General features: G+C 35.6%; 4 protein-coding genes and 1 long non-coding RNA gene across 6 annotated transcripts; 3 read left to right on the plus strand and 2 right to left on the minus strand.

Moving 5' to 3' along the window:
* Positions 1-1,262: 1,262 nt before the first annotated feature.
* On the minus strand, positions 1,263-14,095 carry LOC102808529 (sodium/calcium exchanger 3-like). Its single transcript, XM_078010457.2, has 8 exons — positions 13,429-14,095; positions 6,032-6,261; positions 4,913-5,064; positions 3,721-3,956; positions 3,236-3,574; positions 2,934-3,112; positions 1,921-2,268; positions 1,263-1,719 (listed from the first exon to the last, which is right to left on the minus strand). Exons 1-8 carry the CDS (start codon positions 14,093-14,095, stop codon positions 1,474-1,476), a joined length of 2,397 nt encoding a protein of 798 aa, XP_077866583.1. The 3' UTR covers positions 1,263-1,473.
* LOC146742212 (uncharacterized) lies at positions 9,677-11,087 on the minus strand. Its single transcript, XR_014929832.1, has 2 exons — positions 10,880-11,087; positions 9,677-9,850 (listed from the first exon to the last, which is right to left on the minus strand). It is a non-coding gene; the product is annotated as an uncharacterized LOC146742212 (long non-coding RNA).
* A 4,168-nt stretch (positions 14,096-18,263) lies between the features above and the next one.
* Positions 18,264-25,646, plus strand: LOC100372170 (ras-related protein Rab-22A-like). The gene is made up of 6 exons (XM_006818203.3): positions 18,264-18,421; positions 19,021-19,100; positions 19,781-19,862; positions 20,414-20,485; positions 22,021-22,237; positions 24,136-25,646. Exons 1-6 carry the CDS (start codon positions 18,386-18,388, stop codon positions 24,234-24,236), a joined length of 588 nt encoding a protein of 195 aa, XP_006818266.1. The 5' UTR covers positions 18,264-18,385; the 3' UTR covers positions 24,237-25,646.
* A 12,752-nt stretch (positions 25,647-38,398) lies between these two features.
* On the plus strand, positions 38,399-42,146 carry LOC102808756 (uncharacterized). The gene is made up of 6 exons (XM_078010458.2): positions 38,399-38,493; positions 38,756-38,918; positions 39,208-39,272; positions 39,857-40,491; positions 40,682-41,044; positions 41,620-42,146. Exons 1-6 carry the CDS (start codon positions 38,399-38,401, stop codon positions 42,102-42,104), a joined length of 1,806 nt encoding a protein of 601 aa, XP_077866584.2. The 3' UTR covers positions 42,105-42,146.
* A 2,887-nt stretch (positions 42,147-45,033) lies between these two features.
* Positions 45,034-116,126, plus strand: LOC100372325 (protein virilizer homolog). Of its 2 annotated transcripts, none has more exons than XM_085500316.1 (35): positions 45,034-45,202; positions 51,290-51,402; positions 52,244-52,379; positions 58,773-58,929; positions 59,061-59,510; positions 61,898-61,974; positions 62,194-62,271; positions 62,597-62,724; positions 63,216-63,438; positions 70,110-70,191; positions 70,560-70,764; positions 70,912-71,218; positions 71,840-71,940; positions 72,041-72,153; positions 72,520-72,852; positions 75,629-75,778; positions 78,286-78,480; positions 78,897-78,982; positions 79,316-79,462; positions 80,356-80,518; positions 86,626-86,762; positions 89,523-89,631; positions 89,730-89,820; positions 90,041-90,208; positions 92,059-92,164; positions 92,415-92,653; positions 93,270-93,549; positions 94,243-94,500; positions 94,673-94,788; positions 96,665-96,747; positions 97,039-97,220; positions 105,439-105,571; positions 113,798-113,924; positions 114,282-114,515; positions 114,653-116,126. In XM_085500316.1, the coding sequence occupies exons 1-35, from the start codon at positions 45,125-45,127 to the stop codon at positions 114,741-114,743; spliced, it is 5,676 nt and encodes a 1,891-aa protein (XP_085356442.1). In that variant the 5' UTR covers positions 45,034-45,124; the 3' UTR covers positions 114,744-116,126. The 2 variants fall into 2 exon arrangements, with proteins under 2 accessions (XP_085356442.1, XP_085356443.1); XM_085500317.1 differs by having other exon boundaries at positions 96,668-96,747.
* The last annotated feature ends 17,548 nt before the right edge of the window (positions 116,127-133,674 follow it).

Below are 133,674 nucleotides of genomic sequence, written 5' to 3' on the forward strand. Positions count from 1 at the left end.
ATTTGTTGTTTATGCAATCTGTATTTTTGGGTCATGGGCATTGAACTGCAATAAAGATCATTATCATATAAAGCATTGAATAATGATCCCATGAAAGTTCATATTGTTAGATTTGGTTCTCGGTCGATTATTTTGCGTGACGCCGGGGGTGTTACAGTATGCAGGTTTCACCAACGAAAAAGAACATGTAACTAGACCTGTATTATACAGAAATTTCCCACCTACAGGTACTTGTTTGAAAACACATTTAGCTTAAATAAGGGCTGATAAGAGAGGGCCAGCTTCGTCGTATTTAGGCTGCTGCCGCTGCTGCTGATGATGATGGTGGTGATGGTGATGATTATGATGATGATCAGCATCTCTTGCGTCTATTGACGCCATCAAAGCACGTCGTCACCATGCAGATGGCGTGAATTGTAAGAACAGCGTACTGTTAGGGAATACCAAACAACAAATCATCAGAGCTTGGGTTTGAAGGTTACAATTTGACAAAGTATGTAGCCACTTTCTGTCCGAATAGGAGAAAACGCTTTGAACCAGTACATATATGAAGCAAAGATTGTCTGACAAACATGAATGCATAATCGGATATTTTTGATATCTTAAGGCTGGCCGTCTCGTTTCGCTGTTCTGATGTCACGTGACTAGTTCACACCATTATGTGGCAATGGTGGTTTTCACAGTGTTTGCTTTTTTGTTCTCTGCACACATTTTGCTGGTAAGGTGCTATAAACACCAAGCTTCCAGTTAGCTACGTTGGGTGGCCTGAGTACGCTCCGCCACGTCGTGTCACGGGTGACTGTCAAATCTCAAATAAAACATTGTTTTTTCACACACTGAACCCGCCTACTGTCATTCCACTTGTCATCACGAATAAATCAACTGATAGTATTATCACGTAGTTTTTAAACTTTGTTGTGTGTTTTATTTCTGTTTTGGGGCTGGTAGGGGGGATCGTAACCCATTGTGGTGAGAACCAGTGAGACTGGCCTACTTGCAGGGTCCCAAAGCTTAACGTTGTACGTTTTATTGCTTTCATTTACGTTACTTGTCCTTGTCGAACTGCTTATTAAAAATCACTACATTTGTACGTAATAGCAGACACGAAAGCACAACAAACGACCACTACGACCGACTACTGAATATAGAGTATAATATAATTTATTTATATCAATCCACCACTGAGAACGTGGGTACGTTCATGTGGCATCCTGAAAATGTAATGTGTAACACCGTGTACCAATAGACAAATGCGAGCACAGTCATGTTTCTACTCAACAACGGTTATGTTTAATTTATTATTATATCAATAAATTACAAAACAACACTGAAACATCTCTTCGCTGCCACAGTAAATGTTGACCAATTCTGTTTGAGATGTTGGTGAATTCGACGACAATACAAAACCTAATTCACTATATTTAACATTGCACACATCTCCCGTTATAAATAATATTGGGAGCTTTGGAATATCTAAGTGGAAATAAAAGAAAATACCCCATCGGCATAAAGTGCAGTAAATATGACAAACATCAACCACAGTATTATGAGTATGAGGCCAGATATCAGTTTAGGCACAGCGGGTCCACCGAGCTCAGCATTGCCGCATGCAGGTAGTAGCCTTCTTAGTACAAGTATACCAATGCATATGATAGCGAACATACAATAGACTGGGATGCTCACTATTAATGTATCGATGGGAATCTCAAAATATCGGCCCTGTAAAGAAAATGGATATAATTGTTCGTTATGAGTTCTACGTTACTCGTACATTACGTAATTTTCGATATAAAGTAAGGTCGACATTCGTACCGATAGTGGCGCTCTATAACCATTCGACAATAATCAGGCGTGGGCGTCAAGCATTTATTATAGCAATTACGAAAAAGGTCACGACTGGATTACGTTGATTAGTCTAACCTTAGATGTCCAGTAGATTGATGACAACAGCCACGGCAGACCAAGACCGAGATACACCATAACTGCACTGTTGCCCATGGTAACGCCAATAGAAGAATCCGCATATTTATCACTTTTCGCTGCTAGTCTATTGGCCATTAAGTCAGGTACACTTGTACCCAACGATATGAAGACTGATGTGAATGTGACTGCAGTGACTGAATCATTGAGCCCAACCATACATCCAAATGTCTTCGTCATGTCGACCAGCGTTGCCATGACGATACCAACTAAGACCAAGCCTGTTATAAGTGAGATAATGCCATTTGTGTTGAGAAAAGATGGAGGTGGAACACACGCTCCTAGCACCTATGAAAAAGAACACGAAAGGCCTGAACTTGTAGTATGCTAGTATATGAGATTGGATTCGTGCGTTCGGTTTGTTTCGTTTAATCACGTGTAACGTGTTTTGCTCAGAGCAAACACGCCATAATCATGATCGTACAAATCGAGTGACCCCCAGTTTTATGATTTTTTGCCGTTTTAGAAAAAATAGACCATTTTTGGTGTAAAACACCAACTTTGGAGACAAAAAGCTCCTCCAATGTCGATCTTATTGTGTCTAGCTTTCATCTAGCGACGGAGCACTTCTGTTGATTACGATAATTCAATAAATTCCTGATAGTGTATCATTAACCGCGGGTCTCAAAACGGGCCAAATTTAATCCATTATTGGCGTTATAATATCGGTTGCTTTTTTTATTACATTATTGGTAGCGAATTGTTACATGGCCGGTTTTTGTTACAATATCGGTTAAATCCTGTCAAATTATCGGTAATTATTACATTATCGGGTCCAACAACTCCCACCAAAAATCCAAGTGAGTACCCACATCGATAACATCTCGATTTGATCCGACAGGTTTCTGAATAACGAATTCGCGACCACTCCGCCATTTCATTTTTTTTTTTTTTTTTTTTGTAATTTGTTGATTTGGTGAAAATATGTACTATATAATAATTTGGTAGTTTACCTTCCAGAAAAATGAAACAAAATGCATTATGTAATCGAGTGGAGTCGCATTCTCTGTATTCCCACCATTGACATGCATGGCACGTCTGAATTGCTCTCCCCATGTTGAGGTTCCCAGCTTCAGGCGGTCTAAATTTAGATTTGTCAGATCCACCACTTTGTCCACTAAATCCCTGTATTCTGAAGACGGTTAGAACAAAAAAAACATAAATGAGATTGAATATGTGAAAATATCAACGCCAACTGTAAACTACAAATAGTGGCATTGTAGGAATATCAATATTGTGTTCTAGTCTGGCTCACCGTCATCGTTAAGTATTGTTACGGTTGTACGGAAAACCTTTCCAAGTCCAGCGCCCCCACGAGGCGCACTTAGCTCCACTTCGAACTTTTCGTCTTTCTCGTACTGTTGATCATCAATGATACGAATGTGAAGCATCTTCTTTGTTTCGCCGTGTTCAAATACCACCTCCCCTTCTCCGCCTTCGTAATCTTTACGATGAATTGCTGTTTTGTCTGTCGTCCTCCACTTTACACTTACTCTACCTTTAGCGCCACTTTTTCTCATGATAGGTAATTGAGCAATTCCAATGTTTTCTTTGAATAAATATGTAGGCTTGTCAAACTCTAGAAGTCCGTAACCTGAACATGGCATATTGGTATAAAGAAATGGAATATTACAATATTATATGCTTAAACAATACTAGCTTTACAGCTCTTTGGTTCTTTTTTTTGTAAAGTATATGGGTAGTACGTTCCCGACACTAGAGGGCGTGAATTCAACTTACCATCGTTGTCCATTATTTTAATTTCGGTGATATTTTGTTTGCCTAGCTTAACATCACTGTTACTATCGTCGTTGTGACACAGTTTGACATAAAAAGATTCATTCGGTTCACAAGTATTGTCATCAATTATCTCGATATCCAGGTTTAATGAACGCTGCCCTGCTTCCATAATAAGTACCCCTCGACGAGCAACAAAATCTACACCGGCTTCCGCCGTGCCACTGATCGTTTCGAACCTAAAAGTAATGGCAACATATTACATGTATTCTTAATAGTCACATGCAGAACGATCATACATTCGAAAAGTAGACATGAAATAGATTTCATTTTTTCTCACTATTCAGGTATCATTGTTGTTTCCTTAGAAGGTGACAGTCGTTGGGCCACGCATGCGTGAGATATATGGGTCTCATTGAACTTGCTTGCAGAATTTGTCATCGAAATCTCAACAGACAAGCAAGCAAGCAAGTCCAGGGTCTCATATAAACACAGATGGCGACTTTGACTGTTGCGCAGATCAACGAGTACAAACTGAGACGTTACCAAGCTTTGATTAGGTTTTTTTTTTGGAAGGTATCGAACGGAGTCATCGGCGGTAATTAGCGCAAGTCGCACCCAGGTCAAACCTCATATTATGATTTCCATTAGAAGAGCGCATTGGAGAGTTGGAAAATCAATGTCTTGAACACAAATGTCACACATGCGCAGCGCGACGACCACCGCCCTTTAAACTGTAGAATATATTTTAGATATATCTTGTGTTGAATACTGTAAAAGCTAATACATTTAAAAGCTAAATGTACGAAGTAACATAACCTTAGTTTTTTTTTAACAGAATACAACAATCTCACTGTGAGAAACTAGCTACATAAGATTAGCTAAATTAGCTGAAATAACACGATAATCATTAGCTAAAGGACGCAATAATGCGCAATGGTGATCAGCAGGAAATATAATTTCTATTGATAAAATCAGATTTGAAGAAGAGCGCATCCACTTTGAATCGATACTTCATATTGATTAGTTCCAGATGGTTTTAAAATAAATATTCACAATTATAACGTGATATTGTATTTTCAATCTAAATCCCGACGAGGATAACGAGACATCATGATGTGATGTAATGTAATGTTAGTCATTGAGTGACATAGTGTACTTATGGCTAAATTGTCATGTCTATACACAGGCTTACCTAAATAAAATCACTTTATCATTGTTTCCTTTCCTTAAGATCTTAAGAGAGACCCGTTTTTCGTGTTCATGGATGGCATACACAGGAGACGAGAATTCGACGACAGATCCGTCAAACGGACCTTCTCCGAGTCCTTCCCCTGTTATATTGGTCTGCAAAATGCACAAGCCATAGTTATATTGACGTTATAGTGTTTAATTTAATAAAACATGTTTCCTTGTGTTTCGTTGAGATTGTGTACAGTCATAAAAGGGCGGTAGTCGTCGAGCCGCGCATGGGCGACATTAGTGTTGATAAACATTGATTTTCTAATAATGCAATGCGCTTATCTAATGAAATCACGAATACAAGTTGTGCCCTGGGCACCACTTGCACTAATTACCGCCGGCAACTTCTTCGATACCTTCCAAACATCAAAAAAAATACCTAATTAAAACTTGGTAACTTCTCAGTTTATGTGCGCAACAGTCAAAATCACTATTTTTGTTTATACGAGACCCATATCTCGCGCATGCGCGGCGCGACGACTACCGCCCTATAATAATAATAATAATGTTTATTCAACCTTTGTATCGGCAGCATGAAAACAGTAATACATATATTTAAATTACATTCATCATTTCTTTTCTATATTGCCATAAATCAGTTACATATTTCCTAATTAAAGCTGATGAGGTATTTCCCACATTTTCATTTATGTTCCATAGTGTATTACCAAAAAGGAAATTGAACCTATAATTCAACCCCCCTGAAAGAAAACTATTCATTAGTGATGAAGATTCAACATTGTTTCTTAGTGAGGTTTCTAATGCTAAGTAAAATTCCTTTCTAATATGATTAGATGACGTACAAAGATAAAGAAAGTGGTAAATGTCTTCTTTGCCCTGATTGCAGACTCCACAAATTCCATTACCCCTGTAATTTTCCCATCCCATTTTGTTACCTTCAAGATCTAAAGAGTTTGACCTAGTGATTAAGTGATTAAGTTCGTGTGATCAACATATAAATCATGCGCCCGCGCCTACTGGGGTGAGGGTTGAGGTATTAATCGCACATACCCAAATTAAAGGAGTCTATGCGAAAGGGTACTATCGGTCTTGTATAAATCATTTGACTTACATTGCTTTTAGGCTTGACTTGTGGTATCAACCTTTCACTTCCGGTGACGTTTCGTGTCGCCCCAACGTAATACCATGCAGCTGACCTCCTTATATGTGCATTTGCTTTTACCGTTGCTATGGCAGCAGCCTCTTCTACAGTCCGCCGGGAACCACCTGCATCTTTAATAACACTGGCAATACTGCGTGCATTGACGCTGCTAGTAGTGAGGGGATCACCATTTTTGTCAACTGAAAAGAAACACATAGATACGTTAATTTTATTTTAATCAAACCGTATCGATTTTTTTTAGCTGATAACCATACATGTTTCAGCCTAAATTGAACACCATTACCAGCACAATAGTGATAGTCGAGATACCCATCAACGACGCCATTATTTAAAAAATAGTGCATGATTGGCTACTAAGCCCTAATACATAATAGTCAGACCAATCAGAGAGTAGCTTGTTTTTACGACGTATAGAATTCTACGTTGTATATATGCCTTAATTCAGTGTGGGCAGAATTGACTTTAATGTACATTGTCTAGTAAGCAATTGGCTACAGGAAACGAATTCACAAGCCACCTTGATGCGACTAGAACACGCTAACCGCAAAACCACGTCACATGGCATGCATATAGTTAGGGTGATTGATGAAGAATATTCTGTTTACTACTAAATGATTTAGAGGACTCTGTGGATACATTATATGCACGGCTGTTGTAATAAATTACACAGGTTTCGTTGTCGCTGGGAGTTATATTAGTGTTTGAAAGTGGTTTCCTAAAGTGCGTGTGTGTGTTTAAATCGATATTTATTGGATTAATCAAACAACGTTATTATAGCTACGTTATTTTAAATAACAGAATCTGCAAATTATTCATGATAATGACACATAATATACACCACGGTTACTTTTTTAGTAACCGTGTATACACGTATATCATCGAATTACAGCCGGCAATGAAGCCCTACGAGAACTGAAACTGAAGTCCCACTTGCGTGGTCACCGTTTTGAGACTGGTGATGACGTCATCCAGGCTGTTGGGGCCTATCTAAAGGATAAAGATGAAACCTTCTTCCAGCATGGAATAGGAAAACGGGAACATCGATGGACAAAGTGCATTGAACTTAGAGGGGACAAATAGTGTAAGAAAAATCTTCCTTCTGTAACGTTTTATGAGGAAGCCTGAGTACTTATCGATCACCCCTCGTAGATATTTAATGATATTATGTCTCCACGTGACCTCGAGGCATACACACCCAAACACAAAGTTGTCGCCATGGTGGCGGGTTTCTATTACACGTTCTACATTGCTTTAGGGAATGGTTATTACCAAACGCTTCAGCGTGGTATTAAGAGTTTGTTTTCAGGGGTGGGTGATACCAAGGTGGGAAATGGATGCACATATGGGGTTAATTCCTTGAATTTCAGGCTGAAATACAATATATAGTGTTTTCATGTTTCGTCTGATATTTCTGTGGTATTCTGCTGCTGTAAGTAATGCACGATTTGTTCCGAAATTCAGTATATTGTGTGTATTCCAGGGTTATTCTTTTTTTGCATAAAACACCCCTATTTTTTAGTGGCAGAGTCGAATAGTCTCACTCCCACTGGGAAATCTGCATTGTTGCTTGAATGTGAGCTAATTAAACACATTTTCCAGACCGGCGAAAGAGTATGCAACAGCCAATTTTAACAGCCTGTCACATGATTTTACTCTGAATGTCAACATGAAAAGAGGCTAGTCCATTTTACGCAGGAGTAATTGGGAGTAGAATATGTGAGGGATAGTATCAACAGAGATGTGTATAGTGAAAAGTAATATCTATCCTTCTTTTGCATCTCTGAGCATTTCTGTTTTAGTATATTGGTTTGAAAATGTTGAACTTGCATGATTTGCAATGTGTTTTTTTTTTACTGGGACTCCCCTATTGATCGAATCCCGGGTTTGAACGAGAACGGCACACCACGTGATTCGCTTGAATACAATGCTGATGCCAAACATGCCGTGTTACTGTGGTACTCCACTGACGGGATGACTTACTAGTACTGCATGCTACAACTTCGCTTGTGATGTTGCTTGTTAGCCATGGATTAAATGAATCTTGATTACCAGTCAAATGTTGCTCATTTGACGTTGGTAATCTTTATATGGAACTGGGTAACGTCGCAACGTCGCTAGCAGAAACCTCCTGGTACTTCGTACTATGATAAAACTCAGTCAACATACATCAAGTTCTCTCAATCGTAGTATTCCATGTGATGTACACCTAATATGCCAAAAATGTTGCTGAACGATTTGAACTGAATAAAAATAGCAGACGAAAATTTGTTTACAAAATAAAAATACTTCGGTTGCCAATGAAAACCGGCAAAAAACAAGCAATATGTTTTCGGCTGTTATCATGGTAGGACATGAACGTGAAGCTAACGTCTGTTTATAACTAAAACCGGGCACCTTATACGAGGTTCGCAAAATAACATGGCAGTCATTAGAAGTCACTTTATTTTGTTGTTAGAACGTATTCAGCCGTTAAATGTATTATTTCCAACCGTTTTGCGATAGTATTTTCTAGATTGGAGGCAGCATTTACATTTTATTCAAAGTTCAAAGTTGTGTTGGGATTACGTTGACAGTGGTAACAATGTCGGCGCTGGTGATCTCTTACCAGTGCGCAACGTAGCCAGAATAAAAGGCATGATCATTTGGGCACTGCTATTACAAGACTGGTAGGAGGCAATAAATTTGGCGAAAGTATTCAAAAAACAGATTTTGGCTGTTGCCATGGTAGCGATGGGTCAGGATTGTTTTTCCAATTAGTGATGGTACGACCTGCCTGTCAAGTATGAACAAAATCAGCCAAGCCAAAAAAAATCACAGAAGAGTTAAAAAGCCATTCCTATTGAACAGTTACTCGGGGTCAACTTTCTCATTAATGAAAAAAGATATCAAAAATTCAAATAGTAACTTTTTGCCCACACTCAAGCCGAGTACAATGAGCTATGTCTGAGGTGTTGTATCACAGGGAGTTGGACAAACTTATGTATTTTAATAAACTATTGAATAATAAAATGTTATATAACTTTTCTTTTACCCCCCTCCCCTTCCTGGTATCTATTTCAAGTATTTTTGTCAGGTTCAAATCGTTCACCAGCATTTTTGGCATGTTAGATGCACATCACATAGAATACTAGGATTGGGAGAACTTACTGTTTGTTGACCACCTGGAAACTGAGTTTTATAAATCTTGAAGGACTCTCGGAAGATCCACCCGCTGCCTGGACCCGCAGTAAAATCTCCGATTAATATGGAGCCGCAACCATCAACATCGATATACCCAATCTGATTAAAATCTGATGTAGTGTACGGGCTTTAATTATTTTGGCTATGAACTTATTTTAATTTTATTTTTTATTACTTTTGTTATTAATGCCCTTTTATTTTATTATTTTACTTTGATTTTTTTTTAATTCTGCCCTACCTACATCTGATCCGACGCCAATATAAGTCCCGTTCAAATCTCGCGTAAGTAACAGCCAATCACAGCCCCCCTTTTATACAGGCTGTCGGTTGCTTACTTTTCAGTGTAGCGATACTCTACGGGCAATCTTTCTGTACATTATATTTTGCCCACTTGAATAAACCATTAATAGAAAATTGCTAGTATATTTTTATTTGCAAAAGAAATTCCTCAGCATTTTACAATTTTTGTCATTACATTGAATATTTTTTTCACTTCCAACAAATGTGTACACTTCCAGATACATCTTCGCCAGCCAAGGTTTGTTCATTCAGTCATCGCTTCAATTTTACATCACTGAGCATAATTAACTAGAATGGAAGCAAAAAAATAAGTAAATCGTAATGATTAGAACACTGTAAACAGCTATAGTAAACAATGCAAACTGATTTTAAATTGTATAATGGTCACCGGCCCACGGCATCGACGCAGAAAATTGGAGCAAACAAATATTTCCTGATCAATTGCGATGTGTTCCAAATAAAAAATATTTTATTCCAGTCCAAATCAGCTCAATTACTTTAATAAAGAGTTATTGCATAATGTACAAAATGATGATACAATTTGATGAATATTTACAGCTACGGCTTCAATACCGTAGACGATGTTGGCCCGATCTTCAACAAAACATCACCCGTCTCCAGGGCAGGTAGCCCTGCGTACAGTGCTGTGTGTACGGGACGCGTTCGGTTGATAGATGTCCCCACCACAGCCCTGCGTACCTCCATAGACAAAGTCCGGGAGGGAGCGCACCGTAATTGGTGCGCAAGTTAAAAATAAGTAGTTTCCCAGCCGAAATCGGTTGAAATGACGAGAGTTATCCGTAACAACCATTACAAAGTTATCTGAAACTGAAATGTCTTTAAAATGCGACTAGTAAAAACGGACAAAATGTAAACGCGTAGGTACATTTTTAATTTCATTCACGCAAGAGAATGTGTTTGTTTTTAGGTCAAAGTAGCCGATTTCATCCACAATTGGACTCCGAACTGGGAGTTCTGGATATATCTGGTGATCGATCACCATTTTTGGTACCTGGGCATGCTATTTCATTAAAAAAATTATATTTTTCAAAGTCCCGTACTTTGTCTATGGAGGTACGCAGGGCTGTGGTGGGGACATCTATCAACTGAACGCGTCCCGTACACACAGCACTGTACGCAGGGCTACAGGGCAGGCGACTGGAAAAAGACACTGGTCACGGTGTTCGGTCGAAACGGTGGAAACAAAATCGTCACTCCCAGAATAACTATGCAAAATAACGATCTAAAGTCGAACCATTCGAGCCACAATATTAACATAAAAATGACTTTCGTTGCATTTGACAATGATAAACTTACCGTAAAGCCGTGTTATTCTCGGTCGCTAACGTCGGTATAATCCGCCATTTTATTTGAGTGTTTGCCACCCGACTCCGCCCGGTGACGTCATCATGTGCGCTATAGAAGGAGGTCTATGATTCGTTGACTAAAATCGTCGATAGTGGGTCTCGTTGAAATCTCGTTACATAGGCATCGGCTCAGATGTAGGTAGGGCGGAATTAAAAAAATCACAAAATCAAAATCAAAGTAAAATAATAAAATAAAATAAAATAAAATAAAATAAAAGGGCATTAATAACAAAAGTAATAAAAAATAAAATTAAAATAAGTTTATAGCCAAAATAATTAAAGCCCGTACACTACATCAGATGTTAATCAGATTGCGATATACCATGAGGTTTCTGCTGGCGACGTTGCGGCGTTACTCAGTTCCAAATAAAGATTACCAACGCCAAATTAGCAACATTTAACCGGTAACCAAGACTCAGTCTATCCACGACCAGCAAGCAACATCACAAACGAAGTTGTAGTGTGCAGCTCACGAGTTAGCCCTGCGTACAGTGCTGTGTGTACGAAGACGCGTTCAGTTGATAGATGTGGGGACATCTACCAACCGAACGCGTCCCCGTACACACAGCACTGTACGCAGGGCTACTCACGAGTCAGCGACGACCGATGTCAACGAAAGTCATTCCGTCAGTGGAGCATGGAGTATCGCAGTTGCACGGCATGTTTGCCAATGCACAGATCTGTGGAGGAACTTTTAACTTCAACATAAACCGTGTATCGTAGTCGCCCAGTTTAAGTTCTGGTTCTGTCGTGGACCCAAAGGGCGACAGTCGTCGTGTCGCGTCCTGTTCGATACGGGACTCATAGCGACGTATATAACGCGTGTAAAATACATTGTTTATTTACATGAAATTCGAACACGCGCTGCGCTACGACCACCTCGCTTAAACATCCACGAGTTTAATATTTATTCGGACAATGACTCAAATTAGACGTCTGATTATTTTATTTTCACACGTACAGCGACACGCGTTCTACACTGACAAGCGTTGCTAGGTCGCAGCACTGTCTTGGAGCATATTAATGGGCAATTGGGTTCCCCGACCTAAATTTCTATCCCGGTTTGTTGCACGTTCTTTTTTTAATATGAAATAATCAAATATGGGACATATGTATAATAACAGAACCCCACACCCTCCCCGTGGCTTCGCTCGTGAAAGTATGGCAGCAGGATACACCGCATCACTCGTGAAAATAACTTCCATACGCAATGAAAGCCACGGGGAGGGTATCTGTCATAATACTTCATTATCACTGAAAACATTTTTTAAATAAACTACTAGTACCTCGTCTTTATGTCAACTTGCAGTTATTCGTTGCCTACATCAGTGACTTCAAAATATATGTTTCAATCTTAGGAATTTCACTCGCTGTTAATTACATGGGAGTGCCAGTCTTTAATGAATTCCTATTGTCATGTCAATTTCTTGCGATTACTCGGAACATTAAGCTGTAACCACATACCGCCTAGGTGCTGTAATTAAATCCTGGTGTAAGCACCATATGAACTATGAACAATGCATGTGAAGCCAGCTGTGGGGTATATTCAATCCTATAGATTTCTCATTGTTTGGTAACTATTTGCTGCAAATGCAACAAAAATCAATACAAAAATATTACCCACACAGTATTCTACAGGTTACTTGTTGTATTAGTATTTCTTGAAATGGACAACGAAACCTATAATACGTGAAAAATTACTGAAAGTTTGAGGTATTTCATGTGACCTATGTTCGTCTCAGCCACAACTCACAGACCCCTGCCATTAAATCCTCGGTCTAAATTCACATACGGTACAAGGTTCAAGTGTTCGTACTGACAAATTAAATGCTGTGGAATACTTTATTTTCGCTTGGAATTAATTTCCCTATTTTCGCTGAAGGGATGATTCACTGAAAATTTAATCCAGCGAATATATATTTTTTCTATGTTTTACATTCAGCTTTTCAAAAATCAGTGAAAAATAAATTCCATACAAAACGCTTAAAAAAGTGTTTTCAGCGAAAATTAATTCCAGATAAATAAAAGTATTCTATAGTAACATGTGTTACTGTTAAGGCACTACTACGCTAATATCGAGATGTTCATCTGTGTATCTTAACATTACTGTTATGTTATGTGGCAATGTGGTGAAGTTTCGTATTAGACTATATCACGGAGCTACCTTCTTTTTTATCGCCATTAGTATATTTAGTTTCAACAAAACTTATTTCAAATTTGACGTGTATTAGTTTGGTGCAATCATTGCAAATACACATATACAATTATTATGTGGTTATCTGTATTAGTCGGTCATCACCTGGCGAATGCGCATGCGAGAAAATCATAGACCCTGAAAAAATCTATGGTGAAAAATAATTAATTTTGTTGTTGTATTAAGTAGGGACTTACGAACAGACTTCCCAACTAGCACCCCTAGTAAAATAACAACAGCAGCAGTAATATATTTAAAAATAGAGCATAATCTTGCTTTACAATACAACAAATGGCTTATCTCACCTGTAGGCTGTATTAACCAATGCTGCGTTTTGGATACCTTCTTGCGTCTGTATTTGTTGTCAATAATATAGACCAATAAAACGAGAACGGGGTACAGAGTCAAAGTTAGAAACGCCTCCCAGAGTTCAATGACCTGGGGTGAGATTACTGTTAAACTAATAAAAACCCACAAATATGCAAATAGTGAGAAAACCAATACTAATATGAAATAGGGTTTAGCTTTCTTAATGTATCGTGTCTTTGGTGACGGTATGACCATGATACAAACACCTGTTATGAAGAGAAGACTAAACGCGGACGATCCCACGATGGTCGCTGTTCCGAGTTCTCCTGAGTAGAATTCACTAGCTATTATCTCAATCGTGGCTAGCATTATTTTGGGTATTGCGGTTCCAAAGGCGATTAACGTCATATTGGCGACAGCGCCGTTCCAGTATGGTATTTGGACTTTCTTAAACTTGCCGGGGTTATCCGGGTCTGCTTTTAGTTCAGTTTTTGATATGCTTGTTATCACCTCTATCGCGGCGAGGGGGACTTCCACGATGATGGCGATGCCGACCAGACACCACAGTAATCCGACGAAATATAAAATGAGTCGCAAAGGTATTGACAATCCTGATTCGTCAATCAGTGGAAGAATCCAGCCGTCTTCCAGGCAGTTTGGCATGGTGAATGTTTACTATTGAGTTACGACCAGGCTCGGTTTTACACCTTATTAAATTACCCACGCAACGGAAATGTCTTGGAGCTTGAGGTACAGAAGTAAGCATAGGTCTTCATTCCATTTTGTTAATGGAAACGTCAGTAAGGCCCGGGAATGTGTAGTTCACCAATGATTTCCGCTCAATTCAGTAAATATTTGTAGTGTGGACTAGCGCGGACGAGACTCGCGTTACAACAGTGCAATGTCTTCAACCTGTTGGATTTCGCAATAAAACATATCCCTTTAACACGAGGGTCGTTACCATGGGGAAAGTTGTAAATCCTTTTACTCAACAAAACATTTGCATATCTCCAACAATGACGTCGTTAAAGAAGAATAGATATAAATAACTATGAACAACAACGAAATTACGTAACGATTGTTGATACCATTATAAGCCGCAATTGCGGGAAATCAAATCGATCTGTTCCGCAATACAATGCAACTAAACATATCTGCTGTGCAATACATAATTACACTCAGTAGTTAGTCGGCAGACATTCTATAAAACGCTTAAATATTTATTTAATGTTACAGATTCACAATATTTGTGTGTGTCCTTTGGGTCGAGTGTAATAAGACTTACATGCGAACTCATAACTAGGGGTTCCGGGGCATGCTCCCCCTTAACAAATTTGAAATCTAGACCCTCTGAAACGCTATGTCCTGCATTTTGTGGGGCAAATTTTGCTGACACAAATTGTTTCAGCTTGATTGTTTTCCTCTACCCCCCCCCCCCGTGCCGCAGCCACTGACCCATAAGTCGATGCGTTTTAGTGTGGTTGTTATTGTCGCTTGCGACTCAGTTCCCGCGTTCCAGTGTGACCCCTTCGCTTTAAATATATATTAAAGCGAATAACTTCCCATTTTCAATTGAATCCTCGCGAACTAATACATAATCACAGACACTATAGACAATGTAGAATAAATATACTGACAAATGACATATAACAAGTTTTTTCTCTTGACAGACACATGAGACACTTACCATACAGACTCGGTACGTATAAGCACTGGTACTTGGTATAAGTTTCCAGCAGAAATGTGTATTCTCTAAACACCCTCCACCACTTGCAGCGATTTTTAGAGTTTTTTTAATGTTTATGTAACAGTTTTATGCTTAACCAAACAAACGGATATGAATTGTCTCTCTTCGCTCTGACCATTCATCACAATTAATTAACATTAATTTTTTTCAATGATTGGTGTGCACTTGCCTTGTTAAAAGACCATCTATGATAGAGGGGTTGTGCCCCGTTATATGATAATTTAACTTATCCACTGCACTGCACTGTACATGAAGCGACGAACCGATAATTTTAGCCCGAGGTGGCCAACGAGGTTTTTTACGATTTAAATAAATTTTATCATTTTATTTGTATTTTCTTTTTCCATTCTTGGAAACTATGGGCCTATCTAGGTCGACGGTGGGTATGGGAGAAAGTTAGTCTAATAGGTAAACCATTTGGGGCAAATTAGGGTCTCCATTTCAACTAATTGTCCGAGAAATGTGTCATCTCTTGGTATATTCTTTTTAAAACGATGTGTCATAGTCAGAAGTATATTGGAACAAGTAATTCTAACGCTTCTTCCAGTAAAAAAAAAAATCGGCAGAAACGTGTGTTCAGTGTTAAACATACTCCATCCCTTTCAGCAATCCAGCAAAGAGGATTTGTAAGAAAATCACCCATTTGACTACCTACCTCGAAAACCCAGATATGGTCATCAAACTACTCACAAAACACAGGTAGAACCTCCATGGAATTAGTTCTCACCATATCCAGTGGCGGATCTGGGAGGGAGAAACCGGGACCCCCCCCCCAGTTGAAAAATGCATTCAATTTGTTTATGCATAATATAAAAAAATCATTAAGCTAGTCTGGCGATTTTAAAGTTTGCCCCCCCCCCCCATACACAAAATCCTGTATCCGCCCCTGATATCTTAAGATTTCGTTTAGTTACGTATGGTAAATCATAAATAATTACAAGATAATCATGGTTATCACAATTTATTAGGACTTCGTGATGATTACTTTAACTTCACACAAATATTTCATACTCGGATAAAAACCCGAAAAGTTAATTACATTATTAAGTTGAATAGCTGACAAATACTATATTACAAAAAAAAAATAACTTTCGTCAAAAACGTACCCAATGAAATTTTCTGAATCTTATAAGATTTCTTATTGTCAGAATGGTCGTGATTTGTTCGATGGAATCAAGTTGAACGTGGTAGTATGACGCCCACCCCACCCGACAGTGATTGTTACGTGGTTTCCTAGACTAGTGGTTTCCATGTAAGATATCATATGTTCTAAGTCATTCTGTTTCAGTCTTGCATGTGTGCACATGGCTGACATCAGGGACATGGAACATACGCGTAGTTCACTGACCTTCTGGTATTTGAATAATTTATTCATTATATACTACTTTGTGGTTCATTTCGTTTTTGTGGTATTAGTTCAATAAACATTAAACTTCAATTCGTCTGTGTTGTTCTCGGTGCCAGTACATTTGCATAAAAAATCCCAAGTAGTCTACGCAGCCCCAGACTATACAGGTATTAATGAAACCATGACCAGTTGTATGACTCTTGAGCTATATCTATACAATGGAATGAATTTAACGTCATCCGTGTCTTGAGGAGAGCTTCTCATTTAGTGCATTCTGACGCGGAGATCTACGCATTCAGTTGGTTAGTGTGCAATTTTTGGATATTTCCATAAAACATAAACTGGAAAAATAGATTCCGAGGGCGAGTGAGGTGTAAAGTTATATTTCGTCTATGAATAAGAAAGAATGTGACATTCATGGTATATGAGATCATACATGTAACAGTTGCAGTGTTATTATATTTCTCACAAACTCGCCTGCTGGAACAAGAACTAGAAATTGTTGTTCACTGAAGTAGACATGGATTAGTTAATACCTGTTTATTGTTTTTAAAGGGGCACCTTCGCAGTTAAGCCTAATCTCACAACAAATTTACTTTCTGGATTAAAATAACAATGGATAACAAAAGATAGATTAACATTGTAAACAACATAAACAATAGTGTCCCATGATTCTTTGGTGCAATCCTTGGGATTGGGCGGTTCCCCTTTAAGGTAGCGAGAAGGTTTTGTGACGTTTTTGTAAAAGCGGAAGGTTGGGCGAAATGAGTACTGTATCATCATGTTTCTCCGACGAAGTCTCGACTGACAATAATGCTGACAATGGACGTTAGATAAACAGGCATTGTTTGCAACTGGAAGCTTATCACCCGTTATATCAGAATCGTCAACAACAGAGTATACAGATAAGATGTTATCATTTAATTCCTTCCAAAGATAAACACTATGCAAATATCCACGAAACGGCAGTTGTAGTCTTTTCTGCTAGTGTTTTAAAACACAAATTTGAGCAACGTTATTTCGCAATTTCGATCTTTTGTAAACCTGGGGTGATGTATCAAGGTCTAAAGTAACCGTTTTATCAATTTTTGAAAAATCAAGAAAAAAGTGAAAATTTCCCTTCTCGCTACCTTAAGGGAAGGAAGGATTGTACTTTGGTGTTGAGGAAGGAGACATTGTTTGTAAAGGGAGTTATGAAAGAATGGGTGATGATGCCATACTTTGGTAATGACAGGTAGTGTGTTTTGTCAATTTAAATAACACTGGGAAAGTGTCCCACAATTTACAACGGGTGTGTGGCATTACCCTTCCCAGATTGACAAACACTTCGTACTTGTTCCAGTATATTGCCTCTGCGCTACTGTCAGTGTACTGTGCTTGTACATGCAATACCTTCTTCAGAACTTTCGTCCGCAGTCGGTCGGTATTATCGTGGAGCTCCATGGTGGCGACAGTGTGCTGGCGTGCATACAGTACATAAATCATATACACGTCGACGTTATTATGCTACCAGCTGACTGTGTCCTAATCGGGACGATACCAGTGCTGGTTTATTTTTGCAGCAACTTGAAATCACATCAAAATACAAGTTAAAATATTACATGCATATTACTAGTATGGAATCTCCAAGAAGGATACATAGACACAGAGGTGACATTGACTACGAGTATTCTGAGGTCATTCCAGCCTTTGACCCGGAAGTATCACTCCTCAGTTGCAATACTTTTAGATCCAAACATGGCGTCCGCAAAGTAGGAAACGTGAAACGTCCGGCTTTTATTCTCTTGTTAATGACGGGAGGACCATGATATTGCCACACTAGACACAACAAGACAGAAACAACAACACAACACAAAAGATGTCTATGAGAGAAATTAAACTCTGTCTTCTTGGGGTAATGTATACATTTTAATTTTAGACGCGATAAGTGAGTTAATTGATATGTTATTTGAATAAACGATTAACGTAACACTTTAGGAAGTAATAATATTTCTCAGGTGAAAATACGCTAACGTGAGAAGGAGTGAATGTTGCTGTCCTACGGAGCATCTATTGCCCGTATATCATGATGTACAGTTCCAATTTACATTGCTATGTAAAAAGTAATGTTGTGTGGGTAACCTTGAGTTGAAATCGACTGACGTTTGTAGTATTATTGACCTAAAAGGTTTCTGTTTGTCTTCCATTTTATAGCACTGGGAAGACAGGTGAGACTGACACAGTGAAGGGTTGCCATTTGTGAATGGTCGCGCGTTGTGTTAAATTATCAATGTTAGTTTTAAAACTTGTACGAGTTAAACATGAACAATGTGCACTGTTGTTCGTCGCCAGTAACAGTACATTCTTGTGGTGTGACATCATGTTCTCCGAGGTGTCAGCAAAGAGCATAATTTTTTTCCGAATGCCTGCAAATCGAAATGAAAATATTCATGGATTATCATTTCATAGTTATCTATTTCAATTACTAATTTGAAGTCTATTTCAATCTTTCAGGATTCAGGGGTTGGCAAATCAAGTCTTGTTCAACGATTTGTTTCAGATACTTTTAACACTCATTCACAGCCCACAATAGGGTGAGTATTTCAAGTGTACTGCTAACATTTGCAAACCATTTTACTGCCAGATATTTTCGTGACATAATTATGAGTGCATTCAGGAAATCTGTATTCAAATTCACAATTAGTCACATTCTCCACATTATATTCTTTAATGCAACGATGAGATATTCTTTATTACAACCTTAAATAAACAGTACATTTCTAGTTTGGTGTACCAGTATATAATAATGTAATAAAATTATTAATATTAATCCAACATACTGTTGTTGATAGCGCATATGCAGATAAAAAAAAAAACAGGGCTGCTGCCTGCTGAAGTAAAAAAATGCGTAAAAGGGGTTTTATTTAGTTATTTGACGTGTATACTCATATATAGTGTGAAAAAAAGAATCTCATGTATTCATGTTACCTCTGAAATACTGAAAGTTAAAAAACGTCTTTTCAATACCCGGAATAATAAGAAAAGCAAAATAGTGAAATTGTGTCAGATAATGCATTAGACATTGTTACTGCTTATGCACTACTGTGTTCAACTATATCTAAGCTTTCAGATGATATATAGGTTGTTAAAGGAGCATGCTTAGTATATTTTTAGAGAATGTTGAAATACAAAATTTTAACTTGTTTTCCCCAGTTGCTACATTAATCATTATCATTCTGTAAAAATGGCTTTGTGATGGTATGTTCTATTTCAGAGCTTCTTTTATGTCTAAAACATTGGTTGTTGATGACCAGTCTTATAAATTTCAAATATGGGACACAGCAGGGCAAGAAAAAGTAAGTAGATGTAAAATATATTACACTATTAGAATTGATACATTCGTCAAAATATGTACAGACCTATTTGAATGTGTTATGATTACCTTCCTTATTTGGAAAATCTATGTAACATGTACTGGTACTTCACATGAAATTCACATTTGAACACTTTGTTTTGTATAAACATTAAATGTATTAACAATGTAACATATGACTGAAATGAAATCTTGTCTCTGAACTCTGATCTAACAGAAATGAATATCATGAAATGTTTTTTTTTGCTGCCATTTCTTTCTGTTGTATGACTCAGTTATGACTACAATGTGTTATGTGGTATTGAGATTATCAACTGACAAAATTGTTGTATAACTTTGCTGTATCCTCGTAATAAATAGATTTATTTGATTTTTTTAACTGAGAAAATAGAAACTAATATACTGCTAGTTGTTTTATGCTTATAAGATAATCTGATGTAAATTGTTCAACACCGCGGTACCATTTCAAAACCATGACTTAGAACAAAAAAACCAGGGTGACTTTTTATCAGTTTGTTTGTGTTTGATTTTCAGTATCGCGGTTTAGCTCCTATGTATTACAGGGGTGCTGCAGCAGCAATCATCGTCTATGACATCACAAGAGAGGTTAGTCCTTACCATCTGTACCCAGTGTAATAATCATCATTCTTTGATTTTGAGAATTGTTTCACTTGTATTCAGAGAATTACTGTGTTACTAAATGACTGAAATCAGTGCTTATTAGTGAAAATCTATTGTTTTCAGATTCCATATTTTATTTTTTTCCATTTTTTGCACGTATAATTAAATATGAAAGGCAAAGGTATATTAAGGGGAAAATGTCTGACGTCGTTGTTGTCGTTAATAATTGTTAATGCGTGCACAATAACTTTACTAATTCTATTCCAAATGTTATCAAAATTGGTCACCTAATTCATCTGTATAAAATCATCCCTTAGTTTGAATGACAGATGTCCTGTATGAAAATAGTATGCAAAAATTGAGAAAGTAGTCGTCAAAATCTGATAAAAACTGTTGACTGTTTCTACTTGACTGATTACTGGTGATACACATCTTATCTTGGTAATGTATCTCCCAAATCCCATGGGAATACTACACAGGGTTCCAATCAACTCATGGAGAGGATTGTCGCACAGTCTAATACACATTTGCAAACATACAAAATAAAATGAATGATCTATTTCAATCAGAAAACAGATAATCGATATAACCACTCCATTGAGTAATCCTTTGCTGCAAAAATGTTGATCAGGATCTAAAGCTAATAGAAGATTATGTCTGTTTAGTCCAAAGTTACCAAAACAAAAATAATGCCCTCTCTATCTGTTCAAATTTACATTCTATACTTGATGTGCTGCACCCCAGTTGAATGCAGCTTGACATATATTTGTGCTTCAAGACTGAATTAATGAAAACCAAATCCTTTGCAAATTTTGTAGCTATACCTGAAATTTTTTCTTCAAAAAGTATATCAAAATATCATTCACCTTGTAGTTCAGAGAGAAACATAAAAATATAGTCTGCTCTCAATTTTTGTCGTGAAGCCTTCAATATGAGCCATGAATTATACCATCTTGCATGCAGATACACTGCCTTCAATATGTGCTTGAATTATATCCCTCACACAGAGATATGTTAATTTTATGTCCCCAACATGTGTAATTATTCTGCTCCCAATATGAATTATTATATACCCCCTTTCCAAACAGATTTTTTGCTCCCAATGTGTGATGTGAATTATACTTCCTCACAGACTATGAATAATAATTCCCTTGTAAAGAGATATTTTGGCTACAACATATGCCATGGATCATACCCCCTCACATGTATTCTGTTCCCAATATGTGCTATGAATGAATACAACAATGCATACAACTACAATATTTTGTCCTGTTCAGCCAACTAGAAATTATGTCCTTATTAAAAATAATTAAACAAATTGGTCACCAATGTTTTTGTAAGATATTCACATCAGTCAAGAACTTTTGGTAGACTGTTTTACCACTACTAAATCTTGTTTATATTCAAAATTAATTATGACAATGCATATTCATATTTCAACAAATTATGATAAAGAAATAATATTATATTATTAACAAAGGGCAAGGTCACCAGAGTTAAACTTTGTTTTATTTCTACAGTCTTCCTTCTCTGCTGTTAAGATGTGGGTCAGAGAACTAGAACAGTATGGTCCTGGAGATGTAGTGCTGGCCATAGCCGGCAACAAAGCAGATCTGGTTGACCAAAGAGAGGTTACTTATGATGAAGCCCATAAATATGCAGACCAGATTAATGCCACGTTTGTGGAAACCAGTGCAAAAACTGCAGTCAACGTTACTCAGTTATTTACAGCCATTAGTAAGTTGTTTTGTGATGTAAATTTGTGATTTTCATTTTTTTTTTATATTTGAAGAGACACTGTGAATTTGCACCACATCGAATGTTTACAGTAAGCAAGTAAATTGTAAAAAAGTATGTGCTCGGTCATAGTAAAGGATTTTTTGACGATGAGAAATGTTTGTGTAGTGCACACATGATATAGGAAAAGAGCAACCTGAGAACAGAAGGAGAATATTTGAACTGTAAAATGTAGATGTTTGCAGTAGTAATGACAATACCACTTTAAAGGTCAAACCAACGTCCATATATATATACATATATTCTGGCAATTGGAACTATGAAATCAGGTCTTGTGCATCCCTTCAACATGATATCCTCCATACAGCTGATACAAAAAACAAGATATGATTGTTTACATTTAACAACATAATAATGGAATCAATAAACCTAGGTTTGGATATTGATATTTGAATGTGTTGCTGATACTTTACTGGTTCTTGTTTGTCTGAACCTTAAATGTGCCTGATATGCTTATACGTGTACCATCACACTATTCAAGATGGCCGACTGGCGACCATTTTACTAGCAAGAATGACCAAAATCATTCACTTGTAGGTTTCCTGAACTGCTTCTCATTGTATGTCAATGTCTAAATCAAAAAATTTAATTAATCTTTTATTCAAAAAATAATTACTATTAATAACTACTTGTAGTCTAAAAACAGAAAAACAAACACAGTAATAGTCTATTATAAAATTGATCTAAATTTGATTAATAGTTTGTAGACTTTATGGTTTATTTCGCTGTTATTTTGGTGGTCATAAACACACCCAAACTATGCCATGTCACCATTATTTTAGTATTACAGAAATGAGAACCCTATAAATAGTAAGGTCACCAGGAAGTACAAAGTCCTTTAAGGAAGTAATTGATTTAAATATGATAACAGTTGAATGTACTAAGACAAATGGGGAACATGAAACTGTACGTTGCTGAGCTATAATGTCATCATAATTTTGTGACAATGGTTGTTTTAGAGATTTGTACAAGTTGTTCAAGTCAAATTAAAGTTCTGTACTACTGAGCATGTTACTGCACATATTCAATGCATATTGGGAAAGAACTTCTCATTGTATATAATGGAAAACTATTATCACCCTGGAAACTCACTAAATTATATGTCAATTTTTAAAATGTTTTCACAATATTAGGATTCATTTCAATAATAATAATATACGCTTTTTTTACCTTTGTCACCAAGGCAAATTATGAGATGTGAAAAAATCATCGCATCGTAAAACTATTGTAAAAATGCCAATTTTGCTCATTTTTTATTCTATTGTGTCTCTAAAAATCCACAAGTGATCAGATCACCTCCACCCACCCCCAATTCTTAGCTTCTCTGTCGACTTCGTCAAGCGGAGCTTATCATATGAGTAATTGTTCATCGCCATCCATCATCCGTCGTCAATGTTTTACTTTTTCGACTTCTTATTGAAAACTACAAGCCTGAATGCTTTGATACTTGGTGTATATGTACCTTGGGTAGGCCTTTCTTAGATTTGCAATTCTTCTAATTTTGATGAATATTTTTGTAATTTTTGGTGAAAAGTGATATTTTTGAATTCTTGTTGAAAACAGCAGGTCTGATAGCTTTGATACTATACATACCGGGTATTGTTCATTTTCTAATGATATCTTCAGTTCTTTAATTGAGCTATCTCAGCCGACAGGCTGCTTGTTTTGTATTGTGATATGAACCCATAGTAACCAAAGTATTATGAAAATAACGTATAATCTTCGATTCAGCTTGAACCTTCTTACTTAATGTTTAAATATGCTTGTAATTTAATTTTAAAGTTTGTAGTCAAATAAATAAATAAATCAAAACTTTTCTTTCTTTTTTTTTCATACAGCAAGGAAACTTCCAGCTGAAATTATAGTTTCAACCCATAATACAGTAAGGCCGACCCGAGCACCGCAGAAATCAGAAAAAAGCAAATGTTGTCGAAGTTAGAATACAGTCTCTTATGATAAGTAATATATTCAAAAATGCATGTTTTAATAGTGAATTAGGCATGTAAGTTGTATTTTGTTTTTAACATATATGAATATATAGCAGGGTAGATGTCAAGCGCTTTTAGTGTGCACCTTGATAATCTTTTACTCAATTTGTTGCAGTCCAAGTGTAAGTCTTTTTTGTTTATGGTGATTAGAACATTCACGTTACACTTATGTCTATATTGTATATTTTTTGATATAAGGATAAACATTTATTAAAATGTTTGAGTGTTTATAGAACTCATATGCAAACAGTATCTATACACCTGTTTGATTTGACATATCACCATTGCATCCAGTCATTTGGCACTATACAAAGGTATTATTGACTCAGTAGTTTGGTATTTGTATTATTAAAAGCACGTCTGCATTAGATGTGTACATAAACCAAAAATAGAGTTCTTGATACAATACAATTGACTTTTTTTCAGTTGCATTTAATGAGGTTTTTCATAGAATGCATCTTTCTTCACTGTCTTGTTCATATCTTATATCACTAAAATGGTCCCCCTAATATCTATCATTATTTGACATTTGAGTGTTTGATTTAAAACGACAACTGAAAGTTGTTGCAGTCCATTCGTATGCACCTAAAAAGCCAAATTGCTGACACACATCGTAAACCCACAGTATATTACTTGTCTACATTCAGGTAAAAAATAATTTTTTGTATGGCAATCTCAAGTGGGCCATTGTTTTTCAAAACGTTTTTTTGCATTCACTGTGAGATCTCCCATATTGCGTGAAAGACGTGGACAGAACATCTTCTGCTAAATGTCAAAATGCTAATTTTTTAGAGGTGAATATAACATTGAAATATCATTACTTCATCAAAATTGACCATCAAATATGTATAGCACATTATTAATCATAAAATACTCCAAAAATACTTTCACGTTTGTTGAATCTCATGCGATGTTTTGACCTTTGTTTATCCTGTTTTTACATTTGAATTTCTCGCATAATACGGAATCTCACCTTGACCGGAAAATAGTGTATTAATGATATGTATTGCTGTATATGATTTGTAACATTTGGTAAGTTGTAAAAATAATATAATCAATTTAATGGATAATATTTTTCAAGTAATAGAACATTTTCTTCTTTGTGGTACAGTATTGTTATGTATCTGTATTTATTTTGCATGATGTTTCATTTACACTCGCTTCCATGCCTTTCTCATACTGCACAGAGTTGGCCATAGCTTCAGTGTGTGTGTGTTGAAACATTTTCAGACATTTAGCCAGCAATGTGGTAACTATCAGTTATTTATCTTTCTGCCACACTGTATTTTTACAAAAGAATAGAAGAGTTTATACATACAAATATATATATTTGTTGCTTAATACATTTCAACTATATTTTCTCTTTTCTGTAATTCTTTGTATTATAATAGCAATACAATTAATTGAAATTATGAGAGTACCTTTATAAGAGATACATACCACAGTCCAGTCTACTGTGGCTAATCATAACCTGAAATGAAAGGTTTTAATTTTAATAAACCTTCTGTATTTGAACGAGAAGTAAAAGTGGATATTTCATACCTGTGTATAACATACATGGTACTCTAGTATTTACGTACGTATCTACAGCATATGCTGTACTTTGACTGTTGTTTGAACACAATTCAACAGCAAGTGGTCAAAAATTTCTATAATACCAAGTATTTTAAGTTATCATTCAGAGATCTAAAATGCTCTTTATCTTTCCCAAATTGCTACTATCTACAGGAGTATATTCCTAGGTGTTTGACTATTAAGGTTCAAATTTCTCATTGTCAGAAATCTTCTGTAAAGTGAGTGTTCCTTACAAATCGTGGCCACAATCAAATATTATTATACATATTACATCTATAGTCTAAAATTGTAGGAATTTATCAAAGTTTTGTGAATGTAATGGTGTAACATTAAGTATGTTGCAGAATTCACTCACATTCCAACATGTATTTAAATAGATTAAACCACTTAAAACTAGTGAGTCACCCTGGGTTCTAGAGACTTGTATACTGTGGTGAATACACCCTGGGTTCTAGAGACTTGTATACTGTGGTGAATACACCCTGGGTTCTAGAGATATGTATACTGTGGTGAATACACCCTGGGTTCTAGAGATATGTATACTGTGGTGAATACACTCTGGGTTCTAGAGACTTGTATACTGTGGTGAATACACTCTGGGTTCTAGAGACTTGTATACTGTGGTGAATACACTCTGGGTTCTAGAGACTTGTATATTGTGCTGAATACACTCTGGGTTCTAGAGACTTGTATACTGTGGTGAATACACCCTGGGTTCTAGAGATATGTATACTGTGGTGAATACACTCTGGGTTCTAGAGACTTGTATACTGTGGTGAATACACTCTGGGTTCTAGAGACTTGTATATTGTGGTGAATACACTCTGGGTTCTAGAGACTTGTATATTGTGGTGAATACACTCTGGGTTCTAGAGACTTGTATACTGTGGTGAATACACTCTGGGTTCTAGAGACTTGTGTACTGTGGTGAATACACTCTGGGTTCTAGAGACTTGTATACTGTGGTGAATACACCCTGGGTTCTAGAGACTTGTATACTGTGGTGAATACACTCTGGGTTCTAGAGACTTGTATACTGTGGTGAATACACCCTGGGTTCTAGAGACTTGTATACTGTGGTGAATACACTCTTGGTTCTAGAGACTTGTATACTGTGGTGAATACACCCTGGGTTCTAGAGACTTGTATACTGTGGTGAATACACCCTGGGTTCTAGAGACTTGTATACTGTGGTGAATACACTCTGGGTTCTAGAGACTTGTATATTGTGCTGAATACACTCTGGGTTCTAGAGACTTGTATACTGTGGTGAATACACCCTGGGTTCTAGATATATGTATACTGTGGTGAATACACTCTGGGTTCTAGAGACTTGTATACTGTGGTGAATACATTCTGGGTTCTAGAGACTTGTATACTGTGGTGAATACACTCTGGGTTCTAGAGACTTGTATACTGTGGTGAATACACTCTGGGTTCTAGAGACTTGTATACTGTGCTGAATAAACTTTGGGTTCTAGAGACTTGTATACTGTGGTGAAGAAACCCTGGGTTCTAGAGACTTGTATACTGTGGTGAATACACCCTGGGTTCTAGAGACTTGTATACTGTGGTGAATACACTCTGGGGTCTAGAGACTTGTATACTGTGGTGAATACACCCTGGGGTCTAGAGACTTGTATACTGTGGTGAATACATTCTGGGTTCTAGAGACTTGTATACTGTGGTGAATACACTCTGGGTTCTAGAGACTTGTATACTGTGGTGAATACATTCTGGGTTCTAGAGACTTGTATACTGTGGTGAATACACTCTGGGTTCTAGAGACTTGTATACTGTGCTGAATACACTCTGGGTTCTAGAGACTTGTATACTGTGGTGAATACACTCTGGGTTCTAGAGACTTGTATACTGTGGTGAATACACCCTGGGTTCTAGAGACTTGTATACCATGGTGAATACACCCTGGGTTCTAGAGACTTGTATACTATGGTGAATACACTCTGGGTTCTAGAGACTTGTATACTGTGCTGAATAAACTTTGGGTTCTAGAGACTTGTATACTGTGGTGAATACACTTTGGGTTCTAGAGACTTGTATACCATGGTGAATACACCCTGGGTTCTAGAGACTTGTATACTATGGTGAATACACTCTGGGTTCTAGAGACTTGTATACTGTGCTGAATAAACTTTGGGTTCTAGAGACTTGTATACTGTGGTGAATACACTTTGGGTTCTAGAGACTTGTATACTGTGGTGAATACACTCTTGGTTCTAGAGACTTGTATACTGTGGTGAATACACTCTGGGTTCTAGAGACTTGTATACTGTGGTGAATACATTCTGGGTTCTAGAGACTTGTATACTGTGGTGAATACACTCTGGGTTCTAGAGACTTGTATACTGTGGTGAATACACTTTGGGTTCTAGAGACTTGTATACTGTGGTGAATACACTCTGGGTTCTAGAGACTTGTATACTGTGCTGAATAAACTTTGGGTTCTAGAGACTTGTATACTGTGGTGAATACACTCTGGGTTCTAGAGACTTGTATACTGTGGTGAATACACTCTGGGTTCTAGAGACTTGTATACTGTGGTGAATACACCCTGGGTTCTAGAGACTTGTATACTGTGGTGAATACACCCTGGGTTCTAGAGACTTGTTTACTGTGGTGAATACACTCTGGGTTCTAGAGACTTGTATACTGTGGTGAATACACTCTGGGTTCTAGAGACTTGTATACTGTGGTGAATACACTTTGGGTTCTAGAGACTTGTATACTGTGGTGAATACACTCTGGGTTCTAGAGACTTGTATACTGTGCTGAATAAACTTTGGGTTCTAGAGACTTGTATACTGTGGTGAATACACTCTGGGTTCTAGAGACTTGTATACTGTGGTGAATACACTCTGGGTTCTAGAGACTTGTATACTGTGGTGAATACACCCTGGGTTCTAGAGACTTGTTTACTGTGGTGAATACACTCTGGGTTCTAGAGACTTGTTTACTGTGGTGAATACACTCTGGGTTCTAGAGACTTGTATACTGTGGTGAATACACCCTGGGTTCTAGAGACTTGTATACTGTGGTGAATACACCCTGGGTTCTAGAGACTTGTATACTGTGGTGAATACACTCTGGGTTCTAGAGACTTGTATATTGTGCTGAATACACTCTGGGTTCTAGAGACTTGTATACTGTGGTGAATACACCCTGGGTTCTAGATATATGTATACTGTGGTGAATACACTCTGGGTTCTAGAGACTTGTATACTGTGCTGAATAAACTTTGGGTTCTAGAGACTTGTATACTGTGGTGAAGAAACCCTGGGTTCTAGAGACTTGTATACTGTGGTGAATACACCCTGGGTTCTAGAGACTTGTATACTGTGGTGAATACACTCTGGGGTCTAGAGACTTGTATACTGTGGTGAATACACCCTGGGGTCTAGAGACTTGTATACTGTGGTGAATACATTCTGGGTTCTAGAGACTTGTATACTGTGGTGAATACACTCTGGGTTCTAGAGACTTGTATACTGTGGTGAATACATTCTGGGTTCTAGAGACTTGTATACTGTGGTGAATACACTCTGGGTTCTAGAGACTTGTATACTGTGGTGAATACACTCTGGGTTCTAGAGACTTGTATACTGTGGTGAATACACTCTGGGTTCTAGAGACTTGTATACTGTGGTGAATACACCCTGGGTTCTAGAGACTTGTATACCATGGTGAATACACCCTGGGTTCTAGAGACTTGTATACTATGGTGAATACACTCTGGGTTCTAGAGACTTGTATACTGTGCTGAATAAACTTTGGGTTCTAGAGACTTGTATACTGTGGTGAATACACTTTGGGTTCTAGAGACTTGTATACCATGGTGAATACACCCTGGGTTCTAGAGACTTGTATACTATGGTGAATACACCCTGGGTTCTAGAGACTTGTTTACTGTGGTGAATACACTCTGGGTTCTAGAGACTTGTTTACTGTGGTGAATACACTCTGGGTTCTAGAGACTTGTATACTGTGGTGAATACACCCTGGGTTCTAGAGACTTGTATACTGTGGTGAATACATTCTGGGTTCTAGAGACTTGTATACTGTGGTGAATACACTCTGGGTTCTAGAGACTTGTATACTGTGGTGAATACACTCTGGGTTCTAGAGACTTGTATACTGTGCTGAATAAACTTTGGGTTCTAGAGACTTGTATACTGTGGTGAATACACTTTGGGTTCTAGAGACTTGTATACTGTGGTGAATACACTCTTGGTTCTAGAGACTTGTATACTGTGGTGAATACACTCTGGGTTCTAGAGACTTGTATACTGTGCTGAATACACTCTGGGTTCTAGAGACTTGTATACTGTGGTGAATACACTCTGGGTTCTAGAGACTTGTATACTGTGGTGAATACACCCTGGGTTCTAGAGACTTGTATACCATGGTGAATACACCCTGGGTTCTAGAGACTTGTATACTATGGTGAATACACTCTGGGTTCTAGAGACTTGTATACTGTGCTGAATAAACTTTGGGTTCTAGAGACTTGTATACTGTGGTGAATACACTTTGGGTTCTAGAGACTTGTATACCATGGTGAATACACCCTGGGTTCTAGAGACTTGTATACTATGGTGAATACACTCTGGGTTCTAGAGACTTGTATACTGTGCTGAATAAACTTTGGGTTCTAGAGACTTGTATACTGTGGTGAATACACTTTGGGTTCTAGAGACTTGTATACTGTGGTGAATACACTCTTGGTTCTAGAGACTTGTATACTGTGGTGAATACACTCTGGGTTCTAGAGACTTGTATACTGTGGTGAATACATTCTGGGTTCTAGAGACTTGTATACTGTGGTGAATACACTCTGGGTTCTAGAGACTTGTATACTGTGGTGAATACACTTTGGGTTCTAGAGACTTGTATACTGTGGTGAATACACTCTGGGTTCTAGAGACTTGTATACTGTGCTGAATAAACTTTGGGTTCTAGAGACTTGTATACTGTGGTGAATACACTCTGGGTTCTAGAGACTTGTATACTGTGGTGAATACACTCTGGGTTCTAGAGACTTGTATACTGTGGTGAATACACCCTGGGTTCTAGAGACTTGTATACTGTGGTGAATACACCCTGGGTTCTAGAGACTTGTTTACTGTGGTGAATACACTCTGGGTTCTAGAGACTTGTATACTGTGGTGAATACACCCTGGGTTCTAGAGACTTGTATACTGTGGTGAATACACTCTGGGTTCTAGAGACTTGTATACTGTGGTGAATACACTTTGGGTTCTAGAGACTTGTATACTGTGGTGAATACACTCTGGGTTCTAGAGACTTGTATACTGTGCTGAATAAACTTTGGGTTCTAGAGACTTGTATACTGTGGTGAATACACTCTGGGTTCTAGAGACTTGTATACTGTGGTGAATACACTCTGGGTTCTAGAGACTTGTATACTGTGGTGAATACACCCTGGGTTCTAGAGACTTGTTTACTGTGGTGAATACACTCTGGGTTCTAGAGACTTGTTTACTGTGGTGAATACACTCTGGGTTCTAGAGACTTGTATACTGTGGTGAATACACCCTGGGTTCTAGAGACTTGTATACTGTGGTGAATACACCCTGGGTTCTAGAGACTTGTATACTGTGGTGAATACACTCTGGGTTCTAGAGACTTGTATATTGTGCTGAATACACTCTGGGTTCTAGAGACTTGTATACTGTGGTGAATACACCCTGGGTTCTAGATATATGTATACTGTGGTGAATACACTCTGGGTTCTAGAGACTTGTATACTGTGCTGAATAAACTTTGGGTTCTAGAGACTTGTATACTGTGGTGAAGAAACCCTGGGTTCTAGAGACTTGTATACTGTGGTGAATACACCCTGGGTTCTAGAGACTTGTATACTGTGGTGAATACACTCTGGGGTCTAGAGACTTGTATACTGTGGTGAATACACCCTGGGGTCTAGAGACTTGTATACTGTGGTGAATACATTCTGGGTTCTAGAGACTTGTATACTGTGGTGAATACACTCTGGGTTCTAGAGACTTGTATACTGTGGTGAATACATTCTGGGTTCTAGAGACTTGTATACTGTGGTGAATACACTCTGGGTTCTAGAGACTTGTATACTGTGGTGAATACACTCTGGGTTCTAGAGACTTGTATACTGTGGTGAATACACTCTGGGTTCTAGAGACTTGTATACTGTGGTGAATACACCCTGGGTTCTAGAGACTTGTATACCATGGTGAATACACCCTGGGTTCTAGAGACTTGTATACTATGGTGAATACACTCTGGGTTCTAGAGACTTGTATACTGTGCTGAATAAACTTTGGGTTCTAGAGACTTGTATACTGTGGTGAATACACTTTGGGTTCTAGAGACTTGTATACCATGGTGAATACACCCTGGGTTCTAGAGACTTGTATACTATGGTGAATACACCCTGGGTTCTAGAGACTTGTTTACTGTGGTGAATACACTCTGGGTTCTAGAGACTTGTTTACTGTGGTGAATACACTCTGGGTTCTAGAGACTTGTATACTGTGGTGAATACACCCTGGGTTCTAGAGACTTGTATACTGTGGTGAATACATTCTGGGTTCTAGAGACTTGTATACTGTGGTGAATACACTCTGGGTTCTAGAGACTTGTATACTGTGGTGAATACACTCTGGGTTCTAGAGACTTTTATACTGTGGTGAATACACTCTGGGTTCTAGAGACTTGTATACTGTGGTGAATACACCGTGGGTTCTAGAGACTTGTATACTGTGGTGAATACACTCTGGGTTCTAGAGACTTGTATACTGTGGTGAATACACCGTGGGTTCTAGAGACTTGTATACTGTGGTGAATACACTCTGGGTTCTAGAGACTTGTATACTGTGGTGAATACACCGTGGGTTCTAGAGACTCATTTACTCATCAAAAGGATTACCATAAAATAAACCTTTCATAAATCATGATTTGGTTTTTATTAACATTTTTGTAAAATTTCTAAGATGAAAGATGAAAATAATATATCTACCATATTTGCTCTGTTAGAAGCATATAAAGACCACAAAATATAAGCTTGAAATATTTGTTTTGTAACCAATTTTTCTAGAGTAAGTTTGTTGTGTTGTGATAAAGAAATGGTTGGGTTGGTGTGTAATCTACCCAGTAAAAAGGTTGGAGTGGTGGTGGTGGTTTGAAAACTATCGAGTAAATGGGTTGGTTGTGTGCTTGCTGGTGTAATCTACCTGGTAGATGGGTTGGGTGAGTAATAGGGTGTAATCTACCTGGTAGATGGGTTGGGTGGGTGGTAGGGTGTAATCTACCTGGTAGATGGGTTGGGTGGGTGGTAGGGTGTAATTTACCTGGTAGATGGGTTGGGTGAGTAATAGGGTGTAATCTACCTGGTAGATGGGTTGGGTGGGTGGTAGGGTGTAATCTACCTGGTAGATGGGTTGGGTGGGTGGTGGAGTGCAATCTACCTGGTAGATGGGTTGAGTGGGTGATTGGGTGTAATCTACGTAGTAGATGGGTTGGGTGGGTGGTGGTGTGTAATCTACCTGGTAGATGGGTTGGGTGGGTGGTGAAGTGTAATCTACATAGTAGATGGGTTCACCGTTGGGTGGGTGGTGTGTTTGTAATCTACCTGGTCGTTGGGTTGGGTGGGGTGGGGTGGGGCAGCTTGTAATCTATTCGGTTGTATGATTATTCTCTTCCCCTCTGTAGATTTACTCTGTGCCACTATACAATCTCACTGTGTATATAGGTGAATAACCTTATTTGTGATCATCAATTTTTTTCAGCATTTTTTGTAGCATTTATTTGTTGGTTGATTTATCTAGATTTATTTGATCATTATGGATATTTAATTTAATTTATCTTTTATATAGTAGCATTGTTTTATGTATATATGAGAATTCAAACAGGCAACAGGAAAACATTGATATTTCATTGTAGTAGTAGTAGTATTTTAAATTCTCCATGTCATGAATCTTTTCGAGAGATTTTCAATTCCTGGCGTTGTACTATGTATGTATCTAATCTTATAGATAATTGTAATTCACTATAAAACTGAATCTGAAGAATGTCTTGCCTTTCATACAAGCTGTGATGTTCCAATAGATACTTTCTGATTACCAAACAGCATGTGCTGCTAAGTGGACTGGGATTTGTCCATGTAGTTTGTAATTAAGACATTCACTATATATACTGTATATAGTAAATATACAGTGAATGCTATTAGTAACTAAACATGTAACTATAACAACATCTTAATATATATATTTTCAGGAAGCTGGGATGTAGGAGACTATGACTCCATACTTATGCATGTTTTATAAAGGGCTGAGTTATGGAAGTGCTCTCACAAAAATGCTTTTGCCAGTCATACTCATTACATTACTATAAATGCCACGTTTGTTTTTGTGTGGTGTGCAAAACTTTATATGTTCCTGGGAATGCATAAAGTATTCACTGGTTTTTAATTTCTTTATTTTTCTTAAGTGAAATTTATTAATAAACATGTTGCGCAAGTAAGTGTATTAGAGCTTGCAAAAGGATTTTAGAGTAAATGAACAACTTGGGGTAAACATTGACTTGAAATTCTCTGTCGTAGATGTCAGAAAATATACATTGCAATAATTGTTAAAATGTTGTTATATTTAAAAATCCAATAAATGGGTTGAAAGGTAATGGTTGCTATACTGCGTCAGTTTTAATTAGGGTAAACAATGCATATAAAATACATTGTTTAGTGAAGATTTCAACAAAGGTTGTGTGATGGCCACTGCCATTTAAAACACAACAATTGAATTTTGGATGATATTTTCAACAAAATACTAAACTGTGTGTACTTTACTGCTACTTATGTAGTTTTCTAATATAATAAAATTGGATTGTCTGTGATGACTTGCATATTGTTATTATTTGTAGAACTTGTGTGTAGGTGTGTTGTTAACATCTATTTTGCTGGTTGCTGGCAAGACTGACGTTTAGCTATATTAATGAAAACACCGTGAGTTGCCAACATTGATCAGCAAGCACTTTAATCAAAACTTACTGGCATATTCGTCTATACATTTATGTGTGTTTTTTAGAAACAGCAGATTGTAATACACTGTAATTGACTCTCCATCAAAGTCACAAAAATCTTGAATTTTCAACAAAATGTAGAATGTACCAAGTATCACCCTCTAAAAGCCAACTAAACAGATCATTGTATAACAATTTAAATGAAAATAATGGTAATACGAATAATAAACTTTAAAGCGCGATGGTCGTCGCGCAGCGCCTGTTCGAATTTCATGTGTATACGTCGCTATGAGTCCCATATCGAACAGGATGCGGCACGACGACTGCCGCCCTTTAAAACATATATTGGATTACATTGTTTGTGTTGACACTTATTTGATTAAGAATGTTACAGCAGTATTAGTACTACCTTCACCCCAGTGAACATTGTTCTTCGAGTTAGGGAGGCATCTAGGTTTGCAAGTAAAGAGTAAATGTTCTGGTGAAGAGGGAGCCATCTTCGCATCCGACTGTTAGTAGAATCGGATCCCACAACACTTTTTTTATAATGATTCGCGACTTAATAATGATCAAGAAGGAGACACAACACTCTAATATGTGAGATTGACTGATGTTTAAAGTTTATCCTTTATGGTGGCTGTACATAAACTCATGAATATTAATTATAAACGTTTTTACAACCTTCAAGTTCAACACAACTGAACAACACTGAATAAACTCAATCCATGCAGTTTGATAGAATCCAGGTTCAAAGCAGGTGCATTTGGTTTTGCCGTCGTTCATCCTCTAGAATATAGTAAATCTTTAAAATATATAAATATAATATTTTTTTGATGACCTATGACTAATGAACTAAACAATATCGACATCATTTATGGTCTTCCTGTCGCAGAAACACTTGGTCGCTAGATGGCGCCCCTCTAGGAAAGTTATACATATCAGGATGGGCACAGGGACCGATACCCTCACCATACTAAAAGGGCTATCCTCAGAAGTGTGCACAACATTATCAAACAAATACAGAAATGAATATGATATCCAATATCAGTCATCCCAATAGACCATTTTCCGTACACTGCGAGAATCACGCGTTATGCGTGAAATCGAACGTAAAAACAGGACAAACAAAGGTCATAGCGTCGTAGTTGCGTCAAACATCGCGTGGGATTCGACAAACGCGAAAGTATTTCGGGGACATTTCCATGCTTAATAATGTGCTATCCACATTTGATGATAGGCAATTTCGATTAAGTAAGGGTATTCGGAAGCAATATTTCTCTGTCGAAGATCGGCCGGTCAATGTAAGCTGCGAAATAAAGAAATTCTAGTTCAAAATCAAATCGTTCGATTTTTGCGGCAGACGTTCGACGCGCGTCTTTCATGCATCTCGCGAGATCTCGCAATTGTTCGGAAAATCACCTATTATAAATCAGTTCGGAGTTTCTCTCAGTGTAATTCATGAAAAATAAATTTATCAATATAAAAATACTATGGATGAAAGGAATGTACAGAATTCATGAATCAGATCACAGTCCCTCTATCACTGTGATCAGGTGCATCAATATACTATGTTCGTAGGTTACTGTAATTACGGCCAACTGTAAGACACGGTATTCACCTTCAACACCGTTCAGATTGCATAACATACATTTTCTATTTGGTCTGAAAACTTTGTTCCAATGACCGATGAATGTGCCGAGATTTTAAAATTGTGTGAGAGTATGTCTAAACAACCATTTTAAACCATAGCGTATATGAATTTGTTAACGAAACATGTGTTTCAAGTTATTTTTCGAACTGGATATTTCCCTCGTCGACCAGGCTTGAATATCATCAACGTCAATACAACGTGTCATATGGAAAGGACAGTCGTGTTATTGTCAACACCTTGTGGTAGTGTATCTTTCGTACACTTATCTCTCAAAAAACGGCATTGTGTCCAGATTGGTGTGAGGGATCTTCTCTAGTACCGGTATGTCTAGTGTTTTTGGCGACAAGACGGTGGGGTTACTGTAGTATATGAGGGTGTGGCTATTTTAGTATTTGCAGCAAGCAGGCTGAAGACAATAAATATACAAACCGGATAATATTTACATAGCACAGGAATGTTATTAAAAATGATATTTTCTGCATTGTGGGGATGTAGCATTTCGCTTGGTGACCGGCTTGGTGATTATGCGAGAGGTGAACTACCGGGGTGAACTCGTACCTATACATACACTTTTACGTAACTTCGCCCAGAATATAGAAGGGCAAGGATTATTTTCGTTCAACGTAATTGCAATATTGTTTTGTTAGTACAACGTAAATAGAAAAAATAAATTCCGTAATTCTGTAATCACAGGCTAGATGTACAACGTAATCAATCAAATATTTTTTTCGTACACTGTAAAAATGTGTCATTTTTCTCGGTACGTACAAGAATTTACATCCAAATAAAAAAATCGTAAAAAATAATCCAGGGAATTTACATTTTAGAAATTGTAAAACGACTAGATGACACAATTCACTACAAAATTGAATGTCAAGACGTAAAAGGCCTTCTAACCAAACGAAGAGCATTACGAGGGTAATATGCGCATGCGTCTCTACACACGGCGCAGTAATGGCGGAGAATTTTGAGTCGGAAAGCTCTTCGGACCATTCAATATTCCATTTTTAACACTGTAAACTGTAAAAACGTCTTTTTTTCCTTGTAAATTGTAAAAAAAAAACTTTTTATTTCCCGTAAAACCGTACCAGCTACACGGCGCAGTAATGGCGGAGAATTTGAGTCGGAAAGCTCTTCGGAACATTCAATGTTCCATTTTTTAACACTGTAAACTGTAAAAACGTCTTTTTTTCCTTGTAAATTGTAAAAAAAAATGTTATTTCCCGTAAAACCGTACCAGCTACCCCCTTGCCCCCCCTCAATATACAATTGCGGTATAAGTTTACTAAACGCTTACGCGGACAGCTTGTTATGACGTCAAGTCGTTGGTTTCCGATTCTCCAGTAAGTGACAACACCCAAACACTTCACACTTATGATTAATAAAATAAGCACGGTGACGTCATGTCATGGTTTAACTGATCAGCAGAATCTAAATAAGCATAAGTCTAAACACTACGTCGATCGTTATAATTAATTTAATTAATTAATTAATAATATTTATATTAATGTTATTAATTACTGTAGAATGCAAAATAAACAAGTCATTGGAAGTATGGTGTTGCGATCATGCTGATCCCGAGCGAAAGAAAAGTATATGCAAATAACGAAGCGTGTGAAGCAATGAAGGGCGCCACCACGTGCCGATATCGTAATTCACATAGTGACGTCACAATAGTTCCACGTTTTGTCCGCGCTGTCAGCCACGCAGAGTATTTCCGAACATTGTTGACAAAAAATGTCACATACGTTGCCCATTACGTTACTTCCAGTTAGAACAACAAATAACTTGTAAAACCGGCGCAACTTTCCAGTTCGAATTATCTGTTGTTTTCGGCTGGAAAGGCATCGCGACAGGATGGACTATCCGTCACCACCTTTTGGGCTTCGTACTGCCCAGGCCGTCAGCGTCAACAACAAAAAAGAAAGATTGCATCTCAAAGACATGGAAAGGTAAGAAATGTTTTGCAATAGCAGACAAAGAAGAAACCTTTTTTCAGTTTCTCAAGTACTATTATTAATGCCATTTAACACACTTTCTGTCTGTTTCGTTTCATTTTACGTACGTCACAATGCCGTCACAGTTCTGTGAAAACGAAGTCGTGTGGTTTCATTAGTATTTTATTATTCATTGGGCCGTTGTATTTTATAATTCCAGGGTATTGTTAATTGAAAACGAATAATTTAACAACATATATTAATTTTAATTTGTAAGGTCATTAGCTAATGCTAGGGATGTACAGAAACATGTACTGAAGCAGGAAGAGCGGGAAGTATTGCGCCAATTACATAAGTTACAGCGTGATAAAGAAAGGCGACATTCATATTTTTCTTTAGAAACCCAAAACCCAAAGGTAAATTCTGGAGAATCTTCGAAGGTAGGTTTTATTTTGTAAAATCGTGTTTTTGAACAAAAATGGTTTCGCATACGCACGGGTCGTTATGTGACGGGTCTTTCGTATTTGAACGGCACCAAATCGCCTGGATGTAGTATAAACATCTTCTATGCGATTTTGACCAATTTGTCAATATAAAAACAACTGTTTTATTTTACCGTATAACATGCGGAATCATTCGTGTTCATTTCGTAACTATAGTATGTATTTATCTGTTTTCCGACAAGATTCAAATTACGCAGTCATAACAATTATTAAGTTTTCTTTCTAGAACGCGAATTCAAGCCACCACCATTTACTTGGGTCCAGCACTCATGCAGCCAGTTCCACTAATTGGTAAGCATATATTAATACTGAGTGTTACTGTAGCAGTTGTATATTCGCCGCTACACTGGGTGTTACAGTGACAATTGTATATTTGCCGCTACACTGGGTGTTACTGTAACAATTGTATATTCGCCGCTAAACTGGGTGTTACTGTAACAATTGTATATTCGCCGCTAAACTGGGTGTTACTGTAACAATTGCATATTCGCCGCTACACTGAGTGTTACTGTAACAATTGTATATTCGCCGCTACACTGGGTGTTACTTTAACAACTGTATATTTGCAGCCACGCTGGCGTTACTTCAATGAAGTTACTTTAAAAATATTTACCAATTTGAAACTTTGGGAAACAAACTTTATTAAACTCTATCTTTGGCAGCAATTTCACTTCTATGTTTTGTTCTCGACATTGTACATTCATCTGTTATATATCGCTAGGGGATATTACACTTCGCATGTGTGATGGAACAAGTCGCATCCTTACGTAGTAATATATATCATATGCACTGTAGTAGTAATATATCCTGCAAAGAATTCATGATGATAATCACTGACCGACAACATTTTTTTTTCTCACTCTCCCTTATTGTAGCTCCCACGACTGTGCAACATCCTCATGTCGCTACGGTACATCATGTCAAGCGTGTGGCATACATAGTATGGCACTAGGATCTGATAGATACAACGGTACATTTCACGGCAAAGGCAACCATGGCAAACACCATCACAAAGTAGCAGCGAAGCATAGTACACACCTTAACCACATGTCACACCATAACGTAACAGAGGAACGTCACCACAATTATAAATCTGATAACGCTGGCCTCCATGGCAGGGGACATATCAACAACAACATGACATCAGAATATGGGCAACGCCGTCACTCGGTTGACTATGGTTCACTACCACATTCCAAGCATGATTTTCACTCGTCGGCATGGCAACACGAAGCCCGGGCTGATTCGTTTCATGGCATTGCACACAAACCACAGCCTCCATCTGTTCCCAAAACTGTTGACAGTTCAAACAGTCTTCGGAAAGAGAAACTAACCCGAGGTCACGTCAAGCATGATAATCACGATGATACTGATGGTGGTTCAAGCCATGCCATAACGCACACTAACATCGACCGTCATAAACCACATCATGACAAACATATGAGCACTGTTAAGAAAACGACGTGTCCCAGCAGCCACCTGATGACATCATCAAAAGGTCAGCATAAAGGTTAGATAAATCGTCACAGTGTTTATTGGATCATAACAAATATAAGACTCTGGGAATATAGGTCGTATGGTGATGCTTCTCGAATCGAGCCTTATTTGAATGATAATTGTGCATGAGGCGTGAATACAAAATGACATTAGAGATGAATTCATACAGTCATACAATACTATATTTATCATTTCACTTTCAGGGGAAAATGTGTATACGTTAAACGAGTCTCGCAATGGCAAGAGCCATACAATGAGAGAGAGTGGCACCACCAAACACCCGATAAGTCCGCTCATCCACTGTTCATCTGATCGGAAAAAAACACACCCACCAAACTGTCACCATCCCAAGACTACCGATGGGAGCTCTCATCACGTTTTGTGTAGCAACGACACGGAATCAAATGGTTCTCTTCACTCTATTACTAAACAATCAAACAACGAAACCGGCACGCGAGGTGGGTCTGGCTTGTTTAAACGGACGGTGAAACGAATAATGGCTGACCGTATGATGAGTTCGTCATCTTTGCGTCATCAAGCAAGTCACGACAATGTCCGTCGTGTCGGTAAGCTCAACTCTTTTAGTCACTAGGTGTGTGTGCGTGCGTGTTTGTTGTACGTCTAAGACTGTTGTTGTTGTTGTTGTTGTTAACTGACAACATCAGCAATAGCGACACTCTTCATACAAACGTGCTTACTATGACAAGTAGACAAGTCAAACATTTTTTGGAGAATTATTATCTGGTGTATTTTTGAGCCAGTTATTTGCGATATCAGTATTCACTCAATGATAAATGAAATTCTGGTGTGGGTTCATTCTCTTCGAATGACGTACGAAATGACATTAGTTGCTAATTTCGAGGCGTTTGCGTACTGACTTTGTTATTTCGTCAAACTAGATGGCAATGGTGGCGCAAACGCCCAAGACTCCCGAGACACGATCGTGTTTGTGTGTTTTGTTTTTCGCGAATGTGTGTTTATTAATAAGTTTATTGGCATCCGCTGGCGGGTGCAATATCGAAGTATCGAATAATATATGGTAATACCACCGCATGGTTCACATGATTTGAAATTCCGAACATACAATCATCTCTGTATAATATTGTGTTCTTATACTATGCATAATTGTTCCTTTTTGCAGATAATCCAACAATGGCATCTTTTCAGGCCATCAACCCCTCATTCTGTCGTTATTTAGCAGAGAAACATCATATAAGTCTGACCCCTGAACTACTAGCCCAGCTTCACAGTATTATGAAATCTAGCCCTGAAGTCTTACATGGAAGTCACCCTGAACGGATACTACCACAAGTATTTGGACCAGTCTGCATAACTGGTCGTGATCACCGAAAAAAAATGCTTGCACTGGAATTTCTGTCTAAGATGTTACCACAGATTTTAAAAGACGCGGGAAATACTGAAGTTAGCGCCCAAGACATGCTAAACTGTCGATATTTGCGACTGACAGACTCCAACATAGAAACACTGGAACATATGTGCCTTGATGCAGGTGCTCCGATGGGCATTCACCATCATAGTAAAGTGGACGATGTTGCTGCAATCGTGTTTGGCAAATCTAGTGACAACGATATAGTATCAAATAATGTCAGTGTACATAAACTATAATTCTAGTTCGAATTATATTTAAAATAAAGGCCATTCTTTCAATTCGTATTTGTATTTGTATTTTTATTATAAAAGAAATATATGTTATGTGTCATATTTGCATGAAAGCTTTTTAATATATATATATATATATATATAGCTACAAGGAATTATAAGATTAGAGTATACAAAGTTCTGATATGTTATGAAAGTCACATGGGAATTTTAGAAATATACTATAATGCAAATTTAGTCAGTCTGCGAAAAAACTAGACGCACGGAGCAAGGGACAGCCACGGGTGGCGGTGCATAAAATCGAAACCTATTTAGGCTTGCCAACGCTCACGGCAGAAGTGTAAAAACAGAACACTTGTTAAATTTGGTGATCAGTTCAGTGTGATCAAAAATAGTGTATAGTCTTCAAATAACCACAATAGACAGATTTGGGGGTCAAGACCGAATATACGTGATTCCGGCGTTTCACAATATATGCTTGCACTTTATAGGGCGGTGGTCGTCGCCGGAGGGGGGGTGCAGTTGATACACAGCTGGGTAGGTGCCCCTGAATGCTCAAAGGTGTGACCGTTTTTATACCTGGATCACTATTCAGGTAAAACTACCCATATTTATACCATAGTATCATTTCTGTCATCACTGTTTATTCCAAATAAAACAGTTACCGTATGTGCTCTATTAGAAGAGCATATCCAATAGAAGCACATGTAAGCCAAGAGTTGCATTGTATATTGATTTATTACATAAGAGCATATTACTAACACAATGTTCAGGTTATTTTTAAATGAGAAACAACAGTACCAAATCGGAAAATATATATTTATACCGATATTTATACCTATTTTGACCAGAAATAAGACAGATACTTATACTTAAATCCAAAAAACGAGACCCATTTCAGGGCACGTCCCCATTAGGCAAGTTCTATGTATTGCCCCCCTCCTCCGGCGTCGTCGCACAAAGCATGTTCGAATTTCATGTAAACAGACAATGTAAATAATAACTTTACTGTCAACCTATCTCCATTGAGATCTGGACTAACATACAATAAAGATTAAATGGTACAGAAAAAATATATATAAAATACAAAAAAAGTATAACAGAAAAAGAAAAAGAAAAAATAACAGTATTAGTAAAAGAAGTCTTTTATAAAGTAGTAAATAAATAGTTTACATATAAATGTAAGAATGTATTATATTTTCAGGACAGCTGGCAATCTCTGTATATTTTCTTTTCTCACACGGAAGCATTTGTGAATATATTTTGATATTTTGAGAATCAGTTTTTCATCTTTGTTATTTAGAAGAGTTTCTAGTTTTTCTCTATTGGTATTTTTTTAGGCTGTATTTTTAATACTTTGAATATATCGTTTCTTTCATTTATGTATAATTTACAGTTTAGAAGAAAGTGTATTTCATCCTCTACTTCATTAGTTTTACAAATGGGACATTTTCTGTTGGATATATCTATGTTGCTGTGTGAAGCTCTATGTGATGGGTTTTTAACAACTTCTAAATATTTTTTAAAAATATTATCAGTTTTTACTAGCCTGTATGTACGGAGTTTGTTGTTATGATTCAATGTATTTAAACGCGTTGTGTACGTTGCTATTAGACCCATATCGAACAGGACGCGGCGTGTTGTTTGCAGTGTCCTTGATTATTCGCAAAGCATGTATATCATTTCTGTTAATACGCGCTCGGACATTATACGAAATGATTCCAGAGGGCGTCCTACCCAATTGTGTCAGTATTGTATCCAAACCAAGCCCACAGTCCCGGTGTCGAGGGACTGTGTCTAGCTGTGGGTCCATGCTTAGTGGTCTGAGGTCCATGATAGCTCTTCGTCATTTGTGGCCCCTTTCCTGCGAAATTTTTGGTCTCCCAATCTTCTTCTCCCAATTGGTCTCCCAATGCTCCGTATATCATGCATGGCATTCAAACAGTGGTTCCAATTTTTTGAAAAGACATCTGAAAATCCGAAAAATATCCAGTTTCATGTAATCTATATCAAGCGATAACTCACCAAGACTGTCCCAAACGACCTGATGTTTATGGAGTTGGTACACATTATGCCGAGACAATATGTTGACAAAGTTTCTGACTCATTAATGATGATTTATATCAAATGGTCACAGCGACACTATTGTTCTTTTAAAACAAATTTCCAGTATTATCATATCTTTTGTCTAACATTGTTTCTAGATTCGTGAAAACGTTATCCATTTTTTTATAATACTAATTGTGTGCAATATTTGACAGAAAATAAAATAAGGGTAACATCATGATTGTTGCCAAACTACATTCAGTCAAAAAAATACAATATCAATTCTAAACATGAATAACGAACTATAATTTTTGTTTCAAACTTCAAACAAGTAATGAACATAATCCAGCCAATTTAACAATAATACTGTCTTCGCTGTTACTTGATAGGTACTTGAACATCTGGAAACCCAGTCAGAAAATTAGGGCAATGTGAACATTCTTTGCATATTCTATTTCTAAAGAGTTTTGGGATCAATACATGCGATCTTCTCAATTGCTAGATTGTATCATTACCTCTTCTGAAATGGAACATAGATAATCCTTGTTTCAGATTTAAAACAGATGAAGAACAATTGTTTATGTTTTTTACCCTAATTTATCGTTAGAAGATGACATCTACAATACATATGTTTTGTAAGGTTGTCATTCCTGAGTCGTCTGATTCGAAACCAATAACATAGTAGTAGTATGTCAGCTGAGTATGTCCACTACCCATTTGTGAAACATTCGCATTAACTGTGTTGAGCCGTCTTTCTGCGGTCTGATTTATTCACTCTTTGTTATATTGTAAAGAAAGTTTCATATTTCTTTATTTTGATTTTTTTTAAATATATTTCACCCACTTGCTTGAATTTTGTAATGGTCTTAACCGCCCTCAGCGTTGAAATTGGGGCAGGAGACCGGACTGGGCCTCCAAATGCAAATCTGCAGTAAGTTAAAGGTACTTATGTTGCATTGTGGTTAAAAAAAAAGAACAAGATGGCGGAACCCGGGGATGAAGACGTGACTGAAATTCATTTATTGTTTTGCGAGACGTTTGATCACGAGAAGGGCGAGGTAAGTGAATGCATTTTAGATGTGGAATATTGGTAAGAAGATGCAGTTAAACTACAGTATATGCATACAATTTTAGCCGCAAGATCGATACAAGACGAGGAAAGAATGACACACTGTCCCTGATCGTCAATGTTTGGGAAATAGAATTCACTGTTATTACTGCATACACCCAGAGGGCAGATGTTTGCTCATTTCCTCCTAATTCCTCCATTTCCTCCTAATTATATCTTCAGTGGTACACAGCATGATTCACACGATTTGTTAGTTTCTGAATGCAAACAATGACAAGTAACTTTATGTTTTAGAATCTGTGACCAAGTTGTAGTGACCACTTGCTGCCTGTATCATCGTTGTGAAATAATGTGACAAATCAGTAGCATCATTTTACTTTCCTGAGTGTTCTCAAGTCTGTGATTGACCAAAAGTCACAGTAACCAGATGGTTATACTGGTAGTATTTATCTACTAATTAATTTAAAAATTGGTAAAGTGTTTGTGTATTCATATAAACAAATATTCACACCTTCTTCAGTGTAATATACCGTAAATATGTATAGGTTTTATTATCATACGTCTTGTGCTACAACATGTATGTATGGGGGTCTAAAAACTAACTTTGCGACGCGATTGTGCGACTCGCCGAATGTCGATTATTGCACTCTGCGACAGGATCGCAGTGCCACTCTGCGAAGAGCATGATTCCTATTGGTTGGTGGGTCGAACAGCCCGAATCCCAATGGTCGATGTTCACCGCATGCCTTATAAAAAATTAAGTTTTAAATGGTAAAAATGGTACGGTAAAAAAAAAGTGTGTAAATTCTATGTACCGGCGACATGCCGCACTGTTGGGTAATCGGCAAGCACATGGAAGACAACTTGTGGGACCAAACAAATGACACATGGTTTACGGTGATTACACACATCACACCGCTAGCTAGAAAACTTAAATAGTGTAACGTGCACGTTGGTTTTGACTGCCTATTTACGGTGTAACTTTATCGTCATCTTGGAGTTGTAAGGCTTCGTCCCGACAGGGAGCTGTATCTCATTACAGCTCCCTGGTCCCGACGACTATGCTCATTAGCATAGGCGGCAGCTTCAAAGCGAGTGGAACGCGAAGTACTTTTCACGCGTTCTGCAACGAATGTTGTACGTCTGCTTTGACTTTGTTGAGTGCATCAAGGAAAATAATTTGCAAGCAATGAAAAAAAATCATTCACGATGTGCAACGTTTTGCCATGACAGCAGTTGTTTGCAATCGTCTGCCTTCGTTTAGATCATAAACGGACTCCAAACTTGTGGTCTACGATCGAGTAGCTGGTATTTTAACCAGAAATGAAATACTTTGTAACAGTTGTGAAAAGTAAACAAAAACGGCGTTGGTTTGTGGTATGAATTGAATTATTTTTGTATCATAATTTTTGAAGTCAGTATTACTGAAAATTATGGTTTATTTTTTTAAATGAACGCCAAATTTCGGTGGTCCATATTGATCTTAATGTAGTGGGAATGGAAATTTTCTTTTTTTTTTCTTCTTGATTTTTCAATAATTAATAAAACGGTTACTTTGTACATGTACCTTGATTCATCATCCCAGCTTTTCCAAATTTCGGATAGACCAGTGCTCAAACGCTAACACTACTACCGTTTCGTTAATATTTGCATAATGTTTATAACATGTATATGTATACTACCGGTAATACTCTGTTGTTGACGATTCTGATAGAACGGGTGACAAATTTCCTGTCGCAAACAATGCATATTTATCTAACGTCCATTGTCAGCATTATTATCAGTCAAGACTTCGTTTTATTTTTTATATTTTATTTTAATAATACCATTCTACTAACGCAATGACGATGAAAAAAAGAAAGCAAAGACGCCAATGACAGACGAGGCAAAAAAAAATCTGCAACTCAGGGTCATATTTACTAATTTAGACTTGCCTGCAGCCTAACCTTCCTGCAGCCTTTACGTTTACGCAATTTATATTTATTTTTCAAGAGTTTTTCATCGGAATCGCAACAGATTGCAAACACGTCTAGGTCATATAATGACCAACTTCGAGAGTTGTTCGAAGGGGACGACTAGGCTGAAATATTCGCATCAACGCGAAAGAGTTTCAACAACTTAACCGATGACGACACCTATACGTGAGACCGTTGAGGGCCGCTGATCAGACGAGGAAGTGAGTACAGAAAATCTGTTGCTCGTCGACATCGGCCAAATCACAGTCCCTCTATAAACAAAGCCATGTTTCCGTTTATGCAGTAGCGTGCACCCATCTAATTTTCCGTTGACACTGCCGTTTTAGTTTTCTATCTTCAGCAGTAGTTTCAATCCATTCACACAGCTTTACGTTTTTTCTCTTAATATTCCTAATAAAACTATATTGATTGCCTAAAAACTGTTTGACCCGCTACACGCTTTATTTGGGAATTCAAAGTGATGAATATAGTCATAACAAATTATACTTGCTAATGACAAAAAAGAACGTAACATCGCGTGAAACTTACTTCGCGCTCTACTCGCTTTAAAGCTGCCGCCTATGCTAATGAGCATAGTTGCGGACGAAGCCGTACAACTTCAAGATGGCCCTAATACTACCAGCTCCCTGATGTTACACCGTAATAAGGCAGCCAACACCAACGTGCATGTGTTTTATAACCCCTTTCATCCCATCCGGGGGATGTTTTATATGTTAATAAATCAATGTTAAATACTTGCTGATTACTGAACCGTGCGGCATGTCGTCGGTAAATACTTGTTTGCCGTAGTTCGCGAGCAGTCGGCAAAATAACCATTTAAAACTGAACATTTCTATAAGGCATGCTGTGTACTCTTACATCGATCGACCATTGAGATTCACGCTTTTCGACCAACCAACCAATGGGAATCGTGCTCTTCGCAGAATGACACTGCGATCCTGTCGCAGAGTGCAATAATCGACATTCGGCGAGTCGCACAATCGCGTCGCAGAGTTAGTTTTTAGACCCCCATACATACCTCGCTACAATAATTGTTATTATTGTACTCAGGTTATCATACTCTAGTTTTTGTTTTCTGTTTGACTGACCCCTGACCCCTCCACCTGATCAATGAAAACACAAAGCAAATTGTGGAACATATATGCTGAAGTGTGCTATGTACAAAAACCTAAATTCCAATATTTTGTTAATAAACTTATTATTGTGCATTTTTTTTTTTTTTGTTAAAAACACTGAAAAAAAAAAAGGTAAGGTAAAGTATCACTTCCAGAAATAGTTTGCTACCAGACACTCTCAGTAACGTACTCAAAATTTGCATAATCAAACACATCACACACGGACACTACACAGACGCAAATTCTGAGTGCTCGTTTACTGCTATACGATTAGACTGCTGGCATAATGGTTTTTCTCAACTAAAATGATTTAATGTCGCAAATGTCGCAATGCTTTTGCGAAATACCAAAGGCGTCTGACAGACTGTTGTAGGCCACCATGCCATAAGTTGCCTGTAATGATTTGAGGCTATGACGTTTAGTTTAGTTACCGTACTTCCCCGAGCATAAGCCCCTCCCCGAGTATAAGCCCACCCCTCTGTTTTTAGACATTTAACAAGTTGAGGGCATCCCTGAGTATAAGCCCATGGTGTTTCTACCGGGCATCGACGACATTTATTAAAATATGCATGTAAAAAGTGTATTTCATTGCATAATAATCGTGAGTGGTACGGTAGTTTGGTTCCTGCTTTTACGAGAAAACTCGCATTAATTTCAGGCCGGCGAACGTATGGAACATCGTTCGCACATTTTCTATTCTGTTATTTACTCAGAATGAACCCCGATGTTGCAATACTGAAGTAATCCATATTTATTTTGAGTAGTAGTTTTAGAAACGCCAAAAATGTGATCGTCAAGTCGTGAAACCTATTCATTGAACATCGTTTTACTTTTCCGAATAATCGTGTCCATTGAGACTTTCTTGAATGGGATGTGATCGAGCAAACTATTCTTTGACATGAATGGTGACGTTGAAGGGTTTAAATACTTCCTCCACCCTCACTGTACCTTTCGAAAATTGCGAATCAACAGCTTTAGGGAAAAATTGGTTACAATTTAAACCCCCCCCCCCCCATTTTTAAAAATCTTTTCTGAGGTGGTCCTCGAGTATAAGCCCACCCCCTAATTTTCCCGATCTACATGTTCAGGCCCCTGGACTTATACTCAGGGAAGTATGGTATTTGCATAATGATATTGATACATTGTATGGAACATCTCGTGAGTATTTGGACTCAGTTCCAGGCCTAGCAGTTGAGCAATAAACACCTTGGCTACAAGTGCTCCTCCCCAGTGCGTTATTCTCCTTCGGATTTGGCGACCAATACTCACTTGGTTCACTCTACCTTGAGAAGTCTGTTTTCAGTTTACATCGCCACTGTAGAGAAATTCTCCTGTAGCATATCTGTAGTGTGACAAGTTGATTGACAGGTAGAATGATGTCATGGAATTACTTTCCAATCACTAGTCACAAGGGGAAATGCAATATTATATTTACTCACCACTTCATGCAAATTTCATCTTTCTATGCAGATGAGCTCCACCTATTTGCAAATTATACATCATCATGTTGCTTGCATAATTAACAGCAAGGCTTTGTCTTCAACCTATAACAGTCCCTTGGGTCTACTTTTGCTTAATGATGCACTCGTACATAAATTCTGGTAATCTGTGAATAACCTCATAATGTTCAGAATGATTTGTTATGTGCTGGCCACTCTCAGCACTGCTTGTCTTTAGAAAGTGTTACACAAGTTATTGCAGTGAGATTTCCTATAAATTATTAAAGAGAATGCACCCTGTTTTGTGTATGTAAACTGGCTTATTTTTCAAGTTGTCAAGAAGAACTGTAAAGTACAATAACAAAAATTTGACCACATTTAAATAATTAGACTTGTAGAATAAAGAATTATGTTGTAATTTTAAAAATCAGTGATTGCAAAAACATTAGATGACACATGAACATCATTTTTGTTGAAATACAATCACTTGAGATGATTCATGGCAAAAACATTAGATGACACACATGAACATCATTTTTGTTGGAACACAATCACTTGAGATGATTCATGGCAAAAACATTAGATGACACACATGAACATCATTTTTGTTGAAACACAATCACTTGAGATGATTCATGGCAAAAACATTAGATGACACATGAACATCATTTTTGTTGAAACACAATCACTTGAGATGATTCATGGCAAAAACATTAGATGACACATGAACATCATTTTTGTTGAAACACAATCACTTGAGATGATTCATTGTAAAAACATTAGATGACACATGAACATCATTTTTGTTGAAACACAATCACTTGAGATGATTCATGGCAAAAAAATTAGATTAAGGACTTGCAGATTTATTTCACAAATGTGCAAAACATTTTATCTGTTATCATCACAACAGCTGTGAAACTCTTTTAATATTAGTTTTACCTTCTAAAAAGTTCTAATCGCCTCTTAAAAAACACCATGCAGCAAAATCATTGCTAATAAATCGTACCGTAACTTTAAGAATAACAAAATTTATTGCTGCAATGCATTCTTAGCGATTCTGAATAAAAAAACGGTAAACTGTATTCAAGGAATAGTGTCTCGGTATGCAAATAAGAAAGGATGCATATTATAGCATCAGATGCATGAACACAAAGTACAATTCAGAAATTAGAAACGAATACATCTGGTAATTATAATTCTTATCACTCAATAAATATCGTTTTAAAATCTTTTTGTTGAGAGTGAATTATGACCCATACTCCTCTCGGCTCCAGGTGTATAAAAAGAAAGATGGCTACCAGATTTCAATATGCAAATGATACTCAAATGGAATCACTCTTTTTGACATTCAGAGTACAGTTAAGGATGAGATTTCAATGTAATTTCCACCTAAAAACGAAAATATGTTTCAAACAGTCATTATGCTCTTTAAAGTACTACATGTAAAACCTCAATATTTGAAATAGTAAAACGTGCATCATATCATAGACCTTAAATCTATGATCATATCTCATTCTTCACTCATTTTTGCATTTTACTGCAGGAATTAAATTTAGATCTTGTGCAGTTTCCACGGCCAGTGTGTATAAGTGAAATCAGGATTATTCCTTCTGGTACAAGAGCACACACTGAATTCTATGAAGAAAATAAACTTGGGTAAGAATTTATATGACTGCTATTAATATATAATTATTATACTAGGGACACTTTGAAAATGACATGCATCATTGTTTGCACTTATAAACTGATTTGGTTTCCTGTTTATCCCATGTCATGATGGTACAGTCACTGTCTATTCATACCTGGCTGATAATTATTTGCACAGGGGCGCTCTGAATAAAAATAGGAATGCACATAAAAAATGGTTTACTCGTACTCATTTTTTTGTTATATTGCCTCCAATTAGATCTATGCATTTTACTGAGGTAAAATACGCGACTTCTCAGTAAAATTCTGAAAGGGTTCATGGGGTATTATGTTTACATCCAGCTTGCAAAACTGTGCAATCGGAATGATGGTAACATTGTTGTGTAATGAAGTTATTATTCCTTCAATTTGTGTGCATTATATTTTTTTCCTGGGTGTTTGAACTTTGTTTGACAGATACGTATAAAAATCATCATTACACATAGTAACTCATTTACATAACAATGTAATCTAATAATGAGTAGATTAGACTGAAACAATATTCTGCAAAAAAATTAACTTTGAAAGAGTTCTCAAGGATTTTGCACACTGAATAATGACCAGTGGCTTTAGCCTCCCATATCAGTCTGTGGCACATCTGCCCTGGATACCGGTCAATTTCTTTTTGGAACTTGGACCTATTGACCAGTGATCAAAATTTATATTGCCCATGGATTTTGTAATTTGTTCAATAACTTTCATGGAGCATAAGGCTATATGTATACGAGTCGCTGTTATTTTAGATTTAAGTGATATCATTGCCCACTGTGCAGTCTTTTGTTTTAACAGAATGTAATTCTTTTTATTGTAGGAGAACATCACCAGCTAACTTCAAGTTGGAATTATTCATCAATAACTTGAGTAAACCAGGTTCATCTATATTTGAAAGACTGGGTATTCTTGAGTATGAAGAATCTAATCACATACAATTGGTGACCAAGTCTGAGGTATGGTGTTTTCCATGATAGGCTAGATTATATATGTGCCAAATAAAAATATTTATAGTCGTGTCTCTAATAATCTGGCTATTGTGTCTAGAAATTATATTTTGGCTATTGTTTAAATATGAACTGTTCTCTCAAACTAAGAGTTTGTGCAAGATTCAGGTTATACTCATGTGGAAATTACCTAAAAGTGACCATATTTTCACTTCACTTTTTACTCAAGATGGTAATCTGGTAGCCATTTTGTTTTTGAAAAATTTTATTCTAGATGTATATTAATGTTCTCACCAGGATAAAAACAGTATGGCGGCGCCGCCACACCTGAGAGACCACCACACCTGTCAGACTCCGCCACGCTCAAAATCATTACCGCCATGCTTGATTTTCGCACTTTCACCTTTGTCTATGATTTCCATAGCTATTGTTCTATGAGATGCCTCCTTGTTGTTCATAAACAGCCTTAAGGATGCTGTACACGTTTTTTTGCTTTGAAACCCCAAATTCTACTTTTTTGTATTTTTCAATGCTGGACCACAGGGAGCAAACACTCAGTAGAAAAAAAAAGGAATTGGATGTTTTTATAGGGTGTAAAAATCAATTTTTGTTAATAATTAAAAACAAAAGCACATGTCATTGTTTTGAAAGCTATGTTTTAATTAATCAGCTAAAGTCACTACCATAGCAAATATAAACAGTCTCTTGCATTCAGAACAAGTTCAGACTAGTAATACAAGTATTAGTAGTCCGAGGTACAAGTTACATGCATTCCATCTACAAATCTATCGTCCACAAATTTAATTTCATTGAATTTCTCGCTCTTCAAGCAGTCGACTATGAAACCGTCTTGGGTCGACTATGACAGTGACGAAAGAAAACGAATCCAAGGAAATTTGGAGAAGGACGTCGACAATATGTAAAGCGATTACGAGTATTATGAAAATTTAAATTTTGTCACAACAGTTTTGGGAACTAAAAAAACAGAAAACACGATTTATGGCGAACAGATTATTTTACAAATGTACAAATTAATAACGGAGCAAACAAACTTAAAATTCACCGCCCGATTGACAGACAACTTTAAACCCAAGCGATCGCATTTCCCGATTCAGTTCAGCACTCACTGTGACTTCTTTCCCCCTCATTGCCATTCAAATCAGATAATACAGATCTTCGTCGAGACATCTCGCGTGGTAAAACAAAAATCTTGGAAAGAAAACTGCATGTAGTTGACTTTGGTGGTGCGTTCAGCCACGGTTATCGGTTCTGCAGCGAAGCAAGTGAATGACCTTCCATGGAGGGCAATGTATGGTAATGAGTCTTCCAGAAAAGGAGTGTCACCTCCCACAACTTAATAATGAATATGTAAATCATGACGTCATTTTGGCGCGGCTTTGTCACGCCGTGAAACAGTGTTTTCTATTGGATTCGGGAGCATAATTTCGTGCTTTATAACCAATTGCGTCCACACATATTCACACATCTGCGTGATTATGACAAGCAGATACCATGACTAGTCGTTATGAGTTTGTTTTGATCCATGGGACAAACGGATTTTGAGTTAGCCAACGATACGTTGCTGCTAAGTTGTTTTTGCCGTTTTCTCGGTTAAACAAAACAGCGATTCGCAGGCCTTTGATCTCGAGTTCTAGTGGACGCATTATACTAATTTTTCGCACAGAAACTCTTCGAGATGTTCCCTCTCAAGCCGCGCTGGGATTTTTCTATTTTCCTATTTGTTTCGAAATTATGTTCTAATTTCTGAATACCGGAAAGAACCAGACCGCATTGTTTTTTTCAAGATAACTAAATTATTATTTCTTCTCCAACTATCATGTAGATTTATATCTTAATCAATGCGGAATGGAGCTGAGCGTCGTCCGAAAAACTGTTTTGTTGCCAATGTTCCACCAAATTCGTTTATTCATTGGTTCAATTATTTTTTTACCGAAAATGGCTTTCTGTGTTTACACACATTTTTAGCTCCGCTGTCGACTTTGTCGAGCGGAGCTTATCATATGAGTGATTGTCCGTCGTCGTCGTCCGTGTCAATGTTTTACTTTTTCGACTTCTTCTTGAAAACTACAAGCCTGAATGCTTTGATACTTGGTGTATATGTACCTTGGGTAGACCTCTCTCAGATTTGTTCATTTCATGATGATATCTTCAATTCTCTAATTTTGGTGAATATTTTTGTCATTTTTAGTAAAAAGTGATATTTTCGACTTCTTGTTGAAAACCGCAAGTGCAATTGCTTTGATATTACATATATAGGTACTACATGTGGACCTCTCTCAGATTTGTTCATTTTGTAATGATATCTTTAATTCTCTAATTTTGGTGAATATTTTTGTCATTTTTGGTAAAAAGTGATATTTTCGACTTCTTGTTGAAAACCGCAAGTCCAATTGCTTTGATATTACATATATAAGTACTACATGTGGACCTCTCTCAGATTTGTTCATTTTGTAATGATATCTTCAATTCTCTAATTTTGGTGAATATTTTTGTAATTTTTGGTAAAGTGATATTTTCGACTTCTTGTTGAAAACCGCAAGTCCAATTGCTTTGATATTACATATATAGGTACTACATTTGGACCTCTCTCAGATTTGTTCATTTTGTAATGATATCTTTAATTCTCTAATTTTGGTGAATATTTTTGTAATTTTTGGTAAAAAGTGATATTTTCGACTTCTTGTTGAAAACCGCAAGTCCAATTGCTTTGATATTACATATATAGGTACTACATGTGGACCTCTCTCAGATTTGTTCATTTCATAATGATATCTTTAATTCTCTAATTTTGATGAATATTTTTGTAATTTTTGGTAAAAAGTGATATTTTCGACTTCTTGTTGAAAACCGCAAGTCCAATTGCTTTGATATATTATACATATAGGTACTACATGTGGACCTCTCTCAGATTTGTTCATTTTCTAATGTTATCTTCTGTTCTTTAATTCCCATGTGCATTGCTAACAGCGGAGCTATCTCAGCCGACAGGCTGCTTGTTTTTTTTTTTGCAGAGACTATTTTTTTTTTTTATACAATAGAACTAAAAGTACAACACAATCACAAATACAACAAATTATCAGAGTAAGGTAAAGAACATAAAATTTGACTTATTCGATTGGAAAATCACTCCATTTATTAACATGATGCTCCATAATATTTTTACGAGTTGCAATATATTTTTCAATTTTATAAATATTCAACACTAAATGTTTTAATACTATGAAACTGGGTAAGGTATCTTGACACCTAGCAGTGTATATAGCCCGTTTAGCAAGTAATATAACAGTGTAGGAAATTCCTGCCCGTCCGCACGCCCGAGACGGGTAACTTTCGTATCGGACTGGTTGAATTTCAAACTTCCCTGTCCGGTGGTCGGGTAACATGTTACCACATTCTTCCGCCCAAATTAAAATAAAAACAAGCTACCATTCTTTATATGTGCTCTAAACATTTTAAACAGAAACGTGATCAGCCAAAACTATGAAAATATTGCATTGCCGTCGCACATCGCGAATTGCCGACACTCATTCTCAACCCACAACACAGAATCCATTGACTTATTAACATAATAATAGGTACGTGACCTCGGGTCAGGTCCTATCTCCCATGGTGCTGTGACACTTCCGGTGACCCCTGACCAGTTCTATCGTTGCGTAGTTTGTTTACAAAGTTTTCATTTTGCGTACAACATGTATTGTTTTTTGGGGATAGACCCTCCAACAAAGAAACAGAAGTCGAGCATCGATAGAATTGCGGCAAATAAGGAGTATGACCAGTCAAAACGTACTCGCAAAATAGTTCCAAGCTGGAAGACGGAGTTCAAAGAATGGCTGGTCACCGATGACACCCGTGTATTGCCGTATCTGCTGGGCTATTTACGAGCCGTTATCAAACCGCAAAATACCAGACAAACTCCCTAAGTACGAAAAGAGATCAATGGAATCGGCATCACCACCGAAAACCAAGTTTTATGGAAGGACAGAGGAGAAAGAAGTTGAGTGCTATACAGGCAGTAGATGAAGCAGTAGAGCAGCTGAGAGCTGCTGATACACTTGATGAGGAGGAAGTTGCAGAAGCTGAAACAGATGGTGATGCTCATTTGGTAGCTGGATTAGATTCTGACTATGGTTCAGATTTTTCTGATCTAGCTGAGAGCAACAGTGACACAGACGTCTGATATATCATGTTCTGAATATGCATGTTCTCTACAGCTACTTTGTTGTTAAAATAAACCGTGCATAGTATATTGTATACAACTTGTGTTTATTTGTGTGTGTGTGTGCGAAAATAATTGAAAAAATGTGCGGGACTGGTAACATTTTAGCAGGGCTTGTAACTTCTGAAAGTTACCAGCCCTGATGTCTGGTATGTAATCTGGACAAATTTCCTACACTGAATATAACCTGATTTGTAATAGTACTAAAATTTCCATCCCCAAGTAGTAATTGATGTTTATCTGGAAGACTGTTTAGATTTAAAAATTTGCCCCAGTTATGAAATACTTTACCCCAAAGCTCCTTTGAATATTGGCAGTCTACAAATAAATGTAGTAAAGTTTCATCTGTTTTTTTTACAAAAAGTACACAGGGGAGATGATGCATAAGCTGGGGTCATTTTAAATAAAATAAAATTAATATATAGAATATTTCTCAAAATTTTACAATAAAATGCACACATATCACGTGACTATACACGTCCATACACACACTATCTTGTCGATTTCACATCCAATGTGAAATAGGCTTTCCATCAATATATAGCTTTGTGTGGTTCAGTAAATATTTTATATGAAAATATCAGTTTAGAAAATCAATACCAAAAACGTGTACAGCATCCTTAAACAAAAACCAACGTAACAGAAGTCAAAAGGCAGCTAAATTTATTTGGATCGTCGTTTACTTATTAAAAGTTTTGGTTTATTTACGTGATTCACTGATCATGCAATAGCTGATGTCAAAATAAAATGTTCAAAGAAAAAATTATTGTAATGTTGAAAATAAATCGTAAATGAAATCAAAACTCTATGTCGAGACTACTGAAATACTGCATTCTGGGTAGAACCGTATTAATTGAGGAGGTGACACACAAGCTGTCATGATCATTTACGATCGACGCAACTATCAGTTTCCACTATGCCAAGAGATATTTTATTATGTAAATCATATGCTAATTATTATGCAAATTAACCACCATCTTTAACCAAAGTCCTTGGGAGAACACTGCATATCTTGTACATGCTTTGAGCAAATAACGTCAGTATTTTTATATAGACAGTTCATCAAGTCAAACATATGCACATACTGCTGACAATTTTAGTTGTTAAAAAAACACTAAAATCAGGTACATACTGTAGAATACTTTATTTTCGCTTGGAATTTATTTTCGCTATTTTCGCTGAAGAGATGAATCCGTGAAAATAAAATCCAGCGAATATACTTTTTTTCCTATATTTCACATTAAACTCATTAAAATCAGTGAAAATAACTTCCAAGCAAAAGGCCCAAAAAGCCTTTTCAGCGAAAATTAATTCCAGCGAAAATAAACTATTTCACAGTACACTATTTTTGTTATATAATCAAAAATAATGCTAAAATCAGGTTTTTTGACAGAACCTTGGGCATATGTTATCCAATTCCTAAAACTTGGTGAAAGGAGTAACCATTCCTGGAAGTTGTGATGTATGTCACTTTTGATTTGTAAAGTCTACTCAAGATGATTGACTCAATCCGTCAACCACGTCACTCAAGTACTGCATCATCATATCATCATTCTTGAAGCTATAAAATAGCAATGTAAAAAATGTTTACTATGCACAGGACAAGGAGCTAAATTAACCTTAAATGTGCATAGTTTTGAAATTGAACACAAATAAAGTATGTGAATTGGTCATTTTATGAATCAACATGATTATGAATAGGAATTTATATTAATCATGTGTGCTTTGCTGTTGCTTTTTTCTTGCTATAAATGTAATATCATTCATCGTCACATGCATTACGTGTGTATCTCAATATTGAAAAAAATACTTTTGAGATACAGGTTTTTATCCTGCTGTTATATTCTATATTGCACACCAAAATTACTTTTATTATTCACTTTTATATCAAATGTCTTTACAATTAATTACACATCGGGGACTGCTTTTCAGAATGCTTATTAACCTATCTATGCTGCCAGAGGTTGAGGCTTAAATGATTGTGTTGGTAGTGTCTGTAAAACATTGAAGAATATTGAATTCAGTTCACTGGGGAGTGCTTTCTGGCATCTTTAATTTTAATTATACAATTAATGAGTGCCATCTAAATATTATTTTATTATTAGTTATACAGTACACTGTACTTGTTGTAAACTATTGACAACTAAGTATACATTTGATTTCAGATTCCCACCGATGGTGTCATACTGAGAGGTCTCTATTCTTCTATAACTGTTGCTATTTATGGTGTCTTGACAACTGTAGCCAAGTCAGCAGATGACATACCACCCTCTCCACCACCACCCCCTCCACCACCACAGACTGTTGGTAAAAGAAAGATAGGTATGGATGTTTTCTACATATTTGTTGGTGAACAATTATGTACAATACTTGTGTTAATAATAAAATCCTGGTCCTGTAATGCATTTCAATATCATATATTTATTTTTATTTACCTACTCGTTTTGTTTTAGCTGTTGTGGAAGCAAAAGCATTTGACATGTCAGAAAGAGAAAATATCTATCAGGAAAGGAGGGAGTTTGAAAGTGAACGGGCTAAAAGACCAAAATATGAAGACCGAGTTAATGTTGAACAAAAAATAGAGGAACTAGATAGACCTAGAGACCCAAAGAGACTAATAAGACCCCCATCACCACCTCGACCTCCACCAAATGAATCCCATGGACCTAAATCACCACCAATACCTCCTCTAAGGGAAAGGAGAGGTCCTAGGACTCCCCCAGGGGATCCCAAAACAGACAGTTCACCGGAATCAATACATTTGCCTTCTGATGATGATGTTCATGAACCTGGAGAAATTCCTGATGAGGAGGAGATCATTGAAAGATCAGATTTGTTCGAACCTCTCACACCGGAACATTCCCCAGAACCTAGTAATGCATCAGATGGTGAAATAAATGAAGGTGGGTAAAATTATCTATGCACTGTAAAACCACTAAAATTGAAGTTTTGTTGGAGCATATGAGAGGTACATGTACGGTACATGTTAAGCACCCCATCATCTAACACTGGTGTTTATGCAAGTGTTGATGTACACCATCATCTAACACAGGTGTTTATGCAAGTGTTGGTGTACACCATAATCTAACGCAGGTGTTTCTGTAAGTGTTGAAGTACACCATAATCTAACACAGGTGTTTCTGTAAGTGTTGAAGTACACCATAATCTAACACTGGTGTTTATGCAAGTGTTGAAGTACACCATAATCTAACACTGGTGTTTATGCAAGTGTTGAAGTACACCATAATCTAACACTGGTGTTTATGCAAGTGTTGAAGTACACCATCATCTAACACTGGTGTTTATGCAAGTGTTGAAGTACACCATAATCTAACACTGGTGTTTATGCAAGTGTTGAAGTACACCATAATCTAACACTGGTGTTTATGCAAGTGTTGAAGTACACCATAATCTAACACAGGTGTTTATGCAAGTGTTGAAGTACACCATCATCTAACACTGGTGTTTATGCAAGTGTTGAAGTACACCATAATCTAACACTGGTGTTTATGCAAGTGTTGAAGTACACCATAATCTAACACTGATGTTTATGCAAGTGTTGAAGTACACCATAATCTAACACTGGTGTTTATGCAAGTGTTGAAGTACACCATCATCTAACACTGGTGTTTATGCAAGTGTTGAAGTACACCATCATCTAACACTGGTGTTTATGCAAGTGTTGAAGTACACCATCATCTAACACTGGTGTTTATGCAAGTGTTGAAGTACACCATCATCTAACACTGGTGTTTATGCAAGTGTTGAAGTACACCATCATCTAACACTGGTGTTTATGCAAGTGTTGAAGTACACCATAATCTAACACTGGTGTTTATGCAAGTGTTGAAGTACACCATAATCTAACACTGGTGTTTATGCAAGTGTTGAAGTACACCATAATCTAACACTGGTGTTTATGCAAGTGTTGAAGTACACCATAATCTAACACTGGTGTTTATGCAAGTGTTGAAGCACACCATCATCTAACACTGGTGTTTATGCAAGTGTTGAAGCACACCATCATCTAACACTGGTGTTTCTGCAAGTGTTGAAGTACACCATAATCTAACACTGGTGTTTATGCAAGTGTTGAAGTACACCATAATCTAACACTGGTGTTTATGCAAGTGTTGAAGTACACCATAATCTAACACTGGTGTTTATGCAAGTGTTGAAGTACACCATAATCTAACACAGGTGTTTATGCAAGTGTTGAAGTACACCATAATCTAACACTGGTGTTTATGCAAGTGTTGAAGTACACCATAATCTAACACTGGTGTTTATGCAAGTGTTGAAGTACACCATAATCTAACACTGGTGTTTATGCAAGTGTTGAAGTACACCATAATCTAACACTGGTGTTTATGCAAGTGTTGAAGTACACCATAATTTAACACTGGTGTTTATGCAAGTGTTGAAGTACACCATAATTTAACACTGGTGTTTATGCAAGTGTTGAAGTACACCATAATCTAACACTGGTGTTTATGCAAGTGTTGAAGTACACCATAATCTAACACTGGTGTTTATGCAAGTGTTGAAGTACACCATCATCTAACACTGGTGTTTATGCAAGTGTTGAAGTACACCATCATCTAACACTGGTGTTTATGCAAGTGTTGAAGTACACCATCATCTAACACTGGTGTTTATGCAAGTGTTGAAGTACACCATAATCTAACACTGGTGTTTATGCAAGTGTTGAAGTACACCATCATCTAACACTGGTGTTTATGCAAGTGTTGAAGTACACCATCATCTAACACTGGTGTTTATGCAAGTGTTGAAGTACACCATAATCTAACACTGGTGTTTATGCAAGTGTTGAAGTACACCATAATCTAACACTGGTGTTTATGCAAGTGTTGAAGTACACCATAATCTAACACTGGTGTTTATGCAAGTGTTGAAGTACACCATAATCTAACACTGGTGTTTATGCAAGTGTTGAAGTACACCATAATCTAACACTGGTGTTTATGCAAGTGTTGAAGTACACCATCATCTAACACTGGTGTTTATGCAAGTGTTGAAGTACACCATAATCTAACACTGGTGTTTATGCAAGTGTTGAAGTACACCATAATCTAACACAGGTGTTTCTGTAAGTGTTGAAGTACACATCAGCTTACACACTAGTGTTTATGTTAGTGTACACTATGGAGAGCTAGAAAGAGGAATGTGTTTTAATTTCTCAAATAGTGATGTGAAAGCTGATCAGACAAACTTTGTTATATAACCATTGTACAATGTCACTGGTATGTGTGTTTTTTTTTATCCAAAGGAGTACGGTCATTGCTAGGGGAAGATGAAGCTGAATGTTATGAACAAATTAGTGATGATGAAGAAGATGCTATCAATGTAAGTTATATCTCAGTGTTATATCTTTTCATATACAATATGTACAGTTACTCAAATGATTTTCACTGTGTTCAATACTTCTTTTTTTTTTGTATCATAAAAACATGAATAAATACAATCATAAAGACACAAACTTAACAAAACTTGGTATTTCTGTGTTATTTCTCCATGCTGAGGAAAGCAGATTGTTTCCATTGATAACTGTTTTATTGACTACAGATAATAGAAGAGTATGATACATGGATTTATGATGTACCAAGTTTTAATCCATTCCAGTGTGAATTCCTAGCTCCAGTGGTAAGTGTAATCACAATCTTAAGACATTATTAAATGGTACTAATATTATTTATTCTCGAAATGCAGGAATTTATTGTTTGACGTAATGACGATGGTATTTGGTGATTTACATATTTATGAAAACAATTCATAGTTTTAGAAACAAATGATTGATATGTTGTTAGATGCAGTTCTGCTACATTTATGCATTTTGAGAATTTTGTAAATTCTTGTTTTGTGTTTTTTGGCGAATACAACTTCTAGGCAATTATATTGTCATGGGTGTTGTCATAGCATTAAAAGCTTATATGTTTTAATATAAGTATTTTTATTTCATTATTTGTAGACTTTCTCAACTCCTGAATTGACTCAGTATGACATAGAGAAACTGAAAACAACCGATTCAATGCCCCCAGAGTCAAACAAAATTATTGAAATAATTAACACTTTTCAATCTGAGGAGCATAGTTCAAAGTAAGTATTTTTGATTACATAGTTACTGGGTATATACTAGTAGGCACCATTATTTTATGGTTATGTTTGAACTACTTTTGAATCAATTAAGATCAGATATTTGGATTGTTCCTATCGGTGATAAACTTCTCTCAAACCACTGGACTGTTTACTGGTTTTATTTCAGTGATAAATTTCTCCCAAACCACTAGACTGTTTACAGGGTTTATATCAGTGATAAACTTCTCCCAAACCACTAGACTGTTTACTGGGTTTATATCAGTGATAAATTTCTCCCAAACCACTAGACTGTTTACAGGGTTTATATCAGTGATAAATTTCTCCCAAACCACTGGACTGTTTACTTGGCTTATTTCAGTGATAAACTTCTCACAAACCACTGGACTGTTATTAGTGACTAAAACATTGTGTTGATTACATGTATTTCCAAATTTATACATGTGTTCATTTTGATCAGTCAATATAGTTTTGTACATTGACTTGTATTCTAGATGGGTGAGTGCATTGGAGGAACTACCAGGTCTTGTCAATCCTTGTTTAGCCTATGTAAACAGTGATAGTATCAAAGTACTGGCTGAATGGACACTTGAAGCATTGGATTTAGACAATGCCATTGCACAGTCAATAGCTGTCAATGTGAAACAATTAAAAGCTGGTATGAATCTCACTACAGCCTTATGTAATTGTGGGCCAACTGTGGCAGAAGTACTCGTTGTAAGTAAATACTACTTGTGTTCTTTCCAGCCTGATTTACTTCAACTTACTGTTCTTCACTTTGATTGAATTTGTAATAGCTGTCACTTTTATTGGTCACTAGTTAGCTCATTTCTTTTTTTAATACCATATTTAACATTTTTAGTTTTTAGGGTATTAATTTGGGTCGTGTCTGTGCAAATGTGTGTGCACATTTTCATGTTACCAGCTTTTTCTCACACATGTGTGATCCAATTCAGTTCAGAGTTGGTACAGAGACAGAAATTGATGGTGCTATTATGCACATCAAGTTATTTTTTCGATTCTTCAAAGTTTAACTGTGTTTTTCCTTGATTTTTAACATTTTTCCTTCAAAACTGATGGAAAATCCGACTTTTCCCGAAATTACCCGAGTTTAATCTGAGTTTTGATGACGCTTACGCAGTTCTCGTCTCTGTGGAAAATCACAGTCATTTTTGTGAGGATATTGTATCCCGGAATTGTATCTTTATTTGCACAACGCTTATGTGGACAAAATTGTGTCTCATCAATTTCAAAGGTAAGAAACTGTGCTTGTTATGGTATTTATACACTTTGTATTATCGTTTGTGTTTCAGGTTTGGTAATCTTGAGAAACTATTGCTAACCTGGCGAGTGTTTCGCCAGAAAAACTGCCTTTTTATTATTGTAGGAACTTTTTATGTATTGTGTAAATTAAAAGTTTACCTCGTGATTTAAGAGGTTTGCAGTGCTCTCACCGGGATTCAAACGTCGTGGTGGTGTCGGCGCAATGCTGCTCTGAGACGCTTGCCAGACTCTGCCTCGCTCAAAATCATTATCGCCATGCTTGATTTCCGCAACATTTACATTTGTTTATGATTTCCACAGCTATTCGCTGTTCATAAACAGCCATAAACAAGTTTAGTTGGGTCAGCATGTACTCATTGAAAGTGTTGGTTTATTTACGTAATCCACTGATCACGCAATAGGCGAAGTTAAAAATATGTCGCTACTCAGGAGAGCTTGCCCACAACGCTAAATGTCCCAATATAAACGTACCGTTACGTTTATTTTTTCCACAGAAAAATTCCACCCGGTACATTTTTATTTGAGACTGTACGTTTATTTATTTTTCTAAATCCGGCCGATTAAAAAAAAAATCATGCCTTTTTCCCCATGAGAAACGAAACCAAAAGATCGCACTCAAACATCGGTAAATCTGGTCTTCCGTGTTGTTTTCACCATGAGGTCGCTGAACTGTCATATTTAAATGCTTTATGGTAATTTGAGCACATGGGCACCATCCAGCATTTTGATTGGTTGATTAGCAACTTGACCTATCTGGTCAATAAACACGCGTCGTGGGCATGGATAACATGGCGGATATCGTCTCATCGAGCGTTAACATGTAACCGAAAACATTTGCTTTCGATAAAACTAAGTTGAATTTTACTTGCATTTCATAACAATTCAACGAATTTATTTTTTGTACGTTAATATAATCACTACTGAGTACTAATCAACAATTACAACACTTCGAAAACAAGTAAGCTACCGTATCGTGATGATTTGCTACCAACAAAAAAATAATGCATAATAAATATAGTGACTATTTTTTGTTGTCATGTGAACAGTTTTTTTGATTGAATGTAATTTTCCAACATTTCATGACGTCTATTGTAGAACCAAATTATGGCCTTTCACTCCTCCTTGACGCCTATTTAAACGATTATATGGCATCTTGTCGCCAGCCACGAATGTCACACTAGACGAACTTGATCGATACTGTTGACCATTCCGTGCATTTTTTATCGACGCACGACTGCACGCAAATCGAGAAAAGTATTGTCCTTGCAACAATTTCGCGCAATACGTCACCACTATACAGTGACTGGTTTTAATTTGTATTCAACATTAAAACAAACTACAGTGAGTTGTTCTATGGTCGTATAAGAACAAAATAAACTACATTAAGATACAGTAAAGTTAACCAACTAAACAGAATGCTACATAAAGCTAAATAATATTACAAACACATACAGAATCACAATAAACTTGTACGATACAGTACAATACAATACTCTAACTACTATTGCTAAGGAGTGGAAAATCACATTCACATTAGAGTCATAACTATGGAAAGAATATTTTTATATTTGGTGGAGCTGCTCATATATCATTTGCATACATTTTTGTATGTATTGTGCAGTTTCCCAGCCAGTCCGACTCGAGTAGTGATTGGTTTGCTATTTCATTACATCTTGCAGCCTTTCAAACAGTATATTGCTAGACATGCATCAATTGTTGTCCATGTATATTCCTAATTGCTCAGTGTAAACTGCAATTTCTTTCTGGCTGGTATAAATATATTAAGTAATATGTTTTCGTACTGAAAAGACGGTACACAAATATCTTTTTTAATTAAATTTAACAGCTAATGGGAGCACATATGCTACAACCTCTGCTTACTTTTGACTAAAGGTTTTTTTGTTTTTTTTCAGGTGCAGAGCCAGAATTTTTTTCTCAGAAAGCAAAACCACTGAAACTGCATATATTACAAAAGCATACTATTCGCTGCATGTCTGACAATTGTATAAAGTTTTGCAGGTGGTCTTTTTTCTTTTCTTTGAGAAGTGCTGTCAACCAAAGCATAAATATGTGTTTCTCTGTACATAAAAGTTCAATTTCACACGATTTGTTAATATTAATGCATGATAATAAAAACTTGATAATAATTTTCTGGATTCTCGCACATTTTATTTGTATCATTGTCATATCAGAAGTACTCTTGTCCTTATTTAGAGATATTGAAACTAATTCAGGGTCATAAACTACATGTAGATCTGTACATGAAGTACATGGGAAGTAAAGTTGTTGACACAGGTAATGTACACCAAGGATCATTGCAGTTTCTCAGTTCCTCATTTGGTGCTAGTACTTGTATGACAAATGGTATCTTTGCCCTGTTACTGTCTAAAATATCAGAAGTTTTTCGCTGGAACAGTTCTGTGATTGACAGTGTTCTTGTATTAGGTATACAGTTGTACAAGGAAGTTTATCCAAACAGACACAACACTGACTCTTCAACATATTTGCAGATCTGATTTGCATACTTGCATGTCATTTTACCTGTTGTACTTGTTTGTTTCTCTCTGGTGTTCTTGCTGAGACCAGGATGGAGAGTGCTATAAACTTGAAAATGCCATAGAAATCATGTTTGCCAATTTATGTCCATGCCAAAAACTGGACAAATTATATGTTGCAACTTTCAAATGACAACAAGTGAAGGCAGTGTCATTCATGACCTGTTTGATTGGATAAATTTTTACGACTTGGAGGCCATTTTTCCCCTCAAAAATCTAAAAAAAACAAACTTTTTCTAGCTGTTACCAGCTTTTTCTCAGATATGTGCCATCCAGTTTTGTTCAAAGTTGGTACAGGGACAGGTAATAATTGTTTACAAGTGCACATCGCATTATATGTTTAACAAGTTATAAATTGTCTCAGAAAAGCCAAATGAATAAATTTTTACCCCACCCCCCTAAAATTGTAACACATCAATTCTGAACAATTAATAACAGAATTTTAATACAGCTCATAATGAATTAATTCACTCTGACACAAACCCAGTTCATTATAAGTTTTTAAATTTTTTTCTGAGCAGGAGCTATGACATGACATATCATGCCTTGTTATTAAAGTGCCTGTGAAATGGCTGCTATTTTCACGCCTAAAATTATCCATTGATACATAAATATTATTAATTTATATGTTTCTAAGCATGAAATATTTTTTTAGCTCCGCATCATATGAGTGATTGTCCGTCGTCGTCGTCCATCGTCGTCGTCCGTCCGTCGTCGTCCGTGTCAATGTTTTACTTTTTCGACTTCTTCTTGAAAACTACAAGCCTGAATGCTTTGATACTTGGTGTATATGTACCTTGGGTAGACCTCTCTTAGGTTTGTTCATTTCATGTTGATATCTTCAATTCTCTAATTTTGGTGAATATTTTTGTAATTTTTGGTAAAAAGTGATATTTTCGACTTCTTGTTAAAAACCGCAAGTGCAAATGCTTTGATAATACATATATAGGTACTACATGTGGACCTCTCTCAGATTTGTTCATTTTGTAATGATATCTTTAATTCTCTAATTTTGGTGAATATTTTTGTCATTTTTGGTAAAAAGTGATATTTTCGACTTCTTGTTAAAAACCGCAAGTCCAATTGCTTTGATATTACCTATATATGTACTACATGTGAACCTCTCTCAGATTTGTTCATTTTGTGATGATATCTTCAATTCTCTAATTTTGGTGAATATTTTTGTAATTTTTGGTAAAAAGTGATATTTTCGACTTCTTGTTAAAAACCAATAGTTCAATTGCTTTGATATTACATATATAGATACTACATGTAGACCTTTCTCAGATTTGTTCATTTTGTGATGATATCTTCAATTCTCTAATTTTGGTGAATATTTTTGTAATTTTTGGTAAAAAGTGATATTTTCGACTTCTTGTTGAAAACTGTAAGTCCGATTGCTTTGATATTACATATATAGGTACTACATGTGGACCTCTCTCAGATTTGTTCGTTTTGTGATGATATCTTCAATTCTCTAATTAATTTATTTTGGTGAATATTTTTGTAATTTTTTGGTAAAAAGTGATATTTTCGACTTCTTGTTAAAAACTGTAAGTCTGATTGCTTTGATACTATTCATATTGTTCATTTTCTAATCATGTCTTCAGTTCTTTAATTGAAATGTGCATTGCTAACAGCGGAGCTATCTCAGCCGATAGGCTGCTTGTTAAGTGAAAAAATGTGTTTTAAACTCAATCTACGGCAACTTTATTTTTGTGTATTTTAAAACGAGGCTCCACAGAAATTCCCCTTGTGACGTCAGAAGGGGAAGTCGCATGGCAGCTTGCATTGCCGATACGTGTAAATAAGGCAAATTTCTTGTGCAGTTTTCTCGTCTTTGACTAAATTTTCACTTATGTACTTGTTCGTCGAGGAGGAATGAACCATAATGAACACATAGTATCAATTTTTGTTGCATGGGGTTGAGTTAGATGCAAAATATGTCCGTTCTGGTGTAGCTGGTCACTGTGATTGTCACCGATACCGGCGCACGTTTGTACACTGTCGCTGGACAAAATAGGTTACTAGGCACGTCACTACACTGTTTTATTTCATCGATCGTCTGAGTAAAACTTTCAAAATTAAAATAAAAGAGAACATATTTTGGCATTCTAAACATTAGACTATAGTGATCACTATAAAATAATTTAAAAAATGACAAATCACAGTTACTAAATAAATGACAGCCGCGTGGAAATAAATTGAAATTTTGTTGAAATAGGTGAACGCGTCGGGTCACGGTGAGGGCAAGTGCGTTAAAAGCGGTGTTTAATTGGATAACAAAAATAATCGAGATCGACACACATACAGATAAATTCAGAGTGGATTCGAGTTAGCGTGATCCATGGCGTGATTGTCATAATTATAACATCATATTAAAACTTTATTTAGTGGAAACACATTGACCAAGCCCGGATTCTTATTTCATAAATTATTATGCAGATCAAGCTGCAAGCATGGAGGTAAAAAAAGAACAGAGGTGTGAATTCGACATTCAACACCAATCACCAAACAATTCAGAAACTTTTAGCCTTCGAAAATGAAAACAATTAGCAGTGTGTAAGGGCTGTGTAATTTCCTGTTCGTCCGACGCTTCGTTTTCATGTCACTGTCAAAATTATTGCTACTCTTTACTTAACAGGGACTAAAATGGTCTCTATAAAACGATAATCAGAATCGCAAAAAAAGTCAACTCATTTGAAACACTTGCCGTCTCTCTCTCTCTTCTGAAATCTGCCTCGGTGATCATGGTCCGGATTCTATTTCTTTCAAAAGTGTTGCGCCAGGTTTATGTTGTCGGCGTTTCTCTTTAAACCTAGTTGTTTTTTCATGGACGAGGACAGTTTTTCCAAAAAAAGAAGCTGAGGTTAAGTGGCTTTCGTCCACTGATGTCGCACTTTCGGATCGATTAGAAACGTGTGAATACTTACACTATGACTATACGTTTCACTGCAACTGCCCATAACACATCTAAAAACTCTCTCTCGAAAAAAAAAAGAAAAAAAAACGCCGATCGAAAAATGTATATCGTTTAAAAGTATACTGAATGACCAGTGTTATTACGGCTCAGGGGTATGACTTTTTGGCATTTGGTGGCGCACTTTCGGCGAGAGTCGGAAATCCGGAAACAGTCGACCGTTTCAGGATAGGTGGGCGTGGCTAAAACAGGAGAAATATCCCAAATTAACTTGGATACGAGTAATCATTTTCAGCAAAAAAATCAATAACTGCCCATTTCAGTGGGACACAGATCTAAAATGGGAAACGTGAGGGTGGGCATTGCACAGGCACTTTAAGAAATAAATTATTCTTCATACTGTTAAATATGAAACAAACTATATTGTCATGTGTTAGATAATGTTGATGGATAGTTGAGTAACAAATGCCGGTACAATGTACATTAAAGATGATATTAACAAGAAAATGTCATTTTTTTTAAAAAAATGAGCGTATTAGTATGTTTCATGATTTGACTGTAAACTATAAATACACTTTTATACAGTTGAATTTCTTTCAATAAATTTCACTGTATTTTGTTTAACTCAGGAAAAGAACGTGCAGGGAATCTTGTTTGATTTGCTATTTGCTGATCATATGTCCTCTTCATTGAAGTTGACTGCTTTACAAGGTAATACCAAATATTATATAGCAGAATTTATGAAAGAATTGTATTTTATGCTTAAAACATGAAAATTTCTTTCAACAGTGAGAAGTGTCTATGCCAGACACCAGTGGGTGAGATACTAGTCATGTAGTGAATGGTTTTAGCGTGTGTTTTTTACATCCACTGTTGAAATGGTTGTCAGAACAAAGCTATTTATATATTATCTATAAAGGTAGTGCATTTGAACGGATTCAAATAGGTGTTTGGGATAGATAGGACAGTTTACACGTGGTTTGATTTGAACAGGTATTACTGTGTTACTAGTATGTAATTTGAAGCTTATGAAAATGCATTCCACTCTAGTCTGTAACTAATGTACAATTTTCTTGTAGCATTGGACAGTGCAACAAATTGTGAAATGGGATTGGTAAAATTTGTGAGTAGCCATCAATCCAAAGTTGAGCTGACATGTTATCAAAGAGCTTTAAAGTTAATGTTATCCAATCAGACAGTCCGTGTAGTGACAGCACTGACAGCATTACTTAGAAAAGTACACATCTTTGAAGTACTTGGAGTTTTATACATGACTGTTGACAGGCAAGTAACACATTCTCTAGTTTCACATAATGATTGCTCATTCAATGCTGCTAATTTAATTCAGTATAAAGGCGTATTCATGTATGTATGATTTAATTCAGTATAAAGGCATACCGGTAACAGTTTTTTTTTTTTCCAACTGATCAGAATTATGGAAAGCACTCCACTTCCACCAGAGAGTACAAAAGAAACACAATCAAAGGACACAGAATCAATTGAACACATTCCCCAAACACATGATGAAAGTCCTCAAAAAATGACATTTATGGACACATTGGACAAATCATCACCTAACACTCAACAGAGGAGTGATAATCAAAGTATTAGCATGGAAACAGATACTTCAATCATCTCATCAGGAACAATTTATATTGCAAGTTCTAATGATATAGAGACTATAATGGAATGTATTGAGGAAATCACTTATAGTATGGAGAATGCACCTCATACAATAGTAAGTTAAGGATACATGTGTACTGTGATTTCAGGCATTATGTTTGAAACACATTTTTATGATGCAAAGCTGAGTAACCTTGAATCCAGCCATTGATTCTGAGTATATTATCTATGCGAATCTGTATGCGACTATATGGTCAGCACAGAATTCTGTGTCATCAGTGATTGGCTGTCTCCATGACTTCAATCTGTTACCATGGGAATGCACAAGCGCAGAAAGACCTGTATTTAAGGTCTGCCCACAACACTTAAGACAGATACGGTAGTTTATTATCATAGATTTTCAAAAGTCTCAAAATTAGGATTGAATGGTGATAAGATGCATCAGCCATAGCTTATATCCAATGTTATGAACAATTTCTGTTTTTTTATTGTATTGGTCATGTTATGTATCCTGTCATCATTTCAATACCCCAATGTCTGATGCTTGTACTCAGGTAGAGTGGTTTTTATACAAGTATATTGATATACAGTAGCCATAATTGTTATTCATGCATATGGAAGTACTTGTTTTTTTGTTTGACATGACTTTTCAGCAGCACCAAGTTGGTAACCGATGCACACTATTTATAATGGTGTGCTTTTCATTTTATATATCTTTTTTGGTACTTCTTTACAGGTACAGCCACCCATCAAGGCATTTCCTACCTCAGCCAAGATAACAGGTCCACCATGTACAGCAGACCCATATCCAGTGTTATTCCATATGTTCAATACAAGGTAAGTGTAACACTCTTCTCATTATCAGTATCCATTTGTACTGTAAAACTCATGCACCAGGACCTTTCTTCATAATCTATAATCATTTTGTTTCTTGCAGGAAGTTATTAGAGAGTTTACTATTGTTAGTATCTTGTCCTGCCACAGCTGGTAACTTGGATATTATGGATGCTGTTCGTACACTACTTTTAGTGTGTTTAAAAACAAAGAAAGGTAATCCAGATACTTAGTCTAGGCTTTATTCATGATCTAAGTATTTGAAAATTATACATTTTTTTGGGATGGTTGACAATTGAAAACAATTGTTTACTCATATATCATGATTTAAATTTCACTGGGGGTATAATTGCATGTCATATGAGGTCATTATTGCATATTATGGGGGGTATTATTACACGTCAATTACATTATATCGTTAAGACAGTTTACAACTTCTTTGATGTGATCTTTATCGACCTGTAAAAAAATAATGTAACAATACAGCAAAGAGGTTTCATGCATAACTACCATAAAAAAACTATATAAATCAGTAAATGGTTGATTCATTTTACTTTTTCCACATCTTTTTTTACTTTTTAGGTTTGTTATTTCTTGCGCACAATATTGACATTTGCAAGGTTCTTGTACAGATACTAACAAACAATGATGATGATGAATCTCTGGAAGACAATGAAACCCAGCAGTTGGGTCTTACTATGATTTACCAGTTACAGACTTTGCAGAACATTGATCAAATCAGAGATTTTTTAAGAAAAGGCTCATTACAAACTGAAAGAGATAATGTGGATATCATAAGCATTTTACATACAATGTACTCTATGACTTTTACGCCTATTGGTAAAACTAATGTGGCACATGTCTTGAATCTGGATGATCATCTGGAAAGTATCCTGTCTTTTTTGGAACTCACAGGTAAGTGTGTACTTTTAGACATGCCTTAGGCCAAAAACAAACAAACTAATATTACCCTCAAGTCAAAAAAATAAAAAAATTAGGTTGGTTGGTCGGATTTTTTTTTTCTTTTTTTAGCTCCGCTGTCGACTTTGTCGAGCGGAGCTTATCATATGAGTGATTGTCCGTCGTCGTCGTCCGTCGTCCGTGTCAATGTTTTACTTTTTCGACTTCTTCTTGAAAACTACAAGCCTGAATGCTTTGATACTTGGTGTATATGTACCTTGGGTAGACCTCTCTCAGATTTGTTCATTTCATGATGATATCTTCAATTCTCTAATTTTGGTGAATATTTTTGTCATTTTTAGTAAAAAGTGATATTTTCGACTTCTTGTTGAAAACCGCAAGTGCAATTGCTTTGATATTACATATATAGGTACTACATGTGGACCTCTCTCAGATTTGTTCATTTTGTAATGTTATCTTTAATTCTCTAATTTTGGTGAATATTTTTGTCATTTTTGGTAAAAAGTGATATTTTCGACTTCTTGTTGAAAACCGCAAGTCCAATTGCTTTGATATTACATATATAAGTACTACATGTCGACCTCTCTCAGATTTGTTCATTTTGTAATGATATCTTTAGTTCTCTAATTTTAATGAATATTTTTGTCATTTTTGGTAAAAAGTGATATTTTCAACTTCTTGTTAAAAACCGCAAGTCCAATTGCTTTGATATTACATATATAGGTACTACATGTGGACCTCTCTCAGATTTGTTCATTTTGTAATGATATCTTTAATTCTCTGATTTTGGTTAATATTTTTGTCATTTTTGGTAAAAAGTGATATTTTCGACTTCTTGTTAAAAACCGCAAGTCCAATTGCTTTGATATTACATATATAGCTACTACATGTGGATCTCTCTCAGATTTGTTCATTTTGTAATGATATCTTTAGTTCTCTAATTTTAATGAATATTTTTGTCATTTTTGGTAAAAAGTGATATTTTCGATTTCTTGTTAAAAACCGCAAGTCCAATTGCTTTGATATTACATATATAGGTACTACATGTGGATCTCCCTCAGATTTGTTCATTTTGTAATGATATCTTTAGTTCTCTAATTTTAATGAATATTTTTGTCATTTTTGGTAAAAAGTGATATTTTCAACTTCTTGTTAAAAACCGCAAGTCCAATTGCTTTGATATTACATATAGGTACTACATGTGGACCTCTCTCAGATTTGTTCATTTTGTAATGATATATTTAATTCTCTAATTTTGGTGAATATTTTTGTCATTTTTGGTAAAAAGTGATATTTTCGACTTCTTGTTAAAAACCACATGTCCAATTGCTTTGATATTACATATATAGGTACTACATGTGGACCACTGTCAAATTTGTTCATTTTGTAATGATATCTTTAGTTCTCTAATTTTGGTGAATATTTTTGTAATTTTTGGTAAAAAGTGATATTTTCGACTTCTTGTTAAAAACCGCAAGTCCAATTGCTTTGATATTACATATATAGTACCACATGTGGACCTCTCTCAGATTTGTTCATTTTGTAATGATATCTTTAATTCTCTAATTTTGGTGAATATTTTTGTAATTTTTGGTAAAAAGTGATATTTTTGACTTCTTGTTAAAAACCATAAGTCCAATTGCTTTGATATTATTACATATACATGTAGGTACTACATGTGGACCTCTCTCAGATTTGTTCATTTTGTAATGATATCTTTAATTATCTAATTTTGGTGAATATTTTTGTCATTTTTGGTAAAAAGTGATATTCTTGTTAAAAACCACAATCATTTATGGTGAAAAATGATATTTTTGAATTCTTGTTGAAAACAGCAAGTCCCATTGCATTGATACTATGCATATTGTTCATTTTCTAATGATGTCTTCTGTTCTTTAATTGAAATGTGCATTGATAACAGCGGAGCTATCTCAGCCGAGAGGCTGCTTGTTTAAATTCGTGAAAACTAAGAATATCGTAAATAGCCAAGGTATATGGAGTTCATAGTATTCAAAACATGTCAGAGAAATACCGATCAACCCGAGGTTCAAAGTCGTCACTTACGGGGACTCTGGGGATCAAACAGCGATCCAGGATCACTAATTTTTAGAGGAAACACTTTTTTACTGCTTAAAATAGTTAGTTTTTAATATTTGGGCCTATTAAAAAAAAAAAAAAAAAAAAGGCGACCTGATATTTCATATTTTTTGGTTGGCCGCTGAGGGCAACAAAACAATTTTTGTTTTGGCCTAATATTGAAGGTGTGGTTGGTTCCTGGAATCAACTCTGAATACACTGCTGTTATGATGTCATCAAGTTCATGTGTAAGTTGACCATTAAAAACTTAGTGCGGAGTGATGGCAGAATTTGAAACAAATTATTTACACTGGAACTAAAATCTGAAAAAAAATCCTGCAGGGATCAATAGCAGAAAATGTATTTGACATAGTGTAAAACAAATTAAATTTGAACTAAAGTAAGTAAAGAAAAAACATTTTTCACAGTTTGTTAATGTCAATGACCGCTGCAGCGACAGTGAAAGTAATTTTCATAAAATATGAATGTCATCAAAACTTGTTGTGGACGAGTGAGCTCAGCTATTATGAAGTGACTGGTAACAAGAGTTTGTTTCAGCCTTCCCTGCATTGCTGAAATTTATCATATTTGCTGTCACATGACAAATGCACATAAGTGTTGAATGAAAAATAAGATATTTATTATCTGTAATATTCAATTTATAAAAAATTCATGATTTTTTTTTCCTTTTTAGGTGATGAAGAGACTGATTATAAGATAAAGAAACCTGCATCTTATGGATATGCATTGGGATTATTATTGTTAGCCATGCAGTACTGTGATAATACCAATACAATAATCAACTATGCAACTAAGCTGTCATCTATATGTCCTGAAAATACAGGTGAAGTTCATTAATAATCAATCTACATATTACAAACATGGCTGACTTGAGTTATTTTTGACTCCCGTGTGCAAAGCACAAAAAGGGAGTCTTTGCAGTTAGTGTGTCTGTATGTATGTGTGTGGGGGTGTGTATGTGTGTATGTGTGTGTTCGTGTGTATGTGTGTATGTGTGTGTGGAGGTGTGTGTGTAAGCCTGTTCCACTGATATCTCAAGAACCATACACCAGTTTTTGATGAAACTTGGTGCATAGATGCTCTGGGCCAATGCGCAGGTTTGATTAGGTTTTGGTAAAAATCCATGCATATTAATTACCTAATTTGCATTATAATTAGCTGATTTTTAGCTGTTCCATGACTGTTCCACTGATATCTTAAGAACCACTCATTGGATTTTGATGAAACGTAGCACACATATGCTCCAAACTAATGCGCAGATTTGATTAGTTTTGGGTAAAATCTGTCCAATATTAATTACCTAATTTGCATAATGATTAATCAATTTTCGGCTTTTCCACTGATATCTCAAGTACTAATTATCACATTTCAATAAACCTTGGTACATAGATGTCACAGGACACTGCACAAACCTCATAGTTTTTAGGGTAATATCAGTAGATATTAATTACCTAATTAGCATAATTAATTAATTTTCAGCGTTTGATATTTCAAGTAGTAATTGTCACATTTCAATGGAACTTGGTACATAGATGTCATAGGACACTGCACAGACCTGATAGTTTTTAGGGTAAAATGAGTACATATTAATTACCTAATTTGCATAATTAATTAATTTTCAGCTTTTGATATTTCAAGTAGTAATCATCACATTTCAATGACACTTGGTACATAGATGTCATAGGACACTGCACATACCTGATAGTTTTTAAGGTAATATGAGTACATATTAATTACCTAATTTGCATAATTAATTAATTTTCAGCTTTTGATATTTGAAGTAGTAATCATCACATTTCAATGAAATTTGGTACATAGATGTCATGGGACACTGCACAGACCTGATAGTTTTTAGGGTAATATCAATATATATTAATTAGCTAATTTGCATAATTAATTAATTTTCAGCTTTTGATATTTCAAGTAGTAATCATCACATTTCAATGACACTTGGTACATAGGTGTCATAGGACACTGCACAGGCCATGATAGTTTTTAGGGTAATATGAGTACCTATTAATTACCTAATTTGCATAATTAATACATTTTCAGCTTTTGATATTTCAAGTAGTAATCATCATATTTCAATGAGACTTGCTACATAGATCTTCTAGGATTATGCAGAGACCTGATTAGTTTTAATTGGATATTAATTACCTAATTTGCATAATGTTCCACTGATATATAAAGAACCACGAATTGGATTTTAATGAAACTTTTAAAGAGAACTATGCAGAAACCCAATTAGTTTTTGGTAAATATTTATGCTTATTAATCACCTAATTAATATAATTAATTAACACTGATATCTCAATTACTGATCATCACATTTGAATAAAATTTGGTACATAAATGCTCTAGGACAATAGACAGGCCTGATTAATTTTGGGTTAAAATTTGTTCATATTAATTCTCTAATTAGCATAATAATTCATAATTTTTTTGTTCTGTTCTGTTCATATTAGTTACCTGATTTACATAATTAGTTTTCAGCTTTTCCATCAATATCTCATGTACAAGTAATTTTGAATTAATTTTTAATGTGTTTCAATACTCCCAGCACACGGGAGTTCTTTCTAAGCTTTCTTTGATTTAGTTTTAGCATATTCAGGCTTAGTGAGTAAAACAGCAGTGAATGAGAGAATCTTGGTGATCCAAAAGCGACAGTTAGAATTCTGTGACTTGTGTGTATAATGCCCTGTTCGCAGGCATTATGTAGATAATGCCCAGCACTAGGACAATTTTCTTTAATTTAGCAAGATAGTTTATTGGCAAGAGAGATGCAGTGTAGTAAGACATGGAATGGGTGTCTTACTAAGCTGTGTACAGACAATGTTGTAGTGAAGAAAGTTTTGTTCACTCGTACATTTATTATTATGGGCTCATGCCATCAGGATTCTGAAAATGGGGAAAGAATTGAGGTCACCAGTAGGCAATGGTTAAAACTTTTACACATGTTTGCTATAATATTATTTCTTCATATCTCAAAATTTTTGTTTGTGACATGGGATAAATTAGTCATATACTATGTAATAATATTGATACAAATGCTAATGTTAGACCTTCAAAAAATCTACATATAATTTAGTTATTTTCCAGTACAATAGTAGCATTCCATTCAATACAAAAGGAATGTATCTCCCATGATGCATTGTATACATGTGCAAAAAAGATTAGTAGTGTAAAATTTTGATTCAGCTACTGCAACATATTGCTGACCAATGCTCCAAAAAGTTCCAACACATGTATGTATGTTTGTGTTTAGCGGCTTGTAATTAATTTGAGTCATCATGTCATAATGTATAAAACTGTTCTTTCTCTTGGTTTCAGAATTATCTAAATGGATTTCTCCCATTCAGGGGCTGAAATTTGATATAACTAGTATTGAACCTCTCGTAGAATATTTAAAAAATCATACAAGTGAAATTTCTAGTAATTTAGCAAATGAAGGTACAGCAATGGTCACAGCATTAAGAATATTGAAACACATATCCTGTCCAAATCACCAATCAGAGGATTCTGAAGGTAAGGTGTGATGATGGCTATTGTTTCATATCAGATAATCTTCTATTATTATATTAAACCGAAAGGGTCGTCAGCTGCACACGTGCGGGAATTGAGTCCCAAATGATGATAACAACACGTGCTAAAAATGCAAAGGCTCGCTTGTTTGTAAACGCAGATGACGACTCTCTCGCTTTAAAACTCAGTCACCAGAAACATTCTCTATTTTCATAATTTGAGGCTTGTGTGGCCAAATTTTCCTCACTACTAATGATCTGATGTAAATAAATTAAAATACAAACTGTGCTTCAAATCAGGCCTCTGAATCAGAATAATTATAATTTGAATTAAACAAATCAGAATGAATCAGAATAATTCAAATCAGGCCCCTGAATCAGAATAATAACAATTTAAACGTATTTTTTTTTTATCAATAGTACATCAAAAAGATCTTCAGTATAATCTTGCCACTATTCAGCTGTTTTCAGCAAATGCTATGGAAGTATTCATCTTAGTACTTAAGGTAAGCTGGATGTCATAATAACATACAGAATTTGTCTCAATTTCTTTGCTACATGGCTTTGAATCCTCTATTTTCAAGAATACTTTGCATACATCCGGAGCATAGAACAACTATTATAAGATTGCTTATGATATATATACATTTGAAAATACATTTAACAATTGACAATGGTGAAAATGTTTGCCAATTGATGGTTTGATCAAATAAGAACAATCTGAACAATAGGCAAGAATAATTCAAGATTTTCTAGGAAACACCATTTCGAATTGATTACAAATATGTTTAGTTTACCACAATCAAACAGTTAAATTTTCATTCATTTCTTAATTACAGAAACTTGGAGATTTTACACTGCGGCCATGGCAACAAGGTTTTCCGCTTCCAAGTAGTGTTAATCATATAATAGAATGTATGATCACACCGTTGTTGATATTGATCAAAAGAATGTTATCTGAACTTCTGAACACAGGATTAACCCAAGTAAGTTCACAATTCTGACTCATTCATTCATATTCTAACTATTAAAGAGTGTGTGCTTTCTTCTTTCAATAACTTATTCTTGACAACTTTGATGTACACACAAACTACTACTAACTTTATTTGACTTGACTGTACTTACTTAAGATGACTTGTCTATTGCATATTGAGTCACTCAAATTCTTTACTGATTTACTAATTGAACACTCATTTTGTCTTGCTCAATAACTCATTTAATGGCATTCTCACTTACTATATAAACTCATTAACCATACTTCGACATGCTCACTGTCTCAATCATTCACTGAATCACTCATTTTCTCAATCATTCACTGAATCACTGTCTCAATCATTCACTGAATCACTCACTGTCTCGATCATTCACTGAATCACTCACTGTCTCAATCATTCACTGAATCACTCACTGTCTCAATCATTCACTGAATCACTCATTTTCTCAATCATTCACTGAATCACTCACTGTCTCAATCATTCACTGAATCACTCACTGTCTCAATCATTCACTGAATCACTCAGTCTCAATCATTCACTGAATCACTCACTGTCTCAATCATTCACTTAATCACTCACTGTCTCAATCATTCACTGAATCACTCACTGTCTCAATCATTCACTTAATCACTCACTGTCTCAATCATTCACTGAATCACTCACTGTCTCAATCATTCACTGAATCACTCACTGTCTCAATCATTCACTGAATCACTCACTGTCTCAATCATTCACTGAATCGCTCACTGTCTCAATCATTCACTGAATCGCTCACTGTCTCAATCATTCACATAATCACTCACTTGTATATTTATATTCCCATTTTATGTTGTAAAATATATTACAATTACAGCTTGACTGTTGATTCTTATCATTTTTTTCAGTTCAAGGATATGCGACTTATATGTGCTTTGCTGACTGTGCATACTGTGGTGTGCTCACCTACTAGTAATATTTTGAGTACTGACCATTCTACTATACAACTACTCATTGTGGATATATTATTAACATTTACTAAACCTGTTTTACAGTCAGATACAGAAAATGGTAAGTGTTTGAAATTTGTCAAAATGGTTTACCAAACAACAGGGCAGGTAACTTTAAAAAATTGTCCCCCCCCCCAAATGTTGAAAATTTATTTTAAGTTTATGTTTTCAATATTTTATTTATTTTCAATCGTTTCTCTATATATCGATCTGCTTGTTGACAGTCTCATTGGTATTCATCCACTTGAATTAAGTTTTCCACCACAATTTTCCATATTCTTTTGGTTTTATCATACATCCTATTTGCCTTTTTGAAGTCATATTTTTAGCCTTCGCAGACGAAGTCTGCTGAAGGCTTATAGATTGGGTTCTGTCCGTCCGTCTTTTACCTCTTGTAACTTTGATATGCTCTGTTCAATTTTTTTCAAAGTTGGTGCAAATGTAATTCTCAATGCCATACATATGCACGCCAAGTATTTTTTTGATTCGCCAAAGTTTCATTGTGTTTTTCTGTGATTTTCAACATTTTATTAGTACAAGTGCCGAAATTTGCTGGAAAAATCCGAGTTTTAACGACATCTCGCAAGAGAACTGGCATACCGTATTGCGCATGCGCCAGTCTAACCGCTAAGGAAATCGCCGTCGATTTTGTCTGAGGATATTGTATTCCGGGACTGTATCTTTCTTTGCACAAGGCTTACATAGATTAAATTCTATCTCAAAGGTAAGAAACTGTGCTTATGGTATTTATTATGAACTTTGATTTATCCTTTTGTGTCCTGACTTTAGTGAGAAACTAGCGATCGCACAGTGTCACACTTTGCCAGAAAAACAGTCCTGCTATTAGTTCAAGAACTGGTTATGAAACGTGTAAATCGAAAGTTTATGTCGTCATTTAGGAGGCTTGGGAATAACGTTTGGCATATAAAATACTGGAATAATAAAAACGTAAAAGTTTAGAACACGCTGATCGTGATTCTGTTATGTACGATTGCTGTTGCCGGTGTTCATTGGCAACTGCTAGCAAATTGAAACTTGGTTTTGTGATGACATATTAGACTAGAATTATCGAGAAAACACAAGTCAAGTTCAGCCAACCGAAAGCAATGATGAAATTGAAAAGTACTGTAATTAAATATCAATGAATCTATCATCGCTTTTAAATTACAATTGAAGTAAATATGATAACCGAGTGCGTTACTGCACTCGTGACCGGGACCTCTATGCTCCATGCGGTGTTGAAGTTTATCGGTAAATCGAACCTCTGTCAACAAATTTTCCCAATCAGCTATTTATTTCGGTACTGAAGTCAAGGTGGCAATTTCAATGTTTAGCTACCATAATTTATCCCCATTATGAGCAGGAAAATAAGTTACGGACCTCGATTGAGATGGATTTAACGGCCGCCATGTTTTTAAGGGATATGTGAAACAATATTAGGGAGGGGGTCAAATTCACATAATCCTCAATTTTAATGATGTTGACTTAATAGTCATAATTTTTTTTTTTCAAAACTTTGGATATTATTTTATATATTTTAATACAACTACAATATGTTAATTAGTATGCAAATTGATATGCAAATTAGCAGCCAATCTGAGACAATGCAATCCAGTTCAAAGGAAATTTGATTACATGATCACTACCTCTGCTGATTAGTTATTTATGCACTTCTATCTGCTTTTATATTAAATGTATTTTTTTGTATTTTTCTCAATAGTTCTTTTTTATTTCTTTTGATAGCTTGGCATCCATTTGGTTCAGCTCAAGTGGCTTTTTGCACATTCTTAATCCCGTAAATAAGTGGAAACAGACTGTTGAATTAGTTCATCCTAGACTTCGGTAGAACATGTTTAAAATAGTACAGTGTGAACTGCAGTTTCTTTCTGGCTGGTATAAATTTATTAAGTAAGATTTGTTCGTACTAAAAAGACTCAAATATCTTTTTTAATTAAATCTAACAGCCAATGGGAGCACATTTGCTACAACCTCTGCTTACTTTGGGCTAAATGTTTTTTGTTTTTTTTCAGGTGCATAGCCAGATTTTTTTTTCTCAGAAAGCAAAGCCACTGGAACTGCATGTATTACAAAAACATACCGGTACTATTTATTGCGTGTCCGACAATTGTATAAAGTTTTGCAGGTCCTCTGTTTTTTACTTTGAGAAGTTCTGTCAACCAAAGCATAAAATATGTGTTTCTCTGTACATAAAATTTCACATGATTTGTTAGCCCCCGCCGGATCTGCGATCCGGGCGGGGGGTATTAATTTGGGTCGTGTCTGTGCAATGTGTGTGCACATTTTCATGTTACCAGCTTTTTCTCACACATGTGTGATCCAATTCAGTTCAGAGTTGGTACAGAGACAGAAATTGATGGTGCTATGGTGCACATCAAGTTATTTTTTCGATTCTTCAAAGTTTAACTGTGTTTTTCCTTGATTTTTAACATTTTTCCTTCAAAACTGATGGAAAATCCGACTTTTCCCGAAATTACCCGAGTTTTGATGACGCTTACGCAGTTCTCATCTCGGTGGAAATCAGTCAATTTTGTGAGGATATTGTATCCCGGAATTGTATCTTTATTTGCGCAACGCTTCTATGGACAAAATTGTGTCTCGTCAATTTCAAAGGTAAGAAACTGTGCTTGTTATGGTATTTATACACTTTGTATTATCGTTTGTGTCTCGGGTTTGGTGATCGTGAGAAACTATTGCTAACCTGTCGAGAGTTTTATTATGGTTGTAGGAACTGATTATGTATTGTGTAAATTGAAAATTTACCTCGTGACTTAAGAGGTTTGCAGTGCTCTCACCGGGATTCAAACGTCGTGGTGGTGTCGGCGCAATGCTGCTCTGAGATGCTTGCTAGACTCTGCCTCTCTCAAAATCATTATCACTTGATTTCCGCAACATTTACATTTGTTTATGATTTCCACAGCTATTGTTCTATGAGATGCGTCCTCGCTGTTCATAAACAGCCATAAACAAGTTTAGTTGGGTCGGCATGTACTCATTGAAAGTGTTGGTTTATTTACGTAATCCACTGATCACGCAATAGGCGAAGTTAAAAATATGTCGCTACTCAGGAGAGCTTGCCCACAACGCTAAATGTCCCAATATAAACGTACCGGTACATTTATTTTTTCCACAGAAAAATTCCACCCGGCACATTTTTATTTGGGACGGTACGTTTATTTATTTTTCTAAATCCGATTAAAAAAATCATGCCTTTTTCCCCATGAGAAACGAAGCCAAAAGATCGCACTAAAACATCGGTAAATCTGGTCTTTCGTGTTGCTTTCACCATGAGGTCGCTGAACTGTCATATTTAAATGCTTTATGGTAATTTGAGCACATGGACACCATCCAGCATTTTGATTGGTTGATTAGCGACTTGACCTATCTGGTCAATAAACACGCGTTGTGGGCATGGATAACATGGCGGATATTGTCTCATCGAGCGTTAACATGTAACCGAAAACATTTGCTTACGATAAAACTAAGTTGAATTTTACTTGCATTTCATAACAATTCAACGAATTTATTTTTTGTACGTTAATATAATCACTACTGAGTACTAATCAACAATTACAACACTTCGAAAACAAGTAAGCTACCGTACCATGATCATTTGCTACCAACAAAAAAATAATGCATAATAAATATAGTGAATATTTTTTGTTGTCATGTGAACAGTTTTTTTGATTGACTGTAATTTTCCAACATTTCATGACGTCTATTGTAGCACCGAATTATGGCCTTTCACTCCTTGACGTCTATTTAAACGATTATACGGCATCTTGTCGCCAGCCACGAATGTCACACTAGACGAACTTGATCGATACTGCCGACCATTCCATGCATTTTTTATCGACGCACGACGAAACGCAAATCGAGAAAAGTATTGTCCTTGCAACAATTTCGCGCAATATGTCACCACTATGATTTAATTTTTATTCAACATTAAAACAAACTACAGTGAGTTGTTCTATGGTCGTATAAAAATAAAATAAACTACATTAAGATACAGTAAAGTTAACCAACTAAACAGAATGCTAAATAAAGCTAAATAATATTACAAACACATAGAATCACAATAAACTTGTACGATCACATTAGAGTCATAACTATGAAAAGAATATTTTTATATTTGGTGGAGCTGCTCATATATCATCTGCATACATTTTTGTATGTATTGTGCAGTTTCCCAGCCAGTCAGACTCGAGTAGTGATTGGTTTGCTACTTCATTACATCTTGCAGCCTTTCAAACAGTATATTGCTACACATGCATCAATTGTTGTCCATGTATATTCCTAATTGCTCAGTGTAAACTGCAATTTCTTTCTGGCTGGTATAAATATATTAAGTAATATGTTTTCGTACTGAAAAGACAGTACACAAATATCTTTTTTAATTAAATTTAACAGCTAATGGGAGCATATATACTACAACCTCTGCTTACTTTTGACTAAATGTTTTTTTGTTTTTTTCAGGTGCAGAGCCAGAATTATTTTCTCGGAAAACAAAGCCACTGAAACTGCATATATTACAAAAGCATACTATTCGCTGCATGTCTGACAATTGTATAAAGTTTTGCAGGTCGTCTTTTTTTTTTTTGAGAAGTGCTGTCAACCAAAGCATAAATATGTGTTTCTCTGTACATAAAAGTTCAATTTCACACGATTTATTAATATTAATGTATGATAATAAAAACTTGATAATATTTTTCTGGATTCTTGCACTTTATTTGTATCATTGTCATATGAGAAGTACTCTTGTCCTTATTTAGGGTCACAAACTACATGTAGATCTGTACATGAAGTACATGGGAAGTAAAGTTGTTGACACAGGTAATGTACACCAAGGATTGTCATTCATGACCTGTTTGATTGGATAAAGTTTTACGACTTGGAGGCCATTTTTTCCCTCAAAAATCTAAAAAAAAACAAGCTTTTTCTAGCTGTTACCAGCTTTTTCTCAGATGTGTGTCATCCAGTTTTGTTCAAAGTTGGTACAGGGACAGGTAATAATTGTTTACAAGTGCACATCGCATTATATGTTTAACAAGTTATAAATTGTCTCAGAAAAGCCAAATGAATATATTTTTACCCCACCCCCTAAAATTGTAACACATCAATTCTGAACATTTAATAACAGAATTTTAATACAGCTCATAATGAATTAATTCACTCTGACACAAACTAAGTTCAATATAAGTTTTTAAATTTTTTTCTGAGCGGGGGCTATGACATGACATGTCATGTCTTGTTAATATTAATGAATGATAATAAAAACTTGATAATATTTTTCAAGATTTTTGCACTTTATTTGTATCATTGTCGTATGAGAAGTAATCTTGTCCTTTTTAGAGATATTGAAACTAATCCAGGGCCACAAACTAGTTTATCCAAACAGACACAACACTGACATATTTGCAGATCTGATTTGTATACTTCCTTGTCATTTTACCTGTTGTACTGGTTTGGTGCTATCTGGTTTCCTTGCTGAGAATAATGCTGACCTGGATGGAGAGTGCTATAAACTTGAAAATGCCATAGAAATCACGTTTGCCAATTTATGTCCATGCAACTTTAGAATGACAACTAGCGAAGGCAGTGTCATTCATGACTTGTACTTTTTGCGTTTTTGCTGTAGGCTTGATTCCTAACAACTGACTAAACATTTTCAAAATATAGTGTAAAAACATCAAGTGATATGTCAACTCCAGCTCTGAACTGGAACTCTTGCATATTTCAAGTGTTCAAATCATGCAGTGTGTGACAGTTCACTGAAGTCATGCATGGTGTGAGTGTTCGCTAAATCATGCATCGTTGGATTGTTGCTGTTTATACCTCTTTTAAATGTTGCATGTGTCAAATTAGTCGCATCATTATAGGTACATAATTTTGACAACAATCATACATCTACCTGCCCACAGGGCTAGTAACTTGAGGTTTTTTTGGGCCTAGTTTAAAAAAATGCTACGTGATAAGAAGATGTCCATCTCTCCAACACTATATGATAAATTGATACGATAATCCTGCAACACATCCAATAACCGTACCACAGACATATTGACTGTACCTTATTAGGTGCATAGAAAGACTTACTTAATTTTTTGACAACTGAATTCCTGTATTAATAATCATATTATGTTGACATTTTAGCTGTAACTAACAGTTCATGGACAATGATGGCTAAAGAGGTGTTACAATACATTCCATCTTCCCCATATACATACATGAGTGGATTGTTATTACTATTAGAGCTGCTACCACTACCATTACCTATGCAGGTTCAAGAGGTATGTTTTTTGTTTTGTTTTTCTATCTTTTGTCACTAATACTTTAATATGTTTAAATCACTGCAGTAATTTTGACATGCAAATATTGCATGTATTCCATACCAAACACTGCACAGTGTGACAACTGTGTTCTTTTATTCTTCTTCATTAAGCACTTCTAATACTTTCAGTTCATTTTAGAATACTCATTAGTCCCCGTTCGGACGCAGTCCGAAAACGGGGACTTATGTTTTGCCCTGTGTGCGTCCGTCCGTGCGTCCGTGATCACCTGTATCTCGAACATGCATGGACCGATTAAGTTCAAACTTCACTCATACATCACACATTATATGGGACATATGCACATGCATTTTTTTCATGATCCGATTAACGATAGCCGAATAGCGGCCATTTTAAGGCCGAAAATGCATCAAAATCGCACATTTTCACCATTCCGGACCCGGATCTCAGTTATGCATGGACGGATTTTGTTCAAATTTGGTACATACATTAAACATAATAGGACCTTGATGCACGACATTTTTTTGTGTGGATCGGGTTCGAATTGGCCGACTGGCGGCCATTTTGTTTTAAAGAATTCAGTTCTGGATCCGTATCTGAGACATGCTTGGATTGATCGAGTTCAAACTTCACACACACAAGGTACATCATGTCACAAATATGTATGTGCATTTGTTTCATGATCTCATTAACGATAGCCAAATGGCGGCCGCTTTAAGGCCGAAAATGCATTGAAATCGCACATTTTCACCATTCTGGACCCGGATCTCAGTTATGCATGGATGGATTTTGTTCAAATTTGGTACATACATTAAACATAATAGGACCTTGATGCACGTCATTTTTTTTTTCGGATCAAGTTCGAAATAGCCGACTGGCGGCCATTTTGTTTTAAAGAATTCAGTTCTGGATCCGTATCCGAGACATGTCTGGATTGATCAAGTTCAAACTTCACACACACAAGGTACATCATGTCACAAATATGTATGTGCATTTGTTTCATGATCTCATTAACGATAGCCAAATGGGGGCCGCTTTAAGGCCGAAAATGCATTGAAATCGCACATTTTCACCATTCTGGACCCGGATCTCAGTTATGCATGGATGGATTTTGTTCAAATTTGGTACATACATTAAACATAATAGGACCTTGATGCACGTCATTTTTTTTTTCGGATCAAGTTCGAAATAGCCGACTGGCGGCCATTTTGTTTTATAGAATTCAGTTCTGGATCCGTATCCGAGACATGTCTGGATTGATCAAGTTCAAACTTCACACACACAAGGTACATCATGTCACAAATATGTATGTGCATTTGTTTCATGATCTCATTAACGATAGCCAAATGGCGGCCGCTTTAAGGCCGAAAATGCATTAAAATCGCACATTTTCACCATTCTGGACCCGGATCTCAGTTATGCATGGATGGATTTTGTTCAAATTTGGTACATACATTAAACATAATAGGACCTTGATGCACGTCATTTTTTTTTTCGGATCAAGTTCGAAATAGCCGACTGGCGGCCATTTTGTTTTAAAGAATTCAGTTCTGGATCCGTATCCGAGACATGTCTGGATTGATCAAGTTCAAACTTCACACACACAAGGTACATCATGTCACAAATATGTATGTGCATTTGTTTCATGATCTCATTAACGATAGCCAAATGGGGGCCGCTTTAAGGCCGAAAATGCATTGAAATCGCACATTTTCACCATTCCGGACCCGTATCTCAGTTATGCATGGATGGATTTTGTTCAAATTTGGTACATACATTAAACATAATAGGACCTTGATGCACGTCATTTTTTTTTCCGGATCAAGTTCGAAATAGCCGACTGGCGGCCATTTTGTTTTAAAGAATTCAGTTCTGGATCCGTATCCGAGACATGTCTGGATTGATCAAGTTCAAACTTCACACACACAAGGTACATCATGTCACAAATATGTATGTGCATTTGTTTCATGATCTCATTAACGATAGCCAAATGGGGGCTGCTTTAAGGCCGAAAATGCATTGAAATCGCACATTTTCACCATTCCGGACCCGTATCTCAGTTATGGATGGATTTTGTTCAAATTTGGTACATACATTAAACATAATAGGACCTTGATGCACGTCTTTTTTTTTTCGGATCAAGTTCGAAATGGCCGACTGGCGGCCATTTTGTTAAAGAATTCAGTTCTGGATCCGTATCCAAGACATGTCTGGATTGATCAAGTTCAAACTTCACACACACATGGTACATCATGTCACAAAATGCATCAAAATCACGTATTTTCACAATTCCAGAACCGGATCTCAGTCATGCATGGATGGATTTTGTTCAGATTTAGCACAATGTGTTGTACATATGCAGGTGCATTTCGGTCATGATCTGCTTTGAATGTATATGTCACTCAAATATGAACGGAACGGGGACGTGTCATTGACAATGACTTGTTGATTAATGATTTTGACAATGAGTCTTCACACCGTATATTAGATCATCTAATAACTATTATTACTTTTACGATTGGCTTTCTTGAAATGATCAGTGAGCATGGCATGGTATATGTGGTACAGACTTACTCAGAATAAGCTCAAATTGAGAATTCTGATCTACTCCTCATCAACAGCCAAATACTCTTGAATTCTCGACTGTGGTACAAATTTGTTAAATCATAGTCATTTGATGGCTATTGTACATAATCCGCCTGTGCTCTGTAACTATTGCATGACCATGATTTACTTAATACCTAACCTTTTACTTGATAGCCTTTGACAGATGAAGAAATCCAACAAGCTTTGGTTACACGAAAGTTATGGAGTTTACATTTACATAGTCTTGCACCTCAAATATATGCAATCATCAAAGATATATCAGGTAGGAATTCATTATGAAATATCGATATGTACAGGAGTGAATTAATTCCTCCATTAATTGCAAAGTATTTCATTATAACTTTTCTTGGTCCCTCCTAGGTACTGGCTATCATCCCTTGCAACATATCTTAAGAAGAGTATGTTGGCAGCTTGCTGACCTGGCAGCCCCAACAGCTTTGCTAGTCGTCAGGTTAGATACTTTAATATGTATTTCAATGTCACTCATACCTGGTCACATCAACTTACTATAACTGAACATATGAAATTAAGAGCATGGGGTTCACATTGCAGCCCCCCTCCCTTTCCAATGCAGATTTTTTGTTGCTGTTCTGTCAGTGTCAACTCTTGTAGTTTTAACAACAAATAGTGATAAGCCTTTATCATTGGAAAATACTCTTGTCACTTTTCAGGTATACATTTGAAATTCTTGAAGAAGAACTGAACAAATCAAGTAGTAAAGAAGATGACAAAGTGGTTGATGTGTTCAGCCCACATTCTAATAAACTATTGATGTTGATTATGTATATGGTTTCCCAGGCATCTGTCAAAGCTCCTCTTTTACACTACCTTAGATCTACGTGAGTCAGTTTTATGTGTATTATCAAATTCATTTTTAATGTTTTTTTACTAATTACAATTTTTTTGTAAAAAAAACATGCCATTTTTCTCCAAAATCAATGCCATAACATCTTACTGCAACATTGAAAAATCACTTTTATGTTGTGTTTGCCATTGACGATATTCTGAAGTTTCTCGATATGCTAGGCTGGCACTACAGAGCATTTTTGCAACCAAAACATTCACTTTCAATGAAAGTTAAATTTTATTTCCATTTAATATCAAACCATTAAATTGATTTTTTGTCTGTTATTATAATCACGACTGAGTACTGTAATAATCAATGCTTGTAACATGTCAGAAAGTTATTCACATGTAAAACAGTTTTATTGCGGATTGCATTACTGTGACCATTCACTACTAAACAATGCATTCGTGTTTGTTTTTAGTTGAAACTTGTTCTATATTTTTCATTACCAACAAAGTTAAAACCAATGCATATTTTATGTAATCAGATAGAAATACTGAAAACAAATTTTGTGTTTGATTACATAAACTTTTTGACTCCCGTGTGCGAAGCACAAAAGGGAGTCTTTGCAGTTACCCTGTCTGTATGTCTGTATGTATGTCACTTTTTTTGTTCCACCGTTATCTCAAGAACCACTAATCAAATTTTGGGGAAACTTGGTACATAGATGCTCTGGGATAATGCGCAGAGTTGATTAGGTTTTGGTAAAAATATATGAATATTAATTACCTAATTTGCATGATAATTAGCTGATTTTTAGCTGTTCCAAGACTTTTCCACTGATATCTGAAGAACCACTCATTGGATTTTGATGAAATTTGGCACATGGGTGCTTTGAACTAGTGCACAGATTTGATTAGTTTTGGGTAAAAATCTATGAATATTAATTATCTAATTTACATGATAATTAACTGATTTTAAGCTGTTCTATGACTGTTCCACTGATTTTTGAAGAACCACTCATTGGATTTCAATGAAACTTGGCACATGGATGCTCTGAACTAATGCGCAGATTTGATTAGTTTTGGGTAAAAATCTGTTAATATTATTAATTACCTAATTTACATAATGATTAATCAATTTTCGGCTTTTCCACTGATATCTCAAGTACTAATCATAACATTTCAATAAAACTTGGTACATAGGTGTCATATAACACTGCACATACATGATAGTTTTTAGGGTAATATCAGTACATATTAATTACCTAATTTGCATAATTAATTTTCAGCTTTTGATATTTCGAGTAGTAATGATCACGTTTCAAAGAAACTTAGTACATAGTTACTAATCTGTTCATATTAATTCTCTAATTAGCATAATAATTAATATTTTTTTGGGTTCTAATCACATTTCAATGAAACTTGGTACATTGTGCAGACCTTATTAGTTTTACACTTAAATCTGTTCATATTAGTTACCTTATTTGCATAATTAGTTTTCAGCTATTCCATCAATATCTGAAGTATAAGTAATTTTGAATTATTTTTTAATGTGTCTCCAAAACTCTCAGCACACGGGAGTTCTTTCTAATCTTTCTTTGATTAGCTGTTTGTGATGCCTATTTAGAAACAAAATTAAGGCCTTTCACTTTTGCCGAATGTCTATTAAAATAAGAGTAATGCTTAAATTAGAATACTAACAATAGTAAGATGTAATAGAATATTTACCTCTACTCGAGGCACAACTCAATAGAAGCACATCATTAGCACTGTTTAGATATTCTGCTCTAAGTTTTCTATTTGGGTGCGTGATAGGTACAATTGTAGTTCATTATATGAAGTTCCAAGTTTACAAGTGTGTGTGTTTTTTTAATCACACCTTATAAATGTTGTTTTGTAGAGTCAAAGCAGATGAGAAATTTTCTGAAGTTTTGGTGCGACTTCTGAACTTGCTGAATGTGACATCAGAGTCCTCCACTCATTTACATGGGCAAGAATATATAGTGGTAAGATTCATTGCTTGATTGATTTATACAATTTACAGTGTACAACTTGTACAACAAGTTCACTTCTTCATACTAGTGATAATTCTTGTACTATTTCAGGGGGCTGTCCTGATCTCTGATTTGCTGCAAGTCTGTTTTGCCTTATCTATCATGTAGAGTAAAATTCAATATTCTTGGTGTGTTTAATGATGATGTCTGAAATCACAAACCTGCCATCTGATTTTGCAGGAATAATTGTTGTTTATTTTAGGGAATAGTGCAGTCTATTTGTGATCCTGAAATTACAATGATGATGGCTACAGAGAGTACATTACCAACAGTAGAACAACTAGCTAATGGTCTACCTAGTAAAGACCATTTAGAGCTCATTCTTACTGCATTATTGGAGCATATATCCGATGGTAATCAGTCATATGCAACTATTTTGCTGTGTTTACGTACGTTTGTCATGTTGACGGAACATGATTACGGATTCTATCATCTGAAATGGTAAGTTTGCCATGTTTTATAATGTACTTTCTCCCAGTCTTTTTTTATTTTTGCATTTACCTGAGCAATGGTTCAGACTACAAGTAGAGCTTGTACAGTTAAATGGAGTCAGGAATATGTTTCACTGTCAGACATATGTCCAACACTAGTATTGCAAATGTTCTTTTGAAAATATGCAAGCACACAAACCTTTCTGTGTATGGTAAGAAAGTTACTGTGAGAAGATTTACTCTATTCTGACTACATATAAATATAAAAACAAAAGATTAACTCTTATATAGCCACTACAGAGGACACTACTCAAACTTCTTTTTTTAATGAATGTCCTGTTTTACTAGAAATCCATTTCACAGGCGCAGTATATTGCTGTATTTTTCATCAGTGCATTTTAATATCAGATCCTAATTTTTACTAAGATTTTAGAAACAAATAGAAGATGATTCTTCTTGTGTAGCGTTATTTCTTTATCTGATTTCAACTTATAAATGAATGTGTTTTCTAGTCCTCTATAAACTTGCTTCTATTAACAAATCCTCTATAAACTGAAAACTACAGAACGCCCACATATCCTTTGACAGCAGTTATCTTTAAACTTATATATTTCATTTACACTCAGTGCTTTTGAGAAGAACAGTAATGCCTTCTACAGTTTATTCAAGAAACTATCCACATCATTTAATAAGGACAGTGCAGATTGTTTATCAACATTATCAACATTCTTGGACTTACTACAACTTTTAATAAGTGCTGATAGTCTGGAAGATGATCAGACTACTCCAGAACCCTCAGCCAATCTCAGGACTTATACTGTTAATGTTGTTAAACTTAGTGAACTTTTAAAATGGAATACTGAATCCAGAGATCATCCAATCAAAGTCATTGAAAAATTACTTGTGGTGAGTGAAGTGGCTTTGTAAATTTTTGTATTTTTTTTTCTGCTACAACTTGTGTTATAGTGTCACTGCAGACAACTATGGCACCTAAATTTAATCCAGTAATCATATGATTCAATCAACTCAATGCATTTGTTCTGTTTTGTATTCAACAGTTGACAAGCTCGATTAGGCACAAATAATATAGTTGTGTCTCATAAATTGAGACCTGGTTTCAAAATGTCAACAAATTGAAGTTGGAATTGAACAAAGAAATTTATCAAGGGTTTTGTGTACAGTTTCTGAAATTGCATTGTGTACATGTATCTAAGGAGGCCTGGCTGGAAAATGTGCAGTGAAGCATGGAATACTGTGCTCCTGTACATCCATCTGTGGCAACCAATTTGTGATTTCTTGTCTTTATTTTGAATGTGTGAGAAATTAGTTTCACAAGATGAGATTGTTAGAGATTTGTGCAACCTCATCATTATACACATCTTCCAGTAGCACCCAATCTTTCTATGGGCCTCAGTATAAAAATATGAAATAATTTAACTGAAACACTTAAACATCATATGTATTAATCTGTGCCACTGATAGTGTGTGATTATTATTTTTCAAGCCAATACTTGTGTGTTCAGTTCTATTGGTACCTGGAAAGATGCTCTTAAATTACCAAAGAATGAATTTCAGTCAGATTTTACATATATCATTTAGGAATGCTGTAAAGATGATGAAGCAATGGACAGTTTACTGGACGGAGTGACTACCTTAGCACAGACATTAAACTCTGTAACTGATGATACAGTTGTTAAACCTGATGAACTAACAGAACCAGTATTGCCGGCACCAGATACTTTATCTGTCCAGTTTAACACCAGAGCTTTTTATATCCTTGGAGATATGGAGGATGAAAGAATTAATTTTTGGTTGACAGTTCCGCCTCTTGATGATCCTGACATGGAGATTGATATGGTATGTTTTTGTATTGACACTATTAAAATCAGTTGTATCCTCAAAATAAGAAGAATTTCCCTCTACAACTCCTGTTTATAATACATGCAATGGCTCCAACATTTATAGTTGAAAGCACATGTACACATTTGAGTACATTGCTAAATATTGTCTATTACATGTATATTTGAAGGTGAAAGCTGATCTTTTGGAGTTGAGTGAAAAGTGTTGTCCTGATTTTGACTTAAAAGATGAAATTGCAAAGGGATTGGCAGGAGAAGATGGAACAACACCAAGAAAAAAAATAAGGTTAGTCACTTGTGAATGTGTTTAGGGACATGTGTTGACAAGATATGTAGGGACATGTGTTGACAAGATATGTAGGGACATGTGTTGACAAGATATGTAGGGACATGTGTTGACAAGATATGTAGGGACATGTGTTGACAAGATATGTAGGGACATGTGTTGACAAGATATGTAGGGACATGTGTTGACAAGATGTGTAGGGACATGTGTTGACAAGATGTGTAGGGACATGTGTTGACAAGATATGTAGGGACGTGTGTTGACAAGACATGTAGGGACGTGTGTTGACAAGATATGTAGGGACATGTGTTGACAAGACATGTAGGGACATGTGTTGACAAGATATGTAGGGACGTGTGTTGACAAGATATGTAGGGACATGGGTTGACAAGATGTGTAGGAACATGTGTTGACAAGATATGTAGGGACATGTGTTGACAAGATATGTAGGGACGTGTGTTGACAAGATATGTAGGGACATGGGTTGACAAGATATGTAGGGACGTGTGTTGACAAGATATGTAGGGACATGGGTTGACAAGATATATAGGGACGTGTGTTGACAAGATATGTAGGGACATGTGTTGACAAGATATGTAGGGACATGTGTTGACAAGATATGTAGGGACATGTGTTGACAAGATATGTAGGGACGTGTGTTGACAAGATATGTAGGGACGTGTGTTGACAAGATATGTAGGGACATGTGTTGACAAGATATGTAGGGACATGTGTTGACAAGATATGTAGGGACACGTGTTGACAAGACATGTAGGGATACGTGTTGACAAGACATGTAGGGATACGTGTTGACAAGACATGTAGGGACATGTGTTGACAAGATATGTAAGGACATGTGTTGACAAGATATGTAGGGACATGTGTTGACAAGATATGTAGGGACATGTGTTGACAAGACATGTAGGGACACGTGTTGACAAGACATGTAGGGACACGTGTTGACAAGACATGTGATGTTGTTACATAATTCTAGCTTTGCAAGCACACAACCTCACCCAAGAATGCAAAATAATATTATGATCTAATTAAACAAAAAGCCAAGGTCTTTTAGATTGAGATTTATTAACAGTCAGATCACTCAAATAACTGAATCAATCCTATCCTAAAAAAAAGAATCGTTAAGAATTGTGAATGGGAAGCTTTGATTGGATCAATATAACTTACCAGTTTAATTTGTCTATCCACTAAACACATGTGCTAGTAAGTTATAGGCAGTGATAAATAATAAGTAATTGAACGTTCAGACAATTATTATCAATGTAAGTATTTGTATCACATCAAACTGATATGACGTCATACAGTCTCATTTACTAGTAATCTAGGAGGTCTCAACTCATCCTGAGTAAATAACAGAATAGAAAGGATGCAAACCATATTGTGTACGTTTGCTATGCCCTATGAAATTAATGTGAGTTTTCTCATGAAAGCACGAACCAAACTACTCTACCAATTACGGTTATTTTGCAATGAAACACAATTTTTACACTCATAGTTTAATGAGTGTCGTCCACGCCCTGAGAAAACACTCTGGGCTTATAATCGGGGATGCCCTTAACTCTAAAAATAGAGGGGTGGGCTTATACTTGGGAAGGGGTTTATCATCAGGGAAGTGTGGTATGTTATTTTATTTATATGTAGTATTAATTCAGAAGAGCATTGGCGAGTAAATTTTGCTTACATATGTTGCTGTACTATTATTTTTTAGGAACTTTTATGCAATTTGAGTTATGTTTGGACTTTTATACTTGCCTTTGCCATGCAAAGAAAAGATACTGCATCTTTAGTTTGTTATCCATCTCTAGATTTGTTATTTAATCGAGTGTTGTCCTTGACAGTGTCTTACATTTGATTACAGTAGGGTTGGAAAACGTCGATTTGATCCATTAATTGCCAGGCGTGACACAAGATTTCAAGGACAAAATAAAAGAGGACATAAAGGTGAGTTCTAATCCACATATTTGTAAAACAAGACAATACTTGATGCATACCCTAGAAATATCAATGGAAGCGCAATAACACCGTATATTGCATTTTATGCTGGATCATTGAAATATTACCATAGATACACCTCTGTCATTTACATAAAGGCTACCAAAATCAAATACAGTTTATCAAATGGCTTGAAACAATGTAATTTAATGAATCTGGGTTAGCCATGAAACCTTTTATACAATATAGCTTACCTAGTGTACTCATTCTAACTAAATGCAATGATTTCATTGTATCTAGCAATGCCTGGTCATATGAGAGGTGGATACAGACCATTCTATGGAGGTCATGGTAGACCAAATGATCTATTTCGTCAACGAGCACAGAATACAAGCCGTCCACCATCCATGCATGTCGATGATTTTGAAGCCATTGATTATTCACAGTCTCCTCATCCACCTCCTCCCAAGAAAATACACAAGGTAAACATCTATATTGAGTATTATTTGGATGGGTTTCTATCTCCATAGTGAGAAAGACCCCTCTCTTGAGTTGAAGTAGGTCAAGTTCTAGTAATTGAAGTGGCATAGCTGATTTGTATAACAATTGCATTTTCATTAGCATATTATTGTTCATGTGAACTTCGAAATAATTACCTCATCTTTGTTTAAAAATAGCAGAAATCCATAAACTAACTGCTTATACATTGTCATGGTTTATTATTTTTTGATGACCCCCCTCAAAAAACACACACACACACACTCACAAATGTGCAGTAATGGTAATTTTGTCAACAAACAAAATATTGGCCATCAAAATGCTGTCACCAAATCTCCTCATGGTTAGTTCCTATTTCTGCTATTTCTCCTATTAGACATACTTCACCAATTCTCTTCAGACCTAACACATACTTTATTCATTGCCTAATATATATATATATATATATATATATGCTGTGATTTCATGATTGGGTCAAAAATATGTGTATACTTTAGGTATTTTGACATGTCCAGAACCCCAAAAAATATCACTAGTATTGCTGCAGACTCTATGGCAGTCCAAAACAAAGAATGTATGCTAGATTTCTGTTTAACAATGCATAAGTAAGCAGAACATCAGGGAATCATTTCTACAGTCTCGCTAAGAGAGGGTAAGATGCCACTAGAATATGACAGATGTGTAGGTAACACAATTTACACAGACAACCTGTTTTCAAGTGTTTCTAAGATTGATTCTCTGGACACAATTAATAGTCCACCAAACAGTTTACTTGTTGTTGTTTTTAGCCTCTGTTCAGACGAAGTCCGAAAACGAGGGACTATTAATTTGGGTTTCGTCCGTGCATCCGTGTGTCTGTTCGGAGCCATTTCACGGACACCCTTTGACCGATCTCGTTCTAACTTGGCATACAGACAATGATGACAATGATGAACTACATATGCACACATTTCATTATGATTTGATTATTAAAGGGAAGAGTAGGAAATCAAACGGGTGGTGCACCGCGGTCATTACCGCGGTGGTGGTGGGTGCTCGCCGGTCGACCGCATTTCATGCAAATTTATGCATTAGATTCTATGATGTCGGCTGACCGCGGTCATCTGCGGTAGGCTCGCACAGCAATTCACACTTATTGTCAAGACCATTAATGAACACAAAGAACCGGGAGATTAAAAGGATCACAAATTTCCAATGAAAAATTAAACCAATTTGTCTATAATAGTTGACATTATTTTATTTGCCTGAGCCTTGGAATAAAATCACAAAACGATCCAGAAAGACGTAGAGATCAACATAATATAAAATATGATCGCATTATTTTGTGAATATATATCATGCATGGTCTCAGAAAATGTTTAGAAAGATTAATGTTTCGCGTAGACCAAATATAATCACGCATAAGTATAAATTCAAAGGGTTTTAATACATTGGTGAGAGGTCACATTTTACGTGAACAAGAACATGCACTAAAAAGGAAAAGCAAGCCAAAGTCGAAACAGGGTGCATCATGGACTTGATACAACATGCGCTGCGACAGTTGACTGTCGTCGACATCATTTTGGGGCACAATTGAACTTTGCGAAACTTGCTACACGGCGATGCTGACATCAAGTGTGTGTTGACCGAAGTTTGACCCCAAGTCACGCACTGAACTGGCGCGTAACCTAAGCAACCCTTTTTCTTTCTTGGTCCGCGCGTCGATTTAGTAAAATTGTTATTATATCCGGTGGTACTGTAATAACACAACTTGTATCCAACTCTGTATTGGCTTTGAATATTTCAACATCGTTTACTTAATGTGCTGCTTTTCTAATAACGCAAATATGTTTACAGTATTGCACAGGCTCTAAATATTTCAACTTTGCAATGTATTGCTTTTATAATAATTACACAAACTAAGTTATTTTTATTATTGTTGGGCTATTGGGTCTGTGAATATTTCCATATTACTATATTACCTAATTATTACGTAAATATAAACATGGGCGCATTTAAATTATTGAAAAAGATAGTCAGGTCCCGGAGTCAGGTGTCTAACGAAAGTCAAGAAAATATTTTACATACTTTTATTCAAAATAAAGTGAACATGTAATATTAACCATACAATAACATACAATATCATGCGTAATGTTAATTTTTTCTGTAATAAACTCGCAGCGCACTTCGATCGCATTATTCACGTACATTTCGACTGAACTCTAATAACCACGTGTTTGAATTACGTGTGGCAATGGGCAATGACCTAAATGAGTTCACGCACTGACATTTAAATTCGGGCCACCCAGTTTGACGCAAAACGATATCGTTACTTAACATTTGTTTAAAAAATCTGTAAACTCTCACAAATACCATGAACGCAAAAAGTTAACTGAAAGGCAACGTCGTTTTTGACAAAAAAAAAAAACACGTCAATACAAGATTATGTGTGCAAGGTTAGATTTATAGAACGTACATGACCGCTTAACTCTGTTTTTTTTTTAAATAATCATGTCGCATGTGAAACACAGGAGACATTTTAGTTTGTCCATTTCTTGTTTACCGATCTTGAACTTTTTGTCTGGAATGCGATACAGGCAAAGAATAAACATTATGAATACCCACCGTTGTCAAATCAACAAGAGACTCGAATCAGGAAGGCTCGGCTATTTAAAACTTCGTGAATAACATTCTTTTCCAAGTGGTAGACTGTATTCAAGTGTAACAAACGTAAATGTATGGACGAGTCATAATTCTCGTACCTTCGAAAGTTACGACTTTTACTCTTGGAATTGGTGATAAATACATGCATATATTACAACATATACCATTGTTTCACGCAACAACAATTCGTATACAGCATTGGACTTATGGATTTTTATATTAATAAAATACGTGGGCCGATAATATTACCACATGCTTAGTATTTCCATGCCAGCGATGCTCGTAACCTACTCTATTTAAAAACAGCTATTTGAAACAAAGACTCGTGGAATCACAAAGGAAACTGTTAAGTACGTATTTCACACCTTTCCTACGACCGTGGTTGCAACCGGTACTTACCGGTACCGCGGTAGAGACCCCTAATTATAAGCAGTCCGCGGCTCTCCCTGGTGAACCGCCCGTTTGATTTCCTACTCTCCCCTAAATATGGCTGACTGGCAGCCATTTTTTCCCTCAAATTTGCTAAATTCTGATATTTAAATGTGTCCGGAACTGTTTCTCGGAGCTGAGAGATTTTATCCAAGATGGCCGACTGGCAGCCATTTTGTTTTTTTTTCGTTTTCAAGCTGATTCATTTATAAGATATGGCCTGATTAAGTTCAAAGTTTGTACATAGGTACTATACTTCAAGATAACACAACACCATGATTTGTTTTGAAATTAGATCAAATTTGTTGAAATGGCTGCCATTTTGTTTAATATCTTGAAATCACAGTCTGTAATGTGTCCGGAACTGTTTCTCGGAGCTGAACAGCGTGATTTTAATCAAACTTTGTATGGTGATCATGCATATTGGGTTATAAGTGTACGTCGCTCTTTTTTTTGAGATTCGTTTTTGTGCGATTCCTCTGTAAGATATGGCCTGATTCAGTTCAAAGTTTGTACATAGGTAGTATACTGCAAGGTAACACAACAACTTGTTTTGTCTTGAGATTTGATCAAATTTGTCAAAATAGTGGTCATTTGGTTAAAAAAATGTAAAATCACATTCTGTAACATGTCCGGAACTGTTTCTTGGAGCTGAACAGGGCGATATGGCCTGATTCAGTTCAAAGTTGAATAGGGCATTTTCAATTAAATTTTGTATGATGACCTTACATATTAGGTTATGGTGCAAGCCATATTCCTTTTGGAGATACTTGAACAACAATACCCGACTGGCTGCGTTTTTCTTTCATGCTATTTCCTCGGTAAGATATAGTCCAATTCAGTTCAAAGTTTCCATCTAAGTACTATACTGACAGTAACACAATCTATAATCTGTGTTAAAAAAACATTGATATTTCATTTCTACATGTCACTTGTACTGAACATTTAAATCGATTACAGCTGATACTTAACGGGGTCTATGCATTATCAATGCTTGTTCTTGATGTTTTAGGAAATCAGATTTTTATGGTTTCATAGTCTAGGGGATTATTCTTGCCCTATGAATAGTGCATGAATTTGACTTTAAATAATGATTTCTTTATGTTTCTGAGCGATAGAAGTAAGACATCAATAGTGTACACATCCAGAGTTGACGAAAACTTTGTTTACTTTAGTATAAAGTATATGAATGAAGACCTTTGTGTGTCTGTGCATTATGAATTACCTAATTTGCATAGTAACTAGTCAATTTCCAGCTTTTCCTCCAAGAACTACATGTACTGTGGAATACTTTATTTTCGCTGGAATTAATTTTCGCTGAAAAGGCTTTTTGGGCGTTTTTCTTGGAATTTATTTTCACTGATTTTTGATGAGTTTAATGTGAAATATAGGAAAAAAAGTATATTCGCTGGATTTTATTTTCAAGGAATCATCCCTTCAGCGAAAATAGCGAAAATAAATTCCAAGCGAAAATAAAGTATTTTACAGTAATTGCATATCAATAAACTTTAGTACGTGTACAAAGATGTCCAGTGACAATGCTTGACATGATTAGTTTTGAATTGAAATAATTTTTCAACGAAACTACATACATGTAGGTGCTTGTAGGTAATCCACTGACATGATTTGTTTAGGATTAAAACCTTGCATGTCAATTACCTCATTTGCATGAATTAGGCAAAAAACACATGAAACACATTAAAAACTGAGTGATGTTATGTCAGTTTGGTTTCACCCTTGTTTGTGGGAATCTTCATTGTATAAGCTAATACAAAGTGCCTTTTATATCTAAAATTTTAGATAATATATACATTGTTGTAGAAATAGGTACAGTAACTGACAGAAGATGTTTTAATTAAAAATGACATTTATGTGGGAAGAGTAGAAAGTTCAAGTTCTCTGGAAACCTTTACACATCTTCATGACATGGGTTTAGCATTTCCTTGAGTACTTTTATCACGTCTTGTATGTTGATGGATTTCTTGTGAGTGGATTGAATTCTGATACATGACTTGCACATTAACAACAGACTTTAAAGCTTTATCAAACATGTCATTTTGTGTACTTTTAAATATGCAAATGATTTAAACATGATCTTGTAGAATGTTGATTGTACTTGACTAAAGTAACAAAATTTATTAGGTTGTGGTTAAAACCATGCATATTAATCACCTAATTTGCATGATAATTGATTTTCAGCTGTTCCATAACTGTTCCACAGATAACTAAAGAACCACTGATTAGATTTTGATGAAACTAATTACATAGATTCTCTGTACTAATGAACAGATTTGATTTGTTTTGAGTAAAAATCTGTGCTTATTCATTACCTAATTTATATAATTAGTAAATGTTTGGCTTTTTGACTCCCGTGTGCGAAGCACAAAAGGGAGTCTTTGCAGTTACCCTGTCTGTATGTATGTATGTATGTATGTATGTATGTATGTCACTTTTTTTGTTCCACCATTATCTCAAGAACCACTAATCAAATTTTGATGAAACTTGGTACATAGATGCTCTGGGATAATGCGCAGAGTTGATTAGGTTTTGGTAAAAATCTCTGAATATTAATTACCTAATTTGCATGATAATTAGCTGATTTTTAGCTGTTTCAAGACTGTTCCACTGATTTTTGAAGAACCACTCATTGGATTTCAATGAAACTTGGCTCATGGATGCTCTGAACTAATGCACAGATTTGATTAGTTTTGGGTAAAAATCTGTTAATATTATTAATTACCTAATTTACATAATGATTAATCAATTTTCAGCTTTTCCACTGATATCTCAAGTACTAATCATAACATTTCAATAAAACTTGGTACATAGGTGTCCCATGACACTGCACAGACCTGATGGTTTTTAGGGTAATATCAGTACATATTAATTACCTAATTTGCATAATTAATTAACTTTCAGCTTTTGATATTTCGAGTGGTAATGATCACGTTTCAATGAAACTTGGTACATAGTTACTTGAGGACTGTGCAGAGACCTAATTAGTTTTTTGGTAAATATTTGTGCATATTAATCACCTTATTAGCATAATTAGTTAATTTTCAGCTTTTCACCTGATATCTCAAGTACTAATCATCACATTTCAATGAGACTTGCGACATAGATATTCTAGGACTATGCAGAGACCTGATTAATTTTGAGATAAAAAATTGTGCCTATTAATTACCTAATTTGCATAATTAGTTAATTTTTTGCTGTTCTATGGCTGTTGCACTGATGTCTAAAAACCACTCATTGGATTTCAATGAAACTTTTAAATAGTACCCATCACATTTCAATGAACCTAAGACTATGCACCATATTAGTTTTTGGTAAATATTTATGCTTCTTAATCACCTAATTAACATAATTAATTAATACTAATATCTCAAGTATTGATCATCACATTTGAATAAAACTTGGTACATAAATGCTCTAGGACAGTAGACAGCCTGATTAATTTTGGGTTAAAATCTGTTCATATTAATTCTCTAATTAGCATAATAATTAATATTTTTTTTGTTCTGTTCTGTTCATATTAGTTACCTGATTTACATAATTAGTTTTCAGCTTTTCCATCAATATCTCATGTACAAGTAATTTTCACATTCCAATGAAACTTGGTACATTGTGCAGACCTTATTAGTTTTACACCTAAATCTGTTCATATTAGTTACCTTATTTGCATAATAATTCAGTTTTCAGCTTTTCATTCAATTTCTCAGGTACTTACCTTATTTCAATGAATCTTGGTACATAAATGCTTCAAAAACATTGCAACGATATAATATAATCTAAAGTTTTTGGTTCATATACATCCATATTAATTACCTAATTTGCATTTTCACTTGTTTCTCATGTAGTATTCAACAGAATTTAATAAAACCTGGTACATAGATGCCCTGGTATATTGCGCAGACCTGATTATTTTTTGGTTGAAGTCCAGTGCATATTTATCACCTAAAGTGCATAATAATTTAGCAAATTTTGTTGCAGATAGAGACATGCAAGTAGTGCTGTAATTGTGTAGTTGTCATATATAGTCATTATTTCATTAAATATTTATAATTGTTGACCATAGCTAGGAACCACCCTGATCAATGTTAATAATGCTTACAAGTTTTGTGATTAGACCCAGTATGACTAATATATATATTTCAGTATTAAAATGCAGTATTATGTCTGCCTATGACAGATTGACTGGTGTCTAATCTTGGACCAGTAATGCTTTATCTTTTTCTTGAACTGAAAAAAAATGAATCCAAACCACATCTTTCTACTTTCACAGCCAAATAGTTTGAAAACTATATATGCATGTTACTGCCTTCATAAGTGTACTAGATAATCAGTGTATAAATAGTATCATCGTACTCCCTTGGTGGTAAATATTTAATTATGTCCTATGTGGAGTGACATGTATATTAAAACTACTAAACCTACATTATAATTATTTCCCCTGTGGGTTGATTAATTTTGCTGATATGAATCCAACCAATACTGATAGGGAATGCTAATTGATATCATCCCTGCCTCTCCAATTGACACTTGAGTGCTTAAATCATGACATTTATAAACTCTTTACATTAAATCCTCCGCCTCCCTCCTCATTTACTAATCACATGTGACTACTGTAAAATACTTAATTTTAGTGGAATCGATTTTTGCTGAAAAGGCTTTTTGAATGTTTTGTACGGAATTTATTTTCACCGGTTTTCACAAGTTGAATGTAAAATGTAGGAAAAAAAGTACATTCACTGGATTTTATTTTCATTGAATTATTCCTTCAGCGAACATAGTGAAAATAAATTCCAAGTATACAGTAATCTAGAAAACATGCCATATGGGTTACACAAATCTTAACCATTATCAAGTTCATCAAAATCATTTGTGTCAGTTCTTAGGTCACCTAAGTAGCTTCATTGCAAAGTGGCTAGAGGTAATCCCCCTTAGTCAAGTGTAATATATGAGAGGATTAAATACTTGTCTCCACCTGCAGCACGTTAAGTATTCCCATCCATCTTGTTTAAGTTAGTATTTGCAGTCATGTATAACATACCATGTAATGGTTTCACCTTGGTGTGTGTTATCTTTGTAAAAGGGATTCTATCAATCACATTTCATTTTATGTCCTAGGGTCCTCCTGCTCGTAATCTTGGTCGTGGTGGATTTATCGGTGGGCCGGGCTATCAAAGAGGTGGTTTCATTGGAGGACCTGGCGGTAGATGGGCTGGTGGACCATCAGGGGGTTACAATAGGCGAGATCTAGGTAAGTCCTTTCTATATAGATCATCATAAGAATGTGTTGGCACTTACATCAGGGATGTTGTTATTCTTCTTATACTGTTCAATTAAAAGTATCATGTTTTGTACTTTCACTGACAAATTGTTGCAGGAAGCTGCAATTGTTGGTGAATTCCGTTCAAAAACATCGTTGAATTATATTTGCTATCAGTTTTACTGCACTAAAAGCACAGTGACACGTTTGATTTATGCTTTAAGTGAAAGTATAGAGAAATGCTAACTTGAAATATCCAGGGAAGTAGATGTTATCTTGATCTAATCTAACTTGATTCCTGATTTCATTAATTCCCTTATGTTGGTTACGCTATTTTACTGGATCTTGTGAATGAATTGTAATAATACATGTACAGTATATATGGGAAATTTGATTATTATTATGAATAGCATAAACAAAATATTGAAAGTGTATTATTGAACAATTAACTCATTCTGGCCACACTTATAACACTGTATCCTATCTATCTTACGTAAGCAACATGAGAACATGGGAAAATGAGTCCAACATACTATTTTTTGTGTGATTTTTATATATTTTAGATAATTAATAAATTAGCCTTTTGAAGTTTATTATCAAAATCGAATGTGTTTTCTTTTTAATTTGCTTCAGCATTTAGTTATCCCCCCTTGTGATTTGCTTGTTGATGTATATAGTGGGTCTTACACCTGGTAAATATTGGCATGTTACATTTCTGCATATTGCAAAAATTATGCTGGGATCTGTCAATTGGTAGATATTAAAACTGAAAATAATAAAAACATTCATACTTTCTCAGTTTTAACTAACTCAAAATGACTCAAATATCAAAATCGTTAATTTAATCAAAATAAACTTTGCGTAAATGCTCCTCAGTTTGTATAAATTATCTCACTCATTGTGCTTGGCAGTTTTTATGAAGTTTGTCAACTGTGACAATGAACAAATAATTTATGAAACATGCATTAATATTGCAAATATTTTTTTACAAAGTAATGTGCGGAGTCTTATTGTATTTATGAAATTCAACATTAAGATTAGGTTGGATCACTACACATGACGATTTATTGCTGGTTTTTCTATTCTTTTAACCTGATTACCGGTATGTTTTTAAATGTGTATGTGCATTATATCATTAATATTTCATAGCAATAATCGCTGATAGGTGTATTATTTTGCGATGTATCCCAGTGGAATTTGTTTGTCGATGCTCAATTTATTTTTAGAATAGCCATCTAATGTCTTGACAGCTAATTTAATATTTGTGTGAAACAAAACTTGTTACTTGAACCACTGAAATAATAAAGGAAATATTCAGAGAACTCTTCTTTTGCTTAATGTATTAAGGCAATGATTAAAAAGCATATGAAGATTGACAATATATAACTTGAATAGATTGGTAACTCTACACTGTACAGACATCCTTCAAAAAATGTCATCAAAATTTAGTCTGATTATGATACTTTGATATACACCTAAATCCAAAAATTGCCTGACGAAAAAAAATTACAATAATGTGGCTGTTTTGAGCCAAAAGATAGTCAGTTGTGCACCAAATTCATTGGAATCAGTTAAGTGTGGGAAAACACAGGATGAGCAGTGGTTACAACAGACACCAAAATAAACTGATCAAAAAAAGCATTTACTTTGCAACATTGCAGTATTTCTAGGAATGAACATTGCCAGGAATGTTTGTTTGGATTTTCAATTTCAACAGCTGTCACTCCTGAATACAACTATTTTCACAAGTTAACTAGAATCCAGGTAAAACACTCAGATATAATCATGTAAGTGGATGAAACTATTTTCCATGAGTATTTCTACATTTGAACACAGTCTATTATTTTTGTTGGGGGGGGGGGGTGTTATGGACAATAAGAGCATTTTAAGAATATTTTACTTTCGCAAACTATCTACAGTAATATGTCTTGTCAAATTCACATATTCTCATCAATTCCAATGTTTTAATCATTAAATAGATACGTCATGCATGGTTTGAAATGAAGTCACAGCGGTTTCCTTTTCATATTATAGGACAGCTGCTTTTTTATACAAGATAGTCTATTTCTACTTGCTGTTAAAATGAGAGTTAACAGAATTAATGTATATTTTAATTAATAGGTGACAATGTAGTTAGTTTTTATTGTTGGATATGTCTGCATTTTATTTTTAACCTAATATGTGCTCTTTGACAGGAAGTTATGATACTACGTGTCTGTGCATTCACTGTAGTTTATAATGCAATGACAATATGGCTATGACCATGTCATAATGGTCAGCTGTTTGTTTTATTATATACTATACATGATAATATAAGAACATATTATTGTTTCATTAAATTTTTAGTATTAATTTTTGAACTTGTGTATGCGAAGGTACAATTTTATAATTGCTTCCTTATACAGTAAAATACTTTATTTTTGCTTGGAATAAATTTTCACTAAAGGAATGATTCAGTGAAAATAAAATCCAGGGAATATACTTTTTTTTCCCTCTATTTTATATTCAACTTGTCAAAAATCAGTGAAAATAAATTCCATACAAACACCTAAAAAAGTCTTTTCAGCGAAAATTAATTCCAGCTAAAATAAAGTACTTGACAGTAAATTGCTGATTAAAAACTAAGAAGAACCATATGTTCTGGGCTAATGCATAGATTTATTAGCTTTTGGTTGAAATCCTAACATATTAATTACCTAATTTGCATGAAAATTAGCTGATTTTTAGCTGTCCCATGACTAAAGAACCACTAATTAGATTTTGATGAAATTTGGTACATAGATGCTCTGTACTACTGAATGGATTTGATTAGTTTTGAATAAAAATCTGTGCATATTAATTACCTAATTTGCATGATAATTAGATAATTTTTAGCTGTATTACTGTTCTACTGATATATCTAAAGAACCACTAATTAGATTTTGATGAAACTTGTTACATAGATGCTCTGTACTAATAAACAGATTTGTTTTGTTTTTTATAAAAATCTGTGCATATTAATAATTTCCTAAATTGCTTACAGCAAGTCTCAGAAGTATTGGGGCAGACAATTTGCAAACTCGCTAGCGAATTGGCTAACTGCTTGGGTTTTGACTAAACAGTTGACCTTTGAATCTCGCTGGCGCCGTCATGTGGTCACGCCCACTCTGGGTGAATCTATATAACAGTAGGGGACAGTCGTCATACTTCAGTTGGATGGCGATTTTGCTTTTAAATATACCAGGGAAAGTGTTCTATTTTCTTCGTGGTGTTCGTATACAAGGGATTGGCCATGCAAAATCGATGAATGAAGTCGAATTTTATTAGCGGTTGGTTTAATGTTATCCCAACGAATCGTTTGGATGTGAACATTTATTTTCTCCCTGATTTATAGGAAACTTTCCCAACTTGTCTCTTTATTTAGTGTCAATCAGTGTTCAAGATGGCCCCATATAGTAAATATCGGTGGATTAATCGCATTTATCATATTATCACTTGTACGCCTGCTAACTGTGGCCATTGTCAGGATGACCAGGGAAACTACTTTCACATTACAACACCTCGCAAAGCAAATCATTCGGGGGAATTCAGACATGTACCAGGCTACGTAAAAGCATACTATGTTCCCTAATGCAAAATAGACTCGCCCGGAGTGGACGCGACGACGAGTCGGCGCCAGCGAGATTCGAAAGCCAACTGTTTAGTCAAACCCCAAACATTTAGCCAATTCGCTAGCGAGTTTGCAAATTGGCTGTCCCAATACTTCTGAGACTTGCTGTAATTAGTAAATTTTTGGCTTTTCCACTGATATCAAGCACCAATCATCCCATTTCAATGAAACGTTGCCTTAGAATTAACCAATTTTTCACCTATAACTCAAAAACCAATTACTGCATTTCAACAATTGTATATAATTGTCTGGGGTCAATGCTAAAACTGGTTAATTTTAGATTGAAAATCAAGTATACCAGTAGCCTAATTTGCATAATCATCATGATTCAAAAAAATTTGGTAAATAGATGCTCCTGGTAATCAACAGATGTGATTAGTTTAATGTTGAAAACCACACATCTAATTATTATTAGCCAATTGCTGATATCTCAAAAAATTGAATTTGTAGTAGAGGTGCTCTGGAATAAACTGCAAACCAATGATGTACAAACAAATTTATTTTCTGTGAGTATTATAAACTTCAATACTGTGGATCACATTGTTTTCATGTTGTACATCTGAAATAGCAGACAAATATGAGTTGCCAAGCTTCTGGTTGATTTTTAATATGCATCCAATATTCTTTCTAAGATTTTTTTTAATTTTGTTTTGTTTTATTTTTATCATTCGTTGTAACATGCTTAACACATGTATCTCCACAGTGAAAAATATCATGAGTACAAGTTTCTCCATCCATCAATAGTATCCAACTGTCACTGAATTTAAAGGCTCTGATATTGGCTACCGGTATTTAAATAGTGTTCAAACGACACATTCAAGATAAAGTGCAAAGTTGTCAATCACCTTACCACATACATTAATATTTCTATAGTTGTTTTACCTGAAACTGAACTACAAAAAGTAGGTAAAAATACATTGACAACAAACTATGTATCAAAGTCTGACTATAAAAACGTAAATATGACCAACTTTATCGTGGACTAGGTTGTGCAATGTTATTGTAGTGAAATGTGAATTAGTCCCTTCTTAATAATGCTCTGAGGTAACCTGCAGCCTGGTATTTCTGATTTGGCTTTGAAGGTTGGAAAGTAAACAGACTGACTTCCTGAACTATGCGAAAAAAACAGCATCCTGCCATGGCTCATATCTAGCACTAAAATCAGCAACCAAGGTGTGATATGCATGGCAACTGGCTCCATCAATGTTTTCTTTAACAGTAATTAACCTCAAGTTAACCTGATACAATGATGGATTCATTCCAGAGAAAATGGAATGAATGGATGACTGGGCATCATTAACCATTCTAGGGGTCAACCCCAGTTCTTGACCAAATGATACAAATTTACAGAGTATTCACATTCACAGGGTAGAAGTTGAAGAGGACAGTGACTCTTCCATAATAGTTCATCAATCCTTGTGGCCTCTCCAATGAGTCTGATAGAGTCTTGCTGTGTTAGCAGAGTCTGTCTGCTGCACACTGCTCAGAGAAACCTCTCACATGACTGAGTTACTTGTGTACTTTCAAAGAGCAATTGGAATCCTTAGAGGAAAAACTTCTGATCATTTATAAAATCATTTTGACAAATCGGAACCAATCCATGTAGTTTTAATTAAGTTTCACAGGATGGTAATCTCACAAAGCAGTTTCACAGTTTTTACTGTGGAAACGTAAAAATTGTGTTCCTTAACATTGTACCCCTCTTATCATCATGGTGAAATTTTGGAATGACTGAGAGATCCAAATATTCTGTCATGTAGTTGAGATCCAATTTAGGGGCCACTCAATATGATAACTCTGTATTATTCCAATGCTTTGCAATAAATTATTGCCCAGTTGGTATTATATGATATTCGTGTGACCTATGTCTCCAAATAATGGTGATACTGGATCTCACAAGCATTGCATATAGTAAGTGGTTTTACACATATTAAATTTTCTTTCAGATTATTACAGAATGTTGAAAACAAATTATTAAATTTTTTTTGCAACTACTTCTTAATAATTATAATATTGTTCCCATGACAACTCATTCACATTTGACTGAAGTTAGTTAAAATAATTAGAATTAATTAATGATACATCTCAGGTGGAGAGACACGTATAATAGATTTTATCCTCTTCCAGATTGCATAATTTTCCTTTTATCAGTCCCCTTTATCATATTCCTCTGTTATCTGATTAATGACTCTCATGTGGGAAGAATATTTTAATATCCATATTATCACTAGTAACTGCTGCAAGTCATGTAGCTCTCCTATACTATATTTCTTTAGAGAAAGAGTATTTTAGGCAAGGGTCACTTGTGGGCAAAAAAGGAAAAGGTAATTTTCAGTGACAGCCAGAACCCAATTTTACTTCAGTCCCATTTTCTGGCTCTTAAAAGGCTCCAATAGATTCTCATATATGCATTGATTGGTTTTGTTCAAACCTGAAGATAATTCGTCTGATAATAACTCGCATCTGCACATAAATTTGTTTCATACTTGATTAAATCTAAAGATTCTTGGTCATGTCTTTCATTTGTATTTCTTTTGAATTTGTCTTAAAGGTCGGTTAGTCATTCTTCATCAGTATAATTTGTTTTCTGAGCACTTACTTGTTCTTTGTGAAATCTTGCCCCATTACAGATGTATGCAGACTGATCTTAAGGTTGAAGAAGTGAACCATTGCATATTGGATATTACAACCACTTTGGCAATTTTATAACTTCAATTTGAACTATAATTTTAGTGGATTGAAATACCCTGAGAAACATTTATCTTTGAGAGTATATAAGTATGCAAGTCATGATGACATGCAATGTGAAATTGACACACAAGAGAATCAATTCAATTAAAAAATACAGAAAGTTATCTCTGCATTATAAAAAAATAATCCTGATGTCTTTTCTCTTGTGTGTATTTATGCTATCAGTTTGACAATTTCTCTTTGTCATCATATGTGTCTATTTAATGAATAGCTTAATTTTTCTCATCCATTCACTGGCATGAATATTCTGAAATTATTACATACAGTGTTACCTAATTGATTACTAACATATAATATAACAAGTTGTATCTAAGTTTTTAACAATTTAAAGATGTACCCTCTTTGATTGCATAAGTTGCTGTTTCCATATGTCTATATCTTGTGCCAAGGTTTACATAAGCAGTAGCATGTAGCCAATGTTATATTCTAGTGTAGTTTTCATTGTTTTCTTTTTGTGTTGATGCTTAAATTATTTATAATCCATAAGTCTCCCTTTTCAGAATGCGTCCAAATTAGAACTTATGAATTGATCTTAGTGCATGAGTGTGTGTGTGGGTGTGTGTGTGTGTGCGTGCGTGTGTGCGTGCACGCCCACCCACCTCTATCTCTGACATGCCAGAGCCAATCACATTAAAACTTTACATATACATGTACATCATACATTCCGAAACCAGATCTCTGCACATCATTTGGTTTTTCTGATCAAATTCAAAAACTAGGTTTCACACATTGAACATTATCAGACCTTAATGTATGTTTTTCAAATTGGATTCATAATGGCCGACTGGTGGCCATTTTGTTTTAATAAATGACTTGCCTTGACTGATTTTGTTCATGTTTTATATACTCATCATATGTTCTAATATTTGTTTGATGATGAGATTCAAGATGGCTAATTGTCAGCCAATTTAATGTTAAAATGCATCAAAATTGGATCATACTCGAACAGCTGTTGTTCAAATATGGTGCATACGTTGAATATAAGGGGACCATCATTTTATTACATCAGATTCAAAATGACTGAATGACTTTGTATTAATGAATGCTTGAGCCATTTCTCTGATTGTAATCAAACTTTACCCTGTTTCAAAATGTTTCTGATTCAAAATGGCAGATTCATTTCAGTATACTACTGAACTGAACTCAACATCCTAACTGTAGTAAACACACTGTGATCAACAGAAGTGCAGTAGTAAAGTTGTTTTCGCTTCTACTACAAGACCTAATGGTGGTGATGCCGATTCCCTAACCTGCTGGACATACATGTAGTTGGATTAGACAGCTACAAATGATGAGCCCAGCTTTGCTCCATTTTTCTGTGTCTAGAGTCTTTTGTCTGTTATGGTTTCCCCTGACACAAAAGAACCATCTATTCAGCCATTGTCTGAATAGAACATGGAAATTTACGACCAAGATACAGCCAGGGACACAGGATAAAACAACAGCCTGTGGTTTTGATGTCATTACAATATAATCTATTATTTTAGTTCTGTGATAAGAATAAGTCACATTTATTTTATACACATTGAAGAGCAAGTAATTAATCCCCATTCAGAGGTGTTCCAAAAACAGAGACTTATAATTTCACCTAATGATAACACACCAGTGGTTACATTTTTCTTGCTTTTTCTTTGAATTTAGCAACTAGATATCAAAACAACAACACACTTGGTACTTTGTTTTCTGTAACAACGTTACAATTGCAATTTTTATTTTAAATAAACACATATGTTCAAGTGATGATGAGAATATGGCAGTATTCATCCAAGTAAAGGAAGTGTTGTTTAACATTTCTGAATGTGTCTGTCTTTCTCTAGGTCCAGGTATGGGTAATATACAAGGTAGAGGACCTAATATTTGGGGTAATAGACAACCACAACAACCACCACCACCATCACCAGGTGGATACCAAGGTAGAACATCAAGAGGATTTCTCTCAAGACGGTAAGACCAGTCTGACTACTTATGTAGGCAAATACACTCAGGTTGTTATATATCAGCAGAGCATTTCCATGTATCTTATTTCAATCAGATGGATACTGTAGAACTGAAAGTTATTGCAGAAGAATTTGACTGATTTTAGTAGTACCCTCGACAGAAATAAATCTTTGATATGATTAAAATCACTCAAGGAACAACAGCATTCCAGGTTCACAACAATGGCCAATAAAAATCATAGGTGCCCTTAACATCATAACAATATTATTCAAACAAAATATTGTACATTTGTATTTCTATACTAATGAATTATGCAGAGATTATTCTGACCTGTGACTAATGCTCTGCTGTATTTACCTACAGGCCTGACAACAGACCAAGTGGTCCAGGGTATGGTAGACCACCACCACTACCACCTACTAGAGCTGATGGATTATATGGCTCACCAACCAGGGGTAACCCACGAGGTGGCATGAGGGGTTCAAGCTCAAGAGGTGGACCAAGTCCTACGAGGTCAAAGCCAATGAGAGGTTTTCGTGGTATGCCAGGGGGTGGCAGATGGGTTGGCCCTGGTGGTAAAACCGATCCACATACAAGGTGAGTGCAAATGAAAACAACTTTTGCAGTTATATCATCTCAGATTCACCTCCTTATTTTTCTGTTAAGGAATTGTCCTTGAAAATTTAACAGTCTGTTGACAATGTAGATAATAAGACGATTTATTTTCCTTACAGATTTCTGCCACCATCTAAGCCAAGTAGAGGAGGTTATGGTCGTCATGATGGTGGAGGCAGTCGTCATGGTGGGCGGCCATTTTCCAGATAATGAAAATTACTTATCAACAGAATTTCTTTGCTTGTATGTTTATCATATTATTGGTAATGGTACAGTTTTGTAACAGCCCATTTTTATAAGTTTCATACCGATGGATATATATCACCTCTCCCCTGTAACATGCAAAGTGCTTCACAAAAACTAGAATATATTATTGCATTTTTTGTTACTTGTTATGCTGCCGTACTTTTTTATATCATTACCCCAATTTATTATTGTACAAAAATATTTGGAAAAGTTAATTTGAGAATATCATGAAGATTATGAGTTGGTTGTTTGGATGGTAGTTTTAATTCTACCTGTTAATATTTATACACTCAAAAATAAATAATTGGTTCTGTCTTTAACACATTGCCTGCAAAAAGCTCTCATGGAAAGCCAAAATGAATCAGCAGCTTATGTGGTAATACCAATAGCAGAAACATTGAATCAATAGCAGACTGGATGCACATACATGTGCAATCTGATTAAAATCTTTTTTTTTTTTATTTTAATTGTTCATTTGTTTTTTTTATTTTCTGTCTGCAAACGCCCAAAGATCTGGCCAACCTTCATAGAAAATCTTTTTTGTGAGATCTCAAATACTGTAGAATACTTTATTTTCGCTTGGAATTTATTTTCGCTATTTTCGCTGAAGGAATGATTCAGCGAAAATAAAATCCAGCGAATATAGCTTTTTTTCCTATATTTTACATTCAACTTGTCAAAAATCAGTGAAAATAAATTCCATACAAAACACCCAAAATGTCTTTTCAGCGAAAATTAATTCCAGCTAAAATAAAATATTCTACAGTAACTAGGTTAGACGTCCAATCACAGAAGGTCTTGTATACATTAATTATGCATTTGTGCGCAGTACCTTCAAATCCATCAATAGCTGTATACAAAACCTTCTCTGATTGGTTATTCAATTTTGCAAGAGTTGAACAAGATCTTCAATGGAGGTTGTTCAGATCTTTGGGCTGTCGCAATCAGACAACTAAAAAAAATGAAAATTTGGAAAACATTTGAAATAAAATAATAATCACACATCAAAAAAAGTAACAATTAAAATAAAAACATGAAAGTAAAAAAGCCCAGCGAGATACGATTCTAATCAGATTTATACACGTGTAATACTCATCATAATAAAATGTTTTTCACTGCAGTATCTTGAATTGATCTGTACAAAGTCGATTGGTATAGTTATGGCTGTCTGTATGTTATAAAACTACTGGACATTTATCTAAACAATACAATATTTCTTGTGTTAAACTTTCTTGTTCATGGCAACTAAAACAAGCAATAAATTCAACCAACTGTAGTAATGTGAAAGTCATTAATCTTGAATAATAAAAGAGATACTTTATAAGTGCTGCTATGCAGCAATGTTAATATGTTGTATACTGACTTTATACTGTTATAGTAATATAAAGGAGTCACAGTTATACAAGTGTCTTATTAGAAATTGTGCTTTTGAAGTCTGCAGACAGACTTCACCATATATCATATATTCACCATATATCATAAAAGGACAACATACTGTTGTGAATGTATTCTCGCCATATACTATACTATACTATACTATATCATGAGGATTTACACTACTGTGACTCTACCATGTGTATTCTCACCATATACATGTACTATAGATGAGGATTTACACTACTGTGACTCTCCCATGTGCATTCTTACCATATACTATATCATATGAGGATTTACACTACTGTGACCCTCCCATGTGTATTCTCACCATATACTACTAGTATATCATACGATATACTATGTCATGAGGATTTACACTACTGTGACTCTCCCATATGTATTCTCACCATATATGAGGATTTACACTACTGTGACTCTCCCATGTGTATTCTCATCATATAATATGAGGATTTACACTACTGTGACTCTCCCATGTGTATTCTCCCCATATACTATTTCATATGAGGATTTACACTACTGTGACTCTCCCATGTGTATTCTGAATGTATCTAACGAGTCTGTGCCACTTGTGAAAAAGAAAAACAAACAGATCCTTATGATCTCACTCAACTTTGTTTAGTTTCTTGCACTTTGTTCAAATTGTTCCAACAACGAAATAACCTTGCTGATCGCATTCACACAGTTTCACTGAAAACGTTCTGTTGAAAGGGCAGACTTTTGTATGCTCACATTTTTTTTACAATCACATTTTGCTTTTGATTCTGTGTGGTCAAAATACTGAACTATGAATTATATAGTGTATTTGGAGGAGAGAAAAAAAGAATATACCGTAATACCTCGAAATTGAAAGTAAACAATTTGTCTATTTCTGTGTCATGGTTTCACTAATTTGCTCCGAATGACAAACTCTGTCGTTGTTTGGAGAATGGTTATTAATATACTCATTAGCTATTCGAGATGTATCATGTATGTATATATGTTTTTTTTTATTAGTCATGTTGGGTGTGTATGATGTGTCCATTAGGTATAAGAGGCTTTCTTTGTAAAAAAACACTATTTCCTTGAATATTTTATAGATAGCAGGGGTGTTATATATGACATTGCATGGCATAGCTTGAGACAAAATGGAATACAAAGTGCATCTTATTTCTATCACAGAATCATGAAAATAGTTTGTGAAGATTTTAGCGGATTTAATGTTTTTATTAAATAATAAAAAAATGTATCGAGAACTTGTTGCAGATTTAATTGTGGAGGGTAAAATCGTCTTGCGTCTTGTCCTCAACCCCCAAAAAGCTGGTATTATAGGAATAAAAAGGATAATAAATGCATAGTCCTCTAAAACTAAAGGAACGCTAGAAAAAACTGTGTATTGGAGACATTAATAATAGACCATTTTCCGTTCACTGCGAGAATCACGCGTTACGCGTGAAATCGAACGTAAAAACAGTACAAACAAAGGTGATAGCGTCGTAGTGGCGTCAAACATCGCGTGGGATTCGACAAACGCGAAAGTATTTCGGGGGACATTTCCATGCTTAATAATGTGCTGTCCACATTTGATGATAGGCAATTTCGATTAAGTAAGAGTATTCGGAAGCATTATTGCTCTGTCGAAGATCGACCGGTCGATGTGAGCTACGAAATTAAGAAATTCGCGAGATCTCGCAATTGTACGGAAAATCACCTATTAATTGGTCTTTTAAACAAGGTTGTGCGATGTCACAGAAGATCAATGTACAAGGTTGATTAGAACTTGAGATATTCATGAAAAGCCGAAAAAATATTAATTATTATGCAAATTAGGTAATTATTATGCTCAAATTTTAGTCAAAACTGATTGGGTCTGAACATAGTTCTTGAGCACCTATGGACCAAGTTTCATTGAAATGTAATGAGCAGTACTGGATTCGGCTGATACCCCGCCCTGGGCGATCTTATGGAGAATTCGATTTTTTTTTAGAAAAATGTGGACCAAAAGGGCGATCTTTTGGCAGATATTACGAGGCCCATCTTGTCTAAAAAAATAACCCTGCGTTGATAGAAATGGTCTAAAAAAAATAATGTTTCGCGTTGACCAAATATAATCATGCAAAGTATAAATTCAAAGTGTTTTAATACATTGGTGTGAGGTCGAATTTTACGTGAACAAGAACATGCACTAAGAAGGAAAAGCAAGTCAAAGTCGAAACGGGGTGCATCATGGACATGACACAACACACGCTGCGACAACTGAGTGATTAGCGACATAATTTTGGAACGCAATTGAACTTGAAGTACTTCTTTGCGAAACTTGCTGCGCGGTGATGCTGGCATCAAGTGTGTGTTGACCGAAGTTTGACCCCAAGTCACGCGCTGAACTGGCGCGTTACCTTAGCAACCGTTTTCTTTTGCGGTCAGCGCATCGATCTAGTAAAATTTTTTATTATATCCGACGGTACTGTAATTACGCAACTTCTATGCAACTCTGTACTGGCTTTGAATATATCAACGTCGTTTACTTAGTGCACTGCTTTTCTAATTACGCAAATTTGTTTACAATATTGTACCAGCTCTGAATATTTCAACGTTGTATTAAATGTATTGGTTTCATGATAATTACGCAAACTCAAGTTAATTTTTACTATTGTTAGGGCACTGACCCGGGGTATTGGGTCTGTGAATATTTCAATATTACCGACTTCATAATGCGTTGCATTCGTAATAATTACGCAAACATAAACATTGGCGCATTTAAATCATTAAAAATGATAGTAGTCGGGTATCTACGGAAAGTCGAGAAAATATTTTAAATACTTGTGATTCACCAATGTTCCAATGGTGATTTTTTTATTCGAAATGAAGTGAACATGTAATATAAACCATACCATGCGTCAAGTTAAATTTTACTATAATATAAACTCTGGACAGCGCACTTCGATCGCAATATTCACGTACATTTCGACTGAACTCTAATAACCACGCGTTTGAGTTCACGCACTGATACTTAAATTCGGGCCACCCAGCTTGACGCAAATCAATATAGTTACTTGTCATGTGTTCAAAAAATCTTTCAACTCTCACAAATACCATGAACGCGAAGAGCTAACTGGGGGTTAACTGAAATAGAACGTCTTTTTTGGAGAAAAAACACGTCAGTACAAGATTATGTGTACAAGGTCAGCTTTATAGAACGTACATCACGTAACGTATGTAAATCAATATAGTTACTTGTCATGTGTTAAAAAATCTTTCAACTCTCACAAATACCATGAACGCGAACAAAAGAGAACGTTTTTTTTTTTTTTTTTTTGGAGAAAAAACACGTCAGTACAAGATTATGTGTACAAGGTTAGCTTTATAGAACGTACATGATCTCTGTGTTTTTTAATAATCATGTCGCATGTGAAACGCAGGAGACATTTTAGTTCGCCCATTTCTTGTTTACCGACATTTTGTCTGGAATGCGATACAGACAAAGATTAAACATTACTGATAACAACCAAGAGGCTCGAACCAGGAAGGCTTGGATATTTTAAACTTCGTAAATAACATTCTTTTCAAGCGTAGACTTTATTCGAGTGTAATAATACGCAACAACAATTCGTTTACAGCATTGGTTTTATTGAAGTTTTTAATGCTTTTCGGCTTTACAGTGAATTATTTTAGCGTCATATTTGAAATAGCGCGCTCGATACAGAATGTCGGACGGGAAAATTGGGGTCTATAAAAATGTTTGTTGGTTCAGTCAGGCAATGTGTGGACCAAAACATCGCCCACTATTTGAAACATCGCCCATGGGCGGGGTTTAGGATGGGCGGGGTATCAGCCGAATCCGGTAATTGAAATAGTGGAAAAGCCAAAAATTTACTGATCATGCAAATTAGGTAATCAATATGCATGAATTATAACTCAAAATAAAATCAGGTCTGTGCATTGTCCTAGAGCATATAAGCACCAAGTTTCATTGAAATATGATGATTATTACTTGACTCATATTTATGCAAATTAGTCAAAATCAAAATCCAAGCAGTGGTTCTTTAGATATCTGTGGAAAAGTCATGGAATAGCTAAAACTTAGCTAATTGTCATGCTAATTAGGTAATTAATATGCATGGTTTAACCCAAAAGCTATTAAAATCTGTGCATTATCTCAGAGCATCTATGCACCAAGTCTCATCAAAAACCAACCTATGGTTCTTGAGATATCAATGGAACATTCAGACATGCTTGCATACAGACGAACTGCAGAGACTTCCATTGTGTGTTTCACACATGGGAGTCAAAAAAGATTAACAAAAGGAGATTCCTAGTGTCCTCTTGTCCTTGACTCCCATAAAAGCTGGTAATATAGGAATAAATGCATGTCATGCACTAAGATACAGTGTTAATCTTGTCACTGTCACTTTTGGTTAATTAATCACTGTCGATGAGGTCTTCATGGCAAGGTAGACCTCGCCAAGATGCCAATTTACCACTAGCAGGGCTGAGTTTGTGCTCAGAACAATTTTAGTTTCTGGTAATTTGCTGTATAGTCCCTCTTGCATTCTTTCTTGCTGCTTCAAAAACAAAAGAAGCACGTCTCTTGGACGTTGTGGTGAGACGTGATGCCACCAGACACCAGAATAAGTATGTAGTGCAAAGTCATTCAGTCTTTTATATCTGAATGGAGTGCTTAATACATATGAGTTATGGAGTAGTTAATGTGTAGAAGTTCTGGAGTACTCAATACATATGAGTTATGGAGTAGTTAATGTGTAGAAGTTCTGGAGTACTCAATGCATATGAGTTATTGAGTACTTAATGTGTGGAATTCTGGAGTACTCAATACATATGAGTTATGGAGTAGTTAATGTGTAGAAGTTCTGGAGATCTCAATGCATACGAGTTATTGAGTACTTAATGTGTAGAATTCTGGAGTACTCAATGCATATGAGTTATTGAGTACTTAATGTGTAGAAGTTCTGTAGTACTCAATACATATGAGTTATGGAGTAGTTAATGTATGGAATTCTGGAGTACTCAATACATATGAGTTATGGAGTAGTCAATGTGTAGAAGTTCTGGAATACTCAATACATATGAGTTATGGAGTAGTCAATGTGTAGAAGTTCTGGAGTACTCAATACATATGAGTTATGGAGTAGTTAATGTGTAGAAGTTCTGGAGTACTCAATGCATATGAGTTATGGAGTACTTAATGTGTAGAAGTTCTGGAGTATTCAATGCATATGAGTTATGGAGTAGTTAATGTGTGGAGGTTCTGGAGTACTCAATACATATGAGTTATAAAGTAGTTAATGTGTGGAGGTTCTGGAGTACTCAATGCATATGAGTTATGGAGTAGTCAATGTGTAGAAGTTCTGGAGTACTCAATACATATGAGTTATGGAGTAGTTAATGTGTAGAAGTTCTGGAGTACTCAATGCATATGAGTTATGGTGTACTTAATGTGTAGAAGTTCTGGAGTACTCAATGCATATGAGTTATGGAGTAGTTAATGTGTGGAGGTTCTGGAGTACTCAATGCATATGAGTTATGGAGTACTTAATGTGTGGAATTCTGGAGTACTCAATGCATATGTTTTTATGGATTAGTTAATGTGTAGAAGTTCTGGAGTATGAGTTATGGAGTAGTTAATGTGTAGAAGTTCTGGAGTACTCAATGTATATGAGTTATTGAGTACTTAATGTGTGGAATTCTGGAGTACTCAAAACATATGAGTTATGGAGTAGTTAATGTGTAGAAGTTCTGGAGTACTCAATACATATGAGTTATGGAGTAGTTAATGTGTAGAAGTTCTGGAGTACTCAATGCATATAAGTTATGGAGTACTTAATGTGTAGAAGTTCTGGAGTACTCAATGCATATGAGTTATGGAGTAGTTAATGTGTGGAGGTTCTGGAGTACTCAATGCATATAAGTTATGGAGTACTTAATGTGTAGAAGTTCTGGAGTACTCAATGCATATGAGTTATGGAGTAGTTAATGTGTGGAGGTTCTGGAGTACTCAATGCATATAAGTTATGGAGTACTTAATGTGTGGAATTCTGGAGTACTCAATACATATGAGTTATTGAGTACTTAATGTGTGGAATTCTGTAGTACTCAATACATATGAGTTATTGAGTACTTAATGTGTGGAATTCTGGAGTACGCAATACATATGAGTTATTGAGTACTTAATGTGTAGAAGTTCTGGAGTACTCAATACATATGAGTTATAGAGTAGTCAATGTGTAGAAGTTCTGGAGTACTCAATACATATGAGTTATGGAGTAGTTAATGTGTAGAAGTTCTGGAGTACTCAATGGTATGAGTTATTGAGTACTTAATGTGTGGAATTCTGGAGTACTCAAAACATATGAGTTATGGAGTAGTCAATGTGTAGAAGTTTTGGAGTACTCAAAACATATGAGTTATGGAGTAGTCAATGTGTAGAAGTTTTGGAGTACTCAAAACATATGAGTTATGGAGTAGTTAATATGTAGAAGTTCTGGAGTACTCAATACATATGAGTTATTGAGTACTTAATGTGTAGAAGTTCTGGAGTACTCAATACATATGAGTTATAGAGTAGTCAATGTGTAGAAGTTCTGGAGTACTCAATGGTATGAGTTATTGAGTACTTAATGTGTGGAATTCTGGAGTACTCAAAACATATGAGTTATGGAGTAGTTAATATGTAGAAGTTCTGGAGTACTCAATACATATGAGTTATGGAGTAGTTAATGTGTAGAAGTTTTGGAGTACTCAAAACATATGAGTTATGGAGTAGTTAATATGTAGAAGTTCTGGAATACTCAATACATATGAGTTATGGAGTACTTAATGTGTAGAAGTTTTGGAGTACTCAATACATATGAGTTATGGAGTAGTTAATGTGTTCTGGAGTACTCAATGCATATGAGTTATTGAGTACTTAATGTGTGGAATTCTGGAGTACTCAATACATATGAGTTATGGAGTAGTTAATGTGTAGAAGTTCTGGAGATCTCAATGCATACGAGTTATTGAGTACTTAATGTGTAGAAGTTCTGGAGTACTCAATACATATGAGTTATGGAGTAGTTAATGTGTAGAAGTTCTGGAGTACTCAATACATATGAGTTATGGAGTAGTTAATATGTAGAAGTTCTGGAGTACTCAATGCATATGAGTTATGGAGTACTTAATGTGTAGAAGTTCTGGATTACACAATGCATATGAGTTATAGAGTAGTTAATGTGTGGGGGTTCTGGAGTACTCAATGCATATGAGTTATAAAGTAGTTATTGTGTGGAAGTTCTGGAGGACTCAATGCATATGAGTTATTGAGTACTTAATGTGTGGAATTCTGGAGTACTCAATACATATGAGTTATGGAGTAGTCAATGTGTAGAAGTTTTGGAGTACTCAATGCATATGAGTTATGGAGTAGTTAATGTGTGGAATTCTGGAATACTCAATACATATGAGTTATGGAGTAGTCAATGTGTAGAAGTTCTGGAGTACTCAATACATATGAGTTATGGAGTAGTTAATGTGTGGAATTCTGGAGTACTCAATACATATGAGTTATGGAGTACTCAATGTGTAGAAGTTCTGTAGTACTCAATACATATGAGTTATGGAGTAGTTAATGTATGGAATTCTGGAGTACTCAATACATATGAGTTATGGAGTAGTCAATGTGTAGAAGTTCTGGAGTACTCAATACATATGAGTTATGGAGTAGTTAATGTGTAGAAGTTCTGGAGTACTCAATGCATATGAGTTATGGTGTACTTAATGTGTAGAAGTTCTGGAGTACTCAATGCATATGAGTTATGGAGTAGTCAATGTGTAGAAGTTCTGGAGTACTCAATACATATGAGTTATAAAGTAGTTAATGTGTGGAGGCTCTGGAGTACTCAATGCATATGAGTTATGGAGTAGTTAATGTGTAGAAGTTCTGGAGTACTCAATGCATATGAGTTATGGAGTAGTTAATGTGTAGAAGTTCTGGAGTACTCAATGCATATAAGTTATGGAGTACTTAATGTGTGGAATTCTGGAGTACTCAATGCATATGTTTTTATGGATTAGTTAATGTGTAGAAGTTCTGGAGTATGAGTTATGGAGTACTTAATGTGTAGAAGTTCTGGAGTACTCAATGCATATGAGTTATTGAGTACTTAATGTGTGGAATTCTGGAGTACTCAAAACATATGAGTTATGGAGTAGTTAATGTGTAGAAGTTCTGGAGTACTCAATACATATGAGTTATGGAGTAGTTAATGTGTAGAAGTTCTGGAGTACTCAATGCATATAAGTTATGGAGTACTTAATGTGTAGAAGTTCTGGAGTACTCAATGCATATGAGTTATGGAGTAGTTAATGTGTGGAGGTTCTGGAGTACTCAATGCATATAAGTTATGGAGTACTTAATGTGTAGAAGTTCTGGAGTACTCAATGCATATGAGTTATGGAGTAGTTAATGTGTGGAGGTTCTGGAGTACTCAATACATATGAGTTATGGAGAAATTAATGTGTAGAAGTTCTGGAGTACTCAATGCATATGAGTTATGGAGTAGTTAATGTGTAGAAGTTCTGGAGTACTCAATGCATATAAGTTATGGAGTACTTAATGTGTGGAATTCTGGAGTACTCAATACATATGAGTTATTGAGTACTTAATGTGTGGAATTCTGTAGTACTCAATACATATGAGTTATTGAGTACTTAATGTGTGGAATTCTGGAGTACGCAATACATATGAGTTATTGAGTACTTAATGTGTAGAAGTTCTGGAGTACTCAATACATATGAGTTATAGAGTAGTCAATGTGTAGAAGTTCTGGAGTACTCAATACATATGAGTTATGGAGTAGTTAATGTGTAGAAGTTCTGGAGTACTCAATGGTATGAGTTATTGAGTACTTAATGTGTGGAATTCTGGAGTACTCAAAACATATGAGTTATGGAGTAGTCAATGTGTAGAAGTTTTGGAGTACTCAAAACATATGAGTTATGGAGTAGTCAATGTGTAGAAGTTTTGGAGTACTCAAAACATATGAGTTATGGAGTAGTTAATATGTAGAAGTTCTGGAGTACTCAATACATATGAGTTATGGAGTAATTAATGTGTAGAAGTTCTGGAGTACTCAATGGTATGAGTTATTGAGTACTTAATGTGTGGAATTCTGGAGTACTCAAAACATATGAGTTATGGAGTAGTCAATGTGTAGAAGTTTTGGAGTACTCAATGCATATGAGTTATGGAGTACTTAATGTGTGGAATTCTGGAGTACTCAATGCATATGTTTTTATGGATTAGTTAATGTGTAGAAGTTCTGGAGTATGAGTTATGGAGTAGTTAATGTGTAGAAGTTCTGGAGTACTCAATACATATGAGTTATGGAGTAGTTAATGTGTGGAATTCTGGAGTACTCAATACATATGAGTTATAGAGTAGTCAATGTGTAGAAGTTCTGGAGTATTCAATGCATATGAGTTATGGAGTACTTAATGTGTAGAAGTTCTGGAGTACTCAATACATATGAGTTATGGAGTAGTTAATGTGTGGAATTCTGGAGTACTCAATACATATGAGTTATGGAGTAGTCAATGTGTAGAAGTTCTGGAGTACTCAATACATATGAGTTATGGAGTACTTAATGTGTAGAAGTTCTGGAGTACTCAATACATATGAGTTATTGAGTACTTAATGTGTGGAATTCTGGAGTACGCAATACATATGAGTTATTGAGTACTTAATGTGTAGAAGTTCTGGAGTACTCGGAGTATTCAATACATATGAGTTATGGAGTAGTCAATGTGTAGAAGTTCTGGAGTACTCAATACATATGAGTTATGGAGTAGTTAATGTGTGGAATTCTGGAGTACTCAATACATATGAGTTATAGAGTAGTCAATGTGTAGAAGTTCTGGAGTATTCAATGCATATGAGTTATGGAGTACTTAATGTGTAGAAGTTCTGGAGTACTCAATACATATGAGTTATGGAGTAGTTAATGTGTGGAATTCTGGAGTACTCAATACATATGAGTTATGGAGTAGTCAATGTGTAGAAGTTCTGGAGTACTCAATACATATGAGTTATGGAGTACTTAATGTGTAGAAGTTCTGGAGTACTCAATACATATGAGTTATTGAGTACTTAATGTGTGGAATTCTGGAGTACGCAATACATATGAGTTATTGAGTACTTAATGTGTAGAAGTTCTGGAGTACTCAATACATATGAGTTATAGAGTAGTCAATGTGTAGAAGTTCTGGAGTACTCAATACATATGAGTTATGGAGTAGTTAATGTGTAGAAGTTCTGGAGTACTCAATGGTATGAGTTATTGAGTACTTAATGTGTGGAATTCTGGAGTACTCAAAACATATGAGTTATGGAGTAGTCAATGTGTAGAAGTTTTGGAGTACTCAAAACATATGAGTTATGGAGTAGTCAATGTGTAGAAGTTTTGGAGTACTCAAAACATATGAGTTATGGAGTAGTTAATATGTAGAAGTTCTGGAGTACTCAATACATATGAGTTATGGAGTAATTAATGTGTAGAAGTTCTGGAGTACTCAATGGTATGAGTTATTGAGTACTTAATGTGTGGAATTCTGGAGTACTCAAAACATATGAGTTATGGAGTAGTCAATGTGTAGAAGTTTTGGAGTACTCAATGCATATGAGTTATGGAGTACTTAATGTGTGGAATTCTGGAGTACTCAATGCATATGTTTTTATGGATTAGTTAATGTGTAGAAGTTCTGGAGTATGAGTTATGGAGTAGTTAATGTGTAGAAGTTCTGGAGTACTCAATGCATATGAGTTATTGAGTACTTAATGTGTGGAATTCTGGAGTACTCAAAACATATGAGTTATGGAGTAGTTAATGTGTAGAAGTTCTGGAGTACTCAATACATATGAGTTATGGAGTAATTAATGTGTAGAAGTTTTGGAGTACTCAATACATATGAGTTATGGAGTAGTTAATGTGTTCTGGAGATCTCAATGCATATGAGTTATTGAATAATTAATGTGTGGAATTCTGGAGTACTCAATGCATATGAGTTATGAGTAGTCAATGTGTAGAAGTTCTGGAGTACTCAATACATATGAGTTATGGAGTAGTCAATGTGTAGAAGTTCTGGAGTACTCAATGCATATGAGTTATGGAGTAGTTAATGTGTGGAATTCTGGAATACTCAATACATATGAGTTATGGAGTAGTCAATGTGTAGAAGTTCTGGAGTACTCAATACATATGAGTTATGGAGTAGTTAATGTGTGGAATTCTGGAGTACTCAATACATATGAGTTATAGAGTAGTCAATGTGTAGAAGTTCTGGAGTATTCAATGCATATGAGTTATGGAGTACTTAATGTGTAGAAGTTCTGGAGTACTCAATACATATGAGTTATGGAGTAGTTAATGTGTGGAATTCTGGAGTACTCAATACATATGAGTTATGGAGTAGTTAATGTGTAGAAGTTCTGGAGTATTCAATGCATATGAGTTATGGAGTAGTTAATGTGTAGAAGTTCTGGAGTATTCAATGCATATGAGTTATGGAGTACTTAATGTGTAGGAGTACTCAATACATACGAGTTATGAAGTAGTCAATGTGTAGAAGTTCTGGAGTACTCAATACATATGAGTTATGGAGTAGTTAATGTGTGGAATTCTGGAGTACTCAATACATATGAGTTATAGAGTAGTCAATGTGTAGAAGTTCTGGAGTATTCAATGCATATGAGTTATGGAGTACTTAATGTGTAGAAGTTCTGGAGTACTCAATACATATGAGTTATGGAGTAGTTAATGTGTGGAATTCTGGAGTACTCAATACATATGAGTTATGGAGTAGTCAATGTGTAGAAGTTCTGGAGTACTCAATACATATGAGTTATGGAGTACTTAATGTGTAGAAGTTCTGGAGTACTCAATACATATGAGTTATGGAGTACTTAATGTGTAGAAGTTCTGGAGTACTCAATACATATGAGTTATGGAGTAGTCAATGTGTAGAAGTTCTGGAGTACTCAATACATGTGAGTTATGGAGTAGTTAATGTGTAGAAGTTCTGGAGTACTCAATACATATGAGTTATGGAGTAGTCAATGTGTAGAAGTTCTGGAGTACTCAATACATATGAGTTATGGAGTAGTTAATGTGTAGAAGTTCTGGAGTACTCAATACATATGAGTTATGGAGTAGTTAATGTGTAGAAGTTCTGGAGTATTCAATACATATGAGTTATGGAGTAGTTAATGTGTAGAAGTTCTGGAGTACTCAATGCATATGAGTTATGGAGTACTTAATGTGTAGAAGTTCTGGAGTACTCAATACATATGAGTTATGGAGTAGTTAATGTGTAGAAGTTCTGGAGTATTCAATGCATATGAGTTATTGAGTACTTAATGTGTGGAATTCTGGAGTACTCAATACATATGAGTTATGGAGTACTTAATGTGTAGGAGTACTCAATACATATGAGTTATGGAGTACTTAATGTGTAGGAGTACTCAATACATATGAGTTATGGAGTACTTAATGTGTAGGAGTACTCAATACATATGAGTTATGAGTACTTAATGTGTAGAAGTTCTGGAGTATTCAATACATATGAGTTATGGAGTACTTAATGTGTAGAAGTTCTGGAGTATTCAATACATATGAGTTATGGAGTAGTCAATGTGTAGAAGTTCTGGAGTACTCAATACATATGAGTTATGGAGTAGTTAATGTGTAGAAGTTCTGGAGTACTCAATACATATGAGTTATGGAGTAGTTAATGTGTAGAAGTTCTGGAGTATTCAATACATATGAGTTATGGAGTAGTTAATGTGTAGAAGTTCTGGAGTACTCAATGCATATGAGTTATGGAGTACTTAATGTGTAGAAGTTCTGGAGTACTCAATACATATGAGTTATGGAGTAGTTAATGTGTAGAAGTTCTGGAGTATTCAATGCATATGAGTTATTGAGTACTTAATGTGTAGGAGTACTCAATACATATGAGTTATGAGTACTTAATGTGTAGAAGTTCTGGAGTATTCAATACATATGAGTTATGGAGTACTTAATGTGTAGGAGTACTCAATACATATGAGTTATGGAGTACTTAATGTGTAGGAGTACTCAATACATATGAGTTATGGAGTACTTAATGTGTAGGAGTACTCAATACATATGAGTTATGAGTACTTAATGTGTAGAAGTTCTGGAGTATTCAATACATATGAGTTATGGAGTACCTTAATGTGTAGAAGTTCTGGAGTATTCAATACATATGAGTTATGAAGTAGTTAAAGACCCAAAGCTCAACTTATGGCATTCGTAAAAATGTCTACTGAACCAGCAATATAAATACAATTAAAAAATATCAAGATATCGAGGGATAAAAGAATATTTTCTGAGATTACTGTGACAAAAATGTGTAAATGGCTGGTAGTTTTAAAAGTGTTGTTGATCGCACAATTACCAAAACTTAACTGCAAGTAAATAAACAATAATATTAAATGCATATTCATTAAACAAATTAAAAAAGGATCTTATTTTAATCAGATTGAATCCTTGCTGTGATACTCCTTATCGAACGCAGCATTTACTATCAACTTTCTGGTGACTGCCAATCAACTTAGTTGATAATGTGATGGGAAATGTTTTTTTTTAATTGTTTATATGGAAAATACGGCCATAGGTGAGACAATCGCTTTCTGTCATACTCACTGATTCAAAGAAATTATATTTTTAGTCTGACGAGTTGCGCCCTCTGGCGAAGACCAGAAACATTTCGGAACACATTTTCGACTAAATGTCGTTGGGGGCGCTATGACTGCTATATTCCCACCGCCGCTGTGAAGCAGAACCAGCAGATGTTATTTTTTAATTACCCCCCTCCCCTCATGAAAGCAACTCGTTTTATGGCTCAGTGCAATAATAGACAAATGTTACCAAATTTTGTTTGCATTCTAGAATTATTGTAATTCATCCATCGCCCGCAATAAAACACAATTAAATACAGAAAGAATAATATTATATAAAACATAAAAAATACAAATTAAATAACCCGTGGCGCAGACACAACATTGTCTACAGCTCCAATTAGTTCTCTAAATGTAAGATTCTGTGTCAAAATCCCGACAGTGTCAACTCGGATATACATAGCCGTGTAACTTTATAGATCGTTATTTTCAAATGTATGTGGTTATCACGTTACATACATTCCAAAATCATAGCACCGACTCAAATTTGCATACTATAACAAATTATTTGTTCTCAAAACATACGATCCAGAACTTCCACACAATAACTACTCTCGGCAAAGTCAAAACCGGATATAGTGGTGAAAATAAATATATCATTATTTTCAAGTGAGTATCCCAACACATACATTTCAAAATACTATTGAGATAGCACCAACACAACATTTCCTACTATTAAAACATTATTTGTTCTCAAAACATACGACTTTGCGTCCAAAACCGGATATACATAAATCATTATTTTCAACTACATGTATATTCAGATAAAAACATATCGACACAAACAGTTCTACACTTGGCATAACAAGTGCACAGGCTGGGCCCTAATGAGGTGCGTTATAAACTTTAAAAAAAAAAAAAAAAACGGGTAAGCGAAGTTACTGGTAATTGGATTCCTTGGGTACACATATTCATTAGAATCCTCCGTCATTGGTATTTTATCGCATCAGACTGCAAGCAGTACAGTGGAGTCAAGATTTGAGGTTTTCAATTTAGATTCATGATTTGATAAAATACGTCTAGTCCATTCTTGTTTTTTAGCTATTGAACGTTGCATTCAAGTTGATAGCACCTGGACACTGTAGCATCTCAGTGGCACACCGATAGCGATTATTGTGCAACAACAACACTATCTCTAGCTATCCCTATTGACATTGAGCATATATGATCCTCACATGCAAGAATTCAGACGAAAGTTTGAGGAGCATAGTAGATATCATCTTGGTTTTATGTCACTGCACAATAAATAATAGTTGCAAACCTACACGTCTTTCCATGTGGTTATATGTAGTATGACAAGTTTGAATTAAACACATTCATTGCTTAATATATACCATATTAAACTGATTCAACAAACCTATTAATTATTTTCAAGGCCTTGGCTTGCTGTCACACGCTGCGTAGAGTACGTGTAATTATTTGCCTGTTGTTCATGAAAAACTCACTGACAGGTGAGTTGTTTAATAGTTTTAAGCAGCTTGATTTTAAGGGTGATAGTCGTTTTTTTGTGGAAAAACAAAGTTATGTGTGACAGTTTTGTTATCAATGTGGGTCTATATGTCGAATATCGCTGTGTTGCTCGTATCAGGTATATGATACAGTTGGTTATTAGAAATAGAAATCTTTTCGCATGCAATAGTGTGTCTTAATGCACATATGAAGTAGTGTAGCTATATCTGATGACTGCAATGATTTAATGAGTGTATGGATGTTCTGTATCCTATTATATCCAAATGTAATTCTGTCATAAACAGGACAAATCAGTAGATAGTGTTTTCTACAGCATTTTCTGTACAACCATTGTATACCCTCTATTTAGGGTCATTAAACCCGTCTTCTCCATTCGTCGACGTGCGAGGGCACTTTTGTGAGCTTTTAAAACAGTTATGAGTTCGCATGATTTTGTTAAAATATTGCTTTTCCATGTCGGGAACTCGAAGCATAAATTCTGACGTAATAATGTTTTTGCTTCCGACTTCCTGTGGGCCAGTCAACGGTTAAGTCACGCTTATCGAAATCCGCCGCCGCGTTATCTATTTGTACCTATCCAGTAAATCAATATATTAAACGGAATACGCAGTATGCATTTCGAGGAAGTTGATGTGAAGTTAGTTCTAAAAGTTTGAGCCAAATTTGTGTGAATCTTCTGAGGGTTAAAACAAAGATCGGTAAACGACTGCATTCACCCATAACTGCTCAGGCTTCTTTGGCTGTTCTTTGGTAATATTTTGAGGAAGCCATATTACACGTCTACACCATCTCATTTTGTTGATCATAGTAACCATGTACTTCAGCTCCATAACAAATACTAATAGTTGGAATTGTTAAAGCAATTACAAGTTAGCAACATGCAAATTATATTTTCATTAGGACATCATCTGCCTGCGCTGCTGTTGCCACAGGCTATGGACCTTATATTTCAAGTAGACAACATGACACCATAGTAACCAACCACTTCAAACTCATGTCGTGAAAAACACCTATGTTAAATGGCGGTGGTCGTCGTGTCGCGTCCTGTTCGATATGGGACTCATAGCGACGTATACAACGCGTGTAAAATACATTGTTTATTTACATGAAATTCGAACACGCACTGCCACCAAAATAATTCTGGGGTATTCTTTGCTGTAAGTTTATAACAGTCTCAGAAAATAAGATAACATCTGCGCAAAGTAAATATTGTAAATATCCTGCTTTATCATTATGTAAGTCACAGAAGTATTCATACCAATCGCGTAAATCATGTTTTGACCCAAGTCACTATATTACCACAGGCCCAGGAACTATAACCCCCCCCCTCCCGCTCATAGAGACTGCGTACTACAGTTGATTATAGTTCCTGGGCTCCCTGTGATATTACGATGTATGCATCCCAGCATACACCAAATGTCTTTCCACGATATTTGTTCATTTAGCTTTTTGTAATAGTTTCGTATAATATTAAAAGGCGGTGGTCGTCCTGTTCGATATGGGGCTCATAGCGACGTATACAACGCGTGTAAAATACATTTTTTACATGAAGCCGCTCTTTATTCGTGATTGATGCAATTGTCCTATAACCATCTTGGGGAACATCTAGAATTATGGAATCATTGCACCTTTATAGCTTACAAACTTTCTTAAATTGGACCACATTTATTGGAATAATTCACTACGAATGGATTAAAATACGGTTGACTTATTTTTTAGTCGCCATGGTGCCCGCGCTGATTTCAGTTAATGTTTACATTATGGTAGTACTTGCACAAGCTGCAGTCAGTTATTTGTCTGGCACGTTTAGTATACGTGTGTGTGTCCGATTATGGTACACCGGCGGACTGACATTGCTGGATGAATACTTTGTTAGCTACATTTACTGCAAAACACAGTATTATATTTCAGACAAAGAATAATCACAATAACAAAGATGAATCGAAATTTGATTTGAGTTTGGTAGGTTTGAACCCGATTTCTAAAAAGATGTATTTCTTCACTTTTATGTGACCGTAATTGGCGCTAAACCTGCAACTCAGGGGTTGACCGTTATAAACTAACGGGTAGCGTAGAACTACTGTTCAAAAAAAAAAAAAAAAAAAATCTCCACCCAGTTTTGAGCTACATTTTTACACGACGATGTTGTTGTAACTGTTGTATATATATATTTCCTGTAGAATTTTATTTTACGTTTTTTTTTTTTTTGTCCACGTTATTTTTCTTTAAATCCACAAGCTCCCCAGACTTTCTAATGGTCAACCCCTTAGTACCTATCAGCACATGGCGGATTAA

Source organism: Saccoglossus kowalevskii, chromosome 6, assembly GCF_978046115.1.
Source record: "Saccoglossus kowalevskii chromosome 6, keSacKowa6.1, whole genome shotgun sequence".
Lineage (NCBI taxonomy): Eukaryota > Metazoa > Hemichordata > Enteropneusta > Harrimaniidae > Saccoglossus > Saccoglossus kowalevskii.

What these genes read in the sequence shown, in the direction of transcription:
- LOC102808529 (XM_078010457.2), bottom strand. Translation starts at nt 14,095, where the DNA reads ATGCCAAACTGCCTGGAAGACGGCTGGATTCTTCCACTGATTGACGAA. An exon ending in TAAAATAATGGACAACGATG is followed by an intron (nt 3,575 to 3,720) that starts GTAAGTTGAATT and finishes TGCCATGTTCAG; the next exon opens with GTTACGGACTTCTAGAGTTT. An exon ending in TTGTTTCATTTTTCTGGAAG is followed by an intron (nt 2,269 to 2,933) that starts GTAAACTACCAA and finishes TCTTTTTCATAG; the next exon opens with GTGCTAGGAGCGTGTGTTCC.
- LOC100372170 (XM_006818203.3), top strand. Translation starts at nt 18,386, where the DNA reads ATGTCTATGAGAGAAATTAAACTCTGTCTTCTTGGG. An exon ending in TTAAACTCTGTCTTCTTGGG is followed by an intron (nt 18,422 to 19,020) that starts GTAATGTATACA and finishes TCAATCTTTCAG; the next exon opens with GATTCAGGGGTTGGCAAATC. An exon ending in ACACAGCAGGGCAAGAAAAA is followed by an intron (nt 19,863 to 20,413) that starts GTAAGTAGATGT and finishes TTTGATTTTCAG; the next exon opens with TATCGCGGTTTAGCTCCTAT.
- LOC102808756 (XM_078010458.2), top strand. Translation starts at nt 38,399, where the DNA reads ATGGACTATCCGTCACCACCTTTTGGGCTTCGTACTGCCCAGGCCGTC. An exon ending in ATTCTGGAGAATCTTCGAAG is followed by an intron (nt 38,919 to 39,207) that starts GTAGGTTTTATT and finishes TTTTCTTTCTAG; the next exon opens with AACGCGAATTCAAGCCACCA. An exon ending in GCAGCCAGTTCCACTAATTG is followed by an intron (nt 39,273 to 39,856) that starts GTAAGCATATAT and finishes CCCTTATTGTAG; the next exon opens with CTCCCACGACTGTGCAACAT.
- LOC100372325 (XM_085500316.1), top strand. Translation starts at nt 45,125, where the DNA reads ATGGCGGAACCCGGGGATGAAGACGTGACTGAAATTCATTTATTGTTT. An exon ending in TTCCATATGTTCAATACAAG is followed by an intron (nt 71,941 to 72,040) that starts GTAAGTGTAACA and finishes TGTTTCTTGCAG; the next exon opens with GAAGTTATTAGAGAGTTTAC. An exon ending in GTGTTTAAAAACAAAGAAAG is followed by an intron (nt 72,154 to 72,519) that starts GTAATCCAGATA and finishes TTTACTTTTTAG; the next exon opens with GTTTGTTATTTCTTGCGCAC.